Here is a 144,179-nt window from a genome sequence, read left to right on the forward strand (position 1 = left end):
CAGTGATGGCTTTTTAAGTAGAGGTTTAATTACAGCCACCTTGAAGGTCTGTGGTGCATAGCCAACTAATAAAGACTGATTGATCATTTTTAAGATAGAAGCATCAATAATTGGAAAGACTTCTTTGAACAGTCTAGTAGGAATGGGATCTAATAAACATGTTGCTGGTTTGGAGGAAGTAACTATTGAAGTTAACTCTGAAAGATCAACTGGAGCAAAAGAGTCAAAACAAATACCAGCAGTGCTGAAAGCAGCCGAACATGAAGAATAATCTTTGAGATGGTTATGAATCATTTTTTCTTTCATGTCTAAAATTTTATTTGTAAAGAAATCCATGAAGTCACTACTAGTTAAAGTGAAAGGAATACTCAGCTCTACAGAGCTCTGACTCTTTGTCAGCCTGGCTACAGTGCTGAAAACAAACCTGGGGTTGTTCTTATTTTCTTCAATTAATGATGAGTAGTAAGATGTCCTAGCTTTACGGAGGGCTTTTTTATAGAGCAACAAACTCTTTTTCCAGGCTAAATGAGCATCTTCTAATTTAGTGAGACGCCATTCCCTCTCCAGCTTTCGGGTTATCTGCTTTAAGCTGTGCGTTTGTGAATTATACCACGGAGTCAGGCACTTCTGATTTGAAGCTTTCCTTTTCAGAGGAGCCACAGTATCCAAAGTTATACGCAGTGAGGATGTAAAACTATTGACGAGATAATCGACCTCACTGGGAGCAGAGTTTAGGTAGCTGCTCTGCACTGTGTTGGCACTGAAGAGCATAATAATGAAGGAATTAGATCCTTAAACTTAGTTACAGCACTTTCAGAAAGACTTCTACTGTAATAAAACTTATTCCCCACTGCTGTGTAATCCATTAAAGTAAATGTAAATGTTACTAAGAAATGATCAGACAGGAGGGGGCTTTCAGGGAATACTGTTAAGTCTTCAGTTTCTATGCCATATGTCAGGACAAGATCCAGAGTATGATTAAAGTGGTGGGTGGGCTCCTTTACATTTTGAGAGAAGCCAATTGAATCTAACAATAGATTAAATGCAGTGTTGAGGCTGTCATTCTCAGCATCTACATGGATGTTAAAATCACCCACTATAATTATTTTATCTGAACTGAGCACTAAATCAGATAAAAAGTCTGAGAAATCAGACAGAAACTCTGAGTAAGGACCAGGTGGACGATAGATAATAACAAATAAAACAGGTTTTTGATTTTCCCAATTAGGATGGACAAGACTAAGAGTCAGGCTTTCAAAAGAATGAAAACTTTGTCTGGGTCTTTGATTAATTAATAAGCTGGAATTGAAGATTGCTGCTACTCCTCCTCCTCGACCTGTGCTTCGAGCATTCTGACAGTTACTGTGACTCGGGGTTGTTGATTCATTTAAACTAACATATTCATCCTGCTGTAACCAGGTTTCTGTAAGGCAGAATAAATCAATACGTTGATCAATTATTAAATCATTTACTAATAGGGACTTGGAAGAGAGAGACCTAATGTTTAATAATCCACATTTAATTGTTTTATTCTTTGGTGCAGTTGATGAAGCTGTATTATTTATTGTTTTTGAATTTTTATGCTTAAATAGCTTTTTGCTGATTTTAGCTTTGGTTTTTGGTGGTCTGGGAGCAGCACCGACTCTGTGGGGATGGGGTTTTGGGGGGATGGCAGGAGGAGAGAAGCTGCAGAGAGGCGTGTAAGACTGCAGCTCTGCTTCCTGGTCTCAACCCTGGGTAGTCAGATTTGAGACCAAGAAGCAGAGCAGATTAGGAGGACGAGAATGCAGATGAGGAGGAGGAAGAACCTGCATAGATGGATCAAAGAATAAAAATGTGCTGTGGTCTTCCAGCCCTCACACTGACCGATGCATGTTGTAAGCAAAGTGAGAGGAGTCCAACAAGGTGTGCAGTTTTTTTGCGTAAATATAATAAAGTCTACTTTTGATCTGTTTTTAAAATCTGTTGATGCTCTGTGAATGTGCACCAGTAATCCTGCTGATGGAGGAGAAGAGGGACAAAATGATATCTTTGTGTAAGTGTGCCATTACTTGCTGGTGAGGACTCTGATGCTGGACACAGAGATAAAGTCTAAACAGAGTTTATTCCAAAAGTTGTGTAAAAAAACAAAACACAAAGCTGCAGGAGGTCTACGGCCGCCTGAGGCTGCGGCGTCTCACACACACATTAAATCACCAACTCCAAAGAGGAATTTCCCAGCACAAAGGTCTGCGTGGAAAAAAGAATTAACCCAAGCATTCAGATCTGGTGTTGACTGAGAGTTTCCACCGGCTTAAAACTCCACTCCATCAGAGTACATGAAGAGCAGGTGAGTGATGAGATCAGCCACAGGTGACCCTCAGGTAGGTGGAGTCCCCAAGACCTGCCTACCTCTGCATCAGACAAGACTCCACACGATACAGCCACAAACATACAGGCAGAAAAAGAAAACATAATAGAAAATATAACCAAAAGGGCCGGCCAGAGCCCCCAGGGGACCGTGACAAAGTATTAGACTGACACAGTGTTGGTCCTCTAACTCTCCAGCAGAGGGCAGATGAAACAAATTTGTTATGGCGAGATATTACACCCTGTCCTCATGATTTTCAGACCTTTTCTTACATATCTTCCTATAGAAACTGAAAATCAGTCATGCCTTCCTGACCCCACAATTTAATGTATTTATGAAAGTAAAAAAAAGTTAAAAGTCCAGTTTGAATTTTGGTGAAATAAAGTTATCAGCCATTTGTTTGGTTTCCTTACATCACAATCACCATGAAAAGTATCACATTCATTCATTTCACTCCACATTTTTACTAGGCCATCCACTGACCCCCTGCAACAGCTCTGTGTCCCTATTTTAACCAATTACCTACCTCCTTTTACCCAACGACAGTCACACACACGCACACGCACACACAAACACACACACACACGTAAGGGTTCTGTCACAGTTATGTTTTGTTTCTCTGGTGCTTTTCCTTCTGATGTTTGGAGGATAAAAAGGAAAGAGCCGACATCCGTGATCCTATCTGCCAACTAAAGTAAGAGTGATTTCCTCAGGATCACTTTGACAATTACTGGATGGACATAAAACGCCTTACAAGCTGACTAGCACACGAATGACCTCATTTAGAGCAATTTACTACAGTGGCAGGGAGGGTCATACTGGAAGGTTGTTAAAAATGTTTAGATTTCTCCCTTTCCCTCCCTCCCCGTGACTACTCATCATCTTTACTTTCAAGATTATTTGTGTTCTCATCCCAGCTTAAGTTATGCCACTTCCTTCCACTGTTTTGAAGGATTATTTCATTGCATTGGTTTTGCAACACTTAGGTATATGCAAAAGTTGCTGGGCTCTTTTTCAGTTGTGATCTGAAGTTTGCAAACTCGTCATGGACATGAAGGTCATGATAAAGGGAGGGTTCAGGGTCACCTGATCCAGCCCTAACTATAAGCTTGATCATAAAGTAAAGTTTGAAGCCTAATCTTAAAAATAGAGAGGGTGTCTGTCTCCTGAATCCAAGCTGGGAGCTGGTTCCACAGAAGAGGGGCCTGAAAGCTGAAGGCTCTGCCTCCCATTCTACTCTTAAGTATCCTAGGAACCACAAGTAAGCCAGCAGTCTGAGAGAGAAGTGCTCTGTTGGGGTGATATGGGACTATGAGGTCTTTGAGATAAGATGGGGCCTGATTATTCAAGACCTTTTATGTGAGGAGAAGAATTTTAAATTCTATTCTAGATTTAACAGGGAGCCAATGAAGAGAAGCCAATATGGGAGAAATATGCTCTCTCTTTCTAGTCCCTGTCAGTACTCTAGCTGCAGCATTTTGGATCAGCTGAAGGCTTTTCAGGGAGCTTTTAGGACAGCCTGATAATAATGAATTACAATAGTCCAGCCTAGAAGTAATAAATGCATGAATGAGCTTTTCAGCATCACTCTGAGAAAGGATGTTTCTAATTTTAGAAATATTGCGCAAATGCAAAAAAGCGGTCCTACATATTTGTTTAGTATGTGCATTGAAGGACATATCCTGGTCAAAAATGACTCCAAGATTTCTCACAGTGTTACTGGAGGCCAAAGTAATGCCATCCAGAGTAAGTATCTGGTTTGACACCATGTTTCTAAGATTTGTGGGGCCGAGTACAAGAATTTCAGTTTTATCTGAATTTAGAAGCAGGAAATTACTTTTGACTGGTACTGTACCTGTGGCCATATGTCTTGGACAAAAGTTAAAGAGAGGAGCAGCGCTATCAACTGATCACCACATGGTGGTGAGTTTGATTAGGTGGCGGGGGAGGGCACTGGACAGACCTGGCACACCTAAACATGAAGTGGGGGGTGTTGGGAGCATCTGGTGGAGGTCCTTGGACCATGACGTGGGCTTCATAGATAACTGGCAAAGTTTCTGGGGAAAACCTGGTCTTGTTAGGAGAGACGGCATCCATCCCACTTTGGATGGAGCAGCTCTCATTTCTAGAAATCTGGCCAAATTTATTAACCCTCCTAAAAACTGACTACCCAGGGTTGAGACCAGGAAGCAGAGTTGCAGTCTTACACGCCTCTCTGCAGCTTCTCTCCTCCTGCCATCCCCCCAAAACCCCATCCCCACAGAGTCGGTGCTGCTCCCAGACCACCAAAAAACAAAGCTAAAATCAGCAAAAAGCTATTTAAGCATAAAAATTCAAAAACAATAAATAATACAGCTTCATCAACTGCACCAAAGAATAAAACAATTAAATGTGGATTGTTAAACATTAGGTCTCTCTCTTCCAAGTCCCTATTAGTAAATGATTTAATAATTGATCAACGTATTGATTTATTCTGCCTTACAGAAACCTGGTTACAGCAGGATGAATATGTTAGTTTAAATGAATCAACACCCCCGAGTCACAGTAACTGTCAGAATGCTCGAAGCACAGGTCGAGGAGGAGGATTAGCTGCAATCTTCAATTCCAGCTTATTAATTAATCAAAGACCCAGACAAAGTTTTCATTCTTTTGAAAGCCTGACTCTTAGTCTTGTCCATCCTAATTGGGAAAATCAAAAACCTGTTTTATTTGTTATTATCTATCGTCCACCTGGTCCTTACTCAGAGTTTCTGTCTGATTTCTCAGACTTTTTATCTGATTTAGTGCTCAGTTCAGATAAAATAATTATAGTGGGTGATTTTAACATCCATGTAGATGCTGAGAATGACAGCCTCAACACTGCATTTAATCTATTGTTAGATTCAATTGGCTTCTCTCAAAATGTAAAGGAGCCCACCCACCACTTTAATCATACTCTGGATCTTGTCCTGACATATGGCATAGAAACTGAAGACTTAACAGTATTCCCTGAAAGCCCCCTCCTGTCTGATCATTTCTTAGTAACATTTACATTTACTTTAATGGATTACACAGCAGTGGGGAATACGTTTTATTACAGTAGAAGTCTTTCTGAAAGTGCTGTAACTAAGTTTAAGGATCTAATTCCTTCATTGTTATGCTCTTCAGTGCCAACACAGTGCAGAGCAGCTACCTAAACTCTGCTACCAGTGAGGTTGATTATCTCGTCAATAGTTTTACATCCTCACTGCGTATAACTTTGGATACTGTGGCTCCTCTGAAAAGGAAAGCTTCAAATCAGAAGTGCCTGACTCCGTGGTATAATTCACAAACGCACAGCTTAAAGCAGATAACCCGAAAGCTGGAGAGGGAATGGAGTCTCACTAAATTAGAAGATGCTCATTTAGCCTGGAAAAAGAGTTTGTTGCTCTATAAAAAAGCCCTCCGTAAAGCTAGGACATCTTACTATTCATCATTAATTGAAGAAAATAAGAACAACCCCAGGTTTGTTTTCAGCACTGTAGCCAGGCTGACAAAGAGTCAGAGCTCTGTAGAGCTGAGTATTCCTTTCACGTTAACTAGTAGTGACTTCATGGATTTCTTTACAAATAAAATTTTAGACATTCGAGAAAAAATTATTCATAACCATCTCAAAGATTATTCTTCATGTTCGGCTGCTTTCAGCACTGCTGGTATTTGTTTAGACTCTTTTGCTCCAGTTGATCTTTCAGAGTTAACTTCAATAGTTACTTCCTCCAAACCAGCAACATGTTTGTTAGATCCCATTCCTACTAGACTGTTCAAAGAAGTCTTTCCAATTATTGATGCTTCAATCTTAAAAATGATCAATCAGTCTTTATTAGTTGGCTATGTACCACAGACCTTCAAGGTGGCTGTAATTAAACCTCTGCTTAAAAAGCCATCACTGACCCAGCTGTCTTAGCTAATTATAGGCCAATCTCCAACCTTCCTTTTCTCTCAAAGATTCTTGAAAGAGTAGTTGTAAAACAGCTCACTGATCATCTGCAGAGGAACGGTTTATTTGAAGAGTTTCAGTCAGGTTTCAGAATTCATCACAGTACAGAAACAGCATTAGTGAAGGTTCCCAATGATCTTCTTACAGCCTCTGACAGTGGACTCATCTCTGTTCTTGTCCTGTTGGACCTCAGTGCAGCTTTTGATACTGTTGACCATAACATTTTATTACAGAGATTAGAGCTTGCTATAGGTATTAAAGGTACTGCAGTGCAGTGGTTTGAATCATATTTATCTCATAGACTCCAATTTGTTCATGTAAATGGGGAGTCTTCTTCACACACTAAGGTTAATTATGGAGTTCCACAGGGTTCTGTGCTAGGACCAATTTTATTTACATTATACATGCTTCCCTTAGGCAGTATTACTAGAAAGCACTGCATCAATTTTCATTGTTATGCAGATGATACTCAGCTTTACCTATCAATGAAGCCAGATGACACACATCAATTAGTTAAACTGCAGGAATGTCTTAAAGATATTAAGGCCTGGATGACCTCTAATTTCCTGCTTCTAAATTCAGATAAAACTGAATTTCTTGTACTCGGTCCCACAAATCTTAGAAACATGGTGTCTAACCAGATACTTACTCTGGATGGCATTACTTTGGCCTCCAGTAACACTGTGAGAAATCTTGGAGTCATTTTTGACCAGGATATGTCCTTCAATGCACATATTAAACAAATATGTAGGACCGCTTTTTTGCATTTGCGCAATATTTCTAAAATTAGAAACATCCTTTCTCAGAGTGATGCTGAAAAGCTCATTCATGCATTTATTACTTCTAGGCTGGACTATTGTAATTCATTATTATCAGGCTGTCCTAAAAGCTTCCTGAAAAGCCTTCAGCTGATCCAAAATGCTGCAGCTAGAGTACTGACAGGGACTAGAAAGAGAGAGCATATTTCTCCCATATTGGCTTCTCTTCATTGGCTCCCTGTTAAATCTAGAATAGAATTTAAAATTCTTCTCCTCACATACAAGGTCTTGAATAATCAGGCCCCATCTTATCTCAAAGACCTCATAGTACCATATCACCCCAACAGAGCACTTTGCTCTCAGACTGCTGGCTTACTTGTGGTTCCTAGGATACTTAAGAGTAGAATGGGAGGCAGAGCCTTCAGCTTTCAGGCCCCTCTTCTGTGGAACCAGCTTCCAGCTTGGATTCAGGAGACAGACACCCTCTCTATTTTTAAGATTAGGCTTAAAACTTTCCTTTATGATAAAGCTTATAGTTAGGGCTGGATCAGGTGACCCTGAACCATCCCTTAGTTATGCTGCTATAGGCCTAGTCTGCTGGGGGGTTCACATAATGCACTGTTTCTCATTCACCTTATTTACTTTGTTTATACTCCACTCTGCATTTAATCATTAATTGATATTAATCTCTGGCTCTCTTCCACAGCATGTCTTTCTCTCCCCTCAGCCCAACCGGTCGCGGCAGATGACCCCCCCTCCCTGAGCCTGGTTCTGCTGGAGGTTTCTTCCTGTTAAAGGGAGTTTTTCCTTCCCACTGTCACCAAGTGCTGCTCATAGGGGGTCATTTTGACTGTTGGGTTTTCTCTGTATTATTGTAGGGTCTTTACCCACAATACAAAGCGCCTTGAGGCGACAGTTTGTTGTGATTTGGCGCTATATAAATAAAATTGAATTGAATTGAATTGAATTGAATGAGTACCTGTCAGCGAGTGTGCTGACAGGTACCAACAGGCCAAGCAGAATGTGGCTCTAACAGTAGCAAAGCAAAACCTCAGGTGTGGGAGGAGTTCAATGAGGCCATGGAGCAGGACTTTCCATTGGACTCAGGGCATTTCTGGTAAATTGTCAGGCAACTCAGGAAGGGGTAGCAGCTTCCTGCTAATGCTGTATACAGTGAGGATGGAGTGCTGCTGACCTTAACTAAGGATATAGTCAGGTGGTGGAAAGAATACTTTGAGGATCTCCTCAATCCTACTGACACACCTGTAGTGGAAGCAGAGTCTGAGGATAAGGTGGACGAATCATTCATCACTGTAGCTGAGGTCACTGAAGTAGTCAAAAAGCTCTCCAGTGGCTACCCCCCCACCCCGGGGTGGATGAGGTTCATCCGGAGTTCCTAAAGACTTGAGATGTTGCCAACAACAAGGTGTTGCTCCTATATGCATGCACTCGCGCGAACACACACACACGCACACACACACGCTGTCTTTTCCTTCACCTCTCTACCTGCCCTAAACCTTCCTCTGTGGGTGTTGATTTAAACTTGTGAATTATTTACAGTTATATAAACAGCTGTGCTAAAGTATTTTCTTTAAATGCCAAAGACTATTTCTGAGTTTTTGGTTGAGATGCATTTTAATTTAATTATTAAATGCCCAGTTACACCTGTACAGACTCTACCAATCAGGGAGAAGGCAGTCATTTCTATGTAGCTTAGGAAACACTAATCTGAGGCAAACATACTTAAATCTGAATTCTGGCTGCTCATGAAGCTTTATTGGTGTGAATGCATTTCCATAAAAACCACTACAGCCATGAACTGAATGTGTCTGAAGTGTCTTCTAGTACTCTGAAGCGAGGCTGACGTTTCATGGATGTGCTGGAGATGATTTGGCTTCACGGTGACCTGAGAGCAGGATGTGGGTGTGTCTGAATTCCATTCTTGCTTTTCTAGTTAGTGAAACTATGCGTTAAAAATGTCAGGCAGGGTGCTGTCTAGTGAAGGGTCAATATTTATACGAAAAGTGATATTCAGATAACATAACATCAACCAGAGTAATACAATACAATCAGTGACAGAAGTAAGGTAGCAGACGGTTTAAACATGGTTACTTTTAAAATTAAAAGTCACAATAACAAAAGCACGACTGTTGTGGAATTTTTATCACTTGATCTGATCCATACTTTGGTATTTCCTATGAGTTAATGATAAAGGACAGCATTGCTCAATCCCTTCTGCCCTATCACTGCAGTGAGACAGTGGGAGGAGACAGACAGAAAAGATCTCCTCAGGCAATATTTCTGTAAGAGATTTAGCAGAATCCAAGACCATATGAATCCAGCTTTCTAACTTTTGAACACCCAGATGATCCACTATATCACTCATAGCTTTAACACTGGAAAAGCTTCACACTATCAAGTGACAGTTGTTTTAAACGTTGGAATGAAATGAAAAATAGGTGAGAGATATATAATGTAAGATAAGACAAATCATTTTGTCTAGATGACTTGGCTGGAGTATCTGTGAAAAGGCAAGCCTCACAGGGTGCTCCTGGTCAGCACTGTTGGGTAACATTAGTTTTACAGTTAACTTGTTACATTACAAAATTGTTGCCATTAGAAAAAGTAATTTGTTGACTTCCATCCATTCCCTGCTGTTCAGCTTTTGACATCCACAGATCTGGTTTGCGTTCTTAAGCTGCGTGCACGCTGGAAGCCATTTGCTCATCGTACACCGCTTTGAAGCTGATGTCTGGGTGCTTGTGGACATTCCCCCTCTGGCTGTCTACCCCTCCTCCTCCTCCTCCTCCTCCTCCCATGACTGTGAATGCTGCTGCTTGAGCCCAGCCCCTCCTCAGCTTTAGGAACTGCTCTTACTCACAGGCACAGAAGCGCCACAGCAAAAAGACACAGGGATCATGATCCTGCTTCCACACCGAATCCTCCAACAACAGACACGTTTTCCACGGCTGATCTTCAGAATACACCCTTAAAGCACCATGAGGGATCTCTAAGGACTATTTTCTTTCTTTCTTCTTTCCTTTTTGAAGCACACATTTGAGTTTTCTGAAATTCAAAACTTGCTACAGCAACATGAGTGTGAAGAGGAAAAAGGCAGGACTGGTCATCAGCTGGCAGAAGTCATTTTCCATCCTGGCACCTTGGAGGAAAGGTAAGGTCATCTTATGTGTGAGTTACCAGTGGTTTAGCATTCCTGTGTGTTGTGTGTTTCTTCTAATCCCCGATGAAACGTATCCTTATTCTCTGATAGCATTTAGAGCTCTGAGCGTGTCTGTGCCGTGCTTTGTACTGTGGGTCACTGACAGTTTCATTTAAAAAGTGTGAAAAGCCTCAGAGGTTACCTTGATTGGGAGGGAACAGGTTGTTAGTCAGGCATAAAATAAAAACCTTTAAGACCTGATCTTGCATCTTTTCTAATCATAAAACTTTGTCTTATTTCATTTGTAGAAGAAGGTTGAATGAAAGCTGAGAGTTGTCAAATCTGCTCTAATTGGCCCAGCATAAACTTAAACAGCATACTTCCTCCTCCATCTGCCATGAGAGATGTCACTGACTTTGTTCCTCAGCTGGTTCTGTAGATCGTAGATGATGTGCTGCTGTTTGAGATCTTTCAGCCTGCTTCACTTTATCAGACAGCTTCTATTTAAGGGATTCAGCAGTCTGACAGTAATCAGGCCTGGGTAGATTTTTACCTTTAATTAATAAAATCACAATTTATAAAGTGCATTTTATATTTACTCAGGTTATTTTTCTTTGTTTGATGATATGAAACATGTAAGTGTGTCAAATAAGAAAAGGGAAAAAAATCGGGGGGGGGGGGGGGGGGGGGGGCATACTTTTTCACAGCACTGCACTGTATGTGTGATCAAAACTGTGAATTCAGTTCAATCTCATTGTATTTATATCACAACAGTCACCCTGAGGCACTTTATATTAATAAGGTAAAGCCCTACAATAATTATAATGTAATAAATGTGAGCATTTTGTTTTCACACATTAAAGCAGCCTGTGATGAATGATTTATCTCAGAGGCACATTATTAGTTTTGAACTTTCTGGGTTTTCTGGTGTTGTTTGTTTGTTTTTGGGTGGGGGGGGGGGGGGGGGGGGGGGGGGCTCTTGTTAAATTATTATGGCAAATGTGCTGGCAGCACTGAATATTTTACTACACTGTAACTGAAATGTCAGCCTATCCCAGTACCAGTAGCTTCAGTAATTGTAACACATTCATGAACGATCCCTGTTTCAAGTAGACCTCAGGGGGTCACAAGCCTGGATAAATGGGAGCGGTGTGTCAGGAAGGACAGTCTGTGGTGACCCACTGGGAAATAAGGAATCTTACTAATCCTTGTTAATGTTTCTTTGTTCATATATTTTCCCCTATTTGTTTGTGTAATAAGATCTTAAACCTCATCGATGCTGCTGTGAGGAAGCCACTGACACTCTGCTTGATACCAGTTATATTGTTTGCCAAGAAGAGGGCTCTTGTAAAGATAACACACTGTTGATAGTGCAGCAGGCTGCAGTGTTTTAGTGCCGGGTTCTTGTGTCAAAGGTCTCTTTACCTCTCTGCTTCAGCTCAGGGAGGAGGAATAGATGGGTTGAGGAGCTGAACACGGCATTTCTCCAAACTGTAGCAAAACATTACCGATAGAAATCTGATGTGTTTGTTTCACAAGGAAACAGAACATTTGGAGTAAAGGTGCATCCATAAATCTCACATTTGCTGACTAATAGACAGGAGTACAGTGCAGAGAGGGGTCACACTGCTCAGACATCAGGCATTAAAGTTGCAAAGGTGAGTGAAATGTGTGACACATACAAAGAAGAATAGATTTCACCCTCTGACTGACATCAAAGTTTTAGAGATTTGTTCTGATGAGGAATGTTGCCGGTGTGTCTGGATACTTAGTATCCAATCTTGTCTAGCTTTCTTGGTCAACATTAGTATTTATCATCGTGATTTTACTTTGTGCCAGTTTGCAGTTTAAACTTTCCACAGCAAATGTGACAGAAAACAGTGTGAGAGTGAGGATGGAAGCTGCTTCCCTATTCCTGAAGAGAAGCAGGGAAGCAGCTTTCATACTCACATCATGGAGAAGAATAGAAAGTAATAAAAATCTAGCATTGCATCTCTTTGTAGTCTTTAATGGCCCAACAATTTCATTGTACTAGAAGCTGGAGCACTGCCCAAACACTGTATAACAGACCGACCCTCAGAAAACAATCAGTTTATTAACCAAAACTGCTCTTCCTTTCTTTCTAACACCCCAAACAGGAAGTAAAATAACAACAAACAGGGTTGTTGTTGTTGTTGTTTTTCCCAGTGATTGCTTTTATTTTGAATACTTGAGTTGTGTTTGAGTGACAGATGTGAGCTATTTTGTTCTGTGGCTCAAGGTGACGGCAGTTCTCCATGTTTTTGATAGTCGGTTTGAAGAAATCCTGAAAAATTGCTCATTTGTTATATATTTATAATATGTGTGACTGCTGGAAAGCTCAAAATGTAATTTTAAGGACTAAACACTGTGACTAATTTTCATAAAGGTGATCCAGGTCCACCGCAGAAATGGGACAGATTAATGGAGAGATTAATGGGAGGAGTTTGGTGCTCCTGCACATTCTTGTCTTATCTTAATGGCTTTTGATAAGACAGGGCCCCACTGACTTTGATACAGACAAGAAGTCTGGGTATCATGGATTGATGGCACCATAGTCAAGAAAGTAGTGGAAAAATAACAGGGACCCCAGCTGGGCAGCAGATACAAAATCAAACATGCTACCAGCTGGATTTCCTCCCCTCACTGCACAGTTCATCTGTGTACTGATTTATTCTCTGCATGTCTGACTGCAGATAAACTGCATATGGAATTCTTACTGGGATGAGATGGATTTCTGAGCTGGTTGGATACAAACTTTAAAAAATGTTGTGATGAATGCTGAGTAGCCTGGGGTAGCTGTGGAAGCAGCGCCGGTCGTCTACCAATCAGGAGGTCAGAGGTTGGTGTTCTGTATGTAAGTTTAAAAGGTGATGTCAGGGACCTTGCTTTTGTTTGTGGTGCTTTGGTCTGTTAAAGTGTTACATATTTATTCAGAATCTATATACCTGCTGCAAAGCTTTGTAACAATTTAATCAATTAAGAACTGAAGACAGTCATTAGAGGCACTCATCTCCAGCAGGTTCTATGCAGTTACACCTGATGGTTGTCTTGTTGACAAACAGAAAGCAGACACTGATAATATTCCTGCACCTCGGCTCCAAACCCGGCAGACCCGCCTTCCTAATACAACAAACAGCTCCTGGCTGCTTCACCTAAACCTCTTTGCTGCAGCTCCAGATGATCAATGGTCAGTGGGACCACCCACAGTGGCACTGACACACACACACACACACACACACCACAGCAGGGATGTAAAAATAGTTGTCTTGTCACAGCCTGTTTGTGACCTCGTGTGCTCAGAGGACAACTGAAGCAACAGCTAAGCCCAAAGAGTCTCCACATGCCTGAGACAAACCCGGTCCTCTGCACTGAGACAGTCAGAGGGGGAAGCCTCAGGAATGCTACTCTTTATAAGAGCCTGTGCAGCCTGACACTGACTTCATGAGAAGAACTACTGGAAAAACAAGCACTTCAGTTAAGGATGTGTTATAATTATTGCATATGAATCTGTATGAATCTGCATTTCAGCTACTTTTGCTTGGAGCCATCTTATTATACATAAGATGTAGGATAGTGTCAATCAAAAACAAATCAGCATGCTTTCAGAAATAAATATTCTTTTTATAAATAAGTCCGACTCGAGTCCCTAAAATGGAACCAGATTTTCGCTCTCATGAACCGTTTTTGTTGCTACTGCAGGAAATGTAAGTTTGGAAAACCTGCAGATTAAGCAAAACAACACAAACTTTATTTTCTTACAGTTTTCTGTGAAGAACGTCTGACTCCATAACACCCCAGTGATGTTTATGCATTTCTGTTCTTAGATGGATTTAACGGGTGCCCGGGTGGCTTAGTGGTGAAGCCAGCGACCACGTATATATGCCGCGTTGCGGTGCGGGCGGCGCAGGTTTGAGACCCGGCCTGTCGCCAATTTGCCCACGGGTCTTCCCCTGTATCTTTCCCCCATTTCCTGTCTCTCTCCACTGCTGATAAAAAAAAAACAGTTAAATCAGTTAAAGTTATCTCCTGGTCATGATGCAGCATCAGCTGAGACCTTGATTACACTACTTTGGTCCTCTGGAGTTGCAGTGACGTAAACATCATGATCAGACTGTGAGTGTGCAGATCACTCTGAGACAGGATGCTTGATCGAACATCTCTGAGCTGTGTTTTTCCTCTTGTCTTTAAGGCAGCTCAGAGCTTTGTTCTCAGGGTCTGCAGGCCTACAGCATCCAGAGAGGGTGGCAGGGCAATCTGCTCACTCAGCTTTAACACCTTCAGTCCTGAAAACTCAGATTTTTTAAGTACTCACATGAAAATTCATCAGAATGAGAAATGAATGTGATGGGAAACTGTTTTAGGATGAGTGTGGGCAGGGGCAGAGATGGTGGACTGTCTGTAATTACATGTTGTCGGGTTTAGTCAGACACAGAGAAACAGGCTGAGTCAGCAGTGAATTATAGGACAGAGTATCTGTTTGTGTTGTTTGGCTGCGATGAGGACAGCTGGATGAAGGTGACACCTGTGCAGCTGACAGTGATTTCAGGGAGAGACCTGTAGGGATGCGTGGGGATTGTTTCACAATGGCCAGAAGTCAGATTACATGGCTGAGTTGGCCAGATGACTTCAGCGTGTAATTACACTCAACCCTTTTTGTGAGCTGGTGATTCACGTGATCAAGCACACACCGAGAACAGATGAAGAAAATAAGAGTGAGACTCAGAATGGCAGCGAGTACAAACCAGTATCTGATGTTATTCTTTTAACCAGAACCTGTACACTTATATCCCACATTTTTCACTCTCACATTATTTGTTTCTGGAAATAAATTCTTGAACTGAAAGCAGATCAGCTGCTATTTGACAGACAGACACTGCAGAGGAGCTACAACCAAGTAACCTGCCAACCTGGAGCATTTGGGCTCTGCCTTACCTTCCTCCCACTGCTTCAGGCTAACATTGGCTCATTGGATGTTTGACAGATTGCTTGCTCTTTAGTACATAAAGTGCTGTCTAGTACTGCTGTACACAGTGCAACATGTCTGATCAGGAGTTTCACTGAGTTTTGTCATGAAACACTGAATATTTCCTTTTATGGTGGAAGCAGGAATGGATCAGTGTCCACGTCCTGCTCTCTGCTGCACAAACAGGCATAAGCTGACACTCGTATATCCACAGGGTGTAACAGCTCACCACAGGGGGGCCTGTTACACCCTGTGGGGAGCTGTAACCCTGATAAAAATGTTTAAGGGCTTTGACACTGATCTTAATTTTAAATACATCAAAACAGAAAAATTAATTCAATTCAAATGAATTTTCTTTATATTTGGCAGTTCACAAGAACAGTCATCTCGAGGTGGTTAATTATCAGTGATGGCATAGTTACCTTGAAAAAGTCATCTGATTACTCCTTTAAAAAAAATAACTTAGTTACTTTACTGATTATTTAATTTTAGAAGTAACTAAGTTAGATTACAAGTTACATTATTAGTTACATTTAACAGCAGCTGGTGTTGTGCCAAAAACTGATTTCTGGTATTTGCCAGAAAATGATTGCTTGTATTTAAACGGCTGTAAATGACTTGTTACTAAGTAACTTGTTACTAAGTAACATGTTACTGACATCACTGTTTATAATGTTGGGCTATGACCCAACAACAAGCAATGGTGGAAAGGAACCAGGCTCAGTGAGGGGCAGCCATAGCTGGTCAGGGAGTGAGGGGAGAGTGAGAGAAAAAAAGGAGCTCTTAGAAACACCATTCATGTAATTAAGAAGCTGTTAGACAAAACAGCTGCTGCTCTACCTACCTCAATGACAGGCCTGAAAGAACACACACAAGTCACCTAAAAACACAACAGCCTACGAGCTGCTACAGGTCTTGGAGTCATTTTTGACCAGGATATGTCCTTCCATGCACATATTGAACAAATATGTAGGACTGATTTTTTGCATTTGTGCAATATTTCTAAAATTAGAAACATCCTTTCTCAGAGTGATGCTGAAAAGCTAATTCATGCATTTATTACTTCTAGGCTGGACTATTGTAATTCATTATTATCAGGCTGTCCTAAAAGCTCCCTGAAAAGCCTTCAGCTGATCCAAAATGCTGCAGCTAGAGTACTGACAGGGACTAGAAAGAGAGAGCAGATTTCTCCCATATTGGCTTCTCTTCATTGGCTCCCTGTTAAATCTAGAATAGAATTTAAAATCCTTCTCCTCACATACAAGGTCTTGAATAATCAGGCCCCATCTTATCTTAAAGACCTCATAGTACCATATCACCCCAACAGAGCACATAAATAGTACATCTTTCCATTTTGTTTATACCCCACTCTGTATTTAATCATTAGTTATTATTCTTAATCCCTGGCTCTCTTCCACAGTGTTTTTTATCCTGTCATTCTTGTCTCACATAAATATAATTCAATTCTGTATAGAGCTGATATTGGGGTTAAAAACTGTAAAAATGACTCTGAATTTTACATGTAAATGGTTCCAGTTTATCAAAGTTCATGTGTGTTTGAAAATAATCTCTTCCTGTCAGGTTCTGTCTGTTTTACCGCGTTCTCCACCTCTGACAGTGTCACATACCTTTTAACTAACAGACACATTTTCTGACAAACTGTCAGGAAACTGTTTGTGTGTAATGTGCATGTTCATATTTAAATGTTCATGAATTGAAAGTGCCAGAACACCGTTCTGAATCATTGTGGCCGACGTTAACCTGTGAGAGTAAATAGCTTTTACTGCTACATCTGACTGCATAACACGCTGACTGTATTCTGGCTACTTTGTTGTCCTTACAGCAAAGATATGACAGAGAACTGTTTATTTTTTTCATCCCTCCTACATGGCTGTTACTGTCACGCAATTATGACTGCTGCTCTTAAGCCCTCTGAATTCCCCTTAATTCATATTGTTTTGTTTCTTTTTGGATGAGACTGATGCATAATTTGATGACTGTGGATGTTTGTGTATTTTAAGAGTCTGAGTTCAGCTGAGATCAGTGTGCAAACAGCAAACATGCCCTTTGGTTAAGTTCTTAGCTTTTGTGTTGGAAAGACACTGACATTGTTTATCTATGGAAGCGATGTGGGTCAGAGCCTCGAAAAGCTGATATCACACAGCCAATACTGTCAGTGTTTTCTTAGACCTGCTCCAATTCAACAGCAGTGTCTGAACAGCTGTGTTTGTCTTCCAGTTGTGGGTGTGTTGTTTTGTTTTTGTTAGTTCAGTTACTTTAAAATTAAAGTGAGATATTCTCTGATGAAAATAAACCCGACTTCCTGGTGTTTGTTGAGTCACAGTAATGGAGTTTCAGGCAAATATTGTCTTTTTCAGTATCAGTACAATCAAACCTTTTCACTCTGTGAGATTTATAATCCATCAGAAACATGAGTTCTTGAGTTTTTTCCAAGCATAAAGCAAAATACAGATTTGACAGTGCATGTGTACTGTTTATGTTTTAAAGATCCAGTTCACTATTAGTTATCTGATATGGACAAAATGAGTGAAGCACCTTTTACAATATTAACATACACTAAAAAATGATTATGATTAAATATCTGCCTGGTGTCATATAATCTCGATATTGTTCAAAGTACACACCACAGCATTAAATTCATTTCAGTTTGGCTTAAGCTCAGGGATTTCATGTTTTCCTTCATAGTATCAGAGTAATTACAGGCTGTGTGAAAGTCTTTCAAACTGGAAGTTTATGGATGCGTATGGGGGACACTGTTCCACAGAAACCACAGCACGAACCAGCCACAATGCCTTCAACGTGAACTGAAGTTCCAACCCATGAGTGCTCAGTGCTCATTATTACCAGCTGTAACAGAATAGCTGCATTTTGGGAGTCTCCTCGTTTATGAGTATTTGTGCGGTACTTTGTCCACAGATAAACAGACAGTTCAAATCAATTCAATTCATTTTTATTCATATAGAACCAAATCAAACAAACAGTCGCCTCGAGGTGCTTTGTATTGTGGGTAAAGACCCTACAATAATACAGAGAAAACCCAACAGTCAAAACGACCCCCTATGAGCAGCACTTGGTGACAGTGGGAAGGAAAAACTCCCTTTTAACAGGAAGAAACCTCCAGCAGAACCAGGCTCAGGGAGGGGGGGTCATCTGCTGAGGGGGGGCTGAAGGGAGAGAAACGACATGCTGTGGAAGAGAGCCAGAGATTAATATCAATTAATGATTAAATGCAGAGTGGAGTATAAACAAAGTAAATAAGGTGAATGAACATAAACAGTGCATCATGGGAACCCCCCAGCAGCAGAAAAGGATACATTCAGAAAATGGTTACTAAGTTCAGCATATACTGAAGGACAGTAGCAACAATAAATTTTTATTTATTCATTTTTTTAACAGGAAAAGGAGACAAAGACACACTACTGGACAGTGAAGTGGTCCTGACAAAAATGAAGCTTTTCAGCAACTTCCATGAAAGTCTCCTAAGGGCTGATGATGCTGTTTCCACCATCTCCACCGTGTCAGTTGCTGACCAGGAAAACTCTGATGCCAGTAAATTCTCTCAGGTGAATTCTCAACTTCATGAAAAGTCTGGGCTGCCTCAGATGAAGTCGGGCTCCAACTATCTGTCTGCCATTTTCTCAGAGACTCAGCTCCCAAGGTTGTACAAGTTTGAATCTGAGGACTCTGGAGTGGAGCTCCCCAGCGGAGCCAATTCTCCATCCACCCCAACAGGCTCTGAGCAGAGCTTTGTGGTCCACAGTCGAGAGTCTTCCTGTGACTCCTCCAATTTGAACTCTGAACCCACCATCCTCCCTGATAAACCTGTTGCAGATAAAAAGAGCCCTGAGATAAAACAGGCAACGGATGCAGTGGATAACAGTTTAAATACAGCACTGGATACTCAGGACAGTATGTTCATTCATTCAAATACACTCATTTCTTCAGCTATGACAGTAGAGTTGCACATAGGTGAGCACATGGACCAGTGCAGGGTTCCAGAAACAGGTCCTGAAGAAAATGAAGATCTTGGGGACACCACTCCTGTGACAGAAAGGACCTGCTCAGAGGACATGAGGTTTGGAAAGCAATACTTAATACAAAGCTCTGATGACATGATGAGCAAAACCTTTGAACCAGAGCCTATTAACCAGAGTGCCACCAGTGACAGCCTGGAGGAGTACATGGACAAATGCTGCAGACTTAGTGAGGTAAGAAAAAAAATAATTACGTAATATCAGCTGATCCTTCAGTGGACTTTATACGGGTGCAGGCTGAGCAGACTAACGTAGCCCAGATGTCTCAGATAGCCCAGATGTTTCTAGGCTAGATGGGCTTGGCATTTCACAATTTCCAAAATCAACTCTCCTGCATGAGCTAAGCTGACCCTTTTACTGGATATGTGCAACCACTTCTATTTTCTACAAAGGCTACACTTAGTTAGCGAATATATTATATTATATATGCTTATTAATAACTTGTCTTAATATCTTTAAGTGCTTTGAGGCGACTGTTCTGATTTGGTACTGTATAAATAAAACTGAATTGAATTGAATTGCAGTACTATTCAACATGGCACACTGAATACCTTAGTTTTACTTTTTTATATTATATTTTATGATAGGATAAAGGTGATCACTCAGAAAGACTTTGTAAGGATTTGCAGTGAAAAAAATCTGAACCAAAATGCCACAGAACAGGTTTCCTTTCATCGGTCAGCCACAATCCTGTATGTGTGAGCACTAAATGAACTGAAGAGCCTCAGACACGAGCTGCTGGGCCCTGCTGTCCAACTCACAACACTGAATCATACACACAGGTCCTATACTCACACTACACACCAGCTACACACAACTATACTCACACTACACACCAGCTACACACTAACTATACTCACACTACACTCCAGCTACACACTAACTATACTCACACTACACACCAGCTACACACCAACTATACTCACACTACACACCAGCTACACACCAGAAACACACTAACTATACTCACACTACACACAAGAAACACACCAACTATACTCACACAACTATACACAACTATAATCACACTACAAACTACAGACTAACTATACTCACACTACACACCAGCTTCACACAACTATACTCACACTACACTCCAGCTACACACTAACTATACTCACACTACACACCAGCTACACACAACTATACTCACACTACACTCCAGCTACACACCAACTATACTCACACTACACACCAGAAACACACTAACTATACTCACACTACACATCAGAAACACACAACTATACTCACACTACACACCAGCTACACACAACTATACTCACACTACACACCAGCTACACACCAACTATACTCACACTACACAACAGCTACACACTAACTATACTCACACTACACACCAGCTACACACAAACTATACTCACAGTACACTCCAGACACACTAAAATCTCTCACATTTTAAAACTCTGTCTTTGGCTACCGCCATTCTCACAACTTTCACCTGTCCCTCAGCAACCAAATGCCACACATTGCCATAGAATTTTTTATCGGTTGATGTGGTGCGTTTTTTCACCAATAGGAAAGGGGATGGCTCTCAAGCACTTTTTGCGAGCAACCATCCCATTTTTAGCATTTCTTCCTGCACCAAATGCGCATCGCACATGAGGGCAATATACAGGAAAGAGTGTAGCATAAATTATGAATCATAACTCTGCTTTTACTTGTTCTATGAACACAATTTTAAAACTGATACATAGTTTGATATCCACACATTCGACACAAGCTGAAAAAGAGACACACTGCGGATGCGTCCTGCTGCTACCTTAGCTTAAATCAATGATGTCATTTTGGATGCGTCCACTGACACCAGAAGGCCAAGGATGGGGGATTTTTTTCAAATTATCCTGGATTTTTTCTTTTTACAAATCCAATTATGACAGAAATTGAATTAGGTGATCTAAGGGTCACTGGCCATCTTTCGTGCTAATTTGGTATGAATTAGACTGGTAATATCTGTAATACTGTTACTGTAATACCGAGAGCTGGTAAAAACAGGTTTTCACATGTCTAACTACATGTCATCAATGTGCAAAAAGTAGGTGTGTGTGTGTGTGTGTGTGTGTGTGTGTGTGTGTGTGTGTGTGTGTGTGTGTGTGTGTGTGTGTGTGTGTATGTGTGTGTGTGTGTGTGTGGGTTTGCTTAGTGCCAACAGTGTTGAGTAAGAAAAATTATGGCTCCTCCAGACTTGGTAAAATCCCTTGTGGGTGAACTACAAAGATATTTTATGACCTCTGTCATTATCTGTAATTTTTAAATTGCCCCAGCCTCTATGTCTACCAGGTAATTGCATCACTGTAACTGATATTTTCTGTAGTGTGCTTATAAGTTTGATTAACACATGGAGGCCCAAGGTGTTTTTTTTAGTGTGTTAACAAAACAAACCAATCTGTATGAATGCTGCTGGATAAATTAAAATAAAAAACAAATGGTTAAACATGTTTGGATACAAATCTGTGTTCCCTAAGGAGAAAATGAATTCATTTATTATTTAATTTTAATTGATTTTTTTCTATTCTCTATCTATTCACTATACTTAAAAGTAACAATCACTCATCTAAAACAATCCAGCTGATGCTGGATTTTGGGGTAATTTTATCTGGATTAGGTTCCAAATTTCCTTTTTGATAAAGTTTATAGTTAACATTTGAGCACTATGCCACTACTGCCTGTCAGCTTTTGTCTATTCAGTCCTGTGATTTGTTTTGTCTTGTCTGATGTTTGGGGTCTCTGTGCTCCTTTTCTCTCACTTCTCTTTCCCCTCCCACTCAACTTGTGGTGGTAAAGAGCTGCACCTCTCCGAGCCTGGTTCTGCCTGTGATCCCTAATTGTTAAGTGGAAATTCTTCCTCCTACTGTTGCCAAGTGCTTGCTCACAGAAGACTATCTAATCATTGGGATTCTTTGTCAGTTTTTGTGGGGATTTTTTTCAGGTTTCAGAATTCATCACAGTACAGAAACAGCATTAGTGAAGGTTACCAATGATCTTCTTACAGCCTCTGACAGTGGACTCATCTCTGTTCTTGTCCTGTTGGACCTCAGTGCAGCTTTGATACTGTTGATCATAACATTTTATTACAGAGATTAGAGCTTGCTATAGGTATTAAAGGTGCTGCACTGCAGTGGTTTGAATCATATTTATCTCATAGACTCCAATTTGTTCATGTAAATGGGGAGTCTTCTTCACACACTAAGGTTAATTATGGAGTTCCACAGGGTTCTGTGCTAGGACCAATTTTATTTACATTATACATGCTTCCCTTAGGCAGTATTATTAGAAAGCATTGCATCAATTTTCATTGTTATGCAGAATATACTCAGCTTTATCTATCAATGAAGCCAGATGACACACATCAATGAGTTAAGCTGCAGGAATGTCTTAAAGACATAAAGGCCTGGATGACCTCTAATTTCCTGCTTCTAAATTCAGATCAAACTGAAATTCTTGTACTCGGCCCCACAAATCTTAGAAACATGGTGTCAAACCAGATACTTACTCTGGATTGGCCATTGTTTACCTACTCTCAGGATAATATAACATTATGACCATATTGTATTGGTCCCCCTTTTGCCAAAGCAGCCCTGACCCGTTGAGGTATGGACTCCACTAGACCCCTGAAGGTGTGCTGTGGTATCTGCACCAAGATGTTAGCAACAGATCCTTTAAGTCCTGGAAGCTGTGAGATGGGGCCTCCATGGATTGGACTTGTTTGTCCAGCACATCCTACAGATGCTCGACTGGATTGAGATTTGGGGAATTTGGAGGCCAAGTCAACACCTCAAATTCATTATTGTGCTCTTTCGAGGTCCTTACCTTACAAAATTAATTTACTGTGAGAAATGCATTTAAACCTTAACTGATAAGTGTATATTTGATTAATTTTATATTTTATTCATTTATTATTATTATTATTATTATTATTATTATTATTGATACTGCCAAGTATTGATTGTTGAGTTTATATAAAATCAATAAAGATATGTTTAAAAAATTTTGAGGAGGTTGTGCAACTACAGCCAGAATCTTGTCAATGTGTTTCATCCCTGTATTTAGATCAAATGCTGAAGTTACTGTAAACACTACAGCTGTTCCATCGCATCCTTTCCGTCTCTCTTCAAAGATGATGTCAAGCTTAAAGGCATTTCTGGAGACACAGCTTTTTTATGTCTGCCACATCAGTCAAACCTAAACACAAGAGCCTGCCAGCTCGCAGACAGCGTGCAGTGGGGAGGGCCTGCCTTACAGCTTTTTTATGAAGCCGCATGTCATGCAACACTTGTTCATCTGTGCTGGGGAACTGGAGATTTTTCTGGTGATACTGTCGCTGACCACGAGCTTCTCTCTCATTTGACCTCCTTGCTTTCCAAGTCCAGATCTTGGCAGTCTATGTGGACATATCAAATAGGTGTCAAATATCTCAAATTGCTCACATATTTAGCTAGATAAAGGCGCTTTGATAGTTTCGCAGTGACTTTAGGGGCCCAGCATGACTTCAGGAGTACATTACTGACAGACAGTATATTATTTTCACCTGTCACCACAACTAATAATGTAAATGCTTTCCCCTCTAAATAGGGACTCTGTAGTCCACAGTAAAGGGATAAAACCTGTGAGCACTTTGGACTGTCTCTGTGTTCACTCACATGCTATTCTCTCACTCTCTCTTCCTCTGTGTGTCATTAAATACAACAATCTCTACATGCCTCATGGGTCCAGAATTGGAGACATTCCTGAGTGCATTGCTGTCATATTTTCAACACTATCAAATAGATCTGTTTATCTGCATATCTGATCACTTGTATCCATTTCCAATGCATACCTCATCAGCACTAGTGTGAAATGCCATTAAAATAGAAGCCTGGATGCAGACAAACAGCCATACCAGTGTTTGTACTGGGAACATAACAATAGCAAACACCCTATAACCTGGATAAGTGCACTATAACCTTAAATTATGAACAGTATTCACAATCTGAAGTGTTTGTTGGGTATTATACTTACATATATACTAACATAACTTTATATAGATTCATCAAAAGAATAAGTCGTATACCAAAACTAACATTGGACCAAAAAAACACACAAGCCTACAGTTCCTCCCTGAGAGCTTTGAAAGATATACTGCAGAGCAGTGAGACAAAAACACTCTCTGTGTATGCTGAGAAGACTGCTGTTGGCTGCAACAGCAGTGTGTGATCTTCTAGTACCTTCCTCCCTATCTACATGCTCAGCACACACATCTGGTGTCTCATTCCTTTCTAGTAATGTCATGTTTGGGAAAGCATTTAGGATGAAGCACAGACAATGGAAATCTTAATAAATGAGTAGATTTAAATTTCCACAGAAATCTCTGAGGTTATTTTCTTATCATATTCAGAAGAAGGAAAAATTAAATCATAATCCGATGGCAACAGCAAAGGAACTTCAAACAGCTTTTTGTTTTTTAAAGAAAAATAGATCAATTCAATTCAAACTAGACCCTGCAGTAATAGAGATCCACCGATGCTCTATGAGCATCGGCTAGTGGGAAGGGAAAACTTCATTTTAATAGGCACAATTCTGTTGCCCAACCAGGCTCAGGGAGGGGCAGAGAAGACAGAAAAATTCCTTGAAATTTTTAAAACAAATTTCACCAATATTGAACTCAAGGTGAAGCACTTGTTATCAATATAAGTTTATGGTTGTGAAATTTGGGCAGTGATTGCAGATACAAGTGCCCAAACAGAGTTTCTTTTGGCTGAGGAAGTCAAGACATACTTTTTGGAGTCATGAGGAACCAGCAGGTTGGTTTGGGCATATCCCTCCAGAATTCCAGACACCATTCCATTCAATTCAATTCAATTTTATTTATATAACTCCAAATCACAACAAACTGTTGCCTCAAGGTGCTTTGTATTGTGGGTAAAGACCCTACAATAATACAGAGAAAACCCAACAGTCAAAACGACCCCCTATGAGCAGCACTTGGTGACAGTGGAAAGGAAAAACTCCCTTTTAACAGGAAGAAACCTCCAGCAGAACCAGGCTCAGGGAGGGGGGGTCATCTGCTGAGGGGGGGCTGAAGGGAGAGAAAAAAGACATGCTGTGGAAGAGAGCCAGAGATTAATATCAATTAATGATTAAATACAGAGTGGAGTATAAACAGAGTAAATAAGGTGAATGAAAAGAAACAGTGCATTACAAGAACCCCCCAGCAGACTAGGCCTATAGCAGCATAACTAAGGGAGGGTTCAGGGTCACCTGATCCAGCCCTAACTATAAGCTTGATCATAAAGGAAAGTTTTAAGCCTAATCTTAAAAACAGAGAGGGTGTCTGTCTCCTGAATCCAAGCTGGGAGCTGGTTCCACAGAAGAGGGACCTGAAAGCTGAAGGCTCTGCCTCCCATTCTACTCTTAAGTATCCTAGGAACCACAAGTAAGCCAGCAGTCTGAGAGAGAAGTGCTCTGTTGGGGTGATATGGTACTATGAGGTCTTTGAGATAAGATGGGGCCTGATTATTCAAGACCTTGTAGGTGAGGAGAAGGATTTTAAATTCTATTCTAGATTTAACAGGGAGCCAATGAAGAGAAGCCAATATGGGAGAAATATGCTCTCTCTTTCTAGTCCCTGTCATAATGATACTTAGTCAGAACCCCTTCCCAATTGTTTGATGCACAGGGAAGAGTTCTATAAGGAAGTATAAAACCTGAAGATGTCTACAGGAGGAAGATGGGATGGATGAGTCCTGTAGTTCTGCTTTTTTAGACATTCTTTGACTGTTATTCAGCAGGTGTCTTCTTATGTTCATAAATGTCATGGTTTTAGTTCAAATGCACCCTTTCATAACACATTATAAGCAACAAGTTATAAAACAAACCTCTCCATCTGGGGTGGGGTGGGGGGTGTCACAGTGATGAGTCCCACTCCCATCTCTCGGTGTGTATTTCACACACTGAGACACTTCTACTGAAGTCTATGCACATCGTATAATTACACTAAAGGAGTTCCCACTGCATTAAAATGTGCCAAGGGACCTGAGTATATATTTCTTTCAGTTTTTAAACCATGATATGCATTTTCTACTTCAGATGTCTTTTAGCTATATCATATACATGAGCCTAATGTGACAAAATGACAGTAATATGTAACTGATATGCTACAAAATGCTCTTGGCTTCTTTCTAATATGAAGGTTTCACTGATATTTCTCCTAAAGCTAGTGTGGACTGTGGGATTCCTGATCTGACATCAGCGGCTGATGTTCTGTAATTTAGTTATCCAAACTTGCATTTGTTCTCGTGTCAGACCTGCAGCATGTTCACGTCCTTGTCTCTTAGTCATTTCCACATGTGAGACCATATTGCCCCTTGACTCACAAGATCAGCCAAAACTCAGAGGAAGTGCAGTAGTGTGTATGTGTGTGTTTATTTTCAAGCAGGGCAGTCCTGTTAAGTCTTCCCAGCTGTGGGCTGCTCAGTGGTCTCTGTAAGGCCATGGATAAGATCAGTGCTGGCCCTGATAATGTTTCTGTCCCGTCAAGAGCAGCCCCCAACCCCAATCACTGACTTCCCCTGAGGAAGTGAGAGTCATCTCCTGGAAGGAATTCCCTTCTTTATCTTAATTAGCCGCCAAAAAATTACTGCAGGTCTGGTAGCTGAGATTCATGGATTTTGCATCAAACCCTGCGTAGCAAATTTCAGTCAAATATTCATACTGCTGGAATTCATGTTCTCTTTCAGAGGTAGCATTATCGCTGATGTTCATTATGTTTAATTTCTAAGTTACTCCACAGTCATGTTTAGACTTCAGTCCTGAAAAACTAAATGCAGCCCATGACTCAGCAGCACGTAGAACCAGTAATAACTCCAAGTGATACTTTTCTGTATCTGTCGTTGTGGAGGAATTTTGGCCCATCCTTCTTTACAGGGTTTCTGTAGTTCACTGAGGTTCATGGACACATGCTGGTGATGTTTCATGATTCAAATCCCAGCTGAGGCCTTTCTGTGTGGACTTTGCATGTTTTCCTTGTGCCTGTGTGGATTTACTCCAAGTACTCCGGTTTCCTTCCAGTCCAAAGACATGCATGTTAGCTGAACTGGTTACTGTAAACTGTGTTTCAAGTGTATAGAATAAAGTATGAATGTAACTTGTAGTCTAAAGCAGTTTGAGTTTAGTAAGACTTAAAAAAGCGTAAGTAGCAGCCAGGCACTGCTAATGTGCCTGGCTGCTACTTACCCTTTGCTACTGAAGTGTTAAGGGTGTAATTAGGTTTTCACAGGCCTGCATAGATTCCTGTGAAAACCTTGTTTTTTATAATCAGAGAGCTACACTAACTAAAATGACTAAAATGTGCTGGCCACTCGGGAACATTTATCAATATTCAGTCATTCTTTTAGCCAAGTCCTGAAAAAACTTTCCATCTATCCATCCATAAATAAATAAATAACTAACCAGGTCACAGGGCCAGCAGCCTAAGATGAGACACCCACACCCCTTCCAGCTCATCTGGGGGAACATTTCCAGGCCAGCCAAGAGATATAATCTCTCCAGCGTGTCCTGGGTCTGCTCCAGAGCCCCCTCCCTGTAGGACATGCCCGGAACACCTCACCCAGGAGGTGCCCAGGACTGCACACACTCTTTGCTAAATGAATAGTCATATTGGTAATATGCTGTACCTACTGAAATGACTCATGCAAGCGTTCCTGAAATAAACATGTAGGTAAACATGTAACCTGCTTAAAAGACTGACAAATCTGACTGTTTGGAGGCAAAAGCATGATTTACAGCCAGGAGACTGCACTGTGAACCCAGATTTTGATTCCACTTAAAAATATTGAGTTCATATTACTTAAAATTACCTAGAATGTGAACATTACTTGTTAATGCTGAGTAGGCTGTACTTTTTGATGGTCTATCTTACTGTAATCATGTGTTTGAGTTCAAACAACTTAATATCATCAAGTTTTGCACCTGTTAAAAATCTAGTTTATACCAGTTTTAACAGACTGGATTAATGTGCAGCTGCATGGTGGTGTGATGGTTAGCACTGCTGCCTCACAGCTAGAATAGCTATCTGATAGTCTGGGTTCAATTCCACCTTGGCCCGGGACTCTTGCTGTGTGGAGTTTGTATGTTCTCCCTGTGTCTGTGTGGGTTTCCTCCCACAATCTGAAGACATGCAGTTACTGGGGTTAGGTTAATTGGTCTCTCTAAATTGCCCACAGGTGTGAATGGTTGTCTGTGTCAGCCCTGCAACAGGCTGGTGACCTGTATGGGGTGTACCCTGCATCTTACTGCTCTGTCAGCTGGGATAGGCTCCAGCCCCCACCACCCCCACACAACCATGAAAAGGATAGGGGGATTGATTGATCAAAAGATGTTTTATTTTTTAATGAACTATAAAAGATAAGTTTGGTCAATTAGAACATACAATTTAGTTCAACTGGAAATGGAGTAGTGCTTACTTAACAGGCTGAGTTAAATGAACTGTTTCATTACTTAAAAATTTAAGGCAATGAGTTACCTTGGTTTTTTTAAGTAGATTCAACTTATCCAGGTTTACAGTGTGTACACAGTAATATTCATTGCTAATGTAGATATTGATTTCAGCTTAAATTTGAAGACATTTTTGTTGAGTTGACTGTAATTGAATATGTGTGCTTATCATTTAGAAGTACCCTCCATACAGTCTCATACTGGAATAGATTCATCATCAAAAGCCTGTGTGATCTGAGGAAATGAGTGATGTCAGTCCTCGAGCTGTTTGACCATTGTTTCCATCATAGCAACCCAGCTGCATGGGAAAGAGAGGGGAAAAGACCTCGACCTGAACTCACATCCTGCTTTTGTTGGTACACATGTAGGAATGTTTGTGGTTGGATAAAATTTCCTCTTTTTTTTTAATTTTACTGAGAAATATGGATATTGCCACCTACACCAGCACTTGACTAAGTAGACACATATTCAAAACCAACTTTTAGGGAAGCAATAAATATTTTAACAAATTTGCATTTATTTCCACAATAACCATTTAAAGCTAAAGTTTAACCATTTAAAGCTAAAGTTTTTATTTCTTTTTTAACCAGAAAAAATTTCAGAACATTTTCTCTGTAGAACAAAGTCAGTGCAGATGTCTGCTGCTTGTGTTGAAATGCCGTATTTTCTACACTGAAATGTGGTAAATAAATAAAACAGCAGGCTTGTCCATTTAGCTGAAATGTCATTGCAGCAACTCAAAGTGGTCCTCAGTAGATTGTGTGGCCCCCACGTGCTTGCATGCATGCCTGACCATCAGGGCTCCTAATGAGACGATGGATGGTGTCCTGGAGGATCTCCTCCCAGATCTGGACCAGAGCATCACTGAGATCCTGGACAGGCTGAGGTGCAACTTGGTGGCTTTGGTTGGCCCAAAGCATAATGTCCCAGAGGTGTTCTGTTGGATTTAGGTCAGGTGAGCGTGGGGGGCAATCAATGGCATCAATTTCTTCATCCTCCAGCAAATGCCTGCATACTCTTGTAACATGAGGCCGGGCATTGTCATGCAACAGGAAGAACCATGGACCCACTGCACCAGCGTAGGGTCTGACAGGTCCAAGGATTTCATCCTGATACCTGATTTATTGTAGCGTCTTTGTCTACAATACAAAGCCCCTTGAGGTGACTGTTTGTTGTGATTTGGCGCTATATAAATAAAACTGAATTGAATTGAATTGATGGCAGTCAGGGTGCCTAGCCTGCATGGATATGTCTCCCAGACCATGACTGACCCACCACCAAACTGGTGATGCTAAACAATGTTAAAGGCAAGATAACGTTCTCCACGGCTTCTTCAGACCCTTTCAGATGTGTCACATGTGCTCAGGGTGAACCTGCTCTCATCTGTGTAAAGCACGGGACACCAGTGGAGGACCTGCCAGTTCTGGTATTATATGGTAAATGCCAATCTGCTACTACTTGTTCTGCTCCATAGTGCTGTGCAGTGAGCACAGGGCACTTAGATTACATCGGGCCCTCAGGTTAATTTCACAAGCTCCAAAGCAGCTGACACTGATTAGCACCCCCCCTCTGCTACCAGCTCAATATCCCAGAAGTTTAACTGACTTGATGCTGAACTCTGATTAAAAGTGTTCCTTTATAAAAACACAGCTGAAAGAAAGCAATACTATGACTCCTCTAATTTCCCCGGAGACTGAAAACCATCCATTTACCACATTGAGTTGCCTCAGGTCAAGGCTAAAATATTAGCTCAGCCAGGTTTTTTCTTCAGTAATTTAAACCAGGTGAGTAGTTAACATCCATGATCTTGTTGGCTATACACCAAACAACTGGGATGCTGTTCAAACCAGATATTAACAACAAAAATAAAAATGTTAACAGTTTTGTTTCTGGATGTTGCTCCCTGAAAAGCCTTCAGCTGATCCAAAATGCTGCAGCTAGAGTACTGACAGGGACTAGAAAGAGAGAGCAGATTTCTCCCATATTGGCTTCTCTTCATTGGCTCCCTGTTAAATCTGCTGGTCCTCGCTGTCTCTCTGGTTAGTAGTGTGTTCTTCATCACCTCATGTGGAGCTGAGCCACCACCTCTTCCCCCTTGCAGTTCTCTATCAGAGAGTATTTCATCCAGTTCCAAAAGCACCGACATGCCCTTACCTTCCCTCTCCAGAAACTCATCACATTCACAAAACTTTACAATGGCCTTAAATCTTCCAGTACTCAAACTTGTTTTTACTCGGAGTCCAAGAAACTTTATTCTACAACATTCTGCCTCAAACTTTTTACATTAAAAAAACAATAAAATGCATCTGTGTCATACTAGCTAGACTTCAACTGATAGCTTAGCTGGAGCTGCTCACACAAGTTATTACTGTGGGGTTTTTAAGTCTCCTGATGTGAAGTAATAATAATCTCAGTGTTACAGCATTACAGGTGTAAAGAGATGTTTATTGCTTCAACAGAGAAAAATAAGCTGCAGGTGTGGCAGCACTGGGTACATCCTCCTCACACACATTAAACCAAGTTTTACTTCTTCTGCTGGCAGTAAAGTGTCACAGAAAGCTAATTCTACCCCTAACATGCAATGCAAACATGTTGAATAAGCGCTTTGAGTGCTCAGTTAGAGTAGAAAAGCACTATATAAGAACTAGTCCATTTACTGCCAAGTGAAATAAATGTGTAGAATAAAGAAACTGCTAAACAAAGTAAGCCTTATATGAAAGCACTGTGCAGGCATTTGTCACAGTCACAGAAGGTAGGCAACAAAATGATTGGACTAGAGTAATGATGTCAGTATTGAGTCTGACAGCAGGCTGAGCATTCGGGAACGAGGACAGATGAGTGACTGCAGGTTCCTGATGCTTCACTTATATGTCCTGTGCCTCAGGCTTAAATAGTTTCAGACCAAGCACTGGCTTCAGAAAGTCAGGTCAGACTCTCCTGTTCTAGTTTAACATCTGAAACAAGCAGATCACAATACCAGATCCTCAGTCTGCCGGTGTCACAGTGGCATGAAGGCAACAACACAATTTAAAGCAGGTAGTTTTATTGTTGGGGCTTCCTGCTGCATTGACACTAAACCTGTCAGTAAACTGTTCAGTCCAACATGTTTGTTCCACTAAATGTTTTTAATAAAGATCTATTAAAAGTCATTAAATCTTATTAAATGTTTTTAGGGTTAGAGGGTCAGCTATGTTGTCTTTTATCTTAAACAAATAATTCAGTCTGGTTTAATTAATGCTTCACAGCATTCACATTATTGTTATCCTTCTCCACCATCTTCGGTCTTTAACTCCTGCCCGGTGTCTGCCACAGATCAAAACCTTCAGCTTTTTCTGGAGAATTATCCTATTACTTTTCTTTGTTGCCACCTTTATACTTTTCAAAATATTTAACTTTTTATTAATTTTATTGTTGCCGTTTGAACTGGAGAAAGTTTGAAACCTTTTCAAACCCACCCTACTTTGATAGTTAACTAGTTCAGCAAACTTTGAACTAGAGAAAAAATTCAAACTTTAAATGGGTCCCAAGACCTTGAACTGTTCAGGGATTAGTCAGTTTGTTGGTATCTTTTATGGTTTTTAAACAGTGACTGTTTAAGTTTGATGAAATTTCAATGGTTTCTATGGAGGGCCTTTATAGTGGTGACATCATCACCCACTGAAGAACTTGAGCTATTTTAATTGTCATTTTTTCTCTCTCTCTTTCAGCTCTTTTTACACCCACAAATTCTGGTCTACCCACACAATTTATACTTCAAATTATAGCTATGGTTGTGCTCTTTAAAAAAAAATGACTTTTTTAAATCTCTGACATTTACAGAATTACAGAATTAAACTGCCATTCCTCTGCCAATTTTAGTGATATAGACATAAAAAAATACATGTCCTGCTTCAGTAACATCTCCTTGTTCTCATAGTGTAAATGTTTGTCACTGGGACCTACAGTTTTTGTGTGGTACTGTGTTTAATGGTGAAAGTAAGAGCATTTCCACACACACACAATGAGAAGAGAGCTCAGGGGACTGGGACTGAACAGCTGTGTAGCCTTAAGAAAACCACTAATCAGTGAGGCTAACCGGTTCCAGAGTGATGGGCTCATCAGGGTAAGAAGAGAGGCAGGTGAAGTGATGCTCCATCATCCCGAGTGCCTACTGTACGAGCCTGTGGGGGCAGTGCTGTGATCTGGGGTTGCTGCAGTTGGTCAGGTCTAGGTTCAGCAACATTATGTGCTCAAAGAATGAGGTCAGCTGACTACCTGAATATACTGAATGACCAGGTTAATCCATCAATGGATTTTTTATTCCCTGATGGCACGGGCATATTCCAAGATGACAATGCCAGGATTCATCAGGCTCGAATTGTGAAAGAGTGGTTCTAGGAATATGAGACATCATTTTAACATCTGGATTGGCCTCCACAGAGTCCTTTGGCCAGGCAGTGTATAAGCTTATAGTTAGGGCTGGATCAGATCCCTTAGTTATGCTGCTATAGGCCTAGGCTGCTGGGGGGTTCCCATGCACCGAGTGTTTCTTTTTTTTAATCATTAGTTATTATTAATCTCTGCCCCCCCCCCAGCAGATGACCCCCCCTCCCTGAGCCTGGTTCTGCTGGAGGTTTCTTCCTGTTAAAGGGAGTTTTTCCTTCCCACTGTCACCAAGTGCTGCTCATAGGGGGTCATTCTGACTGTTGGGTTTTCTCTGTATTATTGTAGGGTCTTTACCCACAATATAAAGCACCTTGAGGTGACTGTTTGTTGTGATTTGATGCTATATAAATAAAATTGAATTGAATTGAATTGATTTAATAACATCCCATAAATAAATAAAATAAATCCAGCCAGTGATGATAGTTACTATTATGGCACTCCTGGGGAAAAAAGTAGAGACAAAGAAAACAAATTTGACAACATTATCGTTCTAAAATGTCTTAACCCATATGTGTTCTGTTTGTACAGGCACAAAAAGCAACTTCCAACCCACTGTCTTCAGGATTGGGTTATCTGGAGCACATCTGCCAACTCGTTGAGAAGATTAGCCAGCTGCAGGAGACTAATGTCCAGCTGCAGAGGCAGATCTGCAGTCTGCAAAACGATGGCAGGATGACAAAGACCAAAGAGGTGTGTGAGAGTTCTTTATTTTAACTCATTTACCATCTTGAGACCTAAACATGATTATTTTTGTTAATTGCAGCAGTGTTTGGAGACATCAAAGCCATAACAGGTCCCTTGTCAGCAACTGGGGGTGTGGAATTTGATACACATATGCGTTGTTGGTCTGTGTGCTATGTAAATGGACTGGTACAAATATAGTGCTTTTCTACTCAGTGTAAGCACTTTCTTACTGCAAGCATCATTCACCCATTCACATACACATTCATATAAGCATAAGCACTTTTAACCTAATGTTCACACACTCACACTTCAATGAACACACTGAGAGAAACTCAGGGTTCAGTATCTTGCCCAATGATACTTCATCATGCAGGATGGAGAAGCAGGAACTTAATGACTGACCTTCCAATTAGTAAACGGCCTGCTCTACCTCTTGAGTCACAACAAATGTGTTGCATTGCTCCCTAATTTGGACACACCAACAAACAGGATTTGTAGTTTCTGAAAGGCTTCCTGTGTCCTGTTTAAATGAGAAATGATTGATGTCCTCAGTAGCACTCCAAAGAACTTGAAAATAGTAGGGCAGCGCTAACTAAGACCACTGACTGGCCACATCAATGTCCAGCAATACTCACAGCCATCACAGAATTTGTTTTAATTGAGACAGTAATGTTGTAATTCATAACTAAAGTGTATAATGCCATTTTAACGCCATTATTTTGGGGTTCTTCAAGTAAGAACAATTTCTGTAAAAGGCCTAAGAGAGGCCATTTAAACATGTTGGCCTCAGTTTGGGGGTCAGAGACCAGAAAAGCTACAGTACATGCATACATTTGAATCTATCAGATATGATTCAACACTGCAGTGTTCTAGTCTCTCATAATAGATTAGAACACAAACAGGATATCTCTATCCTGTCTATAAAGACTTTTTAAAAAGCTAAAATTAATAAAGTACTGCAAAAATCTCACATTTCAGGATTCAGGACACAAAGCTGTTGTACAAAGTATCAGCTCAGTGCAAACATGAGCAACTGAAGTAGAATCTAAATATGAAGTTTCAACAGTGTGAAACTGCTGTGGGGGCAGCTGGAGCCTATCCCAGCTACCATAGGGGGAGGGACGGGGTACACCCTGGACAGGTCACCAGCCTCTCGCAGGGCCAACATTTTGCAGCTATTCAGATTAATTGGCAACAGGTCAGGAACAGGTTTGGGTATAATAAGAGTATGTTAAAGAGTTGGTTTCTCAGAAGTAAAGATGGGCAGAGCTTCAACAATCTGCAGAAAACTGCTCCTACAAATTGTGGAACATTGTCAGAATATTATTCCTTAATTGGAAAGACTTTGAAGATCATCAGTACATGAAGTCATTAAGATTCTGAGAATCTGGAGGACTCTGTGAAAATTAATATTTCCAACTGAACTGTTCTGTCATAAATGCAGTTTTAGCATTAGTAACAAACCAAACTGCTGAACTAAGCTGATAATTTAATGTTATGATTCATTTTAATTATTCAATGCCGTGTTCCACTAAACAACAGAGACTAATGCAGCATATGTGAGTGTTAAACAATGATCACACATACTGCATTCATCACTCCCTCCACACTCATTAGTCATGCACACATCATGTTTTGTGCCTATTACAGAATTTTTTGTCCCACATGCTCCAGTGCATATTACCAGCACTGGTTAATTTATGTCTTATTGCCCAGAAAGGGGAAAAGCAAGGTATAAAATATCTGTGCTGATTTTTTAAATGATGTCCTCAGTTACAGCTCTCCATCATTAGATAACAGGATTTGAATGCAGTGATCTGTAGTACATGTTCTACTGCAATCAAGATAATTTTTATGCCAAACCACATTCAGAATCAATTTTATTAGTTATATAGTTATTCATCACTTTCTGTTTAAGTCCAAACTTTGACACAGACTTCTGTCTTTTGCCTGCTGTCTTTTTCCAGGACTTCTTCCAGCAGCACTGCAGCTGTGGTGCAGCCAGCTTAGCCTTCCAGGAAGGTCCAAAAATTCACTCCAGAAATGAGTTTTTGTCACCCAGTGGAACCCTGTCTGACCTGTCCACCATCCCAGAGGTTACAAAGCACCCAGTGTCAACCAGAAGAGGTAATACCATAGGACCAGCTGTCACGAGACGAAAGGCAGGGCGCGCCCTGAACGAGTTGCCAGGGTTTGCTCCACTGGCAGCCATTCACAGGCCAATTAGGCCCATTTAGAATTGTTGGTTAATGGAATATGAAGAGAATCCACACAAGCACAGGGAGTACAAACTCCACACAAAGGCCCAGACGGCCCGTGGATTCACACCCAGGAGCTTCTTGCTGTGGGGCAGTGGTGACTGAGAGAACAGCCTAACATGTATAGCACAATAATTAGTGTAGTGACAGAGATTGTCAGGTTTTGTTCATTTCTGAAACTAAGTGCTCATTTTCACTTTTATATCAATTGGTTTTTTAGACAGTAGCTTATTTTTGCTTTTTCATAAATGTGCATGTGTTGTATTTCTGACTTTATAACTAATATACATTTTGTTAAATAAGAAAATTACATTGATATAAACCTTTTGGCCTTCAATAAAATAAGGGTAAAATTACATAAAAGGCATAAAGCAGTAGTCCAACATTAATATATCACCTTCAAGTATCCACACATTTACAAACCTCATGAAATTTTGCAAATGTAATTTTCCCAGAGCATCGCAAATCTTCAGCAACCAAAAATGTGCCTATCATATACTTGGAGCAGAAATGAAGCATGTTGCTAGTAATAGGTGAAAAAAAGAAAAAATGATGAATTGCTTTTGGGTACAGTGATGTCAGTGTCACAGTAGCTGTAACACTGCACTGGTTTGTCCAACAGAGCAGCAATCAACCAACTACTGCACAGGTGAACAAGACCTGCAGTTTATGAAGCAGTTTGTTTGGACAAACAAGTATGAGAGCATTTATGCAGTGGCTCTAAACCTAGAAGATAAAAGTTTTTTCTCCCACCAGATTGCACTGTACAATAATTTCAGCCTGATATGCAACTGAGTTCCCTTCAGGCTGCTGAAACCTCCCTGAATTAAATGTATATAGCGCCAACTCAGAAGTCACCTCAAGGTGCTTTATATTGTGGGATAAAGACCCTACAATAATACAGAGAAAACCCAATGATCATATGACCCCCTATGAGTAAGCACTTAGTGACAGCGGGAAGGAAAAACTCTCTTTTTTTTTTGGCCATAGCAGCTTTATTTGACAGTGCAGAGAGACAGGAAAGTGGGAGGAGAGATGGGGGAAACTTTCTGCCTCGCAGCATGCATGGTCACCTGCTTGTCCGCTGAGCCACCCCAGAAAAATTCGCTTTTAACAGGAATAAACTTCCAGCAGTACCAGGCTCAGGGAGGGATCTGGGAGCTGGTTCCACAGAAGAGGGGCCTGAAAGCTGAAGGCTCTGCCTCCCATTCTACTCTTAAGTATCCTAGGAACCACAAGTAAGCCAGCAGTCTGAGAGCGAAGTGCTCTGTTGGGGTGATATGGGACTATGAGGTCTTTGAGATAAGATGGTGCCTGATTATTCAAGACCTTGTAGGTGAGGAGAAGGATTTTAAATTCTATTCTAGATTTAACAGGGAGCCAATGAAGAGAAGCCAATATGGGAGAAATCTGCTCTCTCTTTCTAGTCCCTGTCAGTACTAATTACTAATAACGTGCTCAAATGAGACACGTAAACAAACATACAAGCACATTTTAATTTTTGTTTGATCCACGCCTGAAAGACTATGGTCTGACACTGATTTAGCAGCCTGGTCCAAGAGCAGCCCCACGTGTTTTCTTCTGCTCTGAAGGACAGTTCTGCTGTACCTTGTCCATGGATACAAGGGCCTGTTGGTGATCAGCATTTGGGAACAGAGTCATCTTGAACATTACTACTGTTGTGCTCTCTGAGTGCCATGTGGATCTGGTGTTCCACTGGGAAAATTAAATTACAGCATGAGTGGCAGAATTCCTGGCATTCCTGCTCATGACACAAACATGTCCCATGGACTCTTGAATACCTTGGTCCTTCCTATGATGGAGAAGAGCTTGAAGAGTCAGAGATGATGATAGGTGGCCAGAATTATAGGACTGGGAAATTAGAATTGACAGCTCTGCCAGCACTATGGTTAGAGCAGGTTTACACTGCTGGATTAACTCAGGGGAAAAATGAAGCCAAATGTCCACATAAAACATAAAACATTCATGTTGTAAACGCGTTGTATAAGCGCTTTGAGTGCTCAGACTGAGTAGAAAAGCGCTATATAAGAACTAGTCCATAGTCCATGTAGATGTAGCACTAGATTGAAGAGTTCCTGGTCAGAAGAAACTGAGCCTTTGCGATAAGCAGTGGTGTGTTTACTTAATACCATTTGTTATTAAGTCATTACTCCCTGCAAAAACATGCAAAGGTTTCCAACAATGAACACTTCACAGTGGCATACACTGTTGTAGATGACAGTAAGAGCTGAAACTCCCGCACAGAGCGAGGACACGCTGTGAAAGAAATACTTTAAATCAAACTAAGTTGTTCTGAGTCTTTTTGTTTTGGTTTTTTTATGAAACTATCATTTTCTTCATACGTTAAAGCAGCTTCAGAGTCCATCCTTCAGTCAGTCGAAGCTGTTTGGACAAAAACAAAGTGTTGTGGCTAATCAGCATACATGTGTAGTATACACTTTTGCAGGCTCTTATAGCAATAACAAAATCCATGAAGGGACCAAATGAATTACTCAAGCAAACTCTACTATACCCTCACTGTAGGTGCTCACTGTTTGTGTTTCAGGGGTGAGCAGTGACAGTTTGACCTTCCTCCCTATGTGGAGGAAGACCTTGAACCGAAGGAGTTACACCGAGGGGGAAATCCACTTCCTCGGGGACAGAACTGAGGGGCTCTCCATCCCTCAGCACAGGGTGAGTACTACACACTTTATCCTGAAAGAATCACATTATAATTAACAATTTTTATGTGTGAAATGAAGCAAATTTCTGCATTATTTGTCCAGAAAATTGGTCTAATCCGCAGGTAACAGTACTGTACTGTAATAGGTACAGTTTCATGGGACAATTAAATATTTAATTGCACCTGTGGTGTATAACTTAACGTTTTAAGCACTGATTGTATTGAAAGCAAAGTGGGGCTTTAGAAATCATAACTCCTGAGTGATACAGTGCTGTGAAAGGATTTGCACCTTCCTGATTTCTTATTCTTGCATATTTGTCACACCTGATTGTTTCAGATCAAACTGATTTTCATGGTACGCAAAGAGAACCATGGTAAATACAAAATGCAGTTTTTAAATGATTTCATTTATGGGGGGAAAAAGCTATCCAAACCTACATGGCCCCATGTTAAAAGTCATCACCACCTAAACCTAATAACTGGCTGTGCCACCCTCAGCAGCAAGAACTGCAATCAAGTGTTTGTGCTAACTGGCAGTGAGTGTCTCACATCACTGGTGGACCTTTGGCTCACTCTGCTCTGCAGAATTGTTTTAATGCAGCCACATCGCAGGTTTTTCAAGCATGAAGCCTGTTTAAGGTCATGCCAAAGCATCTCAATCAGATTTAAGTCTCCAAAACTTTCCTTTTTTGTGTTTTTGAATGAGCCAATCAGAGGTGGACTTGGTAGTGTTTCTGCTCATCGTCCTGCTGCATAACCCAAGTGTGCTTGAGCTTCAGAGCACAAACTGATAATCAGAGAGCCTCCTTTAGGACTTTCTGGTAGAGAGCAGAATTCATGGTTCTATCAAGTCTGATATCCAGGTGCTGAAGCAGCAAAGCAGTTACAGACCATCACACTACTCCAACTTTTGACTCTGTTTATAAAATGCTGTTAGTTTTAAGTCAGATGTAACGGAACTCAAACCTTCCAAAAAGTTCAACTTTTGCCTTGTCAGTGAGTTTTACCATGCAGTCAAGCACTTCTGGCATGAGGCTTTTTTTCAGATAACCCATAAGCTGGAGAGGAAATGGCATCTTGCTAATTTAGGAGATCTTCATTTTGCCTGGAAATATTTTCTGTTAAAAAAAAGCCGTCTGTAAAGCTCCAGTCTGCATGCCAAAATATCACAGGGCAACATACTGAACCTGAAGTTGCTCTCCAATATGTACATTGACATATGAATGTTAGAAAGTACGTAGGCATGGAAAAAATGCTTGTATGAAAAAATGCTCGGGTGAAAGAAGAGATGTTGTATAAAGCACTTTGTGTGCTCAGGTAGAAAAAAGAGCTACATAAGAACCAGTCTGCTTACCATTCCTTCTGCTTAGCATACAGTCTCAGGGCGCTGGATTTCATATGGGGAGTCTTCTTCACACACTAAGCTTAATTATGGAGTTCCACAGGGTTCTGTGCTAGGACCAATTTTATTTACATTATACATGCTTCCCTTAGGCAGTATTATTAGAAAGCATTGCATACATTTTCATCGTTATGCAGACGATACTCAGCTTTACCTATCAATGAAGCCAGATGACACACATCAATTAGTTAAACTGCAGGAATGTCTTAAAGACATTAAGGCCTGGATGACCTCTAATTTCCTGCTTCTAAATTCAGATAAAACTGAAATTCTTGTTCTCGGCCCCACAAATCTTAGAAACATGGTGTCAAACCAGATACTTACTCTGGATGGCATTACTTTGGCCTCCAGTAACACTGTGAGAAATCTAGGAGTCATTTTTGACCAGGATATGTCCTTCAATGCACATATTAAACAAATATGTAGGACCGCTTTTTTGCATTTGCGCAATATTTCTAAAATTAGAAACATCCTTTCTCAGAGTGATGCTGAAAAGCTCATTCATGCATTTATTACTTCTATGCTGGACTATTGTAATTCATTATTATCAGGCTGTCCTAAAAGCTCCCTGAAAAGCCTTCAGCTGATCCAAAATGCTGCAGCTAGAGTACTGACAGGGACTAGAAAGAGAGAGCAGATTTCTCCCATATTGGCTTCTCTTCATTGGCTCCCTGTTAAATCTAGAATAGAATTTAAAATCCTTCTCCTCACCTACAAGGTCTTGAATAATCAGGCACCATCTTATCGCTACTTCTATGATTAGGCTTAAAACTTAAAACTTTACTTTATGATCAAGCTTATAGTTAGGGCTGGATCAGGTGACCCTGAACCCTCCCTTAGTTATGCTGCTATAGGCCTAGGCTGCTGGGGGGTTCCCATGATGAGTGTTTCTTGTTCACTCAGCTCTTATCACTCTCTGTGTTTATACAGCACTCTGCATTTAATCATTAGTTATTAATCTCTGGCTCTCTTCCACAGCATGTCTTTTGTCTTGTCGCCCTCCCCTCACCCGAACCATTTGTAGCAGATGGCTGCCCCTCCCTGAGCCTGGTTCTGACCTTTTTAGACACAATTCAAATGAATTTAAAACAACTAACTTTCTAATCCACAAAGCTGTAAATATTCCAAAACGAAGTAACTCATTCGCTCTCTCATAACCTCTGGAAAACCTTTCCACAACATTCAAACACCACATATTTCACTTCATCGATGGCGTTGTGAGCAGCGTGATGTTATCTCGTGATAATGAGCTACCACCAATGTCATGCTAGCCGAAGCATGAGGTTTGTCTCAGCAACTCAGTGCTGTCTTGACATTATGCACTATTCACTTGTCACTAACACACATTTCTAAAACTACATACCAGTCTTCCACATATTGATGTTAAGACAGACACACAGCTCTGCGTGTCCCACAAACATGTTAAACAATTGCTACTAGACTTCAATTCATTTTAAAACCAGTTTAATAATGTGAACTTAGTCCAGGCAGCACGGTGGTGGTCAGCACTACTGCCTCACAGTTAGAAGGTCTGGGTTCAAATCCACCTTTCTGTGTGGGTTCTCTCCAGGCACTCTGGTTTCCTCCCACAGTCCAAAGACATGCAGTTACTGGGGTTAGGTTAATTGGTCACTCTAAATTGACCACAGGTGTGAATGGTTGTCTGTCTCTCTGTGTTGGCCCTGTGACAGCCTGGTGACCTGTACAGGTGTACCCTGCCTCTTGCCCTATGACAGCTGGGATAGGCTCCAGCCCCCCCCCCCCCCCCCCCCCCCCCCCCACGACCCTGAACAGGATAAGTGGAAGAGGATGGATGGATGGATGGAACTTAGTTCAGTAGCTGTGGATTAACAGAAAGAGGAACAAAGTTAACATGTTGCCCAGAGCTTGCTGGTATCTGTAGCTGTAGTCTTTATGGGAATCCACAACAGCACCAGAGCACCATCTACTGAGGTAATAAGGTACAACCTTAGCACAGAAATGACTTAACAGTGTTAGAAACTGAGGGTGTTTCTTTCCATGAAACCACATGTAGTATTTTCCATCCTACCAATAAATCTGATATGGAAAAACAAGATGATTTTCCTTCAGCTTCCTTTCATTTATCTGAACTCTGTTTCAGAGAGAAACACAAACATGAAACATGTGCTTCCACTAATATTTTTGTTAGTATATTTGTTCCCTCAAACTCCACCTGCTTGTTTTTGAGCTCTGGGTAGATTGCTGGTCACTACTGAAATTAACTGTCACTGTATATAAATTAGCTCATTGTTTGGTAACCCACAACATTTTTCCCTCCCATCAAGGTATTTTTGTGATTGTGACATCATGCTAATTTGAATAAATCTGACCCTGTGTGTTAAACAGCAACACTATTATTTCTGTATTCATGTAAACCGAATCAAACCAAAGCTGAGACTTGTATTAAACATAAAATGCATCATTGTATTTGAATAAGTGCCCAAACACTTCATGTGACTGGGAATGAGCCCAGACTGCACAGTCAGGCTGCAGGCTGTGCATTTACTCTGGTGGGCACAGCTACAAGGCAGAGCTGATAAATGTTTTTGTGTCTTTGTGTACAGCTGAGTGAAAGTTACACATGGGCCCAAGTCAAAGATATGATGAGGAAGACTAAGTCAAGGAATCACAGCAAGCTGGGACTGACCTCAGCATCCCTGAAGATGTCCTGCCCTCAACTCTACAGGTGACGAGTACACTACAGATCAGTCATAAGAATATTTCACAAGAATCTGGACAAATGGCTTAATTTTGTCTCTGTACGCTGGGCCATATACAGTTGTGAGCCCAGGCAAATTTGGGGGGAGAATTACCAGATGACAGCTTCAGTGACTTAGAAAAGGAGCAGAGACTGAGGTTCTTGATATACGGAAATAAAAAAGGCTGCTGGTTTAAGTTTGGCCTCATAGGGAGGGTCTGACTCAGTGAACAGTGGCTTTTCTTTGAGAGCTCGTACAGGGTAGGAATCTGGGAGGATTCCCAGAGGGAAAGGCTCTTCAGCCTCTCGGAGCTTGGCACTAACCCAGATAATGGAGCAGGGGGTGGGAGAGTCAGAACTGAGGTATGCTTGTAGGAGTCGGAGAATTCCCTTTGGGATTTAAGCTTAGGCCTGTAAGATCTGGCTGCAATCCAGGATTGATTAGAGTGCCATCCTCCAGAGACATGCATGAAACAAACGAGTTTCTCAGATGCCCATATAAACACTGTGTGTGCCAACTGTCTTCTCCTCTTTACAGACCTGACCTGGGAACAATAGAACCTGCTACCACACACAGGAACTCTGTGATTGCCTTGGGCCAGCAGAGAAAACTGGAATTCCCTTGGCTTAAGTAAGCATCCAGGTAGTGAAGAATGCTTTTTATCCTGACACATCCAGTACCATGCCTAAAGGTCAATGCACCAGTGAGGCAAAACATGCTGACCACTCAGACAAAATAATTAGTATTACCTTGTAATGATGATGCATTGTTCATTTCTGGACAAAATATCACATTAAATCATTTACTAACAGGGACTTGGAAGAGAGAGCCCTAATGTTTAATAATCCACATTTAATTGTTTTATTCTTTGGTGCAGTTGATGAAGCTGTATTATTTATTGTTTTTGAATTTTTATGCTTAAATAGCTTTTTGCTGATTTTAGCTTTGGTTTTTGGTGGTCTGGGAGCAGGCACCGACTCTATGGGGATGGGGTTTTGGGGGGATGGCAGGAGGAGAGAAGCTGCAGAGAGGAGTGTAAGACTGCAGCTCTGCTTCCTGGTCTCAACCCTGGGTAGTCAGTTTTTAGGAGGGTTAATAAATTTGGCCAGATTTCTAGAAATGAGAGCTGCTCCATCCAAAGTGGGATGGATGCCGTCTCTCCTAACAAGACCAGGTTTTCCCCAGAAACTTTGTCAATTATCTATGAAGCCCACGTCGTTGTTTGGACACCAATTCATGATTAACTTTAGTGACCTCTGATTTGTGGACATTAGCCTATAATTAGCTAAGACAGCTGGGCCAGTGATGGCTTTTTAAGTAGAGGTTTAATTACAGCCACCTTGAAGGTCTGTGGTACACAGCCAACCAATAAAGACTGATTAATCATTTTTAAGATTGAAGCATCAATAATTGGAAAGACTTCTTTGAACAGTCTAGTAGGAATGGGATCTAACAAACATGTTGCTGGTTTGGAGGAAGTAACTATTGAACTTAACTCTGAAAGATCAACTGGAGCCAAAGAGTCTAAACAAATACCAGCAGTGCTGAAAGCAGCCAAACATGAAGAATAATCTTTGAGATGGTTATGAATAATTTTTTCTCTAATGTCTAAAATTTTATTTGTAAAGAAATCCATGAAGTCACTACTAGTTAAAGTGAAAGGAATACTCGGCTCTACAGAGCTCTGACTCTTTGTCAGCCTGGCTACAGTGCTGAAAACAAACCTGGGGTGGCTGTAGCTCAGTAGGTAGAGCAGGTCACCTACTGATCGGAAGGTCAGCAGTTTGATTCCTGGCTACTCCAGGCTACATGCCAATGTATCCTTGGGCAAGATACTTAACCCCAAGTTGCTCTCCGACCATCCTGTCGGAGTGTGAATGTGTGTGAATGATAGTTAATTAAAAAGCACTTAGCTTAGTATAAACATGGAAGTGCTTGTATGAATGTGAGTGCATGGGTAAATCTAAACATGTTGTGTAAGCGCTTTGAGTGCTCTGACTGAGTAGAAAAGCGCTATATAAGAGCTAGTCCATTTACCATTTCTTATTTTCTTCAATTAATGATGAGTAGTAAGATGTCCTAGCTTTACGGAGGGCTTTTTTATAGAGCAACAAACTCTTTTTCCAGGCTAAATGAGCATCTTCTAATTTAGTGAGACGCCATTCCCTCTCCAGCTTTCGGGTTATCTGCTTTAAGCTGTGCGTTTGTGAATTATACCACGGAGTCAGGCACTTCTGATTTGAAGCTTTCCTTTTCAGAGGAGCCACAGTATCCAAAGTTATACGCAGTGAGGATGTAAAACTATTGATGAGATAATCGACCTCACTGGGAGCAGAGTTTAGGTAGCTGCTCTGCACTGTGTTGGCACTGAAGAGCATAATAATGAAGGAATTAGATCCTTAAACTTAGTTACAGCACTTTCAGAAAGACTTCTACTGTAATTAAACTTATTCCCCACTGCTGTGTAATCCATTAAAGTGTGTCTAACTGTAAAAATGAATGTTTACCTTTTTGAATTATGTTGAATTATTTTGATTTTTTTTTGTCACAGTAGTCTTTTTGATAAGCACTAGTATTATCAAGACTTTAAAGAATTTAAATTATCTGCTGCTAAAGAGTCGTGTCAGTGGTTGGAGCAGTCTGTCTGGGCTCATCACTGCATATAAAACTCACTGGATTCATTTTCACTGTAATGAAACTTGTTGTGTATGCTGTTATTTTCAAAAGTAAACATTTTTATATATTCTGCCCTCCATCTTTGACTTTTGCTCAGATCAGATCCAGATGGTCTCACATGAGGAAGAGAGGAAGGAAAGAAGGAAAGAAGAAGGAAGAAACTGAGAGAGTTAAAGGAGGACTTTAACATGAAGATACTGTTGCTGCACATATGGGGAAAATAAGAGGGCATATGTGAGACATGAAGCAACTGTTAAATAATTTAATATATTCTGTATTATATTCTGTAATATTAGCATTACTATGCTGTAGGTTAGGATGCGACAGAGTCTAATGTTAAATATAGAAATGATCCATACCTTTGCCTGATGTAAATATGTTAAAGACAAATGGACAAATACAGCATATGTCCAAGGTGTGTTTTTTATATATATATATATATATATATATATATATATATATATATAATGCGTGTGTATAATTCCTCTGTGATGGGGAAGAAGCCTGAGCTGCTGTGTGATTATGAGTGATACCGGCTAGTTGGGCTAACCTCAACACGTGGCCTGGGCTCTGGAACCAGTCTCCGGTTTCACCAGTGGACGGTGGTGTTCCTGCACCTTTGGGCCAGGGAACAGGTGCTGACTGTTGTTTGCACTTATGCGCCAAATGACAATTCAGAGTACCCACGCTTCTTGGAGTCGCTGGGTGGGGTGCTCCATCCGGTGTCTCCATCGTACTACTGGGAGACGTCAGCGCTCACATGGGCAACACCAGTGAGACCCTGCCTGATCTGAGCCAGAGCGATGGTCCGTTATTGGACTTCTGTGCAAACCACTGTTTCTCTACAACAAACACCCTGTTTGAACATAAGGATGTCCATAAGTGCACGTGGCACCGGGACACTCTAGGTCACAGGTCGATGATCAGTTTTGTAATCATATCATCAGATCTGTGGCCGTATGTTCTGGACACTCAGGTGAAGAGAGGAGCTGAGAACTGATCACCACCTGGTGGTGAGTTGGATCAGGTGGTGGGGGAGGATGTTGCACAAACCTGGTGCACCTAAACATATATTAAGGGTGTGTTGGGAACGCCTGCCAGAGGCCCCAGACTGCAGAACTGTAGCAGCATTCCAAGAGAGGCTGAGAACATTGAGTCTGAATGGATCATTTTCCACACCTCTATTGTTGACCCTGCTGCACGGAGCTGTGGCTGCAAGGTGGTCGGTGCCTATCATTAAACCAGAGATTGGACACTGACGTTGGAGGGAGCCATCAAGCTGAAGGAGTCCTATCGGGCTTGGTTAGCTGGGCTTGGTTTCACAGGCAGCTTTGTGGGTGGCAGGCTTGGCAGGCCAAGTTGAACACAGCTCGGGCAGTGGCTGAAGCAAAAACTCAGGAGGGGAAAGCAGTGCTCTACTCACATGGTGAGTGTGGGTTGCTGCTGACTTCAAGTGAGGATATAGTCACAAGGTGGAAGGAATATTTCTAAGACCTCCTGAATCCCACTGACACACTTTCTGTAGTGGAAGCAGAGTCTGGGGAGGAGGGGGATGACTCGCCCATCACTGGGGGTGAGGTCACTGGTTAAACAACTTCTTGATGGCAGGGCCCCTGGAGTGGATGAGATTCACCCCGAGTTCCTGAAGGCTCTGGATGTTGTAGGGCTGTCTTGGTTGATACGCCTCTGAAACATCACGTGGACATCTGGAGCGGTGCCACTGGATTGGTAGACTGCGGTGGTGGGTCCCATTTTCAAGAAGGGAGACTGAAGGGTGTGCTCCAACTATCAGGAGCTCACACTCCTTAGCTTCCCCAGAAAGGCTTATACCAGGGTGCTGGAAAGGAGGGTTCATCTGTTAGCTGAACCTCAGATTTGAGAAGAACATTGCAGGTAGCAGAATGCTGGACCAGCTCTTTATCTCAAAGACATTGGAGTGTGCTTGGGAGTTTGCCCATCCAGTCTACATGGATGTTGCCGGCAATAAGTCAGGCTCATTTCCTGTGGCTGTTGGACTTTGCCAGGACTGCCCTTTGTCACCGATTCTGTTCATAATTTTATGGACAGAATTTCTAGGTGTAGCCAGCTGTAGGAAGCCTTCTGACTTGGTGGCCTCAGAATCTCATCTCTGCTCTTTGCAGACGATGCGGTCCTGTTGGCCTTATCGGGACAGACCCAGGACATGCTGGAGAGATTATATCTTTTGGTTGGCTTGGGAACGCCTCTGAGTTCCCACTGGTAAGGAGGTCTGGTTTTTTCTGCTTAGGCTGCTGCCCCAGTGACCCAGCCCCGGATAAACGGATGAATATGGATGGAAAATATAAACTCAATAACTCAAAGTACCATAAATACAAGAATCCAAAGATAAATACAAAACTCAAAAGTTGGGCAGGAAAACCCAGGGACCATGAAACCTTAACAGAGTTTTCAGGCCACAAACATTAATGATGTGACCTGATATGACTTGTTCTTTTTGAACACTACATTTATTAATGAAATGCTTGTGTTTGACACAAAGTGACACCTAAACTGTGATTTACCTTCTGTGCTAGTGTTATATCACTGAAATTCTCTTAATGCAGACTCATGAAAGAGCCATAAATTACACTAACAGACCACAGTGGATTTGGGCAAATAGTAATGTTGAGAATTTTATATTTGACATGACTCAAATTATGTGCCTGAAGTCTCTGAAATAGATGTACAATTAAGGTTGATACGGCATATTGTGTTGCTCCCTCTTGCAATATGGATACAATAGCACCAAATATATATATATATATATATATATATATATATATATATATATATATATATATATATATATATATATATATATATATATATATATATTAAATTCAGGCACTCTAAATAGATTTACATACTATTACAACTTATCATAATAAGTTGTAATAGTATTACAACTACTATTACATTATGACTTCTTTTATCAATGAGTGAAGGTCATGTGAACAGAAGTGAACTGACTTTGTTAGTACTTTGATTCTTGATCCTTTATTGCTGCTATAATGGTTTTTCACATTTGTACAGTGGTTCTATTTTACAAGGCAGAATTTAAAGTATGATATCTATTGGGATATTTTCCCTACATGATGATGTCTGAAAGGCGCCAACATTTACACTGTAAGGTATTTACATCATCTGCTAGCCTAAATTGTAGTGTGCTGCTTTTTCTGCAGTTTGTGAAGAAGTCTTAAGAAACAGGAGATGTTGTTTAGTTCAGGACTTCTGATTCTGAGTAAAAACACCTCACACATCATTACAAGGAAAACCTACAATATAACTATAATAGCACCACAACAGTGTTTCATTACTGCTGGTAATGCTTCAGCAGTAATTTTTTTGGAAATATGATACCATAGAAATACTTCATGATACACTATTTTACTGTACTCCAAAGAAGTAAAAACCATGTATGTGTAATATCTCTAATATGTCTGAGCAGTTGAGATGTTGGAGGCACAAATTGTTTGTGTGTAATTTATGATGTTTATGTGGACAATCAGACAATGATATATATATATATATATATATATATATATATATATATATATATATATATATATATATATATATATATATATATATATATATATATATATATATATATATATATATATATATATATATATATATATATATATTGCAGTACATTGCAGTACATATTGCATAGTACATTTTTTTTTCAAAATAAAGTTCAATTCAAAGACATGTCTGAGATACTTCTGTATACTGAGTGACTTCTTTCAGCTGCTCCTTTAGGAGTCACCACAGCAGATCCTCCTGTCACACCAACCCTCATCATATATCCTCCTATATATGCTCCCCCTACACTACATCCACCAATCTTCTCTGTAGTCTTAGAATCCTTCTCCTCACCTACAAGGTCTTGAGTAATCAGGCACCATCTTATCTCAAAGACCTCATAGTACCATATCACCCCAACAGAGCACTTCGCTCTCAGACTGCTGGCTTACTTGTGGTTCCTAGGATACTTAAGAGTAGAATGGGAGGCAGAGCCTTCAGCTTTCAGGCCCCTCTTCTGTGGAACCAGCTCCCAGCTTGGATTCAGTAGACAGACACCCTCTCTATTTTTAAGATTAGGCTTAAAACTTTCCTTTATGATCAAGCTTATAGTTAGGGCTGGATCAGGTGACCCTGAACCCTCCCTTAGTTATGCTGCTATAGGCCTAGGCTGCTGGGGGGTTCCCACAATAGACTGTTTCTTTTCATTCACCTTATTTACTTTGTTTATACTCCACTCTGCATTTAATCATTAATTGTTATTAATCTCTGTCTCTCTTCAACAGCATGTCTTTTCTCTCCCCTCAGCCCAACCGGTCTCAGCAGATGACCCCCCCTCCCTGAGCCTGGTTCTGCTGGAGGTTTCTTCCTGTTAAAGGGAGTTTTTCCTTCCCACTGTCGCCAAGTGCTGCTCATAGGGGGTCGTTTTGACTGTTGGGTTTTCTCTGTATTATTGTAGGGTCTTTACCCACAATACAAAGCGCCTTGAGGCGACTGTTTGTTGTGATTTGATGCTATATAAATAAAATTGACTTGAATTGAATTGAATAACAGCATCTCCTGTAACAGCATCTCCTGTGACAGCATCTCCTGTAGCAACATCTCCTGTAACAGCTTGTAAAATTAGAACTAATATGTTTCCATTATTGTTGGACTTCTTTGGCTGCTTTTACCTTCAAATCAAATTCAGTGGACGGCCCGTTCTACTTTGGTTTGCTTCTAAAATGAAATCAGGGCCACGTCCTGGTCAGCAGGACTTCTTCTGATATCATGCTGAGAGTTAACGAACTCTCCGCTGCATGAATATGGAGGAAATGATCAGCACACTGAGATATGGCCTCCTGGGCTCACTGACAGCTGACAGTCTAAAGAGAAACATTAAAGCACAGCTGACTCAGACATTCAGGACATCTGAACATGTGCAGTACAATGAAGTACTCCAGCATTCCTCAGTAGTACACTTTATTGACTGTTGAGGAATGGTACAAAGGTAAGTCCATCACCACAGGCTCACATCACTGTGCTACACGTCAGCACTGATTCATGCTAACCCTGAGAAGCTCCTCCCCTCAGTGATAGTCGTACAGCTGTTGAGGGTCCAGGCTGCATGTTCTTCCTCACTGATGCATTTACAGGAGTCACTGAAGGAAACATGTGGAAGACCAAAACCCACTTCGATTTTTTCTCCTCAGGATGACAGCCATCCATATCAGGCAGCTCCCCATCATCATCATCATCATCATCATCATCATCACTGAGCAAACCAGAGCTGATGTGATCCTTCAGCAGCTGCAGAGGAACATCTGCTCCACACTTTGCTCCTGAAGGCTTCATCACTCAGATGTAGTGGACTTGTGCTCTTCTTGAATGGGACCCTGAACAGAGTTTGACCCCATGACCTGCAGACTTTAACAGCCTGCCTGTGTATCCAGTGTCCCCAGGTGACAGCAGAGAGTTTCCAGCTGCCCCGTCCTCCTGTAGTAATCAGTGCAGTCAAATACTACATGACGTACTTTAAAGTAACTACATGTCACATCTTATCTGGCAATAGTAAATAAAGAAAGTGTTTAAGCACCTAAAGTTTTTATTTCACTTCGGTTTGTGCCAATCAGCAGGCGTGACTGATACTGTTCACTAAATGTCTCACAGTGAACAGATGGACCTGACAGTCGCACAAAAACCTTTAAAGAAACATTTTGTTTGCTGTGCAGCAACTATGTGTTACAGTAACAGTACAGTATGTGTTCCACAGGCCCAACAATCAGCTGATGCCCACTTTGAAGGACTAAGAAATGTAAAGAAATTAAACTTGTCGGGCTCACCAGCTCATTTATATAGTAGCCATCAAGCAGCAGCTGCTCTCAGCTTTGGAGATATAACTGAGGGTCACATGACTGTGAGTAAAAACAGTCCTTCATCAAACTGAAGTAACAGTCATCAAACTGCAAATCTGACAGATCCTACAAAACTGTTGTTTGTTAATTATCTGCTAACGAGGCGTCTTTGACTGCTGACCTCCAGCTAAATTAACAGTTTACATTATATCGACTCAGATAAGATAAGATAGTGTTTATTCGTCACATGCACAGTTATACACAGTACAATGCACAGTGAAATGTATTTTGTACCTGCAACCATATATACACACACATATAAATAAGAAGAATAAAAATAAAAATAAGTAATTCAAACTATACACTATACTCTATATACTATACACTATACACACTTTTACATGGAATTATAGATTATAAATTATAATATTTACACTGTGCAATAATGGTCCAGTTAGGGCTCAGAGTTGAGCAGACGGATGGCTTGTGGGTAAAAACTCTTCTTCAACCTTTCAGTCTTAGCCCTCAGGCAGCGGTAACGCCGGCCTGATGGGAGCAGGGAGAAGAGAGAGTGTCCGGGGTGGCTGGGCTGTTTTAGGATCTTCATGGCCCTCAGCCTGCACTGCTTGGTGTAAATGTCCTGCAGGTTGTGGAGGGTGGTTCTGATGGTCCGTTCAGCTGAACGAACCACCCTTTTTAGGGCCATGAAGTACTGCTTGGTGCAGTTTCCCATCCAGGTGGTGATGCTCCCACGCATGATGCTCTTGATGGTGCAGGTGTAAAAGTTCCTGAGCACCTTGAGTGGGAGCTTGAAGTCTCTCAGCCCCCTGAGGAGGTAGAGACGCTGTCTGGCCTTCTTCACAGTGATGTTAATGTGATGAGTCCAGGACAGGTCCTGTGAGATGGTCACTCCCAGGTTTCCTTAGATCCAGGCTAAGTACCTGACTGCACAGCACCTCTTCAGATGCTGAGCTCTCATCCTTGGACCAATCCTGCCTGCATATGGATCAGTGTCTCCTTCTCACTTGGAGTTTGGGCCTCCTGCTTTGGTAGAAAAAGACTTCATTGATTTTTTGTCAGGTGGAATATTTGTTGGTGAGAAGCGTCTCTTTCCTCTGCCTTTAGTAAAAATGCCTGAAAGTTCTAAAAACACTAAAATCTAAATGTTTAAGACGTTTGTAACGAGCGGATCTGTTTATGTACGTAACTGCAGAATAAACAGCTGTTAATGAAGAGTCGTGTTGGTTCATATGTGAATGATGTGATGATGGAAACTTTAGCTGGAGCTCAGTTTGGTTCCAGCTGTTCTCACAGTGACTTTGTTTCATGTTTGTCCCTCAGCTTTGAGCTGCTCTCACTCTCAGTGTCAGTCTGAGTGTGTCTCTACAATCAATGAGTGTTATTGATCAGGGGCCAGTTCAGAGCTGAGCAGCAGGAACATCTGACACACTGCTGCTGTCCACGCCTCTGAGACTGTCTCTGTCTCAGCAGCTGAGCCTGAGACCTCATTTAGACTCAGACGTCCCAGAATCCCCTGCAGCAGTGGCTCCTCAGGCTGCTGCTGTTCACTCATCTGCAGTAAACCTAATGGAGCACTAGATGGAGACAAACACACACAGATGAACACACAGCAGTCACTGGTTTGTGCCTGCAGATCAAATGTATTCAGAAATGTCTTACTGGATAGATTTGACACAAATGACCTTTGACCCCTGTAGATGGAGGAGTTTGATTCAGGGTAAAAACCTTGTTGATGTTGGACTCAGAGCTTTCAGGGTGTATAAATATTTATTTCATTTGATTATATTGACAGTGATGCTCTGAGGAAGACACAATAGGACCAGAGTCCCCCCATCCTCCTAGAAGCTCCACCCACAGCTGCACCATGTGACCCCACCATGTGTTGGAGGGTGGGCCCACGCCCCTGCTCTCACTCCTCAGTGGGCTGAAAACTCAAAGATGGAAAAAACACCTTCATCTGACATCCCAACATTTTTCACAGCTGTAGTCCTACCTGCAGGGAGATAACCCACTCTCAGGAACCACAGCTTTGAGCCACTGCTGGAATTTGAACCCAGGACCTCCTGTTAACCCACTGAGCCACAGTGCCACATGCAGCAGCAGCTGTCACAGCTGGTTGGGACTAAATGGCAGCAGCAGCTGGAAGGCTTTAGCCCAGATGCTGCAGAGCTAAACTGTGAGGATCAAACTGTGACTGCCTCAGCTTCAGGTTGGAGCTCAGAGGTGCAGATCTAACCTGCTGTGGAGCACGCTGTGTTTGAAAGAGGAGATCAGCACATGGAGAGGCGCTGCCTGCTGATCAGGCTCAGTCCACAATCTGGGCTTCAAACCTTTAGAAAAATAAACCTTCTGTGGAAGTTAACCTTGCGTGGAAAAACGAACGGGAAACTTCTCACTTTAAGACTCCGTGAGTCGTGTTTATTAACACAGGAAAAAAGCTAGCCAAAAAACACCAACAGCAAAAAAACGTCATCGGGACTCTTAAAGAGACCGCGACCATTACATGAATCACAACATTAAAGACGGTGAACAAACAACCTAACCATAACCGGACATGTATACAAAAGTGAATTATGCCATCAGTGTTGAGAGCACTACACATGCCCCCCAGAATTCACTACAACATCAACGGCGTGGTGGGCGAAGCAAACGCCCGGCACGGCTCCGCCGAACGGGAGGAGGCAGAACCGCGTCCTCAGCGGCCGGCTGAGGGGCTCTGCTGCGGCATGGTTGAGGGGCAGACGGAACGGGAAAAGGGGGCCTAGTCAGGGGCCGACCTCATTTTGAGGGCAGCGCCAACTTAACCGGCCCAGCCGGATCTAGGTGAGCTGGTTTAAGGCGGTCCACGGATATAGTCTCCGCTTTGCCCCCCACGTCCACCACAAAGTGCTTGTCTCCAGTGCCCATGACACGGAAGGGGCCCTCATAAGGCGGCCGGAGGGGTCCGCGGCGACCATCTACTCGAATGAAAACGTAGCAGTAGACTGCAGGCCCCTGGGGACGTGAGAGTTCGGCAAACCATGGCAGGAAGTAGGAAGTGGAGCAAACCGTCTGGCATTGTCCAACAGGCTGGAGCGCTGGGGTGCAGCTGACCAAGGGGTCGTGGTGCTGGGGACGAAATCCCCAGGGACCCGCAGCGGCTGGCCATAGACCAGCTCCGCGGAGGAGGCCTGGAGGTCTTCCTTAGGTGCTGTCCTGATGCCCAGCATGACCCATGGGAGTTTGTCCGCCCAGGAACTGCCCGTCAGGCTGGCCCGCAAGGAGGCTTTCATCGACCTGTGAAAACGTTCACAGAGGCCATTACTCTGGGGGTGGTAGGCCGTGGTGCGGTGGAGTTTAACCCCCAAGCTCGCTGCAACAGCGTTCCAAAGTTCAGAGGTAAACTGAACGCCACGGTCTGAGGAAATGTCTGAAGGGGTGCCAAAACGGGACACCCAGGTGCCAATAAATACCCGTGCCACATCCGCTGATGTTATGGATGATAGAGGGACAGCCTCCGCCCACCGTGTGGTCCTGTCGACCATAGTGAGCACATGGGTGTAACCCTGCGAGGGTGGAAGTGGGCCGACTAGGTCAAGTCAAGTCAAGTCAAGTCAAGTTTATTTATAAAGCACATTTAAAACAACGACGTTGACCAAAGTGCTGTACAAGATCTGTAACCCCAAGGACTATACTAAATAAAAATAAAAATATATAAATAAATAAATAAAATAATAAAATAAAAATAAATAAATAAAAACATTAAGAACAATAAATAACATAAGAAAATTAAAAATTAAAACGTTTAAAACAAGTACCATAAAATACCATAAAACAATCATCTAAAAGGAGGTAGCACTGCAGCCAAATGCCAAGGAAAAGAAATGTGTTTTTAATAGAGATTTAAATGTGTGTATCGTCTGAGCTGTGCGGATATGGAGAGGTAGATCGTTCCATAGCTTTGGTGCTGCTGCTGCTGCAAAAGCTCGATCACCTCTGTTTTAGTCTAGTTTTAGGCCTCTGTAAGAGCAGCTGGTTCGATGACCTCAGAGCTCTTACAGGGGTGTGACAGTGAAGCAGCTCAGACAGATACAAAGGTGCCAGTCCGTTTAAGGCTTTAAAAGTAAGCAATAAAATCTTAAAATCGATTCTAAAACGGACAGGGACCCAGTGAAGGGATGACAGGACTGGGGTAATGTGTTCATGCTTTTTTAAACCGGTTAAAAGACGAGCTGCCGCATTCTGGACTACCTGCAGGCGGCGCACAGATGATTGATCTATGCCAAAGTACACAGAATTACAGTAGTCCAGGCGGGAAGTAATAAAAGCATGAATAACTTTTTCCAGGTCCTGCTGTGGGAGATAAGGTTTTACCTTGGCAATGACTCTGAGTTGGTAAAAACTGATTTTGGTAACAGCACTTACTTGCTTCTCCATTTTAAAACTACTATCTAAAATGACACCCAGATTTTTCACAGCATCACGACAGTGAGGAGCCAAATGACTCGGAGTGCCAGAGGAGTAGCTTGAGGGGTCAAATTTACCAAAGCATATGACCTCGGTTTTGCTTTCATTAAGTTTTAGGAAATTGTTTCTCATCCAGGACTTGATGTCACTTAGACAGTTCAGCAGGGGTTCCCATGGATCTCTGCTGTTCAGTTTGATGGGCATATACACCTGGATGTCGTCAGCAAAACAGTGGAAACAAATATTATGTTTCCTAAAAATCGACCCTAGAGGCAACATATACAATGAGAAAAGAATTGGGCCCAGAATGGACCCTTGAGGCACTCCACAAGAAAGCTTTGCTGTGGTAGAAAAACAGTTTCCTAGATGGACAGAGAAGCTTCTATCAGTAAGATAAGATCTGAACCAAGTCAGAACCGTGCCTTTAATGCCAATTTCATGTTCTAGGCGGGATAGAAGGATCTCGTGGTCCACAGTGTCAAAGGCAGCTGACAGATCTAGAAGTACTAAAACTGCAGGACTACCAGAGTCCACAGTTAAAAGCAGATCGTTAAAAACTCTTAAAAGAGCCGTCTCTGTGCTGTGACGCATTCTAAAACCTGACTGAAACTTTTCCCACATTCCATGTTCACTTAAAAATGCTTGAAGTTGCTTAAAAACAACTTTTTCAAGAAACTTGGATAAAAATGGTAATTTAGAAATTGGTCTGTAATTTGAAAGAACATCAGGGTCAAGGTTCTTCTTCTTGATTAGAGGCTGTACAACTGCATGTTTAAAGGCAGCTGGAACACAACCAGATGCAAGCGCACTGTTAATCAGAGCGAGGATAGTTGGTCCCACTGAATCAAAAGCCTCTTTAAAAAGGCGAGACGGAACACAGTCTGTGGGAGAATTTACAGGTCTCATATTTTGAATCACCTCCTTTAGTGTGGAGAGTGTGACAGGCTCAAACTGCTCAAAGACAGCTCTGCTGGGAGGAGGTGCAGATGAGTCTGTTTCAGCCTGAGGTGATGAAGGCCTGAGGGCAGAAATTTTTTCCACAAAAAATTTCTTAAAGTTTTCGCACAGTGCAGGACAGACCTTCGCTTGGTTCACATTACAGCGAGGATCAGTGAGTGAATTAAAAACACTAAAAAGAAAATGAGGCCTGTGACTGTTACTTGAAACAATGTTAGAGAAATAAGCAGACTTTGCATATTTTACTGCTTTCTGGTATTTCAATAAACAGTTACGCAGGATCTCTAAGGAGACATGGAGCTTATCCTTTTTCCACCTTCTCTCAGCGCGTCTGCACTCACGTCTGAGAGCGCGGGTTGTCTCATCCAGCCAGGGCTGGGAGGAAGGTTTGGTGCGTTTGGTTGTAAAAGGGGCAATACAGTCCAGTACAGCAGTGCAAGCAGATATAAAAGAGTTAGTGAAGTCCTCGGTATTCAGGCTCAAGCAAAAATCCAAATTGCTTAAGTCAGAGTTTTTAAAAGCAGCTGCAAAATCAGCAGCGCATGAAGAGTTAACCAAGCGCACACGACGTGTAGAGGATACTCTATTTATCCCAGAGCTGGGGAGCGCTGCTGTAAATAAAACAGGAAAATGGTCCGATATACCACAGTCACGTATCCCTGTGATGCAGACTCTAAGTCCATAAGACAACACCAGATCCAGTGTGTGACCTTTTTCATGAGTGGGACCACACACGAGTTGTGTTAAGTTAAAAGAGTCAATAAGCGAGGCAAATTCTTTAACCAGTGGACCACTCTCACAACACACATGAATATTAAAGTCGCCAACAATTAAAATACGGTCATATTTTAGTATGAGACCCGTCAGCAAGTCAGCAAAGTCACCGATGAAGTCCTTCGTGCACTTCGGTGGTCGGTAAATCACCGCGCAGAGCACCGAGGGGGAAGAGTTTTTCTCCAACAGCTGCAGTTCAAAGCTGGCGTACAGGTCTGCCGAGACCTGACGACAGCGAAAACTGCATTTAAATATTGAAGCAAGTCCTCCACCTTTTCCAGAGATCCGCGGGGAGCTGAAGAAAGAACAGCCGGGAGGTAAAAGTTCGGAAAAAGGTGCAGACTCACCAGCATGAAGCCACGTCTCAGTCACAAACATAAAATCCAACTGCTGTGCGATGAAAACGTCATTGAGAAGGAAAGTTTTGTTGGCTAACGATCTAGCATTTAGTAGGGCCATTCGGATGTCCAGATCCTTGTTAGCTGAGGCCGGGGCCCGCTTCAACAGGCGAAGGTTAGCATGGTTTACGCCGCCTCCACGATCCCGCATTCTGCGCCAGGACGAGGGACGCCGAGTCTCCAGGATGACAGGTGGGACAATCGGCCTGATCCAGCAACGCCCGAAATCCACAGGCAGCCCAACAGCCTTGAGGCGGCAAAGACCACCATCCAGGGGGTAATGAACAGACAAACCTAGGAGTCTCAGGTAAGTTTTGACCCGCACCGCGATACCTCCCCGCTTTCCGCGTCTCCTCTGGCGTTTGTTGGGGACCGGAGCACTGGGCAGCCGGCGCAAATTCTCAGGTACATCCGATAGGTGTGGAGGAAAAATCGTTGAGTTTTTCTTTACAGTATATGCTGGTACCAAAACAAACTGGAGGTTTAGAAGTGTCTGCCGATCGTAGGTGATCAAAGCGGAGACATCTGGGCAGATGACTACCAGGAACAGAGCGACAGCAAACAATACACAGAACAGCTGACGGCAGCCCGTACACAGTGGCGCCATCTTGGGTCCTGACAAGGTGGCTGGGTGGATGTTGACGTGGTCGAATCGCCGTTCCGGCACTCGAAACTGTTCCAGTGGCGCTTTAGTGTGGCGGTGTACTTTGGCACGTTGGCATGCCACACAGGTGTTTGCCCAGTCCCTCACGTCCTTTTTAAGTCCATGCCACACAAACTTGGCTGCCACCAGCCGTTGTGAGGCCTTGGTTCCAGGATGCGAGAGGCCGTGGATGGCATCAAAAACGGGTCGCCTCCATTTCGCAGGCACCACAGGCCTAGGAGGGCCCATGGAGATGTCGCAAAGCAGAGTGGTGCCAGCCTCGTCGAATGTCACATCTTGTAGGCGCAGCCCAGTATTGGATGAACGGCAAGCCTGCACTTCCGTGTCTGTGGCCTGGTCAGCTGCCATGCTGCCATAGTCCAAACCGAGGTGCACCGCCCCTGCGATAGCACGGGAGAGGCAGTCTGCGACATGGTTGTTCTTTCCGGAAAGGTGTGCAATGTCCGTTGTGAATTCCGAAATGTAAGTCAGCTGCCGTTGCTGCCTGCCGGACCATGGCTGAGTGACTTTGGACATGGCGAAAGTCAGAGGCTTGTGGTCCACAAAAACGGTGAACTGGCGTCCCTCCAGCAGCGAACGAAAGTGTCGGATGGCGAGGTATACACCAAGGAGCTCCCGGTCGAAGGTGCTATACTTCCGTTCGCTGGGGCGCAACTGCCTGCTGAAAAAGGCAAGGGGCTGCCAAGCATCACCCACCCACTGTTCGTAAACCGCACCGACTGCGTAGTCCGAGGCATCCGTGGTAAGTGCGATTGGGGCGGAGGAGGCTGGATGGGCCAACATGGCGGCCTTAGCCAACATGGCTGACTTAGCGTCGACAAAAGCCTTGTCTCTTTCCGGGCTCCAGCCCACAGGCTGTCTGGGTGTGCTGCCTTTCAGGGCCTCGTATAAGGGTCGCATGGTTTGGGCGGCCCCAGGGAGAAAACGGTGGTAGAAATTAACCATGCCTAGAAACTCCTGCAGGGCTTTGACAGTGACTGGGCATGGAAAAGTGGTGATGGCCTCGACTTTTGATGGAAGAGGAACGACCTCATCCTTCGTGACTCTGTGCCCCAGAAAGTCTATGGTGGACAGGCCAAACTCGCACTTGGCTGGATTGATGATGAGCCCGTGCTCGGTCAGCCGCTCGAACAACGTGCGAAGGTGCACAAGGTGCTCTGAAGGTGATGAACTGGCCACCAGGATGTCATCCAGGTACACAAACAGGAAAGGGAGATCTCGTAGCACAGAGTCCATGAGCCGCTGGAAAGTCTGAGCAGAATTCTTGAGGCCGAATGGTGTGCGCAGGAACTCAAATAATCCAAACGGTGTGATCACAGCTGTTTTTGGGATGTCGAGAGGGTGTACGGGCACCTGATGGTATCCTCTGATCAGGTCCACCTTTGAAAAAATGACCGTACCGGCCAGGTGCGCTGAAAAATCCTGGATGTGTGGCACTGGGTAGCGGTCAGGCGTTGTCGCGTCGTTGAGCCGTCGGTAGTCCCCGCAAGGACGCCAGCCCCCTCCGGGTTTAGGGACGAGGTGAAGGGGGGAGGCCCAAGGGCTGTTGGAGCGTCGAACAATCCCCATACGCTCCATGGACTCGAACTCCGCCTTGGCCACGGCAAGCTTGCTTGGCTCGAGGCGCCGAGCACGAGCGTATACAGGCGGGCCAGTGGTGTCAATGTGATGCTCGACACCGTGCTTGGCTGTGGAAGAGGAGAAGGTGGGCTGTGTGAGTGCTGGAAACTCAGCAAGCAGATGCTGGAAACTGTCCGTGACAGAGAGCAGGCTGGAGAGGTGTACTGCGTCAGAGGCTCCGAGCGTGCATGCATAAGAGCAGAAGGTAACGGCGTTGATCAAGCGCTGATTTTTAACGTCCACCAACAGCCCATATGCACACAAAAAATCTGCCCCTAAGAGGGGAACAGCGACTTTGGCAGTCACAAAGTCCCAGCCAAAGCGTTGCCCCCCAAAACACAGTTCAACATGTCTTGTGCCGTACGTACGGATGGGGCTGCCATTAGCGGCTTCCATGGGGGGGCCGTGGGTGTCAGCTACAACGTCCACTTGTGAAGCAGGCAGGAGACTGCGCTGCGCCCCTGTGTCGCAGAGGAAACGCCGGCCGGAAATGGAGTCGTGGATGAAGGGCAGCCTGCCGGCATGGCCGACACTCACAGCCACTAACGAGCGCCGGCCTTGGCGTTTCCCACCCCGCTGAAGCTGCAGGGAGAGCGGCATCGTTTGGCCTTGGAGCCAAACCTGGCATGGTAGTAGCACAAACCGGAAGACGGCTGCCAACGCGGGGCTGCTGCTGCGACGAGCGTGTGATCATTCCGTACTTCGGAGAAATCACCGGCAGGGAGGGAGGCAGCCGCGCAAGGCTGCTGACTAGCCAGGAAGCACTTGTCGGCTTCCGCAGCCAGTTCTCTGCAATCAGTGCTGACAGTGTTGGCTAAAGCGGCTCTCACGTAGGCAGGCAGTTGGCGCAGGAAAAGGTGTACGAAAAGGAAATCCGGCTTATTGTCACCGAGCAGAGCGAGCATGCGGTCCATGAGCTCCTAGGGCTTGCTGTCACCGAGCCCTTGAAGAGAAAAAAGCCTATTGGCCCTCTCGGCGCCGGACAGTCCGAATGTTTGCAGTAAGTATTCCTTCAGAGTTTCATACTTTCTTGTTGGAGGAGGGTGAGTAAGAAGGCTCACCACTCTCGATGCCGTAGAACTGCCCAGGGCCGATACCACGTAGTAGTATTTAGTTTCGTCGGCGGTTATCTGGCGCAAGGCAAACTGTGCCTCAGTCTGAGCAAACCAGGCTGAAGCAGACGATTCCCAGAATTCGGGTAGCTTGAGAGACACAGCGTTGGCGGTCATGGTGATCTGGATACGTCCAGTAACAAACGTCGGGGTCACCAGTGTGGAAGTTAACCTTGCGTGGAAAAACGAACGGGAAACTTCTCACTTTAAGACTCAGTGAGTCGTGTTTATTAACACAGGAAAAAAGCTAGCCAAAAAACACCAACAGCAAAAAAACGTCATCGGGACTCTTAAAGAGACCGCGACCATTACATGAATCACAACATTAAAGACGGTGAACAAACAACCTAACCATAACCGGACATGTATACAAAAGTGAATGATGCCATCAGTGTTGATAGCACTACACTTCTCTCTTTAAATGTTCTCTTAGTATTGATCAATAATCTGTAATAAACTCTGAGAGCTCGATTGGCTCAGCTCAGCATCAATGGGATCATTTCTATTATAGGTTTTATTTGTCAGCTGCTAAATTAGGTGCAACCTGTTACATTCATTTATTTTTAATGATGATTTCTTTACCATCAGAGAAACATTCTCACTGAACAACCCTTTGATTTAAGTTATGACTTCATTTAAATTCAATTCATAACTTTGGAAACTTTCCCAATTTTTCAGCAGGTTTCACTTTGATCATTTCAGTATTGATTTTCAAAGATTTGTTTTAAAACATTGTTCATATAATTACTGAAAGGATTTCAAAGGAAAAAACCTCTGTGAGCTGAAAAGGTGATTTATGATTACTTTGATCAAATAATAGAGTTACATTACTCTGATTAAAGATCAGTATGTAAATGTGTCAAATAAATACCTTTTACTCAGCAGTAACTTTACTGTCAGTACTACAGTGTACTCACTCGTCTGCCTTCACTCACACATGAACCTGAGTAACATCCATCCCTAATCAGAGGCTTTAATATGATGTGGCCCCCCCTCTGCAGCTGCACAGCTTCAGCTCTTCTGGGAAGGCTTTCCACAGGTTTAGGAGTGTTTATGGGAATTTCTGACCATTCTTCCAGAAGCACATACCCTAAAAAATATAAATATATAAAAATAAATCTGTACTGTTCCATGTTTTTACTTCCAGGCTCAAATTCTCAAGATGTTTATGACAATAACTGACACCTAAATAGAGCCAAAGCGAGGTTAGCAGTGAGCAGAGTGACTGAGAGCAGTGAATCCATAAATGACTGAGTTCTTCATGGTTTGGGAATATCTAAGAGTTTAGCTGAATCTACATTTAGCTCAGTGGAAACCAAACTTCTCAGCTGATGCTTGGAAGAAAGCCGGAGCAGTTAATGGCAGGTTTGTGGAGGATGCACCCAGGTACATGACCTGCAGCACCATATTTGATGATGTCACACACAGATTTATACTGGACAGCTGTGCTCACCTTACAGGAGAGCTCCTCACTGCCTCCAAATACAACAATACTACAGCTGAAAGAAACAGCCTGCGGATGCCACCAGCAGAGTGGGACATGTGCAGGCAGTGGGTGTGGCTCACTGCCAAGTTTGTCTCTGTGAGGTCAAAGGTCACACTCAGCTGTTTGTGTCCAGCTGATCCTGTGGATCCTTCCAGGATTTCAGCCTCTCTCCAAACACACGTCAGTGTGACTGTGGAAGCACACAGCTGCATCCACACAGTCACAGCTCACATCTGGACTCTGTTCCAGGAAGCAGCTTCAGGGAAACTCCTGAGAGGAGGAAAACTCCCAGTTTGCTGCTCCACAAAGAGCCAACTTAAAGTGTGGAGCAGTTCCTGACCTGGGATCTGAGCTGCTGGCAGCTTTTCTTCATCACACTCTGAGTTTCCCTCTAACTCCGCCCCTCCTGCTGATCCTGGAGCAGCTGTCTGTCACTCATGTCCTTCTTCATACAGTCCACATCACAGCAGCCATCAGAGGAGTTTCAGCACAGCTCACTAACCTGTTCATCTGCTCCGTAGTCCAGCCATCTGCTCTCATCCTAAAGCTCTCCTAAGCTGGACTCCTCGCTCACATTTGGAGGCTGAGTTCGGATTCTCGGGATGTTTGGGAATTCTGGCACAGCCCTGGAAAATCCTCTCCCTCCCTGGCTGGCTGACTCCCTCAGCTCCTTGTTGGATTTAATGTTTAGTCCCATTCACACACTCACTCAGACTCTGCACACACACACACTGATGTGTTGACAGACACACACTCCTGTGTGGTTTGTGGGCTTCATCCAGACTCTGAGCATCATCTCCACTCCATCCTCTCCAGACTGTGTGCTGTCCCTCCTTTGGCTCAGACTTTGGAGCCGGGCTGTGACTCAGTGAGAAGAGGATGCTGCATCCCTCCTCTGAACCTTAGAGGCTCTCAGCAAATCTGTTTCTCAGCAACTTGTTGCCTCACATGAAGAACGGAGATGTCACATTCATGTCCTCACTTACAGGGTTCCTGCAGCAGGGCCTCATGGGTATTGTAGTATTTGGGGCCAGTCTGATAGAATGAGACTTCATCCTTAAACGGACTCACAGCTGGAGCACCGAGGCCGTGAGCCTGAGGTCGGTGTACCGGATTATCTGGTGACGGTGAAAGAGTGTGTGTGCCAACAAATCCAGCCGTTGAATATTTGCTCTTTAAAGGACATTTCTGTGGCTTTGTTTGGAGAGAAAAACAGCTTCCGGTGCAGCTGCTGAGAGCCTGAAGGACAGTATCGGTGACCGCACTGATGCCTGTTCATAATTTCACCAGCATCAATAAAGTGTTGCTGAATGTTGTTGCTGTCAGAGGGAAACAGCGCTGAGTGGAGCAGATAATAAGGATTCAATCTGGAGCTAAATCACTAAATGCTGCTAGTCTGTACCAGAACTCCCAGCAGCATCACAGGATTCCTTTAGTTTCCTGTGACCTTTGACCTTAGTCAGCGTAGGTCTGAGGCTGAAAGCAGGTATCTGCTAGCAGTCAGAGTGTGAAGCCTCTGTCAGCAGCAGCTTGGTCCTGGGCATTGTTCCTGAAATAAAGCTGCTCTCTGCATTTCTACAGTCATGTTGGACCTGTTGGTTTGTAGGACTCCAGGAATGGAGGCATTTGGAGGCTGAAATCGGCTCTCTGGGACACTTTTTGTAGTTAACTGATGAAAGCTGTGTCTCACATGGAGTGGATGTTAGTCCAACACATCAGACATGAGCTCTGCAGCTGTCAGTTGATGTGAGCATCAATGATGTGTGTTTCCTCTGCAGGTGAAGGTAGAAAGTGTGTGTGAGCTGATGTGAATTCAGCAGCATGGATCAGTGTGAGGACAGAGAGGAGGGAGTCCCTCCCTCTAAAACCACTCTGTGTGGGGAACATGAGAGCCAGACCAAAGCTCAGAGGTGAGATGACCATCTCTAACTGTCCATGACTCTTCTCCATGTCACAGCTCAGCACTCACATCACTGCTGCATCATTATTCACAAATCATGAATGCTCTGGTTGAACAGGAAATACTGGCTGAAGAGTCTGATTGGCTCTGTGGATCAGGTGACTCAGCCACTGAAGGAGGAGAGAGAGCTGCAGCAGAGTGAAAGGACAGAGCTGGAGGATCCAAAGAGCTGCACCTCACTCTTACTCTGAGCTCTAGATGGTAAAGCTCTGGAGGCTCATTGATCACTGAGCTTAGAGCAGAGCTCAGACTCTCACAGTGTTGTTGAAGCTGCTGTCTCACCACTTTATGAGTTTGTGGCAGAAAAGTACAGGCAGCATTTTCATGGTGTCTCTACAAGTGACCATCAATCTTCTGTGGAAGACGTGTGTCCACTAAACACAGAGAGAAACAAAGGCTGCAGGAAAAACCCTCCAGACCAAAGATATGTTCTCCTCTCTGGAAATCATTTTTCTTTGGAGGTGACAGTGCTAACCACTGATTCATGATCATTATTGAAGGTCAGGGCAAATTTAAAGGCATGAAGGCAGGCAGGAAATAAATGAGCTTCCACTGTGGCAGCGCCCCCTGGTGGAAGACATTATGCCCGGTTTTCCTGCACACTCCTTGGGGGCGTTACCACCTATGGCTGCACTGAGGACGTCATTGAAGGGGGTCCTGATTATAGTCATGGACCAGGCGAGGATCCCCCAGTGTCCTGTCATGGACCAGCTGCTGTAATTAGTGACTGTATCTATAAAAGTGAAAGCAGCGCCCTGTGGGATCAATTGTGTGTTAGGTTTTGGTCCGATCATGTATATTATAGCAAATAATCCTGATCTCAGTACTGAACAAAATAATGGTGGTTATGATTTTGGCTATAATGGTGCAGCTGTAGTTCCCAGAAAGTGGAGACTAAAGAGCAGCTCCAGGAGCTGATCCTTCTGGAAGAGCTGGAAAACCAAATGAATTGTTGTTATTGGAAGAAGCCACGTTGTAGCTGACTGACCCAGTTTAGGTAAAAAGCAGGAAGCCTGACCTGTGGACCTGATTGTGTACAGTACCAACTCCTACTGCTGATGAAGAGGAGATGCCATGCTCCTCTGAGAGTCCTGACTCACAGTTTAAACTATTGACCCTCAGTGGCTTTGTAGCAGCTCACAGTCTGATCCAGGTCACATTTTGTGTTGCTCTTATCCAATGAAACCTTTGTGAGTGGTAATGCTTTAATACAGGGATGTGAAACCTCCTGATTGGTTGGTTTGGTCACAGGAGGGGAAAAGTCTGATCCTGGCAGTGACCTTGATGGTAAAAAGGTGTTCCTACACCCAGAGCATCAGACAGCTCTGTGGGGTCTGAACCAGGTAACCATATGGATTCAGCCTCTGTAGTGTAGCTGCCTCTGTCATGACAAACAGCTGAGACTTGAAGCTCTCACATACATGCATGGTTTACTATCAGGAAACAGCTGAATCAGAGCTAGTTAGCAGCTCTGTAGTCGAGTCCTGAAGGGCAGATGATGAAGTTTGGGAGCTAAAATCATCTCATTGATCTGAGGATGTTGAGCTGAGGGAGGAACTAATCACATCTCAGAGGGCTGAGTCTTCCTGAGCTGTTGATCCTAAAGAGGACCTGTTAGCACTTCATTTGGGCTTTTCCTCATTCATAACTGGGCTTTTGCTCCCAATGATCCTGATTGGAATTCAGCTTTATGTCAAAGGTATTCCATCAAGTGCTCGAGGTTCTGTCTGTAAAACATCAGGTTTCCAACATGAGATTTTGAAGCTTTTGGCTCAGAAGTTGTTGATGCTCAGCAGAGCTCTGAGACTCAAAGCAGCACACTAAGCTGAGCTGTTGGTTCTCAGTGGGATCAGCTGGATGAAGAACATTTACAGCTACAGGGAGTCACTGAGTCACTGTTTCTGTCCAAATATCACTGACTGCATCTTTACCCTGTGCTTGAACTCATTCTTGATGGTTCCTCCACAGAGTGGACCAGCAGAGCTCAGTGGGTCCCAGTGGTCAGTCTGCCCAGCAGCATCAAACACAGCTGGACTCCATATTTCAGGTCTGTACATGTACAACAACTACTGTTACATCTATTCTGCTCACAGTCATCTCCATGCTGCTCTTTGGAGACCAGTGGATCGTCAGTGTGTCCAACATGGATCTGATGTTTGGCTCCATGATTTCAGTCTGATTGGCTCATTCATAAAGTATTGTGTTCCAGCTGCTGGAGGACAACATCATCACTTTTGTGAAGGACGAGCTGAAGAAGATCCAGAAGATCCTGAGTCCAGATTACCCAGAATGCTTAGAGAGGGAGGATGAAGAGCAGAGGAGGAGCAGCAGAGAGGCATTAGTGAAGATCACACTGGACTTCCTGAGGAGAATGAAGCAGGAGGAGCTGGCTGAGCATCTGCAGAGCAGTAAGAGGATTTCTCTAAAGATTGAAGCTGCTGGATGAATGAGACATTTACTGAAGTTTAAAGAGATTAAACAGCATGGATTCAAACAGGCATTCTTTATGGAGATGAAATAGTCACATCTATTTGGTAAAACATTAACCGATGTTCTTTATTCATTCAGAACGTCATGCTGCAGTTTGTCGACGTGAACTTAAATCTGCTCTGAAGAAGAAGTTCCAGTGTGTGTTTGAGGGCATCACTAAAGCAGGAAACCCAACCCTCCTGAATCAGATCTACACAGAGCTCTACATCACAGAGGGAGGGGCTGCAGAGGTCAATGAGGACCATGAGGTCAGACAGATTGAAACAGCATCCAGGAAACCAGACAGACCAGAAACAACAATCAGACAAGAAGACATCTTTAAAGGCTCACCTGGAAGAGATGAACCAATCAGAACAGTGCTGACAAAGGGAGTGGCTGGCATTGGGAAAACAGTCCTAACACAGAAATACACCCTCGACTGGGCTGAAGACAAAGCCAACCAGGACATCCAGTTCATGTTTCCATTGACTTTCAGAGAGCTGAATGTGCTGAAAGAGGAAAAGTTCAGCTTGGTGGAACTTGTTCATCACTTCTTCACTGAAACCAAAGAAGCAGGAATCTGCAGCTTTGAACACTTCCAGGTTGTGTTCATCTTTGATGGTCTGGATGAGTGTCGACTTCCTCTGGACTTCCACAAAACTACAATCCTGACTGACCCTAGAAAGTCCACCTCAGTGGATGTGCTGCTGACAAACCTCATCAGGGGGAACCTGCTTCCCTCTGCTCACCTCTGGATAACCACACGACCTGCAGCAGCCAATCAGATCCCTCCTCAGTGTGTTAGCAGGGTGACAGAGGTCAGAGGGTTCACTGACCCACAGAAGGAGGAGTACTTCAGGAAGAGATTCAGAGATGAGGAGCAGGCCAGCAGGATCATCTCCCACATCAAGACATCACGAAGCCTCCACATCATGTGCCACATCCCAGTCTTCTGCTGGATCACTGCTACAGTTCTGGAGGATGTGCTGAAGACCAGAGAGGGAGGAGAGCTGCCCAAGACCCTGACTGAGATGTACATCCACTTCCTGGTGGTTCAGGCCAAAGTGAAGAAGGTCAAGTATGATGGAGGAGCTGAGACAGATCCACACTGGAGTCCAGAGAGCAGGAAGATGATTGAGTCTCTGGGAAAACTGGCTTTGGATCAGCTGCAGAAAGGAAACCTGATCTTCTATGAATCAGACCTGACAGAGTGTGGCATCGATATCAGAGCAGCCTCAGTGTACTCAGGAGTGTTCACACAGATCTTTAAAGAGGAGAGAGGGCTGTACCAGGACAAGGTGTTCTGCTTCATCCATCTGAGTGTTCAGGAGTTTCTGGCTGCTCTTCATGTCCATCTGACCTTCATCAAGTCTGGACTCAATCTGCTGGAAGAACAACAAACAACCTCCCAGAAGTCTGAAACAGGAGAATCTGCAGAGAAATCCTTCTACCAGAGTGCTGTGAACAAGGCCTTACAGAGTCCAAATGGACACCTGGACTTGTTCCTCCGCTTCCTCCTGGGTCTTTCACTGCAGACCAATCAGAGTCTCCTACGAGGCCTGCTGACACAGACAGGAAGTAGCTCACAGACCAATCAGGAAACAGTCCAGTACATCAAGAAGAAGCTCAATGAGAATCTGTCTGCAGAGAAAAGCATCAATCTGTTCCACTGTCTGAATGAACTGAATGATGGTTCTCTAGTGGAGGAGATCCAACAGTCCCTGAGATCAGGAAGTCTCTCCACAGATGAACTGTCTCCTGCTCAGTGGTCAGCTCTGGTCTTCATCTTACTGTCATCAGAAGAAGATCTGGATGTGTTTGACCTGCAGAAATACTCTGCTTCAGAGGAGGCTCTGCTGATGCTGCTGCCAGTGGTCAAAGCCTCCAACAAAGCTCTGTGAGTAAATATGTCATCATCCCTTTATTTCTATCATAAACAGTGTGATGGGTGCTGTTCTTTTAAAAACTTAAGAATATGAACTCAATGATCATCAGCTATAATCAAACTTATGATACTTTTAATGTCCCAAAGCAGCAGAAAGTGTTTCTGAGATGTTTGTGTGTCTAACTCTTATCAAAGTACCATCCAGACCCATAGGTCATTAACTCCCATCATTAATCTCTCAAAAACAAAAACCCATAATAAGAAAAATCTGTGGCATGTTCTGTTCATCCCAAAGGATCCAATCAATGTTCTTTCTGTACTGTTCTCTCTTCAGTTCTCAGTAACTCTGTATCATATACCCAGGCTCTGCAGCTGCTGCTGAACTCAATCTTATTCCTTATGTTGTTTGTAGCTTCATGTTGTCAAATCTCAGTCACTGGTTCATAAAAATGTCCTTGTTCACCCACTCAGTACAGATGACCTTCAGTTTGTCCTTGTGAAGGAGAAATTTCATAATCAGAGTTTTTGGTGGATGGGGCCGGCTGTAGCATAGGACAAGGGTGGGCTCAGCCCACCCAAATCTGATTCTTGCCCACCCAATCAAAATCTCCCATACCGCCTGCGGGCAGCGAATGGTACTCCCATCAAGCTACGCCTACAATAGTTTTTATTTTCCACACTTTGACTTTCTCACACGCTTTTGTGGTTTGAGACCAGCTAGTTTGCGGGGCCGGAATTGAACTCGTTTTTCGGCCGAGCACCGAGTGTTTCGGCGGAAAAACCCGCCTCATGGTTCAAATTACAGCACGGGCTCCAGAACCCTGTTGGTGGGAAAGAGGCCTGATTCAGGGCTGCACCCCATCATTTCGTGCTTTTACTTAATCTGGGTCACACTCTAATTGCCATGTTAATATTTGTACTTCTTTTTACCATGAGCATGTATCGCGTCTATCAGTCAATCTAGCACTGGGGTATCCCCAACAGCTCCCGTCCCGCTGCTGCCCGTGCTGAAATATCTCCCCCTGAGCGGGTTACCTGCTCCGTCTCCTCCTCTGTCCGATCAGCAGACAATCTACCGACTAGTTTCTCTGCATGTAACAGCACAAGCACCCCTGATGCTAGTCCTACTCTAGCCACATCCCCAGACCCAAAGCAGGTCCTTCCTCTGGCCGTTTCGGCGCCAGGTCCTACCGTTGCGGACCTGAATAGCACTGTGCCCACACCAGGGTTATTATAGTTAACGAAAACGAACAAAATAACGAAAACTGAAATTGAAAAAACATTGTTGTTAACTGAAATAAATAAAGGCTACAATTAAAAGGAAAAAACGATAACTAACTAAAACTGTATTGTGAGTTTACAAAACTAACTAAAACTAACTGAAATTATTGTGGATTGATCATTTTTCCGCTCTATGAGTTTAAGCTGGGAGCGCCGTCGGGCAGCTGTGTGCGTGCGTGTGCACGAGGAAGCGGCAGAGTCGCTCTGAACCGACCGGGTTCAGAGCGGGTCCACAACGCTGTGATGAACCTGTTCAGTTCTTGTGCGTTTCCGTCTACTTTATCAGTGAGAGAATAACAATCAGGAATAATAATCAAAGCATCAGTATAAGGACTCACAAATGTCAGCAAATTCCTGGAGGGAGACTGCTGTCGGAATGGACGTGAGGAAATGAAGGAAGTGGAAAAACAGGGACAAATATGTTTGCAGCCAAAAAAACTGAGCACAAAGAGCGAGGACCAAAAAAAGTCACCGCAGCACACGACCACAAGGTAATTAACACACACAACACACACAGCTACACAAGCATCAATGCGGACATGAGGTCGGACACTTCTGTAGGTTGTGTACAGAGGCTGCAAAGACCCTGCAAGTCTAATCAGCGAGCATCTAACCAAGCTAACAGAAGCAGCTTCGGGTGGTGAGAACATCAGGATGCAGCTGGATTTGACCTTTGACTCCTTCAAAGAGTTTGTTTTTATCAAACACCACATGTAGCTGTTGTTAATCTACTGCACTGATGCTGGAGTTTATTGTAGAATTTATTGTAGAATTTATTGAGTTTGGGAGTTCATGTTTTTCTTTGTTTCTCCCTGTTGATGTTCATGTGTGTCCTAATTATTACACATTTAGCCTGTAGTGCTGCTGTCTTGTGAACTGTTGGTTGTTGAATATATTTCTTTATGGTATCTTTTGGTGAGTTTTTTTTTTTACACAATAGTCACTTTTGTGCATTGAATCTTGCACCTGACAAAGTATGAAAATACTAAAACTAATACTGAAACTAATGAAACTAAACTAAAACTAAGCATTAAACCTAAAATAAAAACTAATAAAAATGAGCAAAACCGCTCTGAAAACTAATTAAAACTAACTGAATTAGAGAAAAAAAAAGTAAAAACTAACTAAAACTAAACAATAATGTAAAAATCCAAAACTATTATAACCCACACAGCCAGCACTAGCTAACTATCATGCCTTCGCCAATATGTTCTGCTCATTCAACCCAGCGTGGTACCGCACTAGACCTCGGCTGGAATACTCTGTGGCTCAGGACGCATGTTTCTGCTTCCCAAATGAATTTGTCACAAAGTTTGCCCAAAAAAACAGAAGAATGATTCTGTAGTTTTTCACATTTTGCATTTTTTGCAGTTGCTGTTCTCTTTCTGTTGTACTGTTGTATAATAAAAAAAAAGAAAACAAAAAGAATAAAAAAAAAATATATATATATTCCAGCCACAGAAGGTCACAAATCTGTGTACTTTTTGTGATGTCCCAAACCCAGATAAATGGAGAGGGTATATGTATATCTTTGTGCCTACTAGGGCTGTATTCAGCTCCCAAAAAACAAACAAATATAGCCTAATATTTTGTGTCATATTATATATATACTTGCCCACCTACATTTTCAGTCTGCCCACCCAACTACAGTGGGCTAGAACCGGGCCTGTTGGTGGAGCATTATTATCTCTCTTCACCTGACCTGGTGCCCTCTGTCCAGAATAATTCAGCACCTCCAGCATCCATTTGACCAAAATAAGAACAAAGGTCTGATCCTTCAGGCCCTCTGGCAGCTTTACTGGCCTCAGGTTGTTCACAGAAACAACCTCCAAGTCCAGGAGTTTAGTTCTTGTTTCTAATGCAAACACTTTAGTCAGCAGACTGTAACTACATCTTCTTCTGATGTTGCTAATCCAAGCTCTGACTTGTATCCCACCTTCACTGCAGTCCCTTATTTCCTCTTTAATCTCTGCTATGGCTGCCCTAATTGCATCCAGCATGGAGGACAAACTGGGTCTTCATAACAGAAACTGGCACTATTTTTCCTGTTTGTTGTCAGAAAGCATGTCTTACTGTAAGGCTGCCTTAACCAGAGTTCCCACAGAATTACATTTGACTCACAGCTTTATCTTTGGGATTTCCTGAGTCAGCATTTCAGCTCATCTCCTTCACAGACACCTTTAACAGGAACACTTGTTTTCTACAGCTAGTGTTTAAATCCAGTGTTGCTCACATTAAGCAGGTAATGAGGGGAATACTTCCCAAACAGAGATGTCCTGCTGTAATCTTTGTTGCTGTGGATGTTCCTGTTTCCACTGTCATATTCCAGAATCAGGCTCTAAAATGTACAGATGGATCTTAGAAGATTTGATTTCCAAACATGAGACAGAAATCAGGTTTTTGGTAGGTTTACAGTTTGTTTTCAGAATTCCTAAACCAGGAGGTGGAGGAGGTGGAGCTCACAATGACTGCTGCTCTTCACCAGGCTTCATGAAACTAGCCAGACTTTAAGGGAGGGTGGCCTTAAAGGGGAAGGAGCTAAAGCAGTTTGTCTTAGTTAGAGGATGAAATGAGAGGCTACACCAGGGTCCAGGATATGATGCATAAAGATTACTGTGAACTGCATTAAGCAACAATAATCAAAGGTATTAAAACAGGCCTGTGCCAGCAGGGACTGAACTAGTGCCACTAAATCTATCAGCTCTTCACTGGTTTCCATTTAAACATGTTGGTATAATTGTGTTTCTACTGAGCAAATTTAAAATGCTTTATTTTTCCAGTCTTAAATTTTAAGTTGTTTCTCATGAATTGTAGTGGACACACACTTGTTTTGTTGTTGTGGTTTTTGTTTATGTCCAACATATAAACTGATTTTCAGCTGATCACAAATATCATTTTTCAGGCTGAGCAGCTGTAACCTCTCAGAGTGGGGCTGTGAAGAGCTGCTGTCAGTTCTCAGGTCACAGTCCTGTAGTCTGAGAGAGCTGGACCTGAGTACCAACAGCCTGCAGGAGTCAGGAGTGAAGGAGCTGTCTGCTGCAGTGGAGAGTCCACACTGCAAACTGAACACTCTCAGGTCAGACCAATAGATGTTCTGTTTGTTATAAACTGGCAAAAATTAACCAAAGGAAAAATCTTAGCAGTTAAAACTCAGCCTTATTAATTTATTGTTGTTTCTTAGTATTATTTTCATTATTTCTAACCTGTTCAACATGAGACAATAAAGATTCTTTAAAATGCAGATTAATACAGGTTATTATTGCTAATTGGTGTTGGTTACACTCTAACAACAGTGTTTGTATTGTTAATGTTTTAATTTTCAGACTTGGTATCTGTAACCTCCCAGAAAAAAGCTGTGAAGCTCTGTCCTCAGTTCTCAGCTCCCAGTCCTCTAGTCTGAGAGAGCTGGACCTGAGTATCAACAACCTGCAGGATTCAGGTCTGAAGCTTCTGTCTGCTGGACTGCGGAGTCTCACTTATAAACTGAATATTTTGAGGTCAGATCAAATGATATTTTGTTTTTCAAAATGAATCAATTAAAAAATTGATCAATTGAAGGTTAAATGCATCCATATGTGGCATTTTAGTAGGGCTGCAACGATTCATCGATTAAATCGATTCTAAAACATTATCGACACAAATTTACTGTGTCGATGCTTCGTTTAAACTCTGCAGCGCTCAGCTGTCTCGCTGTAAGCGGCGCTCCTCACTAGCATTAGCAGCATTAGTGCTCCATCGTCTTTTTGTGGGTTTATTGGTGGCTGGCAAACCAACATAGAACTACATTACGCCACCTACTGGACTGGAGTATGAATCACGCGCGTGCACACAGATTCTAAAAAGCTCTCTGTCGCTGCGATGGATTTCCTTTCACACAGAGTGGATCATCTAGAGTTGCCACCTGTCTCGTAAAATACAGAACCCCGTATGTTACGGGACTCCGTAGAATATGGCTCCGTAACATGCGGGGGTTCCGTACTTTACGGGACGGGTGGCAACTATCGCTGACATGCATTTCCACACCTCCACTGGTCTCTGTGTGTCTGTGTGTGTTGTGCTCGCTGAAAATTTCAGCTGTTATTTTTGTCTTTACTTCAGCTGTAGCTACCAGGACTGGTTTGCTAGCGACCACGGGCCATTAGCACTAGCGATGGTTCAGTACCGGAAGGCCCGCCCCCCAGGACCGAGGGGCTACGTCAAAATATTTTTTATACTTTAATCCCTTATTAGTGATTAAATATAGACCTGCAGTAGAAACATATTTTCGAGAATGCTTGTGAATACAAAACATTACAACATTACTCACACATGCGCCATGGCTCCCGCAGCCACTAGTTTTTCAAAACACTCATAGCAGGCAGCGGTTTTAACTGCACAAGTGCAAAGAGATGGTGAGCTCAAGTAGTGCAAAAGGAAACATTTTTCCAGCGTCCAAAACAGCAGCTTTTTCTTTTAGTAACCACCATTAAATCTGTGAAACAGCTGGAGGTCTTCTCTTCCTGCTCTTGATGGAGACGGTCGCATTCTACCTCTCTCCCTGCCCTCCCCATCTCTCCTGCTTGCTGTTTGCTGTGAGAGCGTCTCTCACACACTGTCCGAATAAGAATAAGATTGAGAGCAACATGGATGTGGCAAACTGGGCCCTAAACACCATTGATCAAATTTTTTCCACTATGAGAACGGGGAAAGGGGAGCCTGCGTGTCCGAGTGGAACAGACCCGGTTGGATACGTCATCGATTCTTGGAGCTTGTGGAGACCTGTGTGCTTCTCAGCCCTGGAGGTCGAGGACGTGGAAGACGTCTACATATTTGGCTATGTGGTAGGGGTATCTCTTTTGTTTGGGCTCGGAGGATACCTGATTTACTGGGAAATTAAGAAAATATGGGCAGCAGTTTGACATCTGCAGAGGCTGCCGACCCAGGTGGATGGGCTGTGCAGGGCCGTACAAACTCAGACTCAAAGCCTGTTGGACCTGAGCTGTAAAGCGTGCTCGCAGGCGAGAGGGGTTCGATCTGGAGATAAGGTTCGGTTCTGCACAGTGAGGACGGTAACTAATGAATTTGGAATATTGGATTACTGAATGGGTTCCCCAGTGAGACTGAAAGCTGTTGGAAAAAAAACAAGCAGCCTGTTCCAAAACAACATCTGCATTATCAGGAATTCGGCTCCCTAGCCGGCCTTGGGCTGGTAATCATATCTCTCCAGGCCTATGTGTGACGGTCGCTCTCCCCCTCAGCCCCTCTCTGTGATTTGTGAAGCTGGATCTGGTGTACCACGGCCGCTGATGAACTTCCACCATTATTAGCGAACTGTTTTGGCTAGGAGCTGGCATCTGGCTCCACAATGCCCCTACCCTCTCGTCTCCGTCTGCATCCCCTCCTGACCCTGACCTTACCCACCATATTGCTATCCTGGCTTTAAATGTGCAAATATGCTTTTGCTGAGGTGTTTTTTGGAACCTTGTACGGTGTTTATAATGAATACAGTACGAGATGATTTTTTTTTTAACCTACCTATCCCAGTGTGTCTCTTTCTGTTCTTCTGCTAAAGGTAGCACCGGGAAGACGGCTGCATGACCTCGGACACCTGTCCCCCCGTGTTTGTGTTTGTGTTTGTTGTATTCTTGGATGGGTGCTCTGTTAACTGCAATTTCCAATGTGTGAACCTGTTCACCCACATGGCAATAAAACCTTCATTCATTCATTCATTCATTCATTCATTCATTCGTTCATCAAGCACCTGATCAGCAAGTGTTAAGGTGAAGAAAAGAGAACTTTGTAGCTGCTCCATCCACCACTGTTTGTTCACACAGCGAAAAACTGCAGTATGGAAGTTAAAATATGCAGATAAAAAATAAAAATAATAAAAAAAATTATTTCTTATCCGATTACTCGATTAATCGATGGAATAATCGATAGAATACTCGATTACTAAAATAATAGCTTTATGCAGCCCTACATTTTAGTAAGAGATCAAAGATTCTGGAAAAAAATAACCAAACAGGATTAAGTATTGCTAAATCTACTATCTCTTCAGTGCACCTTGGTCTCACTTTAACAGAAGTGTTTGTTTTATTGTCATCTTCTTTTTGTCAGATTGAGTGGCTGTAACCTCTCAGAGAGAAGCTGTGAAGCTCTGTCCTCAGTTCTCAGCTTCCAATCCTCTAGGCTGAGAGAGCTGGACCTGAGTAACAACGACCTGCAGGATTCAGGAGTGAAGCTTCTGTCTGCTGCAGTGCAGAGTCCACATTGTACCCTGGAAACTCTCAGGTCAGGATTCAGACCTTTCCAATGATGATAGTTTAAAATCTGATTTATGTTATTGCACAAATAGCTAATTTTCATAGAGACCTTTTATTTATTAAGTGACCCTTTATTTACCCTTGGATGGATTATTAGAGTCTGAATAACTGTCTAAAGACTATTTATAGTCAACTTTTTTGTTAAAGGAAAATTAGTTTATCCACTGGTTAGTTTAGAGATTTAGGTCTGTTTGGCTTGACAACATAACCAATTTCCTTTCATACTGGGAGGAAGATGGTAGGGATGCGCCGATCCAATATTCACACATCGGTATCGGCCTGATCCTGGCCTAAATTACTGGATCGGATATCGGAAAGAAATAAAAAAATTCAATCCCGTTTCATTAAATAGTGTTTTGCTCACATTAGCTGCATTACAGTTCTCCATCATCTTCTTCTTCTTGTGGGTTTGTGGTTGACCAAACCAGCTTAGATCTGCATTACCGCCACCTACTGGAATGGAGTTGAAATCAGGAGTTAGAAAAAAACCCTCAGATTCCACAAAGCTCTCCGTCGCAGTGACGGATTCCCTTTGACACTGACTGGATCATCGCTGACATGTTTTTCCACACCTTCACCGCTCTCTGTGTTTGTGTGTTGTGCTCACTGTGCTGAGAATTTCAGCTGCTATTTTTTTTTTCTACTTCAGCTCCCAGAATGGATCCCTATAACCATAGACATACTGCTAGCGAGCACTGCTATTAGCACTGTCCGGTACTGGAAGGACCCCTTCCCCGTCAAAATATGTTTTTTTACTTTAATCCTTGATCAGTGACTAAATATAGACCTGCAGTAGAAACGTATTTAGGAGAATTCAATTCAAATACTTTATTATCCCCGAGGGGCAATTTGTTTTGCAGCCAACAGCAAGAATAAATAAATCTATAAAACAATCAAACATACAACACATGCAACCAGGGACACAATCATCTTAAAGAGTTCAAAAAGTTAATAGTATTAGGAATAAAAGAGAATTTAAATCTGTTTGTTCTGTACTGTGGCAGAGAGTACCTCCTTCCTGGAGAATGCTTGTGAATATAAAGCATTACAAGATTACGCTCACGCAGCCCCCAATTTTTCAACATAAACACTGATAACACAACAACAGCAGCAGTCAGCTGTTTTACGTGCAGTGTGTCTGCACAAGCGCAAAGAGGCCGAGCCATTATAGAGACGGTGAGCTCAGACGAGTGGAAAGAAATGTTGTTCTAGTGTCCAAATTAAGCTTTTTCGCCCTGTAAGTGTAACCCAGCTGTATTTTGTTTGTTCTGTTTCGTTTGCATTTCTATATCATTTTGGTTTCATTGGTACTGTCACTTTAAGAGCTAAGCACGACATCACTTTACGGCAGCGTTACGACTGCAGTTACTAGGGGAACGGATCTCCCGGGCTTTAGAGCGCGAGCGCGGCTGCAGAGCAAAGTCTTGCCAGTCTCTGTCTACCTGCTGCATATCTGCTGACTGCTTTATGCCTGATAATGTGATGTTTTCCTGCTAGTGCAGTATTGCGGACAACATTGGCAAGAGCAACCTCGCTGAAGTTTACCTGTGCCCCTTGTGGAGGAAGACCAAGAGGCTGCTGATCTTCCGGCATCTTCAGACAACAGCCACCATCATCTTTCTGGGTTGCCATTCCCAGTCAGGACACCCCGCTCAACTTATTCGTCCGTATGCACCACACACACATAAATATAGAGCTCTATATAAACATTTGCTCGTTTGCTGGCCAGCACTTTATTTTATTTTGCTAAGGACCCCAAAAAGGGAATATTTGATTTTATTTTTTTTACTCTCATATAGAGAGAAGGACTTGGTATGTGTCAAGGAGACAAATATAATTTGTCCCACATAGTTCTGAAGCGTGTTCAAGTGAAATAAGTTGGTTAACTGTATTGACTGTACTGTTCTTTTGTTTTCCTTTTGTGTTGGTAATTTTATGCCCAAGTTGAGATGAGATTGGATGTGTTTCAGTCCAGTGAATTCTAATAAACAGAACTGGTTGATAGTAAACTGCTATCTGAACCCAAGTAAATTCTATTCATTGGTTACATCCAAAGTAGTAGAGAGAAAATGGCGCCCGAACAGGGACTCGAAAGGCATCCAGCTCGTCTCTAATATTGATGAACGAATCAAAGTTTCGTAGGTTAACATCTGAGTAAATTTAAAGAAAAAAAAAAAAAAATGGAGTTCTGTGAAATATATGGTTTTGACCCAGAGTGCACGGTAATGCTTAAGGGTGTCCCACAGACAACTAGACTGGATGATGTAAAAAGGGTCTTTTCAGTGCTTGATGATGTTAACAAAGTGCAATTCATTGATAGTCTCCCTGATACCATGCTGTGCCAGTTTGGCGAGGGTATTACTCCCATGTTGTTGGACTCTGAGTACTCAGTTGCTGGTTCATTTTGGGAGGTTATACAGATCGATGATTACTGCTCCCCTACCTGTGAAAATGAGTCAGTCAGTCAGAAAGTTGTACCCCTTGCTCGTGCAATTGGAAACATAACAATGAGTTTTCAGGAACAAGTGCACGAGTTGGCCTTAACATACAAAGTGGACCCTGCTACCTTAAGCCAGGCAGCTGCAAGTCGCATTTGTGGGAAAAGCGATGAAAGGAGCCCCATTTCATCAACTCCAGCATCTGCACTCAAAACACAACCTGTCACTCATGCAAGTCCAGCGGTTTCCAGTGATGTGAACCTTGCATCAACTTGTGCACAGGCATCAAACGAGACTGTAGTAATCAACCCTCTGCCTGCTGATGTCCAAAAAGTCATAGTAGAGCATATTGTAAAACATGACTCACCAGTGCACCAGCCTCCTCCAAAGGAGCTACGCCTTTTCTCTGGCAACACTCCAAAACCTCCAACGGAAGTGGATTATAAAGTATGGCGGCTTAGAGCCAAGCAGGTATTAAGTGACCTTAGTCTGTCGGAGGGGCAGCAGCGCCGTATGATACTTGACAGCTTACTTACCCCTGCCTTAAATGTGGCTCTTTTCATTGGAGCCCAAGCCATACCAAGTGTTTATCTCTGTGAATTAGAGAAAGCATATGGCAATGTTACAGGAGGGGAAGAGCTGTTTATTCAGTTTTTAGAGACACATCAGAACAGTGGGGAGAAGGCATCTGACTACCTCCGTCGACTTCAAACTCTGCTACAGGAAGTTGTAGAAAGCGATGGCGTGGCTAAACAGGAGTTTGACTCTCAGTTATTAAAGCAGTTCCTCCGAGGCTGCTGGGATGATTCCTGCGCCTAAAAGAGTCAAGTCATGACCCACATCATACCATTTTGACCTTTTCAGAATTATTGCTCAAAATAAGGACATATGAAAAGGAGAGCCAGTTAAAGGAAATTAGGAGAAAGCGCCATATGGGGGCGAGCTCAACCAAAGTCCATACCAGGACTCACTTTAATACTGAAGCCCTAGAGCCACCTGGCAACAATGTCCCAATAGGACAAGATTTTCATACCAGGGAGCAACTGGAAGAGAGGATCAGGCAGTTAGAGGCTGAACTTCAGAGAAATGTGCCTGTTAAACACCCTCACCCCTCCAAAGAGGAGAAACCAATATGGAAGCCACACCAAAGAACTAAAGGCAATCTTGCAACTTCAGTAGCCCCAGCCACCTCATCAGCAAATCTCTCAAAAGTTGGAAAGTTTTGCTACAACTGTGGAGACGACACCCATTTGCTGCCAAATTGCACTAATCCAACCAATGCTGTACTTGTGCAGAAGAAGCTGTGTGAGAGACATCAAACTAGGCAGAGCCAACTCACACTAAACACACAACGCAAAACCTCTCAGCCAGGCTTGGCTTTAAACAGCTAAGGGCTCCTGCTATGGAACAGGTGGGGGCCCGAAGTCAGACTAGTTCCCTTGCTTTGAATCAGCAGAAATCTCTCCAATTCCTGTTGGACTGGTGGGGGGGCCCTGTGATAGTAAAGCATGGTTGGATGGAGCTCAGTGTAAATGCATCATTGATACAGGGTCACAGGTGACCATAATATCTCAGTCATTTTACTCCCGTTATCTTTCACACAGACAGTTATTCTCAATACAAAGGGCACTTGACATTGAAGGTGCAGCTGGGCAGAAGGTCCCGTATGTGGGATATGTAGAGGTGGAGGTTCAGTTCCCAAAAGATGCATGTGGGACAGGCCAAGGCTATCACGTCTTAGCTTTAATCAGTCCAGACCAGTCGTACAACAGCGAGTACCCTCTTCTTGTTGGCACAAATGTCCTGCGTATGATGACACGAGATTGCGTGAAGATGGGTGGGACAAAATTCTTAGAAACTTTATCTATCCAGGCCAATTGGGAAATGGCTTATGCTGAGTGTTGTAGGTTGACCGATTCTCAAGCAAAGAATGCTAAAGTTTTGCGTGTCACACTCAGCAGCAAAGTGCCTGTATGCCTAAAGAGTGGTGAGACATACACTTTAAAGGGTATCTGCCATTCTAAGCAGAGAAATGGTGAGTTTCAAGCTCTTATAGGTGGTGCAGAGGAAACTCCCACACCAGGAGGCTTAATAGTTTATGACCAGATTGTGGAGGTAAAATCTGAATCCCACAATAAGTTTCACATAGCTGTCAAAAACATTTCAGAGCACGACATAACTCTGTATCCAAGAACTCCCATTGCGGAGTGCTCTCCCATTGACTGGGTTGTGCCTGTCACGCCCAGCAACCCAGACAATCTGTCAGACGCTGAGGCTGCCCAGGCGCATTCCTTGTTGGTGGCTAATGATGTAAAGGTCACACCAACAACCGACACTCTTAATCTTGATTTTGGTTACAGTCCTATATCGTCCCAATTAAAAGAACACATACGACATAGAATCAATGCTGAAGTTGCTAATGCGTTTTCCAGGCATGATTTGGATATTGGTAGTGTTACAGGTGTCTCTCATCGCATTGAATTAGAGCCTCATGTGCCATTCAAAGAGCGGACAAGACGTGTCTCACCTGCAGACTTCAATGACTTGAAACGGCATCTTCAAGATCTTCTGGCTGCAGGTGTTATCGAAGAATCTCACAGCCCCTATGCCTCTCCAGTCGTTGTAGTCCGGAAAAAGAATGGAGAGCTGCGAATGGTGGTGGATTACCGCAGACTGAACAACTTATCTAAGAAAGATGCTTACCCATTACCTCGGATAGAGGAGACATTCTCCTTGTTGTCAGGTTCAAAGTGGTTCACTGTGCTGGATCTTAAAAGTGGGTATTACCAGCTGGATGTTGAACCCGCAGATCGGCCAAAAACAGCATTTACCACGCCTTTTGGTACCTGGCAGTTCCGCAGAATGCCACAAGGTCTGACTAACTCTCCAGTCACCATCCAGCGAACTATGGAGAAAGTGATGGAAGGAATTAACCTCCACGAGGTTGTTGCTTTCCTCGATGATCTTATCATATTCTCCAGCTCACTTGAGGAGCATGAGGAGAGGTTAATGAAGGTCCTCAGACGTATCGCAGATTTTGGCCTCAAACTGTCCCCTGCCAAATGCAAATTTTTTCAGACTTCTGTGAAGTATTTAGGGCATGTGATATCTGCACAGGGAATAGAACCTGATCCAGAAAAGGTGGCAGCTGTAAAAGAATGGCCCCGCCCTCAAACAACTAAGGAGCTGCGGTCATTCTTAGGTTTCACTGGTTATTATAGACGTTTTGTGAGGGATTATGCCAAGGTGGTGAGACCCCTGAATGATTTGTTGAAAGGAGACTGGAGCCCCAGGCATAAAAATTCCAGTCATTGGCCTCGTAAACAGTCACATCTGCTTGGAGACAGATGGACTCTTGCATGTCAAGCTGCATTTGAGCTTATCACTGAAAAACTAACATCAGCTCCTGTGATTGCTTTCTCTAACTGGCAGCTCCCCTATTTGCTCCATACAGATGCTAGCATGACAGGTTTAGGTGCAGCCCTTTATCAGGTTCAGGATGGTCAGACCAGAGTGATAGCTTATGCAAGTCGTGGTCTTTCTAAAAGTGAAAGGAATTATCCGGTGCATAAGTTAGAGTTTCTCGCTCTTAAATGGGCGGTCAGTGAGAAGTTCCATGACTATTTGTATGGGGCTAGTTTCAAAGTACTGACAGATAATAATCCGCTAACATATGTGTTGACCAGCGCTATAAATATAAAGGCTATTTCTTCTTCTTCTTCTCTTCTTCTTAAGCTTGACGCCACAAGCCACAGGTGGCTGGCGGCGCTGTCATTGTACAACTTTGACATTCATTACAAGTCTGGTCAACATAATGTTGATGCTGACGGGCTCTCCAGGAGACCCCATGAGCCACCTCAAGACGATGACGAGTCCCAAGAGATAGACAGGAGAATCACTACCCTTCTGGATCGTGCCAGACCATTCTCTGATGAGTTTAAGGTTTTGGATGGAGAAGCAGTAAAGAGCTTGTATGTGTGCTTCGGTGTGACCAATGTTACAGACTCAAATGACAGACAGGAAATGGATAGGGAGATACCTGCAGTTGGGACACTCCTGTGTGATGAAGATGCTGTCCCAGAGGACCTGGAAGACCCAGTCCTAGAGCTAGGTCTCTCTGCATTACCTGAAATGTCAGGGGAGGACTGGTATCATTTACAGAGAGAAGATGCTTCTCTGGCAAGAGTCATCCATATTCTAGAGAATGAGCCCTGTACTAAGACATTTAAAATGGTTGATGGGCCAGAGGTGACTTTACTTTTAAGAGAGAAGTCGAAACTAGTTCTGATTGGAGGAGTGCTATACCGTAAGGTTTTCAACCAAAGAGGTGAAGCCTTTAATCAGCTGGTTCTTCCTAGCAGCCACAGAGAGAGAGCATTTGAAGGTGTCCATATTGAGATGGGGCATATGGGCATAGAAAGAACTCTGGAGCTTGCTAGAGCAAGGTTTTTCTGGCCAAAAATGGCTAAGGATATTGAGGCGAGGCGTAAGACTTGTGAGAGGTGTGTGAGGAGAAAGGCAAGGGTACAAAGAGCATCTAAATTAGTAAACATCAAAGTCAGCGGTCCTCTTGAGTTGGTTTGCATGGATTTTTTTTTTTTCTTTGGAACCTGACTCCAAGGACACTCGAAACATTTTGGTGATAACAGATCACTATACTAAATATGCGCAGGCATATCCAACCAGAGATCAGACTGCAAAAACTGTTGCAGCGGTGTTGTGGGAGAACTTTATAAGCCACTATGGTTTTCCCCGCCGGCTGCATAGTGATCAGGGAGCCTGTTTTGAGTCAGAAGTGGTGGCAGAACTTTGTAAGCATGCAGGAATTTCTAAATCTCGAACTACACCCTACCACCCAAGAGGGAACCCAGTAGAAAGATTCAACAGAACTCTGCTTGATCTCTTGGGAACGCTGGAGGACAAAAAGAAAGAGGAATGGAGGAAATATGTTAGGCCTCTGGTGTCTGTGTAGATTCTCAGTCATCCAGGTCATAGTAGTCTCTGGAGCTTGCAAAAAGGCGACTGGACTTCTTTTTGTTTCTTGAAGACGTTTCACCTCTCATCCGAAAGGCTTCTTCAGTTCTCAACCAAATGGTGGAGAGACCCAGGTATTTAAACCCCTGTGGGCGTAGTCCCCTGGAGGTGGTTATGACCCTCTATTGATCATGTGCGTGAACACGTCTCTCCACCATTTGGTTGAGAACTGAAGAAGCCTTTCGGATGAGAGGTGAAACGTCTTCAAGAAACAAAAAGAAGTCCAGTCGCCTTTTTGCAAGCTCCAGAGATTAGGCCTCTGGTGCACGCCTATAATTGTACCAGAAATGATGTGACTGGGGAAGCTCCTTTTCTTTTAATGTTTGGCAGAGAACCACGTCTCCCCATTGATCTCTGCTTTGGCATCAGCCCTCGAGGTTACAAGCACAGAACACACTCACAATATGTGAGAGACCTAAAGAAAAGACTTAGACATGCATATGAGATGGCATCTAAAAATGCAGAGAAGAGACTGTTGTTAAACAAAAGGCGTTGGGATGCCAAAGTGACTGCCCTGCCGTTAGGAGTAGGTGACAGAGTCCTTATAAGGAATCTGAGCCTAAGAAAGAAACACAAGATCTCCGATAAGTGGGAACCTGTTGTTCATATTGTTGTCAAACAGCCTGACGAAAGTATCCCAGTCTATGTTGTCACACCAGAGGATGGAGGGGGCAGAGAGAGGGTTCTGCATCGAGACATGCTTCTTCCCTGCGGATTCCTACCAGTAACCTGGAGATTTGATGCTGGAGACAGTGTTGCCCAGATTTCCCCGCTACAGTCTTCAGTGACAACTGACGAGGCGGACATTGTGACAAACACATCTGCTGTGGAAGAATATACTGAGCAGGAACCACAGTGCGAGGCCTCAGGAACTGCTATGCAGAGCATACCATCATCTCAAAATACCCTGAATCCTAATGCTTCTGAGTTCATTTCAGAACAGACAGATTTGGCAGGGTCAGTGACTGAGGCTAGTTCAGTTTTGCCAAGAACAAGACCTCAAAGAAGACGAGTCCAACCAGCCTACCTCAGTGACTATCAGGTCGGCTCTAAAGTTCATTATCAACCTCACAGTTTATCTTCACCCACACAGCATACACTGCTTTGTAGTTTTTGGTGTCCTTACAACAGCAACTTGCAGGGCTAGTGCAGTCCCTGGCTACTGGTAGTGACGAGGACGTCACATTTTAAGTGGGGGAGGATGTATCCCAGCTGTATTTTGTTTGTTCTGTTTCGTTTGCATTTCTATATCATTTTGGTTTCATTGGTACTGTCACTTTAAGAGCTAAGCACGACATCACTTTAAGGCAGCGTTACGACTGCAGTTATTAGGGGAACGTAACTCCCGGGCTTTAGAGCGCGAGCGCGGCTGCAGAGCAAAGACTTGCCAGTCTCCGTCTACCTGCTGCATATCTGCTGACTGCTTTATGCCTGATAATGTGATGTTTTCCTGCTAGGTGAGCATTATTGGTAACGTGCTATGTTGTCTGTGTTATGATTTTACGTTTTATGATTGTATCAGGTCGTCAGTAATTCAACATAAGTTAAGAGACCCAACGCTTGTCTTACCGTGGGTATTGTGAGTTAAGAGGACTGCTACTCCTGTTAGTCGTGTTGACCATGTTAGCCATGTTAAGTGAAACATTTAACTTTTATCAATGTCCAAGAGGTGTTGTTTTAGAGGAAATGCAATTTATGTCAACTTAACAGTGTTGATTATTTTATTTAGTTATATTTTTGTGATATATAATATTATACTCTGTTTCAAAATGGAGACCACTGCAGTTACTAGGGGAACGTAACTCCCGGGCTTTAGAGCGCGAGCGCGGCTGCAGAGCAAAGACTTGCCAGTCTCTGTCTACCTGCTGCATATCTGCTGACTGCTTTATGCCTGATAATGTGATGTTTTCCTGCTAGTGCATTATTGCGGACAACATTGGCGAGAGCAACCTCGCTGAAGTTTACCTGTGCCCCTTGTGGAGGAAGACCAAGAGGTTGCTGATCTTCCGGCATCTTCAGACAACAGCCACCATCATCTTTCTGGGTTGCCATTCCCAGTCAGGACACCCCGCTCAACTTATTCGTCCGTATGCACCACACACACATAAATATAGAGCTCTATATAAACATTTGCTCGTTTGCTGGCCAGCACTTTATTTTTTTTTTTGCTAAGGACCCCAAAAAGGGAATATTTGATTTTTTTTTTTTACTCTCATATAGAGAGAAGGACTTGGTATGTGTCAAGGAGACAAATATAATTTGTCCCACATAGTTCTGAAGCGTGTTCAAGTGAAATAAGTTGGTTAACTGTATTGACTGTACTGTTCTTTTGTTTTCCTTTTGTGTTGGTAATTTTATGCCCAAGTTGAGATGAGATTGGATGTGTTTCAGTCCAGTGAATTCTAATAAAAAGAACTGGTTGATAGTAAACTGCTATCTGAACCCGAGTAAATTCTATTCATTGGTTACATAAGCACCATTAAACCTTTACTTTGAAACAGCTGGAGGTCCTTCATCAACCACCTGATCAGTAGGTGAAGAAAAGAGAACTTTGTAGTTGCTCCATCCACCCTGTTTGTTGCACACAGGGAAAAACTGCGGTACGGAAGTTAAAATATGCAGATGAACTGTTAATATGAAAGAAGTATTTCTTATCCAGTTACTCGGGTAATCGATGGAATAATCGATAGAATACTCGATTGCTAAAATACTCAAAGGTTGCAGCCCTAATGAAATTTGCAACATACCATAAGCCAATGTATCACCTTCTCACATAGGAGCAACAGGATTCAGGTGATAGAGCGATTGTTGTAAGTAAGTAAAGTTTATTTATTTAGTGCTTTTCACAGACAAAAAGTCAAAGTGCTGTACAATAATTAAAACACAATATCAAAAAAATAAACAGATAAAACACCATGTTAAAAACATAACATTACCATATTAAAAGAAAAAGAATAAAAATAAAGTCAACAAAAAGCCTCGTTAAACAGAGAATTTTTCAACTGTTTTTTTAAAAGACTCCACAGAGTCAGCTAAATGGAGCTGGAGTGGTAAACAGTTCCAGAGCTTTGGCACCACTGCCTGAAAAGCTCTGTCCCCCTGGTCCTTAGTCTTGTTGTGTGAGAGACTTACGCAAAATGTATCCAGGCATTTAAAAACAATTGTTTTTTTTAAAAAAAAGATCAGATTTGTATCGGTATTGACAGATATCCAAATGTAAAATATCGGGATTGGACATAAAAAAAAAGTGGTATCGTGTTATCCCTGGTTTTTGGTGGGCATTAATGAAAATGACTGAGTATCTAATAAAACATGATCTCTGTACTGTATTTAGACCTAAGATTTCAGGAAACGTGATAGAAATGCCTTAATGTAAATGATCAGTTCAGGAGCTTATTGGTGATATTGATTCACTGTTTGCTTTTCACTGCAATGAAGGAATTTTACACATATTTTTAAAGACAGATAAAGTGTTAAATGGTAAATGGACTATGGCATGCAGCCCGGAGCAGCCGATAATCGAACCACCAACCTTCAATTAGTAGGTGACCTGCTCTATCTCCTGAGCCACAGCCACCCCACTGTATGTCCAGTAGGGGGTGCAGAGGTTGGTTAAAATTACCCAGTTATTATCCACAGCCATTTCCCATAGCTACAGTCATCGGAATTATCCCTGCTTCCATTTATGGAGGAATACATCATACCGATTGATTACCCTCTTCATCTGTATTGTTCCCTTAAAATGTATTATTTATTTGCTTCAGATGCATTAGTGTCTCTCAGCTAGTTTGTGTGTTCTCCCTGTTCCTGTGTTGGTTCTCTGACTGTAACCTAAATGTAGGTATAGGTGTGAATGTGGCTGTGAGTGGTTGTCTGCTTGGTAGAGCTCTCTGTCTAGGTCTACACTCAGGTGACACTGAGTGTAGACCTAGACGGGTTCAACTCCGGCGCTGCAAGCTAGCTGGTCTCGAACCAAGAACACGAGATGAAAGCAGCAGAAGGGCATTACTTTATTCCGCTATTTCACTGCATGGTGTGTATTACAGGAGAAAAGCGGCTGTGATGGCTGTGAATTAGGTTGGGCTCTAAGGCTGAACTTGCTGCTTTGTATCAGTTCATATCACAGATAAAAGGACACAAAGTGCGAACTTGTCGTCTTGCTCTAATCGCTGTCTGTGTTTCCCTCTGTGCTGCACACAGATGCTGCAGTAGTTTGGTTTGGACCGTAAAACGTGTTTGCAGCACAGAAAGGGGAGCGTGTTTGTGCTCCTCGGCTTCCGAGTCCAGACGAGGACCCGCCCACACTCATACGTAAAGGAGCAGTTCACAAAGTGCAGTGGAAACGCGGGCCTGTTCTTAGGCATTTTACCGGTTCATTGAAACCAACATCAGCATTGGCACGAGCACCGGCACCTCAGCGGTGGAAAAGTAGCCTCAGTGTCACCTGAGATGAGCTTCATAATGATGGACCAGCTGATCATTCATGATAACAATCAACACAAAGTGGAGCAGATCATGGAAATGAAAAGGTTTCATTTCATGCCAGAACCTGCTGATAGATTTTTGAGTTTAACAACAGCTGAACTCTGAACATCCCTCACACAGTGAGAATGTGGAAAGATTTCAATTCATTTAAAAAGAGTCCAATTTGTATAATAGGTGTGTGTGTGTGTGTGTGTGTGTGTGTGTGTGTGTGTGTGTGTGTGTGTGTGTGTGTGTGTGTGTGTGTGGGAGCTCATTAGCTTGCTGAGTCCATGTTAGCATTCATTAGCAGAGTGAATGGACTCATAGCCACTGTTTAGCTCCCTCAGCTGACATTATAGGCTGTAGTTGACTGTTACTGATGAGGAAGACTGTGAAGCTCCATCAGCTGGAGCTACAGAGTTACCACGGAGACTGCACCATCTCGGGATCATTCCTCGGCTGACTGAGAGACTCCAGCAGAGATGAGCTGGAGGTGCAGAGACTTGTGCATCAGCAGAGATCTTCATCAGCCTGCTGTCCTCCTCCTCCTGCTCCTCCCAGACTGTAAATGTGCAGCTTCAGCATTATAAGGAGCAGATTTTCTTTTTGCTCCTGGAGTGAAACGGCCGACCAGTTTGTGCCACAGAGCTCCCGAGCATCACTTCAGGCCTGCAGCAGCTTTCATTGGTGTTCCAGTTGGTTTATTGGAAGAATATCTGCTGGCTGGAGTGTGTGTGCAGAGAGAGTGTGGGCCCACCTTTGCTTCATGGAGCCTCATTGAGACTTTTGTCATTGAGCAAACTTAAAGGGACATTTCAGAGAAATTCTAATCTTTCATTTCATTGTTAAACATTTCCAAATCATTTCAGTTCATTGTGTTCTGCAGCTGCTTTGAGTGCTGTTTGCTTCTTCCTGTTATTTCCTGCTAATAAGTTCAGAGGATTTGGTGACTCAGTGTTACACTGAGCATTTGTGAGTGTGCTAACTTTGCTGCCCACACTGCACAGTTTGCAGTGCAGCTATTCTAGTGTTCTTCTAGTTCATCTGAAGGGAAGAACAAGACTCAGGACACTAAATCTTCTTGGAAGTCCTCGTGTTTCATGAAGGCTGTTTGCTTTAAAGAACCCAGGGCCCTTACCTGCCACAGTGAGCACAGGTGGGCTGCAGGTATCAGTCACTTAGTGAGCTTTGTCCATCAAACTAATCAAAGGTTCAGTCAGTCTGCTTCTGCATCTGGATTTGGCTCCTCTCCTCCTCAACACTCCAGGACATGACAGGATACCAAGGCCAGATGTTCTTGTGCAGCACAAACACTTTTTCAAAGCTTTTTCCAAATGTTGAACTTGCTGTGGAAGCAGCTCCCAGTTTGAGTCCAGGAGACAGACCCCCTCTCTGCTTTAAGATCAGCTTCAAACTTTCCTTTTGGATCAAGCTTCTAGTTGGAGCTGGATCAGGTGACCCTGAACCCTCCCTTAGTTCTGCTGCTATAGGCTCAGGCTGCTGCTGGACTTCCCATGATGCATTTCTTCTGCACTCCCCTCTTTTCCCTCCTGATGCTTTGATCTGCCACTACTGCAGCTCCTTAACTTTGCTCTTCTCTCTCCTTAGTTTGTGTTTGGTTCTTGTCTCTCTGAGCTCATCTCTGCTCTCTTCTCTTTGCCCTCACACTGAAACCAGTCATGATCCGAGCTCCTCCTGGAGCCTGTTTTCATTGGAAGCATCTTTCTGTCAGAGGCAGTTCTTCCTTCCCACCATCACCAAGTGCTGCTCACAGTGGATTGTCTGATGGTTGGGGCTTTCTCTCTAACATTGGAGGCTGTTACCTTACACTGTTACACAACCTGAGATGATGCTGTTGTCTGTTGGCAATTGTCACTTATAAATAAAGCTCCATTAAACTGAATGGATGGAAATGGATAGATGTTATTGTATGTGGCAAACAGGAAATGATTGCTCACAGATGGATTGTTGTTTTCTGTGTCTGCAGTCTGTCAGGCTGTCTGATCACAGAGGAAGGCTGTACTTCTCTGGCCTCAGCTCTGAGCTCCAACCCCTCCCATCTGAGAGAGCTGGACCTGAGCTACAATCATCCAGGAGACTCAGGAATGAAGCTGCTGTCGGCCGCACTGAAGGATCCACGCTGGAGACTGGACACTCTCAGGTATGGAGAGGATGTCTGATAGAGGAGGAAGAGCTGGAAGCATTTCCTGTGTCCTTCACTCACTTCCTGTTTGTTTCATGCACATGTGACATGAACAATCACACATGCAGGAACATTTTTCCTTTGCTCACAACAAAAACACTCTTGGAAGTGAACAATAAGGGATATTAATGTAGGGGGTCTCCAAGGAGAACGTCTCCAGGAACAAGTTGTAGATATCTCAGGATATTTAACAGTGCAGGATTTTGGGAAAACTCATTTTTCCCTCTGAGCCTGATTCAGATCAGATGAATGTGTGCACAGAGAGGCCGAGGACATATTGATCCTAGCTTCCTCCAAACACTGGAAGCAGGAAACTGTTAGCCTAGCTCGATCCAAAGAAGAACAAACTGATCACAGTTTTCTAATCAGAGCTGTGGTAGAAGCTGACAGCTACAGGGAGATGTTTTCATTTAAAGGCAGCAGCCCTGCACAAATGCATTTCTGCATTTCTTTCAGAGACAAAGGTCACAGTGTGCTTTGAAAAGCCAACACACTCTATAAAATAATGGAAGTGACAACAATGCAATAAATCAGTGCATTTAGAGAGGAGCCAGGTGCAGCTCCAGAGGCAGGAAGGAAGTGAGAAAAAGGAGCGTTTATTGGGCCAAATGCAAAAGTCCAAAATGAGGAAACACAAAGTCCATCAAAGAGAAATCCAAAGCAGGCACAGGAAAAGAGGACAGGATATCCACTGGGAGCTACCTGCAAACCAGAGACAGGTGGGAGCAAAGCACAGGTGCAGACGCTGAGAGACGAGCTGATTGGACGGTGTGTCCGTGTCAGGATTGGTGGGCTTTTGGAATTCTTCCTGGATGCTGTTGCTGCTGTCGCTTGTTCTCGGATTAAGGATTACACACTTGGGACTGTGAAGGAACGGTGGGAGGGGTCCTGACCCACAGCCTGGATAGGCCCGCTCTGGTACCCTTACCTGTTTCTGGAAGCTTCTGACCAGGGCCGCTGCTAGGCTCTGAAACATTGGGGGCGGAGCCTAAAAGCTTTTGGATTTTCCCTGGATAACAGAGCCGTTCTTCAAGTTCTTTCCTATATTTGAGAGGAAAATGAATGTGAAATGTCAAAGACTGTGTACGAGCTGAAGCTTGAAGTCACACGATGATCCTGAAATAATCACTGAGTGCAGTTTGAGTTGTTCAGCATTGTTCCTGTTTTTATTGTCAGCAGCAGGAGGAAAAGCTTCAGAGAAACTGGAACATGTTGATGAAGCATCATCTGTGAGAGCCATGCTGCAGCATTTAGTTCAGCTTCAAACTTTACCAGCGCAGGTTTCCTCTGTCGCCTCTTTGATGCTCACCTCTTCTTCATGTTCCTGCTGCACTCTTCATCTCCTCTGCTCTCTCCTCTTCGTCTCCTCTGCTCTCTCCTCTTCGTCTCCTCTGCTCTCTCCTCCTCTTCGTCTCCTCTGCTCTCTCCTCCTCTTCGTCTCCTCTGCTCTCTCCTCTTCGTCTCCTCTGCTCTCTCCTCTTCGTCTCCTCTGCTCTCTCCTCCTCTTCGTCTCCTCTGCTCTCTCCTCCTCTTCGTCTCCTCTGCTCTCTCCTCTTCATCTCCTCTGCTCTCTCCTCTTCGTCTCCTCTGCTCTCTCCTCTTCGTCTCCTCTGCTCTCTCCTCCTCTTCGTCTCCTCTGCTCTCTCCTCCTCTTCGTCTCCTCTGCTCTCTCCTCTTCGTCTCCTCTTCCCTCTCCTCTTGGTCTCCTCTGCTCTCTCCTCTTTGTCTCCTCTGCTCTCTCCCCTTCATCTCCTCTGCTCTCTCCTCCTCTTCGTCTCCTCTGCTCTCTCCTCTTCGTCTCCTCTGCTCTCTCCTCTTCGTCTCCTCTGCTCTCTCCTCTTTGTCTCCTCTGCTCTCTCCTCTTCGTCTCCTCTTCTCTCTCCTCCTCTTCGTCTCCTCTGCCCTCTCCTCTTCATAGCTCCGCCCCTGAGCTCCGCCCCTGAGCTCCACAGAGGAAGTTGTTCTTCTTGGTGTGATTATTCTGCGTGATGTAGTCTCAGATTTCAGAGCCAGTTTTCCATTTTGAGCTCATTTCCAGCTTCAAGTCTTTTAACAACCTTGTGCAGTTTGCAGATCTTCTAAGTTCTCAGCTGGAAGACAAAAGCTGCAAATTCCCTTCAATGAGTCATTTTGAATTGATGTTCAAATGAAGATTCAAATGTTGTTCCAGTGTGAAAACAATGTGTAACTGGAAGATCCTGTGAAGCACTGCTGAAAGACAAAGAGCCCAACACGTGGACATCCTCTGTTCTAACATCATTTCAGCTGTTGGGTTAAATCCTCTTGACTTTTGTGCCTTTCTGACCGTATAAAGGACACTTTGAGACAAAAACAGGAAAACAATCTGATGGTACTGCAGACTAATCCACAGGATCTGATCTCCTTGATCCGTGGATCATTTTCCTATACTTGTCATATTCAAAGGTCAGACATCTTCAAGTGTGTGTGTGCCTCTGAAGCACAGCTGTGACTCTGTCACTTCTTTTCCTCTACTTAATGATGGAGAAGAAGTTTGATGAGCCCAGTGCTGCATTTGAATGCTTTCTTTCTCATCAACAACATCCAGACTGAAAGCTTCAAAGAATGAACTCCAAAGGGTTCAAACAGGCTCCCACTGGCCATCACTGCCTCTGCCTGTAGCCGGGTCAGACCTGCAGCTGCAGGGTTTTGATGCTGATCTGAGAACAGTTCAATGATGCGGTCATCCCTCGTGGTGCTCGCAGCTTCGCTTTCATCGGCCCTAAAGGGAAATTAGCCGTGCGGCCGAGCCAGAACAAAAACATGTAGAAAACAGAGACGCAGACGTTCAGAGGAAGACAGGAAATAACCTCTGACCCCCCTCCTCCTTTCAGGGCGGAGCCTGCTGGAGTGCGATGGCTGAGCCCAGGTCTGAGGAAGTGTAAGTGTGTTTTTAATGTGATTGATGAAAACAAAGCAGCACACATTCAACCATCTTCAAACTGTCACATCACTCATTCACATCTCTGATGTCAGGAGTCATCATCAAAGTGTCAATCAATGAACAGATGATGGATCAATAACTGCAGCTGGATTGTGTTTGTTCTCTCCATCAGATTCCTGTCAACTCACAATCGACACAAACACAGTGAACAAATGGCTACAACTGTCTGACAACAACAGGAAGGTGACACGTGTGGAGGAGGTTCAGTCATATCCTGATCATCCAGACAGGTTTGATTATTGGCCTCAGCTGCTGTGTAGAAATGGTCTGACTGGTCGCTGTTACTGGGAGGTCGAGTGGAGAGGAAACGTTTATATATCAGTGAGTTACAGAAGAATCAGAAGGAAAGGAGGCAGTGAAGACTGTGTGTTTGGAGGCAATGATCAGTCCTGGAGTCTGAACTGCTATGATGGTCGTTCTCATTCTGTCTTTCACAATAAGAGACACACATCCATCTCCTCCTCCTCCTCCTCCTCCTCCTCCTCCTCCTCCTCCTCCTCCTCCTCCTCCTCCTCCTCCTCCTCTGGCTCTAACAGAGTAGCAGTGTATGTGGACTGTCCTGCTGGCACTCTGTCCTTCTACAGAGTCTCCTCTGACACTCTGATCCACCTCCACACCTTCAACACCACATTCACTGAACCTCTTTATCCTGGGTTTATGTTCAGGTCTCCTGGTGCCTCAGCCTCTCTGTGCTGAGCTGAGTGTAAAGAGCGTCCTCCTGTTAGAGAAACACTCTGACTGTTGAACAGATAGTTCAGTCTGTACATGTCTGTCTCTTTCACTCACAAACACGTTTTCACATTCATGGATTCAATCAGTTGATGTTTGAAACTGTTCTCAATGATTTCTTGTAAACTTCTTCCTCTTCAGTCCTTCAAAGATGGAAGCTGCCATTATTCCAGGACCCACATGTTGTTTTTCTGTCTTTTTCCACTCAAAGCTTCACAGTGAATATCAGGATGTTGTGTTTCTCTGAAGCTCACTTCACAACCAGCTCCTCTGCATTTTCAACAAGTCTGAGCTCATTCAAATCCATCCAAGTCTTTGATTTCTCTTTCTTAATGCCATTTTTCCAACCTCTCCACATGCTCTTACTGTTGGACTCATTTTTGGAAGCTGTGATGGAAGCAGGACAGGAAGGAAGCTCTCAGCAGGAGCACCTTTTCACAATAAGAGCACATTTGCATGCTTTGTGCTTTTGAACTGATCCAATGACAGAAACATGAACTTCCATATTGATCAGATGTTGATGTGCAGCTCTGATGTCACTAACATCTCCTTGAAGTCTTCATTGATGGTGATTTGTGGCCCTCTGCTGGTGAGAAGATGAACTGCATGAAGTGTTTGAAATGAGCTTTTTCTAATTGGACTGCTGACTGCTGTTAACCACACTGAGACCAACACTGATGTCTTCAACACAAACACTGATGTGGATGAACAGTCACTAAAGACTATTAATGTCTATTTGTGTCTTTAACATGTTTGTGTTTGTCACAGAGAAACTCTGGATTGGATTTCTGGATCTTTGCTCTTTTCCCTGCAGTTCGTTCCCACAATGACTTCATGATGGAAATCTCTAATAAACTCATCAAATGAACAGCATGTCTCCCAGTGTTTGTGTGTCCTTTGTGCTCTTCTCCTTGTATCCAGTCTCTGCTGCTGTGTGCTGTGCTGCACTCACTCACAGATCAGAGTACATGTACAGTTATCCCAGCGACACCAGGAGGAGACAAATGTTTGGCTTCATTTACAAACAACAATCTCAGCTATGGATTCAAACAGCAGCAAATATGCAAATGAATCCTATTCAGGCTCCACCATTGACCTTTTCTTTTCCTTCCAAAGGTCAGAGCACTGGGAAGCGTCATTCAATTCAATTCAATTCAATTTTATTTATATAGCGCCAAATCACAACAAACTGTCGCCTCAAGGCGCTTTGTATTGTGGGTAAAGACCCTACAATAATACAGAGAAAACCCAACAGTCAAAACGACCCCCTATGAGCAAGCACTTGGCGACAGTGGAAAGGAAAAACTCCCTTTTAACAGGAAGAAACCTCCAGCAGAACCAGGCTCAGGGAGGGGCAGTCATCTGCCGTGACCGGTTGGGCTGAGGGGAGAGAAAGACATGCTGTGGAAGAGAGCCAGAGATTAATATCAATTAATGATTAAATGCAGAGTGGAGTATAAACAAAGTAAATAAGGTGAATGAGAAACAGTGCATTATGTGAACCCCCCAGCAGACTAGGCCTATAGCAGCATAACTAAGGGATGGTTCAGGGTCACCTGATCCAGCCCTAACTATAAGCTTTATCATAAAGGAAAGTTTTAAGCCTAATCTTAAAAATAGAGAGGGTGTCTGTCTCCCGAATCCAAGCTGGAAGCTGGTTCCACAGAAGAGGGGCCTGAAAGCTGAAGGCTCTGCCTCCCATTCTACTCTTAAGTATCCTAGGAACCACAAGTAAGCCAGCAGTCTGAGAGCGAAGTGCTCTGTTGGGGTGATATGGTACTATGAGGTCTTTGAGATAAGATGGTGCCTGATTATTCAAGACCTTGTATGTGAGGAGAAGAATTTTAAATTCTATTCTAGATTTAACAGGGAGCCAATGAAGAGAAGCCAATATGGGAGAAATATGCTCTCTCTTTCTAGTCCCTGTCAGTACTCTAGCTGCAGCATTTTGGATCAGCTGAAGGCTTTTCAGGGAGCTTTTAGGACAGCCTGATAATACTGAATTACAATAATCCAGCCTAGAAGTAATAAATGCATGAATGAGCTTTTCAGCATCACTCTGAGAAAGGATGTTTCTAATTTTAGAAATATTGCGCAAATGCAAAAAAGCGGTCCTACATATTTGTTTAATATGTGCATTGAAGGACATATCCTGGTCAAAAATGACTCCAAGATTTCTCACAGTGTTACTGGAGGCCAAAGTAATGCCATCCAGAGTAAGTATCTGGTTAGACACCATGTTTCTAAGATTTGTGGGGCCGAGAACAAGAATTTCAGTTTTATCTGTCATGTCATGTTGGCTTTCTTCCAAATCAGAAGCTTGAAGCTGTCAGGGGGAGTCTCAGGGTCAGGGTGCTGTCTCACTGCAGAGTCTTCAGGCTCAATCCTCCTGAGCTCACACACACAATTATTTCTAGATTAGATTTAGCTGATATTTCACAAACAAAGCTCCATTGGAGTGAACAGAGATGAGGCCACTCTGACTGTTGGAGCTCTCTGCAGGTTATTCTAGTGAACCAAAACCAAGCAAATAACAAAGAGTCCAAAACATTTTGCTTCACTGAAATCAATCAAAATGAGCAAAGGAAAAAAGTGGAACTAACTCAAACTCTATAGTTGGTTTACAAACTAAGTTCAAGTCAAACTGTGGATAAAATGAGCTTCGTTTTCCTGTTTGTCACTTCAGCTGGATGGATGTTAGGAACACAGGATATTTGAGCTGCAAAAATCATTTGGAAGAACTCAGAGACGTGAAAGCTTCCTGTTACCTGTGGCTTCTTCTGAGTCAAAGCTACATGTCCCAGATGTCTCACACACACTTTTATTAACATTCAGCTGTAGATGTACAGGAGAAACTGCTCAAAAATAAACCACTGGCATATTTAAATAATAATGCTCCTCAAATAAATTCATGCTTTTTTCCTCCATAACAAAAGACTTGCAGCTGTGTGAAGGAAGGGGTGTAAATATGCTGCAACGTAGACACACCATTAATATAACAATCTAAATAGAAATACAGCATCAAGTAGCATATCACAGCATTAATCTTCACAACAAGGTGAAGGTGTTGAAATAATTGCACAGCAGACAGAAATCAGACTGCATAGCAGAGAAACAACAAAATCACATGCTGATGATTTCCTGGAAAAGAATGAGTGTTTTGGTCTGATGTTTTGTGTCTACAGGACCCAGATGAGGTCGTTAACAGGCGACAGTGAAGGGCACAGAAGAAGGAACTGATAAGCTGCTACATGCTTGCATATTTCAGTAACTGTGTAACTGTGTCTGAGTCTGTGTATCAAAGTTGAACTAAGATAGAGAGCAGTGTCAGACTTGTGTGAAGCTGCACCGACTGACTGCATCAGGCAGCTCCAACAATTCTGAACCAGATTACTCTGTAACACTGTTTGAAATGGCTTTATTAAATTTAATAATTGGACTCCTTATTCCTGTTTGTGTCATTCCTGTTTGATAAACGAACACGCAGAAACCTAAAAGGCTCAAGCAGCAACTCTTATTTTTACATTTCTTCACGTGCTATTAAAATGTAAACAGAAGAGATCCAGAGCAAAGACAGCAAAAGGCTGAGTGAAAAAAAGCCAGTCTGCATGAAGTAGACTTCACCACAGAGCTTCCTCCTGTGGAAGAGAACAAACATGGAAACAGACTGAATGAACAAACTTCATCCTTCAGTCAGCAGGATTTCAGCCAGCTCAGTAAATCCATACGCTGACGTATCACAGCAACAACAATGTAGCGTCGTATCCACCGGCTGCATCACGAGGAAACAAACAGACTCCCTTCTGCTATTAAGGTCAGCGTGACCCACGGTACAAACCAGCCAGGTATTCTTGGGGGTCCGGGCGATGCCAAAGCATCTGAACGGACACAGTATGAAGGCTGTATGTACACAACACATGGCGATAGCGGAGGATTTCAGATTAACAAAAAACTCTCCAAAAGTCGCCGACGTCAATTCAATTCAATTCAGTTGTATTTATATAGCGCCAAATCACAACAAACAGTCGCCTCAAGGCTCTTTGTATTGCGACGTCACCGGGAAAACTCGCTAGGGGGGTCTGAAAAGCCACTAAATCTAGCGACAAAGTCGCTAAGTTGGCAACACTGCGTATTTGCAGCACAGAAAGGTGAGTGTGTTCTCCCACGTTTGTGCGCTTCGGCTTCCGTGTCCAGACGAGGACCCGCCCACATCTATACATAAAGGAGCAGTTCACAGAAACACGGTGGAAACGCGGGCCTGTTCTTTAGCGTCTCGCCGGTTCATTGAAACCAGCACTGGCACGAGCACCGGCTCATCGGTGGTGGGAAAGTAGCACAGGAGGGGCACGTAATGGCAGCAGGGGTTTGGATGGTCCGTGGGGGGCAGGCAGGGATGAGTGAGTGTGGAGGGTGGTCCATACGTAGTGACACACGAATGGGTCCAAGAGGGCAGGCAGGCTGAGGCGATATTTGGAATTCATCTTTGTCTTTTCTATCATTCTGAAATTGTGACTTCCACTGTCTGAACTGGGACTCCAATTTCAAAACACAAGCACTAAACTAATATCACAAACTAACACCTATTAGTAGGATCACGTTTGATATCAGCGACTTAATACAAAAATGAAACTATGCATATATTTGAATACAGTACACCAGAGTTTAGGAACAAATGAAGTACAGAAATGTAACTGGCTTTTCATTGAATTTCCTCCCAAACCGTACAGTTATTTGAGATGAAAGTCAGTCCATATACAGTGGGGGTCAAGCTGAGCAAGAATCAGGTTTAAGACCTGCGTCACCTTTAACAGCGCTCCTATAAATACACTTCAGAAATGTCAGTTTGAGTAAAACAGTGCAGTATACAATCATTCATTTTTATATTAAAAGTTTGAGATGATAAATAAATGACACCTTTAAAAAGCTGATTATTTAGAGGCTTTATTTATGAATTATGCATTGCCATGGTCGAAACTGAAGGATAATAAGACTTCCGATGTGTTTTAGGTCGACCGGCAGCCGTACCGTAATATGTGATATGTGATAAATGCACAACGTAATTCTACGTGTGGCTTGACTGTGTCTTCGAAAATGAGGACTCACTTGACTGCAGTTTACCACCGTGGTAGAAAGACACTCTGGCGAAGACCAAGAGTTTAACCTGGACCTTAAATGTAGAGCTAATCGCTGCATAACAGGAAACAGGTGAGCAGGATTACCCAGCTCCACCCTCAGGCTCCGCCTCGAGGAGGTAGAAAAACACCACAGGACCTGCCCCCTGGAAAATGAAGAGAGCACCACCACAACATAACCCCTACATCCTGACAATATCATCGGCACAGATTCTAATAACTACCTTGTTGGTACAACAGCCAATCATCATCCAGGGATCAGACTCGTAAATGACTGCAGGAATCTTCGGGAACGCCTCGATGTACGCCGAGGTATGAGGGCCTGATCACTGCTGCAGCTTTCATTTTGTAACAGGTGGTACCACAAGGGGTCGCATTTTCCCTGGCTTAAGCCTCAATAAAAGGGAAGCTGGCAGTGTTGTTGGGAGGTGTCAGTTTCCGGTGGACGGCCAGGTGGTTGTTTGGCATTACACCTGTTTGGCTCTGGGTGTGCGATCGTGTTTCTAAATTGTTTGAAACAATGTTGTGTGTACCGACGTGTGGTGTGTATTTTTATAACAGGGCCACACAAATTTTAGGAGCGGAAAAGATTGAAGTGGGATTGTTTGGGCGTGGGGTTCGATGCCATATGGCCACACTCGGTGTCCTGCAGGATTTGCCGTGACAGGGTGTGGGCTCATGAGACGTTACAGGTATGCAGTGTTTTTAAGTTGTTTTTAAGGATTGATGTAGAATAAAGTGTTTTTGTATTTAGTAATTTTAATGTGTTGTGTCTTTTTACAGTTACACTGTTTACCTGCTGTCCTTTTTTTGGTTTTTGTGTTTTCTTTTTTGGTTAGTCCGCTCAGCGTTGGGCTGTGTTCTTTCTTGGTATATGTGAGGGCGGACTAACTATTTTATATATTTTTGTTGTATGTCTTGTGCTGTCTTTGGGTCACTTCCCCGACTAGACCATTATTCCATATTTGCTGTTATTGATAATCCTGAAACCCAATCCTGTTTGCAGTGTTCCTGGGTGTTTGCATGCGATTGAGTTGCAGTGAAATGAGTGCATCATATGGGTTGCAGTGATCGGTTGCAGTTGTTGCCTCCCTAGGTTTGTCGTCTGAGGGGCAACTGGCTTCCTGTGCCAACGTGTGGTGCTGTGGTAAAGAATAGCAAAAGGCACACACGTTGAGCTGTCATAGCTTCATAACAGGAAGTTTTATTCTTCACAAGAAAATCTATAAACATACCTCAAGTGTTACTAAACTGAATATAAACCAATGGCCTTTCACTTTAGTCTCTTTTACAAGACATGGCCATCGTGCTCCTGAGTCAAGACAATATGAATCACAAAACATTTCCACAACTTCATAAAACTATTCAGTAGAGTCTCTTTGAGTCCATCAACAAATTATAATAACAATGTACAACAATAACTCATTCATTTTAAAGATGAACACATAAACACACTCATACTGCTGTTCTTAACTCGATCCTTTTAACTACATGTATAAAAGACAGTAACACATTTTATGGGGTAAGATAACTGTCAAAAAGAATGTATGTGTAAAGGAGTCTAAATTCGTACATGTAAGTCAATAAACGTGCATAAATATAAGATTTGTATTTCAAATGCAATCTACAAAGTTACAACTTCGCAACAATACAAGTACAAATCACAAATTTACAAGTACAAGTTACAAAGTTACAACTTCTCAACAATACAAATACAAATCACAAATTTACAAGTACAAGTTACAACTTCTCAACAATACAAGTACAAATCACAAATTTACAAGTACAAACCTCTAACTATTGAACGTCATACTGCGCACTTTGTAACTTGTACTTGTAAATTTGTGATTTGTATTTGTATTGTTGAGAAGTTGTAACTTTATAGATTGCATTAGAAATAAAAATCTTATATTTATGCACGTTTATTGACTTACATGTACGAATTTACACTCCTTACACATACATTCTTTTTGACAGTTATCTTACCCCATAACATTTGCTTTTAAAGATTGAAACACCTATTACAGCATTAAGTGCCTGAATGAACTGTATTTTTACATACTTTTAACTGTTGTTCCATTTTGTTTACACAATTAATTAGCTTTGTTCATAAAACAAACACATCTAATGCTATAATGCAAACTATCAGCTATATAAAGTGCAATGCTCCTTTAATGGCGCTTCTCTCTCATCAAGAGTCATTCATCAGGAGTCGCCATTACTCACTAAGTCACTTTACCAAATTAATTACTGGTTTCAGTATTAAACCACAAAACTGTACTTTAACTAAACATAATAACCAGAAGAATAACATATTGTAGCGATTCTCTTAGTTAGAGAGCGTGTTGATGTTGTGGGATTTCGGACTGTTCGGGAGGTTCGTGAAGGCAGCATGGAGAGAGAGAAAAGACCGAGAGCTTGCCTGTGTGTGTGTGTTGCTGTTCCGTTGTTGTAGTTGTGGTTGGCGTGGCTGTGGCCTACAGCAGCCGTTTTTCTGCTAATAAAGACGACCTTTGTTGTGAACATCGCCGACTGTGGAAGTGTGTTTACAACGTTACATTGGTGTCAGAAGTCAAACTGCTAACCGTCGGCTAGCCCTGCTTCGGCTACCTCAGTTGACAGCCTGCGCTAACTATGGCAGCGCAGCGAGATGTGGCCGGGGCCCGCCCGAAGATCAAGAGAGAGGCTATGGACAGTGACTTTGGGGGCACGCTGGGTCCTGAGGGAGCGGACAGTGCCGGAGAGCGTTTGGCCCGCCTCAGACGGACTGCCAGAGGCCTGGCGGCCGCCGCTGGCTTTAGCCCATCGACTGCAGGAATATACGCGGGCGCGGAGACGCCCGCCCCGAACAGCGCGGGGCCCGTGCTTGGCGATAGTGGCGCCCGGCCCTGCCAGGCAAATGTGAAAACCCCCAAGTACTCCGGTAAGGCTGACTGGGAGGCCTTCCATGCTCAATTTGAACTGTTAGCGCATGCTGCGGCCTGGTCCACAGACACTAAAGCACTCCAGCTAGCCTTGTGCCTCACTGACGACGCTTTGGCATGCCTGCTGCTGCTTAGCCCAGCGGAGAGGGGTGACTACAGGGCTCTGGTTGGTGCTCTGCAGCGGCGGTTTGGGCAGTGTGGCCAGCCTGCTGTCCTGCGGTCCGAACTGACGAGTAGACGGAGACAACCGGGTGAGCCGCTTCGCGCTTTGGCTAATGACATTGAGATGCTAGCGAAGAAAGCATATGCCCACATGCCCATCGACGTGCAGAACGAGCTGGCCAGAGACCAGTTCATCCGCGCCATTATCCCTGGTGAGCTGCGCATCCAGACTCAACTTTCCCACCCCCGCAATCTGCACGAGGCCCTGGAGATGGCCTTGGAGAGGGAGGCCGTGGTGGCTTCTGCGGGGTGCGACCATAGCGAGTATGACCCGGTGGTGAGGGCTGCGGTGCCGGAGGCCCCGGGCCAGGGGGTGCCAGCTTGGGCGGCCGAATTGACCGAACTGGTTCGAGGCGTGTCTCTACAATCTTCACGCCGCGGTGCTCGTCCTCGCCGAGACCCTCCTGTTTGCTGGACGTGCGGACAGCAGGGCCACATCAGCGTGCGATGCCCAGACCGTGCCGGTGTTCAGGGAAACGCCTCAGGGCCTGCGTAGGCGGGACGGCGCAGGCCCCTTCTTCTGTGTCCCAATCCGCCGGGGCGCCGGTGGACAGAGCCCAACGGTACAGCTGGGGGTGCGGGGCTCAGCTCCCCCCAGAAGCAGACGACAGCACAGAGTCCGCGAGGGTGGTGGGCTGGACGCGTGCAGGGGATTTTTGTCACATCCCCATCACCCTGGCAGGGGCTCCGTGCACAGCTCTGGTCGACACTGGCTCCACTGCGACCTTGATGAGACCTGACGTGGTGCCGGTAGGAACCCAGTTGGAACCAACTACAGTAAAACTGCGTACAGTGACTGGTGAGTTAGCCCCGATGTTGGGAAAAGGACTGGTCCCTATTCAGGTGGGGGGCCTGGGAGTGAACTTGGAGGTGTGGGTGGCAGCGGTGCAGGACGTTTGCATATTAGGCCTGGACTTTCTGCGGGCCTCACAGAGTGTCTTAGACCTGGGGAATAACACGCTGACCTTTCCAGGGGGCCCCATGGTTGACCTGGTGCGCCCCGCACAGGCCCCGAACCTACACCCGCCAAAGTCGAGAGCAGCGGGGGTGCACCATGAGGCACACCTTCCGCCCCCGATCTACCCCCCTGCACCCCTGTCCCCTGACCCTGATTTAGCCACCGTGGTGGGTTCTCCTGCCTCAGACCAGCACACTGTAATGGGGGAGGGGGATAGACTGGCAGTAGTGAGGGACATATGGACACGTAGCTGCCAAGATTTAGATCATCCACAGCGGGAGGAGCTGTGGCAGGTGCTGCTGGAGTTCAAGGACATTTTTGCTCTGTCAGAAGACGAGGTAGGCTTAACTCACCTCCTGCAGCACGACATTGACACGGGAGATGCACGGCCTGTGAAGTCACGCCCTCGCCGCCTCCCCCTGGCGCATCAGGCTGCGGCTGATAGTGCGATCGGGGAGATGCTCAGGGCTGGCGTCATTGAACCCTCCGACAGCCCCTGGGCCTCGGGGGTTGTGATGGTTAAAAAGAAGAAGAGCCCCAAAATGAGATTCTGTGTCGATTTTAGGCCGTTGAACAGTGTGACTAAGAAAGACTCATACCCGCTGCCCCGCATCGATGAGTGCCTGGATTTGGTTTCCGGCTCTTCCTGGTTCTCCTCGCTGGACCTGCGTAGCGGGTATTGGCAAGTGCCCCTCAGCCCCGCAGCCAGACCAAAGACTGCTTTCAGCACAGGCAGGGGGCTGTGGCAATTCCGTGTTCTCTGCTTCGGCCTATGCAATGCGCCGGCCACGTTTGAAAGGTTGATGGAAAAGGTGCTGGCCGATATTCCCCGACAGGAATGTTTGGTCTACTTGGACGACATCCTGGTCCACGGAAGTTCCTTCGAGGCAGCTCTGGCATCCCTGCGGCAGATTCTACAGCGGATAGCGGCAGCGGGCCTGAAACTCCACCCTGATAAGTGCTGCTTTATGAGGAAAGAGCTGGAGTTCCTGGGACACAAAATCGGGGGTGAGGGTATCAGTACGCTGGAGGAGAAAGTGCAGGCGGTGAAGGACTGGCCAACCCCCACAAACTTGAAGGACTTAAAGAGCTTCCTTGGTCTGGCGTCCTACTACAGGCGGTTTGTAAGGGGGGTTCTCCTGTATTGCTGCGCCCCTGTTCCGCCTGCAGAAAAAGGATAGTGACTTTGACTGGTCAGCAGGATGTGAACAGGCTTTTGAGCGGCTGAAAAACGCCCTAACAGAATCTCCCACCCTCGCCACCCCGGACCCCAGTCTGCCGTTTATTCTAGACACAGATGCCAGCGATGTCGGAATGGGGGCAGTGTTGAGCCAGGTGGGGCCAGCGGGGGAGAGAGTGGTGGCGTACTTCAGCAGAACCTTTAATAAGGCTGAATGACGCTACTGTGTGACGCGAAGGGAGCTCCTGGCCATAGTACGGGCAATAAGTCACTTCAGGTACTACCTTTGTGGCCTGCCCTTCACTGTCCGGTCAGACCATTCAGCCTTGCAGTGGCTAATGGCGTTTAAGGAGCCAGAGGGGCAGATTGCACGCTGGCTGGAGGAATTAGCGCCATACGTCTTCGAAGTGAAGTACCGAGCGGGGGCTCACCACGCCAACGCAGATGCCATGTCCCGCCGCCCCTGTGCTCCAGCTGGTTGCCGGTACTGCGAAAAGCGGGAAGCCCGGGAGGAGGAGCTCCGGGCTGGGGGGAGAGCATGATTCCGGGTGTAGCGGAGGTGAGCTGGCCTGCAGAGTGGCACAGGTGATTGACCCGCTCGAGTGGAGAGCGCAACAGGAGCAGGATGTTGACCTCCGGCCAGTGCTACAATGGGTGGAGTCTGGTCAAAGACCGCAGTGGAGCGGAGTGGCTGGATACTCACCTGCAACTAAAGGACTGTTTGTGAAATTTTCAGCTCTCCGAGTAAAGGACGGGAGTGCTGCAGAGAGCCTGGAAGGAGCCAGCTACGGGGGAGGAGAGGTGGCAGGTGGTGGTCCCCAGGGCCCTGAGGGAGGCAGTTTTGAAGGCCTCCCACGGAACCGCCGGGGTGGGGCATTTTGGAGTTTCCAAAACCCTTCGGCGGCTCCGGCAGAGTTTCTACTGGGGGCAGCTCAGGAGGGATGTTGAGGACTTTTGCCGCCGGTGTGACCTCTGTGCAGCGCACAAGGGTCCCTCAGACCAGTCCCGGGCCCAGCTACAGCAGTTAGCAGTGGGAGCCCCGATGGAGAGAGTAGCAGTGGACGTGATGGGGCCTTTTCCACGCACAGACAGAGGAAACCGTTATGTCTTAGTTGCCATGGACTACTTCACAAAATGGCCGGAGGCATATGCCATACCCGACCAGGAGGCGGAGACGGTGGTCGACAGGCTGGTGGAGGGCATGTTTGCCAGGTTCGGGATGGCAGAAACCATTCACAGTGACCAGGGAAGGAACTTTGAGTCGGCTGTTTTCTCTGTCATGTGTGAGCGCTTAGGGATGCGAAAGACCCGGACGACACCGTTACACCCGCAGAGTGATGGGCTCGTCGAGCGCTTCAACAGGACCCTGGCGAAACAGCTGGCCATCCTCACTGCAGAGCACCAGCGTGATTGGGACATGCATCTCCCCCTTGTTTTGTTGGCGTATAGGTCCGCTGTGCAGGATTCCACCTTGTGTACGCCTGCCCTGCTCATGCTGGGGCGAGAGCTACGGACGCCAGCGGAGATGGCACTGGGGAGGCCTCCGGACGCTCCGGTAGTCGTACCGGGTCCGGAATACGCCAGGAGACTGCAGGACCGGCTGGAGTCGGCCCATGCTTTTGCCCGTGATCAGCTGGAGAAGGCGGGAATGAGACAGAAAAGGAATTATGACTTGAGGGTAAAAGGGAAAGACTTCAGGGCCGGTGACTTTGTGTGGGTGTACAGCCCGAGGAGGAAGAAAGGCCGGTGCCCTAAGCTGGACTGCCACTGGGTGGGGCCTTGTGTAGTGGTAGAGAAGCTGGGGGAAGTGGTGTACAGGGTTCAGCTGCCGACTAGGGGGAGACGAGTGGCCCTTCATAGAGACAGGCTGGCTCCATATAAGGGTGATGTGCGCCCGGTCCAGTCGACCCCCCTGAGAAATGAAACAGCCACAGCCCCAGACTCACTGACTGTGCCCCCTTCTACTGCCCCACAGCTTCCTCCACTTTTGCACCCCATCCCAGATCAAAAGCAGGGTGCTGCAGGACAGCAGACACAGCCCCAAGTGTCGTCTACAAGGGGGCTGCAGAGGCAGAGAAGACCCCCAGGTCACCTCAGAGACTTTGTACGGGATCCCTCGGGGCGAGGGATTTAGTGAGGGGGGGCAATGTAGCGATTCTCTTAGTTAGAGAGCGTGTTGATGTTGTGGGATTTCGGACTGTTCGGGAGGTTCGTGAAGGCAGCATGGAGAGAGAGAAAAGACCGAGAGCTTGCCTGTGTGTGTGTGTTGCTGTTCCGTTGTTGTAGTTGTGGTTGGCGTGGCTGTGGCCTACAGCAGCCGTTTTTCTGCTAATAAAGACGACCTTTGTTGTGAACATCGCCGACTGTGGAAGTGTGTTTACAACGTTACAATATGTTCATAGAGTGCACATTGAAGAAAAGTTTACATGTGAGTTCAGCAGTTTCTCATTTAGTTTTGGTTAGCTTCCCCACTCTACTCCACATTAGCCAAGTCCGCTAGTATTAGCATTGTTTAGCATCCATCAATAACCCGCGATTTACACACCAATCGCTTCACAAACGGCTTCTTTTGCTGGCCTGTAGTGATGTTACCTCCAACACCGAGGCTTCGAAGCACGCTTCAAACTCGCCAGGGTAGTTATGGTGAAGCAGTGGGCCGGAGCTTGCTTCATGTGACGTCACCGATGACGTTTGAACCACTTCACTGCTTCGTTCAGACCGAGTCAGCTGACTGCTTCGAGCTGACAGGTGGAGCTTTGAACATTTGGCGCGAATCAGTGTATTTAAGACGGCTCAAGCCCCGGTTCATGTCCCCGTTCTACACGTATTATACGTTACGAACAGCTCTCATTTTTTGATATTTGGCGTTTTGGTGTCATGGAGCAACCTAGTGATGGCAAAATGAGGCTTTTTGAAGCATTGACTCATTGTGAACCATTGTGTCATAAAGTGGTTCACTACCCGAAGCTTCATTCAATTCCCTTGGGCGACATCTACTGGCCATAGCGATTGGTGCACCTAATGAAACCCTGCGAATGTGATGCATCTCTTGTGTATATAGTAACACTTATGTGTGTTGTACATATGTCTTTTAGTACCTCATTAAATATTCTTAGTAATTTACCCATGAAACAATAGTAATTTAAAAACAGTGTTGTGAAAATCTTTGGTTTGTCATTCATATTTTCTCTGGGAGTGTGCTTGGTGTACTGAGTATTTTTGGACATTGTGCTTGGTGAAATAAACAGGGTGCTTGTGTTACTTCAGGTGTTTTTATTCAAGAAAAGTAGTTTTTGCACAGTAGAAGGGCTCAAACGGTTTCTTTTTTTTTTTTTTTTTTTTGAGACAATTTCTCCAGCTTTGGAAAATACTCTTTCACAGGGAACAGAGGAGGCTGGTGTGACAAGGAACCATTTGGCTAGGTGGTACAGGTTTGGATACAGAGTTTTGTGCTGTGCCCAATATTTCAGTGGATCCTCTGCTCGCCCCAGAGGAGGAGCAGATAAATATTGCTGCACCTCCACTATAGCATCTGCTGTTGCGTTTTTCCATTTTCTTGGATCCTCTGCATCCTTGTCCAGAAGCCTCCACAGGTTAATACCTGGGGAGAAAAGGCACATTGCAGAATATATTTTCAATGGCATCAATGTGGCATGAGATTGTGTCTTACCTGTAGAAGCTTCAGCAGGTGCTGGCTGTGGTGCTGCCGATGTAGATGGTTCTGGTGTTGTTGCTTTCATCACATTCCCCTTTCAGGCGTTTCACTGCAGTGTCACAGTTGTTGGGACTGTGAAATCCATGGGTTTTAAATCTCGGATCCAGCAATGTAGCCATGGAGTTGAGACTTGTCATCTCTACACCAGATAGCTTCTCAGTCATTATTCGGTCTAGATTTTGTCCCAGCTGTTTGGCCATATCAATTGTAGCTCCACTTAGCAATTCATTCAGTGTGTGCTTCAACATGCGTATTAGTGGAGCTACTTTGGAGCCTGATACTCTTTGCTCTTGGGAGAGCTCCACAGTCGCTGCCTGAAACGGTGACAACATTTTGATGCACAGAGCCGTCGCCTCATATTCATTGGCTGTTAAAGGAGCCAAATCTGTAGACAAAGTAGCCAGAGCTGCTGCCACTGCTTCTCTCTGATCATATATCCGCTTTAGCATTTCAAAAGTGCTGTTCCACCGGGTTTCCACTTCCTGCATCAATTTCATTACAGGGCGGCCCATTTGCACTTGCACCTGCTGAAGACACTCCTTGGCTGTGGTGCTGCCTCTGAAATATGTGACAATCCTCCGCACCCTTGACCGGATGTTATCAAGACCAGGGGTTGCATCAATGGATTTTTTCACTATCAGGTTGAGTGCATGGGCTATGCAGATAGCATGCCTAACTTTCAGTATTCTGGCAGTGGCTATCATGTTTTGGGCTGCATCCGTCACCAAACATCTCACCTTTCCACCAATTCCCCACTCCACCATCAGCTCCGGCACAACAGCTGCAATGTTTTCAGCTGTGTGGCTACTGGGGAAAGGATGGACTCCCAGCAGAGTTGTAGAAAGCTGATTGTCAGCACCAACAAAATGGCAGGTAACAGCCAGATATGCATCCATGTTAATGGATGTCCACATATCTGCTGTGAGGCTGACACTGTCAGTGGTCAGCAACTCAGCCTTTGCCTTCTCCTTTTCCTCCACATACCTCTTCTCCACCATGGCCTTAACTGTATTTCTACTTGGAATGGTGTATGTAGGATCCAGTTTTGCCACAAGTGCCCTGAATCCAGGATCATCCACCACAGTGAAAGGCTGGGAGTCCTTCACTATGAAGTCCACAAGAGCTTCATCAAGCTCTTGCTTCCCGGATCCTAAAAGAAACAAACAAACAAACAAAAAACCCAACATGAATAAAGAAAAGTAACTTCAATTTAACTTAGACACATTTAGTTGACATTCTTTCTAATTCTCAGTTTATATCTATGGTACGCTTACCTTGATTGGTGGCACGCGGCTGAGTGTTCTCGTGTTTGGCTCTATAATGCCTCAGCATTGATGACGTATTATTATTATATGTCAGCAGCTGGGGGCAAAGCAAACACTGCATCTATAAAACCAAGATAACAACCTGTTATTACGTTATTCATCTTAGCTTTTATGTATTTGGCGTCAGTAAGAACTGCACCTCTTGCATAACATGATACCATGACTATTACACTACTGCACAGTATGGGCTATAGGCTTTCTAATAAACACTTCCAATGTACATTACCTTATTAGGTGGCACCAAGTTGAAATACTCCCACACTTGGGAACACAATGGTTCACAATGAGTCAATGCTTCACAAAGCCTCATTTTGCCATCACTACTGGCCTGTACAAGTCTCTCATAGACAACCTTCTCTACACATATGGTCTGTATTGCAGTCATTGTAAGGTGTTTTTACTGACCTGTGGTAAAGAATAGCAAAAGGCACACACGTTGAGCTATCGTAGCTTCATCACAGGAAGTTTTATTCTTCCTCTGTGCCCCAAAGCTACTCCATACCCCGAGTGTGATACGCGCCCTCTAGCGTCCTGCTGTGGAATGGCACCATAATGCATGAAACTGGACAGAACTCACAACAGTGCTTAAATGACAGTCAAATTCACAAATATAACAAAACAAAAAAACTTCAGGGGTGACTGTTTTTATCTTTATCACCGTTTGATACTTAATCTCAGAAGTGAGATCATTTCAACCCTCTACAGAAGTAATATGACAATCCAAAAATAATCATGTATGAAAAACAGAAAAAGAATTCAAGTGATTCATAACTTAATGCCTTTTTTGCAGTGAGAGAGAGGAGCTTCTCATGCAACTACGAGCAGAAATAGAGAGACGATCAAATCTCTAAAATCAAAGAAAAGCTGTGAAATAAAAGTGTTTACAAGTTTGAAGTTTGGCATGTTTATGGTTTTAACTAGGACTTTTCATACTAACGCACACTTGCCTATTTTGACTTTTCTTTTCATTGTGCTCTAATTATTTAGCCAGTACGATAGAATAATCTAGTCCAGGTTTGAAGTGCATACACTCAAAAAAGTGAAATAGGTGGGTTGTGCACTTTATATTATTTTGATGTTTTCAGTTTACTTAAAAAACATGTCTTTGTTAAGTTGAAATATTTTTTTCTAATAAAGTCCATGTAATTTTGTCTTTCGTTGTGAGTACAAAATAATTACGTGCTGGTTAATCACAAACCATTTAATTAAAATGAATTATGATTGCAATACTTGCTACACCCGGAAGGTGGCAGTAAGAAGAGGATTGAAGTGCTTCAGACTACGCATGTGCAAACTCTCTTTTTCGCTGCTTTTTGGCGATTAAGCATGCGGTGAAGTTGCTAAGTGCTAACGGTATTCATTTTCCGACTTGAGAGAGGTAAGAGGACATTTTTCATCCATACCTGTTGTAGTAATTTCATATTGACCAAGATTAAATTTTGTGTTTGTGATACAACACTTCTATATTTCCAAAGTATTTGTGTTTCAGAGAGCAGCGAACAAGTGCACAATAACGAGCACCCCCCCCCCCCCCCCCCCCATCCCCTAAACACGTTAACAGAGTTTTCCTTTTTTGTTTGTGTTTGATATACGCTATATTAGCTCTGAAAACTGCTTTAACTAGGTCAGTGTGGTTTGGTGAGTCATTTTACTGTCGTATTCTATCCATGGATATTTTAAGAGAACGATTCTATCCTGTCTGAGATGTCAAGCGTTATTTCACCAGCGATTTATCCCATACCTGGCTGCTTCAAGTTTTCCATTGGCAGACTAGTGGGGGGGCATGGCACTCATCAGTTTCGTGGCAGTACAACAGGACTGATCCACTTTTTGATGAATTTGAAAGTTTACTTTGTATATTTATGTACACTATAAAATCTTTCGGGGTGCTTTTAGCCAAATCTGTAAAGTGTTGTTTTGTTATATTTTTTCATTGAATTGAGTGCATGAAAGCCAAGTTGAGGACTGACATGGAAGTAGATTTAAAGTAAATATCTGTTGTAGGACCCTGTACATAGCACACTAACGATTAATCTGTGAACCTGTTTATCTATTTTTTTCTCTTTCTCTCTTTTTGTAATAATCCTGTTGCAGTTTTTCAGGTCCTGATTTGATTTGAGTGAGTCCTGATTCTTGCTTCCACCTGCCTGCTCATTGCACTGTATAACAGGTATGATCACAACGAGCTACTTTAATTACTGTGAATTGAATTGCCAGAATTTTTATTTTAAGAAACATTTATCAGGTGACAGATTAATTTTCTTGCCCTCAATCTGAATGTGTGTTTTATTTTGTATTACATTAATTTATGGATCCTTTAAACGTGATGAATTTCAGATCCTGGGTGTGACAGCTGTTTCCTAACTCATTGATGTGGTGTAGACGGCACTGCTGAGCTTGCCCGTGGTATGTTAACAGTCAGACTTTTCTTTCTTTAAACCATTCTATAAATTGAGTTTCCTTTACCAATACATTCTTTGTGGGTTTTTTGTGTGTTTTTTTTTTTTGTTGTCAGTTGGTTTCTTTCTAATTTGAATGCTTTTAATCTATACATATTTAATTACTTTATATGTGCGTTTTCATCTTCTCCAGACTGACGCATTTGGGTGATGGCTGCACCAGTAAAACTGCGGATTATCCTTGGTTCCAACAATGCTGAAAAACTGACCATAGAATCAGGCTTGCCAGCATCTGTTGAGGATCTTACAAATGAGATCAAACGTCAGTTTGATATAGAGGGGGACATTAGACTCCAGTACATGGACAGTGACTTTGACAACGAGTTTGTTAACCTTAACCAAATTTGTGACATTCAAGACAAGAGCACAGTGAAAATCATTCACTTGTCAGATGCTCTAGACCTCAGCCAAGGCAGCATGAATCAGAGTGGAGAAGAAGCATCGTTCTCATCTTCTGACACAATAATACTCTCCTCTGATTCAGAATCTCCTCGATCATCACATTGGCCGACAGAATTCCAAATTCCAAAGTTTTCATATGACGTAGAGATGCAACTTCAAAGTGCAAACCAGGACTTCATATCAAATGGAGTTCTTCTGACACCCGGTCATAAACTTAAATCAGACATCTTGGAAAGTCTGGCTCAGGAAATCATCAAGTTCAAGGCATATCCCTCAAACTTGGAAATTGAATCTGTTGCTGAAGCTTTGATCAAAGCACATCCATGTTTGAGAGAACAGGGATCCTTCAGTGGTTTCTACGGCTGGAAAATAAGCCTTAAGTATAAGATGGCAAACTACAGGACAAAACTTAGAAAGTTGGGGTGCCCAGAACTGAGCATCAATTCCCTCAAGCACAAACCTGCAGATAGATGTCAGCCTGCCTACGATGTCAAAAAACCGAGGAAAGCCGAAGTAAATTTTTGTCCTCCCTATCCTGCTGGAGAGACCCAGGACAGCCTTGAAGGGGAAAGATTGCGTTGTTATCTGAGGTCAAGAAGAGACATAATGATAAAGTTATCAAAGAAAAGATGGCTAAGACGTTCGCATACAGAAGGCAGGAGGTTGTCAGAGACAAGCCCATGATGGCAGAGTTCAAGATCAGATGGCCAGGACTGTTCACTGTGGCAGAGGTATGAAATGCTTTTTAAATCAGCTATAGTCAACAATTTTTTTCAATTATGCTTTAATGGATAGTGACAGTGTAGAGACAGGGAGGTCAGGGGAGAGAGTTGTTATGGCTTCCAGTTACACGGGAATGTTAATCATTTTATGTAAAAATAACACGGGAAATGCTATTGTATTGCAGCACAGCCTGTTTTTTTGTACATTCTTGTGAGAGTATTTCTGTTTTAAATGTTAAATGTTTTATGGTTTCACTGCACGAAAAGAGGCATATCCATCCCCGTATACTGACGCGGGCGCACCTAGTTATCGTCAGCTTTCGTCAGCATACGGGGCAGCGCATATTCGTTCGCCTGAGACGGATATGGTCTTTTATGTACCACTAGAATCAGCGGGGGGTAGAGGTACGGGGGGAGCCGGCAGGCGCGAGGTGTTAACGACTCCACTTTACATATGAATAGCAGCGCAAGCCGAAGCAGCGGCAAGAGACCCACGTGGCTTCTCAGTCATTGGATGATAAAAATGACATCACAATTCAGTATTCACATGTGATTGGTTGGTAGATCTGTCCCCCCATTGGCCTTTATAAAGACAGGCCTGGGTAAGCCCCTCCCTAATAAATAATAACCCAGTAATAAAAATTATTTTTAATTATTATTTCTGTGATATACCTTGTATGTTATGTTGTATTCATGCCATGCTAATAACCTCAACTAAAAGGAATTCAATTAAGAGAAACAAATTGTGAGGCACAAGTTTGAATAATTTTTTTTGTTTTATTTATAAAGCAATATGCACACACACACACACACATCATATAATCTATATATATAAAGAAAACAAAAACATTATGACATATAATGCTTTGCTACTTCTGGGCCATGTGGTGGTGGCTTTCTCTCAGAGCATGGTCCAGCATACAAACACAGTGTTGTATTTAGGGTGAGCTTCTAGTCTGTCTTGCAGTTTGGCTCAGAGGTCACTGAGCTCCTGGCTGGGGAAGCTTGGGGGTCTTTATCCAGCCCGACACGCCCTCTGAGACGCCATCCTCCTCATCCAACATGAGGTCAGTGGTGACACCGTCCCAGAAGGCAACCTCCTTCACTGCCAGGACACTCGCCCTCTCCTCCAGCAGCTGCTGACACAGAGCACACATTAAGTCATTATGAAACTATATGAAATATTGTGAAAAATCAGGAAACTACACTGAAAGTTTGAGTCTCTTGACTTTGAATGTACACATAGCAGATAAGACCCTGAATGCAAAAAAAAAAAATTAATCAGCCCATCTTTGTCATCAGAAACAATGGTTATGTGACAAAGTACCAACTCCTGCATCCTGTGAATAAAAGACAAATGAACAAGTACTTTGAAAAAATTTAACACTGATAAAAGTACTTCAGTGATTTTGGTCATTAACCCTTGAGGCACCTTTAAACTGATTATACACTTTTTATCTTTTAGGTCCCAAAATGTTACAGCTGCTGAAACTATAAACATTCAATGTTAATTATTTTCACCTTCACTGAATCATCTTTTTAATAAAAAAGTGCAGTGGTGGGCCGTCAGGGCCTGCAAGGCCTTCTCTGCTGGCCTAAAAAATATCTGAATCACAGACTGATGTTAATTATATCCTGTCCATCAATACTTGTTAAATTATTCGAAATGGTTTGTACGGTTCCTTTCACAGCTTTTCCTGTGGTCGCGCTGTTTCCAGACGTGTATTTTCATATTAAAGCATTTAACCAATCACATTTCAGCCATCATTTGTTGCCAGGGTCAAAGAAATCTGCCTGGAGGCCTTCACAATCACTTCTGCGGGCCCCGTAGCACAAAAATAAGTGTAGATCAAACAGTTTGATCAACCGATCAGATTATGAGTTGGCAACACCGAAGCCCTCTAGTAGGCGTACGGTAACATCAGCATATTCATACACTTTGATTGGATAGTCAGTGTACTAGCCAGAGCTAGCAAACTGCATCTGTAGCCAGCTGCACAAGCAGAAATATAGTTGTGCTGATTTTATAGCTGTTTTGTCGACCCACAATGGCTGAAGGAGAAGAAATGGATTTGGTTGCAGATTTATTGCCAAAGCCAAGACGGACTTTTCAAGAAAAGCTGGACATCATTAAGAAAGGTCGGGCAACTCCGAAGCTAGCAAGCCTGTCACAACCGGGAAAAGGATGTGTCCACCACTTTCAGTCCACTAATTACGAGCGGTACCACTGGCTCACAGGCCCCGAGGAACACTGCAAATTGTATTGCTGGGAGTGCTTGTTGTTTGCCACTGATCGACATGGTGTTTGGAGCCACACTGGGTTTGTAAATTTGACTTGCCTAACCGAGGCAGCAACGAGACACCAAAGCACTGCCGGACACTTACAAGCAAAACATTCGGGGACACCAGAGCGGATCAGCTGAGCGAGCAAGTGCGCAGGGAAGCGGAGCTCCACGACGTAAAGGTGAAGAATAATAGGGAAATCTTAAAGAGACTGTTAGATTGGCTTTTGGGGGGGGGGGCAAGCAGGAACTTTCATTTCGGGGTCACGATGACTAAAATGTTTCTCTCTTAATAATAATTTTATGAGGTTGTTATCAATGCATTTTTATATGTGTCGCAGCTGTAGCAGCAGTAAAAGCAGACTTGTGCACCTTGGGTTTGTTTCTTCGGTAAATGCTTTTATTCTGGCTACATGAGCTCTCAATCTGCGATGCAACAGCTCTTTCTACTGCATTTCTGCATAAAAAGATGTTTTTATTGCCATAAAATAGTTATTGAGGGTGGAGTGATTCAGGCGGATCACTACTGAAGGCCTAGGTGTGAAATGCACGGCCACCACTGCTTTTTATATACATTTTGGGTTGTTCAGAAGAAGCCAGATTTTATATAAAGTTAAAAAAAACAATAAGTAATATTTTCCAAAAATAAAACTGCATTTCCAAGCTAACTACACAAATACAGCAGACCAACAAAACAATCCAATACGTCTTACCGGCTTCCTTCTTACACGACACCGGGCAGGATTTTTAATGGCTGCCGCCTTTTCCGGACCGTGAGGCTGACTGTAGCGGAAGTTCGGCGGACCGTCTGTAGGTTTAACAAGAAGCTGAAAAACATTTTTGTACATTGTAAATAAACACAGTGTAAACACAGTGCATACATAAACAATATTCAGGCAAAAAAACACACACACAAACACACAACACCAATAGATACTTACACACAATTATATCACTGTCCACCCATTAGAAACCCACTCGCGTTGTGAGGCGAACAGTCTGTGGAAAAAAAACGTGAAAATAAATAAGAGTAAAAACATTTAAAGTTCTTCTCTCCTCCACACATTGAATACTGCTGCTTTGATTCTGATTCTTACCTCTGCAGAGGATCATACCGGCTTTTATTGGATTCAGAGTTGTGCAGGCCGCGAACTGCTTCCTATAAGATGAAACCAAATAAAAATAAGAAACCAAATCACAATACGTCTGTCAGCTTACTGTGACCATTCCTCCACTCTTAGTATTTTTGTTTTAGAAACGACCAAGTCTTACCGCAGTTTTCGGATCGTGCTGCCGTCTTTTCCTCGAGTCCTTCTGTAGGTGAGGCTTTGTTAGAGCATCGAGTGTCTACACAATAGACGCCATGTTGTCTTTCAGTCGCGCTCGTACAAACGTGAGTAACTGAGTAGATAACCCACTCACTGCAGCCAGCAGCGTCTTCTCGTCTGCAGCGGGGCTGGTTGAGGCTGGCCGGTAGAGAGGCCCGCTTTCACCGGGAGCTTCTGGGGTGTTGAAATATAGACGACGTCCTCCATTGTCGTACCGGGAAAGCAGCGTAGACAAAAACCGCCATTCAGTTTGAACGGAAGAGAAGGAAGGCAGTGATTGGTCCTACAGACCTTCAGCGTGATCCCGCACGTGATCTGTATTGTCCAATCACAGGCGAGGAAGCTGCCACACGGAAATTAAATTCATTTCATTTCAAGTGAATTCAATTTTATTTATATAGCAGCAAATCACAACAAACAGTCGCCTCAAGGCACTTTGTATTGTGGGTAAAGACCCTACAATAATACAGAGAAAACCCAACAGTCAAAACGACCCCCTATGAGCTGGAAGATGTGTTGTTCACACATCCACTGTCTGTTTAAGCAGGACAACTGAGAAGGTGATGTCATGGCGTGTGTGTGGCAGGCAGGATTGGACCCCAGGATGCAGACTCACAAAAACAGGACTTAGAGGATTTATTGGGAAAACATAACAGGAACCAGAACACAGCTAGGCAGGGGCTGGACAGATGCCAAAACTAAACTAAAGGAACTACAGAGAAGGAACATACACAACGAGGGAACACTGAAGACGACGCGACAAGAAACAGATGAACACTGAGGGCTTAAATACACAGCAGGTAATCAGGGCAAGAGGAAACAGCAGGGAGCAACAGGTGAAGCAAATGAAACTAATAACAGGGGTTAGCAAAACTAGACACAAAGCACAGGGAACACAAGACTGTCAAAATAATACAGGAAGTGACTAACCAAGGTGCACGCAGACTACATACGGGGAACTGGCACACAGACACGGGGCAGAGACGCAGACTAGTCACAACACTAGGAATGACAACATGAAAACACAGGAGGTCAGGGACAAGACATCAGGACAAAACAGACAAGACCATGGAGCAGGGGAGACAGAGACAAAGGGAACAAGATCATAAAAACACACTGGGAATTAAACACTCAGGGAAAAAATACTAAAAAACACAAAACGCTGGGCAGACGGCCCAGGACCATGACAGGTGACTGTTGCATTAAAATTTTCCTTATTTTTTTATTTTATTTACCTTTTTACATTTACATTTTTCTCATGAAGGTTTTGCTGATATAGCAAAATAAAAGTTTATACATTTTCGTATTCCATCTGCCTTGGTAGTCTTTAATGTCATTAATGCATGTGAACATTCACTGAACGTTTATAGCAGCATTCATGGGATGTTGTCTGAATGTTCAATGCTAGCTGGGAAGCCACTGCACAGGAGAGGATGATGGTGTGATAGTTTTCAGTCTAACTCACTGTAACAAAAAGTCTGAGTATGCTTTTCAATGAAAATAATGCTTGTGGTGTCACCAAAATCAAGATATAGCCTTTGTTTATCTCCCTCAGTCCACTAAAGTTCAGGGTTCACAAAAAACTCCATGACAAAGGCTCACAGACAGAAGCTCACAGACAGAAGCTCACAGCCTTATTGGAAAAAGGGACAAAAGCTGAAAACTTCCAAAAATATATTTCCATCCATCCATCCATCCATCCATCCATTTTCTTCCGCTTATCCGGGGCCGGGTCGCGGGGGCAGAAGCCTAAGCAGAGAAGCCCAAGCTTCCCTCTCCCCAGCCACCTCCTCCAGCTCATCCGGAGGGACCCCAAGGCGTTCCCAGGCCAGCCGAGATACATAATCTCTCCAGCGTGTCCTGGGTCTACCACGGGGCCTCTTCCCGGTGGGACATGCCCGGAACACCTCACCCAGGAGGCGGCCAGGAGGCATCCTAATCAGATGCCCGAGCCACCTCAACTGGCTCCTTTCGATGTGGAGGAGCAGCGGCTCTACTCTGAGCCCCTCCCGGATGGCCGCACTCCTCACCTTATCTCTAAGGGAGAGGCCAGCCACCCTTCGAAGGAAACTCATTTCTGCCGCTTGTATTCGCGATCTTATTCTTTCGGTCACTACCCAAAGCTCGTGACCATAGGTGAGGGTAGGAACGTAGATCGACCGGTAAATCGAGAGCTTCACTTTTACGCTAAGCTCCCTCTTCACCACGACGGACCGGTGCAGCGTCCGCATCACTGCAGAAGCAGCCCCGATCCGCCTGTCGATCTCCCGTTCCCTTCGCCCATCACTCGTGAACAAGACCCCAAGATACTTAAACTCCTCCACTTGAGGCAAGAACTCGTTCCTGAGCCGGAGATGGCACTCCACCCTTTTCCGGCTGAGGACCATGGCCTCAGACTTAGAGGTGCTGATTCTCATGCCAGCCGCTTCACACTCGGCTGCGAACCGTTCCACTGCGAGCTGGAGGCCCCCCCCTGATGAAGCCAACAGAACCGCATCATCTGCAAAAAGCAGAGATGAGACTCTGAGGCCACCAAGGAAGAAGCCTTCCGCCACCTGGCTACGCCTAGAAATTCTGTCCATAAAAATTATGAACAGAATCGGTGACAAAGGGCAGCCCTGACGGAGTCCAACACCCACAGGAAACAAATCCGACTTATTACCGGCTATACGGACCAAGCTCTCACTGTGGTTGTACAAGGACTGAATGGCCCGCAACAATGGGCCAGCCACCCCATACTCCCGCAGAACCTCCCAAAGAACACCCCGAGGAACACGGTCGAAGGCCTTCTCCAAGTCCACAAAGCACATGTAGACTGGTTGGGCAAACTCCCACGCACACTCGAATATCCTTGAGAGGATAAAGAGCTGGTCCAGCGTTCCACGACCAGGACGAAAACCGCATTGTTCCTCCTGAATCCGAGGTTCGACTAACGGACGCACCCTCCTTTCCAGCACCCTGGCATAGACCTTACCGGGGAGGCTGAGGAGTGTGATCCCCCGAAAGTTGGAGCACACCCTCCGGTCTCCCTTCTTAAAGATGGGGACCACCACCCCGGTCTGCCAATCCAATGGCACTGCCCCAGATCTCCACGCGATGTTGCAGAGGCGTGTCAACCAAGACAGCCCTACAACATCCAGAGCCGTCAGGAACTCAGGGCGAATCTCGTCCACCCCAGGGGCTCTGCCACCAAGGAGTTGTTTAACTACCTCAGTGACCTCACCCCCAGTGATGGTCAAGTCATCCCCCTCATCCCCAGACTCTGCTTCCACTACAGAAGGCGTGTCAGTGGGATTCAGAAGGTCCTCGAAGTATTCCTTCCACCGTCCGACTATAGCCTCAGTTGAAGTCAGCACCCCCCCCCCCCCCACCCGCACTATAAACAGTGTGAGTGAAGCACTGCTTTCCCCTCCTGAGTCGCCTGACGGTTTGCCAGAATCGCTTCGATGCCGTCCGAAAGTCTTTTTCCATAGCCTCACCAAACTCCTCCCACACCCGAGTTTTTGCTTTGGCCACTACCCGAGCTGCATTCCGCTTGGCCTGTCGATACCTGTCAGCTGCCTCCGGAGTCCCACAGGCTAACCAAGCCCGATAGGACTCTTTCTTCAGCTTGATGGCTCCCTTCACCTCCGGTGACCACCATCTGGTTCGGGGGTTACCACGACGACAGGCACCAACCACCTTGCAGCCACAGCTCTGAGCAGCAGCCTCAACAATGGAGGTGCGGAACATGGTCCATTCGGACTCAATGTCCTCAGCCTAGGGTAAAGACCCTACAATAATACAGAGAAAACCCAACAGTCAAAACGACCCCCTATGAGCTGGAAGATGTGTTGTTCACACATCCACTGTCTGTTTAAGCAGGACAACTGAGAAGGTGATGTCATGGCGTGTGTGTGGCAGGCAGGATTGGACCCCAGGATGCAGACTCACAAAAACAGGACTTAGAGGATTTATTGGGAAAACATAACAGGAACCAGAACACAGCTAGGCAGGGGCTGGACAGATGCCAAAACTAAACTAAAGGAACTACAGAGAAGGAACATACACAACGAGGGAACACTGAAGACGACGCGACAAGAAACAGATGAACACTGAGGGCTTAAATACACAGCAGGTAATCAGGGCAAGAGGAAACAGCAGGGAGCAACAGGTGAAGCAAATGAAACTAATAACAGGGGTTAGCAAAACTAGACACAAAGCACAGGGAACACAAGACTGTCAAAATAATACAGGAAGTGACTAACCAAGGTGCACGCAGACTACATACGGGGAACTGGCACACAGACACGGGGCAGAGACGCAGACTAGTCACAACACTAGGAATGACAACATGAAAACACAGGAGGTCAGGGACAAGACATCAGGACAAAACAGACAAGACCATGGAGCAGGGGAGACAGAGACAAAGGGAACAAGATCATAAAAACACACTGGGAATTAAACACTCAGGGAAAAAATACTAAAAAACACAAAACGCTGGGCAGACGGCCCAGGACCATGACAGCACCCCCCCCCTCAAAGGCCGGCACCCGACGGCCAAAACAGGAAACAAACCCAGACCAGGGAGGGAGGCGGGGGACCAGGACGGAGGGACCGGAACAAAAACAAAACCAGGCAGGGAGCAAAACATCAAAAAATCACAAGGTCAGAACAAAAACAGCAGGGGCACAAGGCCGGGACAAAGTCCAAAAACAGGAACAAAACACAGGGATGAGAAAAAGGAACGGGATGAAACAAAAAGCGACGGCACAAGGCCGGAGAGCTCCAATGTCCAAAACAGGGGGTCAAAACAAGAAACAGTTCAGGAGCTATGACCAAAACAGAAACAAAAAGAGCAACGGCCAGGGGGAACAAACAGTCCATAGTTCAGGGGGCCGCCCAGGCCAAGGGGCCAAAAAGCAGAGTCCAAACCTCTCAGGCGAGCGACCGCGGCTCCAGCGGCGGCGACGAGGAGTCGTGGCAGGGGGCCGACCGCGGCACCAGCGGCGGCGACGAGGAGTCGTGGCAGGGGGCCGACCGCGGCACCAGCGGCGGCGACGAGGAGTCGTGGCAGGGGGCCGACCGCGGCACCAGCGGCGGCGGCGAGGAGACGAGACTGGGGGCCGACCGCGGCTCCAGCGGCGGCGGCGAGACGAGACTGGGGGCCGACCGCGCTCCAGGCGGCGGCGGCGAGACGAGACTGAGGGCCGACCGCGCTCCAGGCGGCGGCGGCGGCGAGACGAGACTGAGACTGCAGGGGGAACCACAACTAAAGGAGCTGAGGGACCAGAGGAGGGAACAAAGGGGACCAAAACTGAAGGGACTGAAGCTAAAGGAGCTGGCACTAGGGGCTGCGTGGAAGCAGGCCGGGCGCTAGGGAGAGCCGGCTGCGTGGAAGCAGGCCGGGCGCTAGGGAGAGCCGGCTGCGTGGAAGCAGGCCGGGCGCTAGGGAGAGCCGGCTGCGTGGAAGCAGGCCGGGCGCTAGGGAGAGCTGAGGGGACAGAGACCGAAGGGACTGAGGGACCAGAAGTGGGAGTAGAGTAAGGGACTACGGGGACCTGAGGGACTGAGGGACCAGAAGTGGAAGTAGAGTGAGGGACTACGGGGACCTGAGGGACTACGGGGACAGAGGGCACGGAGGAAACCGAGGAGACTGAGGAGACTGCGACCAGAACTGAAGATGAAACTAAACTGACTGGAGAGACCAAGGGATTTAAGGGAAGTGACGCCACTGAAGGGGGCAAAGCTGAAGCACTGGCAGTGGGGACCGGGGAAGCTGACTGGACTGAGGTGACTGAGGAAGAGGGGACTGAGGTGACTGAGGACGAGGGGGCTGAAGCTGAGGAGGATGAGGGGACTGAGACTAAAACTGAAGATGAAGGGACTGGAGGTGAAACTAAACTGACCAAGGGGATCACAGAAAGAGAAACCACTGGAGGGAGCAAAGCTGAGGCAGGGAGAACTAGAGCGGCTGGAGCTAGAGCTGACTGAGGGCGAGGGAGAGCGGCTGGAGCTAGAGCTGACTGAGGGCGAGGGAGAGCGACTGGAGCTAGAGCTGACTGAGGGCGAGCCGACTGCGTGGAGACTGACTGAGAGCTAGGGAGAGCTGACTGCGTGGGAGACTGACTGAGAGCTAGGGCGAGCTGACTGCGTGGAGACTGACTGAGAGCTAGAGAGAGCTGGCTGCGTGGAGACTGACTGACAGAGCTAGAGAGAGCTGGCTGCGTGGAGACTGACTGAGAGCTAGAGAGAGCTGACTGCGTGGAGACTGACTGAGAGCTAGAGAGAGCTGGCTGCGTGGAGACTGACTGAGAGCTAGAGAGAGCTGGCTGCGTGGAGACTGACTGAGAGCTAGAGAGAGCTGGCTGCGTGGAGACTGACTGAGAGCTAGAGAGAGCTGGCTGCGTGGAAACTGACTGAGCGCTAGAGAGAGCTGGCTGCGTGGAAACTGACTGAGAGCTAGGGAGAGCTGACTGCGTGGAGACAGACTGAGAGCTAGGGAGAGCTGAGGCTGAGGGAGCTGAAGCGGGGAGAGCTGGCACTGGGGAAGTTGAAGCGGGGAGAGCTACAGAGGCTGACTGAGACTGAGCGGAGGCCGGAACTACAGCTAACTGAGACTGGGAGGTGGCTGGAGCTACAGCTGACTGAGACGGGAGTGACTGGGGAGGAGCTGCTGCAGGCGGCGTGGGTTGCTGAGGCTGAGGTGCTCCCACCCGCGGAACAGGAGCGGGTGCAGAGTGAGGCTTGGTGGTTGCTGTAGCGGGCGAAGATTGTGAGTTCAGTGCTCTGATGTGGGCTTCCACACGAACAGCTGAGTTCATCCATCCTGCGATAGTGGGCGACAGCAGCAAGCGTGGGTGAGCATTCAAAAGACCAAGCACAGCAGAAAAACCAACGGAAAAAGCCTTAGAGTCAGAGCAGTTGTAAATCCGGGAGGAGATTCTGAAAAATCTGTGAACCTCCGGTCTGAGCTCCTTGTCCATGAAAATAGCGGTGTCTACCGGATCAATCGGAGAAAGAATGGATTCTGTGTGGTGAGGTGTGGCTGTGTGCAAGGTGGAGGTTTCGGGGACCGGTGTCAAAACAAAGTTATTACTGTTCATGTCAACACAGCCTTCATCCATAGAAGGCTGCCGAGAACTCACAGTGGCCGATGCAGGAGACGAGTCAGAATCTGGTAGCTTCGCTTTACTCCTGTGGCGCCGAGAATTCCGCTTACGTGCCGGCGTAGCGGGTCGTGAAGGAGGTGTGGCTCCCTCGGAATGCTGTCGAAGTTCTGCCGGAGGTGGGAGTTGAAGAACTCCCGGACTGGGGCTTCTGCCAGGCGTTCCCAGCACACCCTCACAATACGTTTAGGTGTGCCAGGTCTGTCCAGCATCTTCCCCCGCCACCTGATCCAACTCACCACCAGGTGGTGATCAGTTGACAGCTCAGCTCCTCTCTTCACCCGAGTGTCCAGAACATACGGCCGCAGATCTGATGATACGATTACAAAATCGATCATCGACCTGCGACCTAGGGTGTCCTGGTGCCATGTGCACTTATGGACATCCTTGTGTTCGAACACGGTGTTTGTTATGGACAAACTGTGGTTTGCACAGAAGTCCAATAACAAAACACCATTCGGGTTCAGATCGGGCAGGCCGTTCCTCCCAATCACGCCCCTCCAGGTCTCACTGTCATTGCCCACGTGAGCGTTGAAGTCTCCCAGCAAGACTATGGAGTCACCAGATGGAGCACTCTCCAGCACCCCACCCAGCAACTCCAAAAAGGGTGGGTACCCTGAACTGTCATTCGGCGCATAAGCGCAAACAACAGTCAGGACCCGTTCCCCAGCCCGAAGGCGCAGGGAAACTACCCTCTCGTCCACCGGTGAAAACTCCGACGTACAGGCAGCAAGCCGGGGGGGTACAAGAATACCCACCCCAGCTCGCCGCCTCTCACCGAGGGCAACTCCAGACTGGAAGAGAGTCCAGCCCTTCTCCAGGAGACTGGTTCCAGAGCCCAGGCCATGCGTTGAGGTGAGCCCAACTATGTCTAGCTGGTATCTCTCAACCTCACGCACTAGCTCAGGCTCCTTCCCCACCAGAGAGGTGACATTCCATGTCCCAACAGCCAGTTTCGATAGCCGGGGATCGGTCCGCCAGGGCCTCCGCCCTCGGCCACCGCCCGACACACATTGCACCCGACCCCTACGACACCTCCTGCGGGTGGTGGGCCTGCAGGAGGGCGGGCCCATGTAACCTCTTCGGGCTGCGCCCGGCCAAGCACCACGGGCTAATGCCTGGCCACCAGACGCTCTCCCTCGAGCTCCCTCCCCAGGCCTGGCTCCAGGGTGGGGCCCCGGTAACCCTATCCCGGGCAGGGTAAACTGTTCCCTTGTTTTTTCACTCATAAGGGTCTTCTGAACCGCTCTTTGTCTGGACCCTCACCCAGGACCAGTTTGCCATGGGAGACCCTGCCAGGGGGACAAGCCCCCAGACAACATAGCTCCTGGGATCACTGGGACACACAAACCCCTCCACCACGATAAGGTGGCGATTCACGGAGGAGAAAATATATTTCCAACTAGATAATTCAAATTTATAAATTAGAATGATTTCTCGTGAGATTAGTCTTGTTTGAATGTTTCGCTGTAGAAATAAAAATATGTTGGTTACAACTTGGGAGGGGTAGACCACTGGTGAGTACTGGTGACCACTGGTGAGTACTTGATTTGCATTTGTATGACTCACAGAAACCTCCTTTACATATGAGAGCCTGCCCTAGACCTGAGGAGAGGGGGGAGCTGAGGGAGCACTGACACAGAGAGTCCACGGCAGTTTCCCTACAGTTTACTGTTCTGGCCAAAGCCTCCTGCTGAGAGCCCTAAAGCTTAAGGCGCGCGTCAATATTACATACAAGAAACTGTCGAAAACCCCACTTTTCATAAAGTGTTTTGTGGACATTATGTTTTCAGGTGGAAGCAGAATTTGTGAGGATCACTACTGCCCCCCTTGTCTCAAGGTTCCATGCACAGCTTGACCAACACACTGCCCAGCTCATCAAAGTGTTCAAGAAGAAAGGAGGCTTTGCAGGGACTAACATTAGCAGGATTTTGATCCCAATCACACAGGTATGTTTTGCTATTGGTAGTGAACAATATGGAATTATAAACTGATGTTGACTAGTCAGTTTTGACAAGTATGCTGACAAGTTAACAGTCAGAATAATATTTCTGTGTTTTTTTCTCTCTTTAGAATGAAAGTATTGAAAAGAGGAGGAAGTGCATCCTGAGGGTGCTTTGTATCTACCTCAACGAAGACCCGAACATCCTCTTCAAAGAATACCTGGTTTGTAATTTTAAGTTTGTTTTCTACCTATAATAAATCAATTTTAATCTCTGTGGGGGTGTTCCCAAGACCACTGATGTTGGTGCCTTGGGTGTGGCTTCGTTAGTGCTTCATTCTTTTATAACGACTGCCAACACTAAGATATCTATATTAGATGAAATAACTCAGTTGACAGATTCATGCTAACCACTCTAAAATTTTGATGGAATCACTCAGCGCTGCTTTATCTTATTTTTACACAAATAGCACTTTTTGAAGTATCATGCTGTTTTCATTCAAAGGAAACCTGAAAGGCAAAAGTTGTTCTTTGGAATTCTACAAAATCTGTCATGGCCGGGGAGGAAACGGACGAGGAAGGACTCACATGAAGGACTCCAGAAGCAAACATAACTAAAAAGGGGATTTATTTCAACGGGGAAACACAAATACAAAAACCTTGGAAGGGAGGCACAGGGAGACGAAGGGCAGGCACAGGGAACACAGGAACATGCGGGCACAAAACATCAACGACGCGACAGAGAACAAATGAAAACTGAGGGCTTAAATACACAATGGGTAATCAGGGCAAGAGGAAACAGCAGGGAACAACAGGTGAGGCAAATGAAACTAATTACACAGGGGAAGCAAAGCTAAACACAAAGCACAAGGAAATCACATTGGCAAAATAAAACAGGAAGTGATAAACCAAGGAACACGCAGACAAGTCACAACACTGGGAACATGACAAACATACAGGGAGGACAAACTCAGGAAATAAATTAACACAAAACGCTGGGCCAACGGCCCAGGACATGACAGTACCCCCCCCCTCAACGGCCGGCTCCCGACGGCCAAAACCAGAAACAAAACCAGACAAGGGCGGGAGGCGGGGGACCAGGAGGGAGGGCCCGAAACAAAAACAAAGACAGGGAGCAAAACAGAAATCACAGGGCGTGAACAAAACAAATCAAACCCGGACAGGAAGAAAACAAAAACACAGGACCAGAACAAAAGGCGACGGCACAAGGCCGGAGACAGTCCAACAGGGGGCATCAAAATGAGGCAGAGCAGAGGCAACACAGTCCAAACAAGAACAAAACACGGGGACGAGAAGCAAAAAAAACAACCGGATGAAACAAAAAGCGACGGCACAAGGCCGGAGAGCTCCAATGTCCAAAATAGGGGGTCGAAACAAGGAACAGTCCAGGAGCTATGACAAAACAAAAACAGCAGGGGAAAAAAAACAGTCCACAGTTCAGGGGAGTCAGTGGGAAATCCAAAACAAAAAACACACAGTTCAGGAGGCCGCAGAGGCCAAGGGGCCACAAAGCAAAATCCCAACGAGGGAGGCCGACCGCGCTCCCAGCGGCGGCGGCGACGAGGACGAGAAGGAATCACTGGAGGCCGACCGCGCTCCCAGCGGCGGCGGCGACGAGGACGAGAAGGAATCACTGGAGGCCGACCGCGCTCCCAGCGGCGGCGGCGACGAGGACGAGAGGGAGTCACTGGAGGCCGACCGCGCTCCCAGCGGCGGCGGCGACGAGGACGAGGGGGAGTCACTGGAGGCCGACCGCGCTCCCAGCGGCGGCGGCGACGACGAGGGGGAGTCACTGGAGGCCGACCGCGCTCCCAGCGGCGGCGGCGACGACGAGGGGGAGTCACTGGAGGCCGACCGCGCTCCCAGCGGCGGCGGCGACGACGAGGGGGAGTCACTGGAGGCCGACCGCGCTCCCAGCGGCGGCGGCGACGACGAGGGGGAGTCACTGGAGGCCGACCGCGGGGCGTGCGGCGGCGGCGACGGGGAGCAGACACTGGAGGCCGACCGCGGGGCATGCGGCGGCGGAGAAGGGCGACCCCGGGCTCTGGTGGGGAACCCTCGGGTGACGTGGAGCGCTCGGACTGAGCAGAGACCCCCACCGGCTCGGACTGAGCGGGACCCCCTGGCTCGGAGCGCTCGGACTGAGCGGAGACCCCCATCGGCTCGGACTGAGCGGGACCCTCGTGCGCGGAGCGCTCGGACTGAGCGGAGACCCCCATCGGCTCGGACTGAGCGGGACCCTCTGGCGCGGAGTGCTCGGACTGAGCGGGACCCCCTGGCTCGGACTGAGCGGAGACCCCCATCGGCTCGGACTGAGCGGGACCCTCTGGCGCGGAGCGCTCGGACTGAGCGGAGACCCCCATCGGCTCGGACTGAGCGGGACCCTCGTGCGCAGAGCGCTCGGACTGAGCGGAGACCCCCATCGGCTCGGACTGAGCGGGACCCTCTGGCGCGGAGTGCTCGGACTGAGCGGGACCCCCTGGCTCGGACTGAGCGGAGACCCCCATCGGCTCGGACTGAGCGGGACCCTCTGGCGCGGAGCGCTCGGACTGAGCGGAGACCCCCATCGGCTCGGACTGAGCGGGACCCTCTGGCGCGGAGCGCTCGGACTGAGCGGGACCCTCGTGCGCGGAGCGCTCGGACTGAGCGGAGACCCCCATCGGCTCGGACTGAGCGGGACCCCCTGGCTCGGACTGAGCGGAGACCCCCATCGGCTCGGACTGAGCGGGGCCCTCTGGCGCGGAGTGCTCGGACTGAGCGGAGACCCCCATCGGCTCGGAATGAGCGGAGACCCCCATCGGCTTGGAGTGAGCTGAGCCCATGGGCTGAACGGGGCCTACATAGTGAGGCACCGGATGCGTAGGCTGGGACCGCGGAACAGGGCACACTGCTGCTTTATTGAGCAGCAGGGGCTGCTCGAGGAATAGCAGAGGTGCAGGGGACTGCGTGGAAGCAGGCCGGGAGATGACTGGCTGCGTGGAAGCAGGCCGGGAGACGACTGGCTGCGTGGAAGCAGGCCGGGAGACGACTGGCTGCGTGGAAGCAGGCCGGGAGACGACTGGCTGCGTGGAAGCAGGCCGGGAGACGACTGGCTGCGTGGAAGCAGGCCGGGAGACGACTGGCTGCGTGGAAGCAGGCCGGGAGACGACTGGCTGCGTGGAAGCAGGCCGGGAGACGACTGGCTGCGTGGAAGCAGGCCGGGAGCCAGAGAGAGCGGGCTGTGAGCTAGGGAGATCTGGCTGCGTGGAAACAGACCGAGAGCTAGGGAGATCTGGCTGCGTGGAAACAGACCGAGAGCTAGGGAGATCTGGCTGCGTGGAGACAGACCGAGAGCTAGGGAGATCTGGCTGCGTGGAGACAGACCGAGAGCTAGGGAGATCTGGCTGCGTGGAGACAGACCGAGAGCTAGGGAGATCTGGCTGCGTGGAGACAGACCGAGAGCTAGGGAGATCTGGCTGCGTGGAAACAGACCGAGAGCTAGGGAGATCTGGCTGCGTGGAAACAGACCGAGAGCTAGGGAGATCTGGCTGCGTGGAGACAGACCGAGAGCTCGCTGACACTGGGGCCTGAGAGGGAGCTGACACTACTGGAGCTACAGAAGGAGCAGCAGCTGAGGGAACTGGGACCAAAACCGAAGGAACTAAGACAGGGGCTGAGGGCACTGACTGAGAGGGCACTGAAACAGCTGACACTGGGGACCGAGGAAGAGTTACTGGAGCTGACTGAAGGCGAGGGAGAGCGACTGGAGCTAGAGCTGACTGAGACCCTGCTGCTGCAGCTAACACAGAAAACCGATGCGAAGGCTTGGACCTGGTTGCCCCCACCCGCGGAACAGGTACGGGTGCAGGGGGAGCTGGAGCCAAGGGAGCGGGAGCAGGGTGAGCAGAGGGAGCTGGAGCTCCAGCTGACTGGGAACACTGCGACTGAGGAGGAGCTGGAGCTACAGCTGACTGGGAACACTGCGACTGAGGAGGAGCTGGAGCTACAGCTGACTGGGAACACTGCGACTGAGGAGGAGCTGGAGCTACAGCTGACTGGGAACACTGCGACTGAGGAGGAGCTGGAGCTACAGCTGACTGGGAACACTGCGACTGAGGAGGAGCTGGAGCTACAGCTGACTGGGAACACTGCGACTGAGGAGGAGCTGGAGCTACAGCTGACTGGGAACATTGCGACTGAGGAGGAACTGACACTGGAGGAACTGACAGAGTGCTAGGGTGAACAGACATTAGGGAAACCGACTGAAGGCTAGAGGGGCCTGAGTACGTCAAAACTGGCCGCGTGGAAGCAGGCCGGGAGACAGAAAGAGCAGACTGCGAGCTAGAGAGAGCAGGAGCTAAGGGCGTTAGAGCTGACTGCGAGGAGACTGACTGCGAGGAGACTGACTGCGAGGAGACTGACTGCGAGGAGACTGACTGCGAGGAGACTGACTGCGAGGAGACTGACTGCGAGGAGACTGACTGCGAGGAGACTGACTGTGAGCTAGGGAGAGGAGCTGACTGCGTGGAAGCAGCCTGAGGCACAGCTGACTGGGGAGACTGAGACTGAGACACAGCTGACACCGGGCACTGAGAATGCGCTGACACTGGGGACTGAGAATGAGCTGACACTGGGGACTGCTGTAGGTGAAGGGTGGAGGTTAAGAAATCCTGCACTAACCCATGCAGAGAGCCAAATAACCAAGGGTAATCATCGACTAGCCCTTGCAGCTGGGCCGTGAGCTGTTGCTGTTCCTGCTCACATGGGTCAGCCAGAAGGTCCATAACCAGTGAATCCACCCAACAGATAATGGTCTGCTTTGCCACCTCAGGGAGGGGAAAGGCAGGGGGGTGACGGGAATAATTGTCCGCAGGCATAGTAGCGTTGAAGCCAGTGTTACTCACGGAAACGGAGGATTGGGTGTGAAGTGGTGAAGCGGTCCGCGGCGTTATACCGCTCGGGTCTCGGGGTGCCTTCCGCCGTTGCTGCCGGGAACTCCCTCTCCTCCGCGGCTGCCGAGGAAGGGAGGGATCAGCGAAAGGGGAGGCAGGTGAGTGACGATGACGGGGACTGTTCAAAGACGCCGGGCCCCCCAGCGCTAGACGAGTGCCGTCGAAAAAATTGGAGCCGGAGGGGGTTTTGTAATGGTCGCGTCGTTCTGTCATGGCCGGGGAGGAAACGGACGAGGAAGGACTCACATGAAGGACTCCAGAAGCAAACATAACTAAAAAGGGGATTTATTTCAACGGGGAAACACAAATACAAAAACCTTGGAAGGGAGGCACAGGGAGACGAAGGGCAGGCACAGGGAACACAGGAACATGCGGGCACAAAACATCAACGACGCGACAGAGAACAAATGAAAACTGAGGGCTTAAATACACAATGGGTAATCAGGGCAAGAGGAAACAGCAGGGAACAACAGGTGAGGCAAATGAAACTAATTACACAGGGGAAGCAAAGCTAAACACAAAGCACAAGGAAATCACATTGGCAAAATAAAACAGGAAGTGATAAACCAAGGAACACGCAGACAAGTCACAACACTGGGAACATGACAAACATACAGGGAGGACAAACTCAGGAAATAAATTAACACAAAACGCTGGGCCAACGGCCCAGGACATGACAAAATCTGTGATTTCATAGATTGTCTTTTCTTTCTCCCCTATGTAAAGGATACTGATGGTACGGCTGTAGAGAGAGGCCTTGAGCAGCTTACCCTGGGCATCTACATCATCAAAGTCGAGGGAGGTGATGCCACCACTCCTCCAGCTGATGTTGGAATTGTCACTGAGGGTGTTGAAGTTCTACATGACCTGGGAGACGTCGCCTCTGCATGTGCACTCTTAATGGGTGCAATATATGCAATGAACCTCAGTTATCCTAAGGAACTGAAATACTTCTTTGAAGTACTTCAAAAGCTCTTCCTTCAACTGGATGCTGGCAAACTTTCACCCAAGGTACAGATGCAAACTGTTTGAATGAACCAAACATTGATTTGAATGCTCTGGTAAAAAGAAAAAGTTTATACAATTTTTTTTTTCCCTTCCACACTACTAAATTAAAGCATGTGTGTTGTTATAGTTTGACCATTATGCTGTCTCCAAAAAAAAAGAACTACAAGCTTCTTATATTGTTATATAATAGTATTGGCAAATTGTATGTTTTGTAGGATGTTACATTTGTTTATGCTGCATCAAGGTGGTTTATAATTGTTAATATTGGGTAACAATGCTGCAACACAAGTTGACATGTTTGGTAACATAATTACATTTCAAGATAGTCCCTCCACAATATTAAAATGAAAGTTGACAACATGTGTTATGGTTGATATGGTTAGATTATTATGTTGTTACAAAAAAGAGAACTGCCTACAAAGCCTGTTCTATTGTTGGAGTCTCTGGAGCTTGAAAAAGGCGACTGGACTTCTTTTTGTTTCTTGAAGACGTTTCACCTCTCATCCGAAAGGCTTCTTCAGTTCTCAACCAAATGGTGGAGAGACCCAGGTATTTAAACCCCTGTGGGCGTAGTCCTCTGGAGGTGTCCTTTGATGTGGTTTCACTTTTCACTTGCATACCCACAACTGAGGCAGTGGAGACCGTCAGAAGACGACTACAGGAAGATGATTCCTTACTGAACAGAACCAGCTTCACCCCAGATCAGATTTGTGCACTTTTAGATCTCTGCCTTACCACAACATATTTTAAATACAATGATGGATTCTACAGACAGAAGCATGGATGTGCCATGGGCTCCCCAGTGTCTCCCATTGTAGCCAACCTTTACATGGAGGAAGTGGAAAGTAAAGCTCTTGGTTCTTTCAAAGGGATGGCACCTAGCCACTGGTACAGATATGTAGATGACACCTGGGTCAAAATCAAAACCCAAGAAGTAGAAGCCTTCACTCGTCACATTAACTCAGTGGATAAATACATACGTTTTACCAGGGAGGACACCAGAGGTAACAAGTTACCATTCCTGGACTGTGCGGTGCTTATCGAGGAAGATGGAAGCCTCAACATTGAAGTTTACCGGAAGCCCACACACACAGACCAGTATCTCCTCTTTGACTCCCACCACCCTCTGGAACACAAACTTGGGGTGATCAGGACCCTACAACACCGTGCGGAAAGTGTTCCCTCTAAGGCAGAAGGGAAGCATAAGGAACACACACACATTAAGAAAGCCCTCAAAACATGCGGTTACCCCAACTGGGCCTTCATCAAATCAGCTAAGATGCACAGGAATGAAGGCCAAACACAAACTACAGAGAATAGGAAGGACAAGAGGAACAACATTGTCATCCCATATGTGTCAGGCTTGTCAGAGAAACTCAGAAGAATTTTCTCCAAGCATGACATCTCAGTATACTTCAAACCAAGTCACACCCTAAGACAAAAACTGGTTCATCCCAAGGACAAACCCGCCAAACACAAGATCAGCGATGTAGTGTATGCTGTTCAGTGCAGTGAAGAGTGCTCGGACCTCTACATTGGTGAAACCAAACAGCCTCTTCACAAACGAATGGCACAACATAGAAGAGCCACCTCGACAGGACAAGATTCAGCAGTACATCTGCATCTGAAGGAAAAAGGGCACTCTTTTGAGGATGCCAATGTTCACATTTTGGACAGGGAAAACAGATGGTTTGAAAGAGGAGTGAAAGAAGCCATCTATGTCCACTGTGAACAACCATCATTGAACAGAGGAGGTGGATTACGTCACCAACTTTCCCCCGCTTACAGTGCTGTCCTGAGCTCCCTTCCCAGACGTCTCAACCCCCATTCACACCTTTGTTCCAGTGACCTCAATAGGCCACAGGAAACAATGGAGCGGAGTCCTAAATTGGTTTCAACTGAAACCACTGATTAAATATGACCCACGCCCCCTTCACACCTGGGCACATGTGTTCACGCACATGATTAATAGAGGGTCATAACCACCTCCAGGGGACTACGCCCACAGGGGTTTAAATACCTGGGTCTCTCCACCATTTGGTTGAGAACTGAAGAAGCCTTTCGGATGAGAGGTGAAACGTCTTCAAGAAACAAAAAGAAGTCCAGTCGCCTTTTTCAAGCTCCAGAGACTACTATGACCTGGATGACTGAGAATCTACACAGACATATCTATTGTTGGAATGCATAAATGCTGTTTACAACTGTTGGTGTCGAACCGCTGCACCCTAATGTCTGCTAAGGGTTATATTTTGGACCAAGTGGCAGCAAAATGTTAAATTAATATTAGTGAATAAAGGAAATAACAAAATATGTTGGTTGTATGAAATTCATTTATGTGGAACCTGTTGACAAACTAGAATTAGGTCAAACCAATTAGTATAAAATAAATTGGATGGAAACGTATTTTAATTAATTGAACTTAAATTTATTATTTTACTGCTATGAATACAATATATGTTTGAAGGACAAATGTAAAATATGTAGCCTGTAAATATATTGTTTATGTCCATGTAACATAACTAAATTTAATTGGATAAACTTAAATAATTCTTGTTAAACAAAAGTAATTTTATCTAGGTGGTACAATTCACATTGTGTTAATGTAATACAAGTTCATAAAGTTAGATTACCTTAACATTTTTGCTTTTAACTAACATAATACACTTTCGTGGAACCTGTTGACAAAATAAATTTAATTAAAGCCAATGTTTCAATTTTTTGAGTGTAGGTGTTGTAGATTTTTAACTAGAGCAGATTAAAGATGCTTAAGGTAGCGAAAAATTAAGTGGAATGGCCCTTTAGCCATTTCCCGAATCGGAAGCTGCAATCGGAAACCAACTTCAGCTTCGCGGATCACAGCGAGTTGCATGGCTTATTAAAAGAATCAGATTACAGTAGTTCCATTAGTTTGTTTTTAATATCAGTGATTTGGCCCACTTAAAATGAAAAAGAAAATCTTGTCATTCATGAGATGTGAGACGTGTATTATGTTATATGTGAGAGTCCTGCTTTGGCCAGGGTGAGGGTCCTGCTCTGGAAGAAATGAGACATCTTTCAGGCATAACTTTTTGTTCACATTATAACATTCACATTTTGCACAGTGGAGTGTGTGCTGTAGCTTGTGATACAGTATAAATTCCTGTACAAAATGGTACAAGAATTTTTATTGGTCTAATTAGTGTGGCAGGAGTGTCAAACTCAATCATATGAAGGGCCAAAAATGACGACACAGTCAGAATTAAAAATCATTTTAATCAGCAATATGATTTGAATGGTCAGAATACAGCAACTTTTTCATCAACACATTAAACAAAATATAAAAGTATATTTTTCTTCAAAAATATCATCAGGAAAAATGAGAATATTTCAAGCTGATGAAAAATTGCTAATTTTTCAGGTAAAAATTGGGATGTGAATTTTTGTGCTTCACATGTGGAAAAACGCTGCATAAAGTGTGCAGTGTGTCCAGTTTATCAGAAGTGCAGCTGCAAACACAGCGGTGGAGACCTGCTCTGATTTCTGAAGCTGCAGGACAAAGGTGCCGCCATTTGTGACCTTTTACTGTATACCTGCCCATAGCCTTCCTGTTGAAGCTTTAAATGTTCAGTCATTTAAATGAGTCTCTTGCAATAATGCTATCTGTACCCCTTCTTTTTTAAGATAATTTAAGACCTTTTTCCATTTGATAGGTGTATGTATCCCGTTAATATTCCAAGTGCACAATTTTATACCTGACATAATTGGCTACAACAGGGATCCTCAAATCCAGGCCTCGAGGGCCGGTGTCCTGCAGGTTTTAGATGTGTCCCTGATCCAACACACCTGAATCAAATGGCTGAATTACCTCCTCAGTATGCAGTCAGGTTCTCCAGAGTCCTGCTGATGACTGTATGTGACTCAGGTGTGTTGAAGCAGAGACACATCTAAAACCTGCAGGACTCCGGCCCTCGAGACCTGGATTTGAGGATCCCTGAACTAAATGTTACAGAGATGGAGATCATTCATACAGTGTAGTGAAAGCAGTACAGCAAAATAGGGTTGCAAATATCGATTATTCCATTGACTAATCGAGTGATCTGATTAGAAATACTTTTTTCATATATTTTAACTTCCATACTGCAGTTTTTTTGTCTCTGTGTGAAACAAACAGGGTGGATGGAGCAGCTACAAAGTTCTCTGTTCGTTAGTTGGCTGAGGAGAGAGATGCATCACTGCTGAGATCACGCGAGAGCTGTGCGTAAGTAATATGGTGGTATATTAAACAAACCGGTCAAACTCAGGTAAATCAAACCAATATATTTATACCAAAATAGAATTATTCCTAATACTAACCTCTGCCTATTAATTTTTTCAATATAACAAACTGGACGAGGAAACATTGAACAGCCTGGAGAGCTACGTCGACGAGTGATTTGTCAACTTCGTGATGGGCAAACCACAAAAAAATCCTGCTACCACGGCCACACCAACATCTAAACGCACTCGCTCCGAGTGCTCAACAAGCACATCCACATTATCCCCAGAGAAAAGCTTCACTGATGTCCTGGACTCCATCGACAAGAAGCTAACTAGCCTAGATGCCCGACTTGCCTTGGTGGAGGTTCTCCACAAGGAATTCCAACAACTGAGGGTGTCGTTGGAGTTTAGCCAAGAGCAGGTGGCGTCGCTCGCTGTCGAGAACCAAACGCTGAGGGATACCGTGAAACAACTCACCGATGGGATGACACAGCTGACCGGGGAAAACAAGAAAATGAGGGAGACCATTCTGGACATCCAGGCTCGGAGCATGCGGGACAACCTCGTCTTCTCCGGGATCCCAGAGCAAGCAGAGGAGGATGCCGAAGCCTCGGTTCGCGAATTCCTCCAGCATCAGCTGAAACTCCCGAGTGAAGCGGTAAAAAATATAACTTTCCATCGTGTTCACCGGCTCAGAGGTAAGAAGCCCGATAACAAACGGCCTCGGCCAATTGTAGCTAAATTTGAACATTACAAGCAAAAAGAGCAGGTCAGGAGTCGGGGCAGAGAGCTGCGTGGAACAAACTATAGTGTTAACGAACAATTTCCAAAAGAGATTCTCGATCGGAGGCGAGTATTATTTCCAATAAGGAAGAAATACATCACTGAGGGCGTCAGAGCTACGGTAGCTGTAGATAAGCTTTATGTTAACGGTCAGCTGTACAGGGACCGGGAGGTTACCCCATGGCTTTATTAGGAGCAACTTCATGTTAATCTAAAGCATGTAATTGATTAGATAAGAGGTAAACTTAAACCGCGGCCGGTCACAGGTCTGTATATAACAGTTAATGCACAGCGCATTGTTTTGTTATCATGTTGAGTTTTTTTAATACTTTGTCACTTTTGAACAGCTCTTTGGTGTTTGCACTGTCTCATTTTTCTCTCACTTTACACTTCTTTTCTTCTTCCTTTTTTTTTTTTGCACCCAACATGTTTGCCACATGGACATACAGCACACACACCGCCATACAGGATACACAGTCACGCGGGACACGTACACATGCGTACACAAGGTCATGCAGGACACATGCGAGGACGCGCACACACATCTTTAGTAAACACACAACACTTCACCGGTTAATCTAAACATGAGCACACTCAAGTTTGTCTCATGGAATGTATGCGGAGTTGGTTCAAGGGAAAAGAGAGTGAAAATTATTAATCGGTTGAATGATTTACAGGCTGATGTTGTGTTTCTACAGGAGACACGTGTCCAGAACATCTGCGCACACACTCTCCTCTCCACAGTTCCCTCACATGTACTCAGCCTGCTACAACTCCAAACAAAGAGGTGTAGCCATATTGATTAACAAAAAGATAAACTGCATCATTAGAAATACTACATCAGACCCAGAAGGTAGATTTATAATACTCAACTTAACTATTCAAAATATAGATTTATGCATTGCTAGTATATATGGGCCAAACGTTGATGACCCCTCCTTCTTTCATACCTTCTTCACTTTACTGTCCGATCACTCTGACACCACACTTATAATAGGAGGAGACTTCAACCTGGTACTTAATGCAGATATTGACAGGCTCAGTACAGCAGTGAGTCAGAGGAACTGGCAGTCTGCAGACATTCTTAAACAGTACATGAAGGATTTTGGTCTTTGTGATGCTTGGCGTTCACATCACCCCACTCTGAGAGATTATAGTTTTTTCTCACCAGTACACAAGTCTCACTCCCGCTTAGCTTACTTTTTAGTTAGCAGCTCCATGATGATGGATATCACAGACACTCAGATTCACCCTATCACTATCAGTGATCATGCACCGGTGTCTATGTCTGTGACACAGAAAAGAGTCACACCACCAATCAGGAACTGGAGATTTAATACATCATTACTTAAAGAACAAGATTTCATTAATTATTTCAAAAAGGAGTGGTCAGCATATTTAGAAAATAATGATCTTCCTGAAATATCACCATGTGTTCTTTGGGAAGCAGGAAAGGCAGTAATGAGGGGCAAAATAATATCTTACTGCTCGCATAAGAAAAATAAAGAAAACACACTTGTGTTAGAATTAGAACAGAAAATTAAATCTTTAGAAACTGCCTATGCTGCTTCACCACAAGAACATATAATTAACAACCTGAGGAAACTAAAACTGGAGTTAAATGAAATAATTGATAAAAGGACACAATTCATGTTACAGAGGTTGCGTTTAGAAAACTTTGAACATGGAAATAAATCTGGAAAATTCTTGGCTAACCAATTAAAACTAAATAAAGAAAAAACAGCCATTTATTCTATTAAAGACTCGACTGGTAATATTACTCATGACCCACAAAAAATAAATAACTCTTTTAAAGACTTCTATGAGGCCTTATACTCATCACAGATTAACCCATCTGATGCTGAAATTGAAGAATATCTAAGTAACATAAATCTACCTAAATTAAATGATGAACAGGCTGCGGCTCTTGATTCACCTTTCTCACCATCTGAATTTTACGAAGCAGTACAGCATCTCCCAAATAATAAAGCCCCAGGCCCAGATGGTTTTCCAGCAGAGTTTTATAAAGAATTTTGGTCTGTCCTAGAACCCTCTTTTCTCAGAATGGTGGCTCAGATTCAGAGTAATCACATGGTTTCTCCAAACATGAACTCTGCTAATATTAGCCTACTTCTTAAACCAGGCAAAGACCCCACACTCCCATCTAGCTACAAGCCAATCTCTCTTATTAATGTAGATCTTAAATTAATTTGCAAAGTCCTTGCCAGAAGGTTAGAAAAAAATCACTCCATCTATTATACATCCAGACCAAACAGGTTTTATCAAGGGTCGGCATTCAGCCAATAATACACGCCGTCTAATAAATATAATAGATTACTGCTCCATTAACAAAACAGAAACCACAATTATCTCTTTAGATGCAGAGAAAGCATTCGACCGGGTTAACTGGAAATTTTTATTAGCAGTTCTACACAAATTTGGATTTGGTTCATCCTTCATAAACTGGATCAGAACACTATACAGTTCTCCAAATGCACGTGTTAGGACAAACGATCTTATTTCCCAAAGCTTCAATCTGCAGAGGGGTACCAGGCAGGGCTGCCCACTTTCTCCTTCACTTTTTGTTATTTTCATTGAACCGCTAGCAGCAGCAATCCGACAAACTGTAGATATTAAAGGAATTCAAACAGAAAACACAGATCATAAGATAAGCCTTTATGCTGATGATGTATTACTTTTCCTTGGGAACTCACAAATGACTCTTCTGAAGACAATCTCACTTATAGCTAAGTTCTCATCTGTATCAGACTACTCCATTAATTGGAGTAAATCAACAGTTTTACCTCTGAATTGTAACTTTCAGAATATCACTACTACCTCACTACAGTCAGGCAACATTAGATATTTAGGTATAAATTTTTCCTCCAAGCTGTCAGACCTGGTACGATTAAATCATATTCCTCTACTAAAAACAATAGAGGATGACCTCACACGTTGGAACTCTCTACCTATATCTCTCATGGGGAGAGTTGCCACATTAAAAATGATGATTTTGCCTAAAATCAATTATTTGTTTTCATTGATTCCTAATAAACCTTCTGTTACTTGGTTTAAGTCTTTAGACTCATACATTTCAAAATTCTTATGGAGAAATAAGACCTCAAGAATTAGTTTGAAAACATTACAAAAGCTAAAATGCAGTGGTGGTCTAGAACTCCCAAACTTTTATCACTATTTCTTAGCCAATAGATTGCAGTGTATCTCAAGGTGGATCAAACCTAGCCCCTTAGACAGCCCATGGCTGGATTTAGAACAAACACTCTGTGGAAAAGTCAAAATCTCTGACTTACCTTTCATTGGCCCCAGTATTAAACATCATAGCTGCTTTAGAAATCTTAACATAAACAGCTCTCTGACAGCCTGGTGGGAATTTTTAAAGATAACAAAGTCTTCACTTATCCCATGTAAACTGACACCCATTTGGAACAATCCAGATATATGTCAGAAAAAGACAGTACTGAATTTTTCAGCATGGCAGGAGAAAGGAATAAAGAATCTAGAACATGTCATTCAAGATGGAACCTTTATTTCATTTGAAGAACTTGTTACAAAATATGGAATTGGCAAAAACAAATTTCTTGAATATCAACAATTGAGGTCCATCATACAGGCAAGGTTTAATTTCAATGATCTGAAATTAGAAATCCCTGTATTGGTAACAGAATTTCTAAATCTCTATACCCCTAAATTGTTATCAAAAATATCTAAGTTATTATTAAAAATGAATGGTTCAATTTCCCTCCCTACTGCAAAATGGGAGCGAGATCTTTCCATCAACCCAGGTGAAAACTTCTGGACACAGATATGTTTAAATACTTTCAAAATGACTAAAAGTCCAAATTTACAACTCATACAATACAAAACTCTTCATAGAATACATTATACAGGGCACAGGATGTTCCAAATGGGCCACAGAGACACAAATATATGCACCCACTGTTCAGGCAATCATGCTGAGAACTATATGCATGCAATTTGGTCTTGTACACCTGTTCAGAGGTTCTGGCAGAGAACATGTGAAGACCTATCCACATGTTTTAATTGCGATATCCCAGCATCACCAAAACTGTGTGTTTTAGGCGACATCAGTGAATTAAACATGGAAGCGAATATATCACACATAGTTCTTACTGCCCTATGCATCGCTAAGAAAACTATTCTCATGAACTGGAAATCCAAAAATGACTTATGCATCACTCACTATAGGAATTTACTTTTAGAGCACATTAGTCTAGAAAGAATGTCTGCCACCTCTAAAAACCAGTTGGACAAATTCGAATCTCTCTGGTCTCCACTGATCAGCACCATCACTTAGTGGGGGTGATCGGCTGTAGTCTCGTCTCGCGGTGTACCCGGTAGGTGGCTGGGGGTGGGCTGGGTGATTCGGGTGTCTGATGGTCCTTGGACGGGAGACGGGGACTGCCGTCTTGTGGTTTCTGTGTACGGGCCCTGGATGTTGGTGGTGGGGGCTTGGACGGGCGCTCTTATGGTCTTGGGGCGTGGGACTGGGGTGCCCGTGGTGGTGGGTGCTGGCTCCGGGCCGGGTGGCCGGCTTTCTCCGCGGGGGTCGGGGTGTGGGGTCTGGGGCCCTGGTGCCCGGGGTCGCCCGTTTCCCGGTTGGGCTCCTCCCTGCGTTGGGGGGGTCTGTGCCCCCTTGGGCGCACCGTCGAGTGGCGTGGGTGGGACCGCGTTGGGATGTCTGGCCGTCATTCCGGGATTCTGGGGTGCCCGCGCATCCTTTGGGGTGGAGGGGCACGCAGGCAAGGGAGCAGTAGTTTCCCACAGGGGGCCGTTGGTTCCGGACTCAGGACAACTGTGTATGTGTGTGTGTGTGTGTGTGTGTGTGTGTGTGTGTGTGTGTGTGTGTGTGTGTGCGTACGTGTGTGTGTCTGTGTGTGTCGGTGTCTGTGTCTGTGTGAGAGACATTTGTGTGTGTGTGGGTGTGTGTGAGAGATATTTGTGTGTGTTGTGGGTGTGTGTGTGTGTATGTGTGTATGTATAGGAGAAAGAGATATTTGTATGTATGTGGTGGGTGTGTGTGTGATATGTTGTCTTTTATATGTGTATGTGTGTGGGGGGGGGGGGGTTTTGTGTTGTGCTTGTCTGTGGTGTGGACTGTGGGTGCTGGCCTTGGGCACGGTGGTGCCCTGGGGGTGTGACCACTTCAGGCCCTGGACCTGCCTTCCCTGCACTGTGGTTGGGTGTAGGGAACTGGGGTGCTTAGTGAGCCAGCAGTTTGCTGGCTCTCTTCTTCTGGGGGTAGTTCTCTACCCCCGGTCTTAAATATCCTGGCCCTTCTCCTCCTCCCACTCAGTCAAACATTACATCACACACATGTAGGGTCTTGGGTGAGGGGGACTTGCGCTGCGGTGAGTAGGGCCACTTCTTTGGCTCTGCTCGCTACGTTGCGTGATGTCCCACTCTCCCTTTTTAATTACATTATATAGCTCACAACACGTCATAGTACACATAGGGCTTTTGGGGGCAGGTGTGTCACCCAGTGGTCAGTGTGTGGAACTGCTGAGGTGGCCCCACCTCTGTTCACTGCTGCCTGCTCCTCAATTTTAATTACATCTTAGACATTGAGGGCCTTGGGGGGTGGTGTGGATGGGCGCTGTTGCACAGTGCTCATCACATCCTCCAATTTTAATAGCACTGTAGCTTTCACACACACATACATATTCTTCCCACTCCATACACTCACATACACCCAACATATCACTCCAAACACGCTGAGTGGAAGGAGGGGGAGGGTGAGTCTTCCACACCCCAGTTTCATGCACCCCGCCTGGGGTAGGGACTGGCTAGTGGTTTGGGGCCGGGTTGGCTGCTTCGCCGGGGTGCCACTGGCTCTGTGCTGGTACCCTCTCACCCACACTTGGTGTCCATAGAAGTTCTGTGTGTGTGCGCATGAATGTGTGACAGTCATATGTGTGAGTATGAATATATGATTTGTGTGTGTGTGTGTGGTGCATTTGTGTGTGTGTGTGTGTGGTGCATGTGTGTGCGTGTGTGTGTGTGTGTGGTGCATGTGTGTGCGTGTGTGTGTGTGTGGTACGTGTGTGTGCGTGTGTGTGCGTATGTATGTGTGTGGTACATGTGTGTGTGTGTGTGTGTGTGTGTGTGCATGTGTGTGAGTGTATGGACAGCAGGGCCTGGGCCTGTGGTTTGCTGAGCCTTGGCACCTGTGGGACATGGTTGCGGAGGGTGGGAGTCCCCCCTCCCTATCACTCCCTATCGCTTCCTGCTGCTTCCTGCTGGTTGCCACTGCTGCCCCTGGAGTGTCGGGTGCCCGTGGGTCCCGGGGTTCGCGGCTGGATGTCTTGGCGTGGTTCTTGGCCCGCTCCCTTGGCGGTTGTGGCCTGGGGGTGGCTCGGGCCTCTTTGGCGTGGGGGGGGGCTCTGCTGGGTGTCGGGCGGTTCTCGGGCGCCTGGGGCCCTGGGGCCGCATTTGCGGCTCGTGCGGGGGATGCCGGCCCGCGGCGGGGGTTGGCTGCTCATTGCCTCTGGCTGTCTGGACTCTTGCCGTTTGGCCGTGGGGGGGTCCGTCTGGGGTCTCCCTCCTTCCTCCTCTGGGGTGTGTGCGCAGTTGCCATTGGGATGTGTGGCCTCTCGTCTTCTGATGTCCTGGTGGGCCGTGGATAGGCCGCGTCCCCTGGGTCCTTTCCCGTTCGCCTCTGGATCACGAGGGGCAGGATTGCAGTTTCTTGCCTCCATTGGTGAGTACGTTCCATGACAGAGGCACATACACACATTAC

General features: G+C 44.8%; 1 protein-coding gene, 1 long non-coding RNA gene and 1 pseudogene across 3 annotated transcripts; all 3 read left to right on the top strand.

Moving 5' to 3' along the window:
• The first annotated feature begins 9,960 nt into the window (after positions 1-9,960).
• On the top strand, positions 9,961-45,922 carry LOC115777548 (uncharacterized). 2 transcript variants are annotated; one of them, XM_030725481.1, is made up of 8 exons: positions 9,961-10,235; positions 18,625-19,436; positions 33,705-33,866; positions 35,828-35,987; positions 38,685-38,812; positions 42,789-42,910; positions 43,461-43,565; positions 45,697-45,922. In XM_030725481.1, exons 1-7 carry the CDS (start codon positions 10,157-10,159, stop codon positions 43,555-43,557), a joined length of 1,560 nt encoding a protein of 519 aa, XP_030581341.1. In that variant the 5' UTR covers positions 9,961-10,156; the 3' UTR covers positions 43,558-43,565; positions 45,697-45,922. The 2 variants fall into 2 exon arrangements, with proteins under 2 accessions (XP_030581341.1, XP_030581340.1); XM_030725480.1 differs by having other exon boundaries at positions 43,461-43,553.
• Positions 45,923-68,235: 22,313 nt separating this feature from the next.
• On the top strand, positions 68,236-94,650 carry LOC115777508 (NACHT, LRR and PYD domains-containing protein 12-like; annotated as a pseudogene).
• A 16,787-nt stretch (positions 94,651-111,437) lies between these two features.
• Positions 111,438-113,104, top strand: LOC115777497 (uncharacterized). Its single transcript, XR_004019635.1, has 4 exons — positions 111,438-111,517; positions 112,242-112,309; positions 112,477-112,545; positions 112,732-113,104. It is a non-coding gene; the product is annotated as an uncharacterized LOC115777497 (long non-coding RNA).
• The last annotated feature ends 31,075 nt before the right edge of the window (positions 113,105-144,179 follow it).

The sequence above is a fragment of the Archocentrus centrarchus genome, unplaced genomic scaffold (genome assembly GCF_007364275.1).
Source record: "Archocentrus centrarchus isolate MPI-CPG fArcCen1 unplaced genomic scaffold, fArcCen1 scaffold_55_ctg1, whole genome shotgun sequence".
NCBI classification, from domain to species: domain Eukaryota; kingdom Metazoa; phylum Chordata; class Actinopteri; order Cichliformes; family Cichlidae; genus Archocentrus; species Archocentrus centrarchus.

Excerpts from the sequence above, each read along its gene's own strand:
- LOC115777548 (XM_030725480.1), top strand. The coding sequence starts at position 10,157 with ATGAGTGTGAAGAGGAAAAAGGCAGGACTGGTCATCAGCTGGCAGAAG. Across the intron at positions 19,437-33,704 it reads AATGCTGCAGACTTAGTGAG|GCACAAAAAGCAACTTCCAA; the intron begins GTAAGAAAAAAA and ends CTGTTTGTACAG. Across the intron at positions 35,988-38,684 it reads CCCAGTGTCAACCAGAAGAG|GGGTGAGCAGTGACAGTTTG; the intron begins GTAATACCATAG and ends TTTGTGTTTCAG.